The sequence below is a fragment of the Phoenix dactylifera genome, unplaced genomic scaffold (assembly GCF_009389715.1).
Source record: "Phoenix dactylifera cultivar Barhee BC4 unplaced genomic scaffold, palm_55x_up_171113_PBpolish2nd_filt_p 000298F, whole genome shotgun sequence".
In the NCBI taxonomy this organism is placed as follows: Eukaryota; Viridiplantae; Streptophyta; class Magnoliopsida; order Arecales; family Arecaceae; genus Phoenix; species Phoenix dactylifera.
Window position 1 is genome coordinate 166,021 of NW_024067775.1, and position 142,261 is coordinate 308,281.

At 39.3% G+C, this 142,261-nt stretch overlaps 12 protein-coding genes, 1 non-coding gene and 1 pseudogene across 24 annotated transcripts in view; 7 read left to right on the plus strand and 7 right to left on the minus strand.

Annotated features, from left to right (window-relative positions):
- The window catches only part of LOC103720466 (leucine-rich repeat receptor-like kinase protein FLORAL ORGAN NUMBER1), a 3,965-nt gene extending 2,419 nt beyond the window's left edge, over nucleotides 1–1,546 (minus strand). The window contains 1 exon segment of the mRNA XM_008810179.4: nucleotides 1–1,546. This exon segment is cut by the window's left edge and continues 7 nt beyond it. Within this exon segment, the coding sequence (XP_008808401.2) occupies nucleotides 1–1,259 (1,259 nt within the window). The 5' untranslated portion in view covers nucleotides 1,260–1,546.
- Nucleotides 1,547–10,421: 8,875 nt separating this feature from the next.
- LOC103720476 (cytochrome P450 94A1-like) lies at nucleotides 10,422–11,921 on the minus strand. Its single transcript, XM_017846009.3, has one exon. The coding sequence runs from the start codon at nucleotides 11,919–11,921 to the stop codon at nucleotides 10,422–10,424; it is 1,500 nt and encodes a 499-aa protein (XP_017701498.3).
- Nucleotides 11,922–15,407: 3,486 nt separating this feature from the next.
- LOC108511762 (cytochrome P450 94A1-like) lies at nucleotides 15,408–17,339 on the minus strand. The gene has a single exon (XM_017846008.3). The coding sequence runs from the start codon at nucleotides 17,208–17,210 to the stop codon at nucleotides 15,717–15,719; it is 1,494 nt and encodes a 497-aa protein (XP_017701497.1). The 5' UTR covers nucleotides 17,211–17,339; the 3' UTR covers nucleotides 15,408–15,716.
- Nucleotides 17,340–19,225: 1,886 nt separating this feature from the next.
- Nucleotides 19,226–21,084, minus strand: LOC103720465 (cytochrome P450 94A1-like). Its single transcript, XM_008810178.3, has one exon. It carries the CDS (start codon nucleotides 20,930–20,932, stop codon nucleotides 19,448–19,450), a length of 1,485 nt encoding a protein of 494 aa, XP_008808400.2. The 5' UTR covers nucleotides 20,933–21,084; the 3' UTR covers nucleotides 19,226–19,447.
- Nucleotides 21,085–24,045: 2,961 nt separating this feature from the next.
- On the plus strand, nucleotides 24,046–38,436 carry LOC103720475 (putative pentatricopeptide repeat-containing protein At3g01580). The gene is made up of 3 exons (XM_017846010.1): nucleotides 24,046–26,188; nucleotides 26,449–26,567; nucleotides 38,308–38,436. The coding sequence occupies exons 1-3, from the start codon at nucleotides 24,046–24,048 to the stop codon at nucleotides 38,434–38,436; spliced, it is 2,391 nt and encodes a 796-aa protein (XP_017701499.1).
- LOC103720464 lies at nucleotides 32,804–46,905 on the plus strand. 8 transcript variants are annotated; one of them, XM_008810172.4, is made up of 3 exons: nucleotides 32,818–32,961; nucleotides 36,729–36,863; nucleotides 43,378–46,905. In XM_008810172.4, exon 3 carries the CDS (start codon nucleotides 43,506–43,508, stop codon nucleotides 46,572–46,574), a length of 3,069 nt encoding a protein of 1,022 aa, XP_008808394.1. In that variant the 5' UTR covers nucleotides 32,818–32,961; nucleotides 36,729–36,863; nucleotides 43,378–43,505; the 3' UTR covers nucleotides 46,575–46,905. The 8 variants fall into 8 exon arrangements, with proteins under 8 accessions (XP_008808395.1, XP_008808394.1, XP_017701501.1 ...); XM_017846012.3 differs by having other exon boundaries at nucleotides 32,821–32,957; XM_026809757.2 differs by having other exon boundaries at nucleotides 32,826–32,921.
- A 2,192-nt stretch (nucleotides 46,906–49,097) lies between these two features.
- On the plus strand, nucleotides 49,098–59,032 carry LOC103720463 (signal peptidase complex catalytic subunit SEC11A-like). The gene is made up of 8 exons (XM_008810169.4): nucleotides 49,098–49,268; nucleotides 49,582–49,694; nucleotides 51,029–51,100; nucleotides 55,247–55,282; nucleotides 56,388–56,433; nucleotides 56,991–57,078; nucleotides 57,193–57,250; nucleotides 58,535–59,032. Exons 1-8 carry the CDS (start codon nucleotides 49,190–49,192, stop codon nucleotides 58,583–58,585), a joined length of 543 nt encoding a protein of 180 aa, XP_008808391.1. The 5' UTR covers nucleotides 49,098–49,189; the 3' UTR covers nucleotides 58,586–59,032.
- A 302-nt stretch (nucleotides 59,033–59,334) lies between these two features.
- On the minus strand, nucleotides 59,335–71,578 carry LOC103720462 (26S proteasome non-ATPase regulatory subunit 4 homolog). 3 transcript variants are annotated; one of them, XM_039118013.1, is made up of 11 exons: nucleotides 71,466–71,578; nucleotides 71,214–71,327; nucleotides 70,981–71,086; nucleotides 66,765–66,879; nucleotides 66,348–66,557; nucleotides 65,951–66,257; nucleotides 64,686–64,812; nucleotides 63,006–63,109; nucleotides 62,821–62,889; nucleotides 60,030–60,115; nucleotides 59,335–59,590 (listed from the first exon to the last, which is right to left on the minus strand). In XM_039118013.1, the coding sequence occupies exons 1-10, from the start codon at nucleotides 71,475–71,477 to the stop codon at nucleotides 60,071–60,073; spliced, it is 1,209 nt and encodes a 402-aa protein (XP_038973941.1). In that variant the 5' UTR covers nucleotides 71,478–71,578; the 3' UTR covers nucleotides 59,335–59,590; nucleotides 60,030–60,070. The 3 variants fall into 3 exon arrangements, 2 of the variants coding, with proteins under 2 accessions (XP_038973941.1, XP_038973940.1); XM_039118012.1 differs by having other exon boundaries at nucleotides 60,030–60,121; XR_005507889.1 differs by lacking the exons at nucleotides 59,335–59,590; nucleotides 60,030–60,115 and adding an exon at nucleotides 63,812–63,926.
- Nucleotides 71,579–74,238: 2,660 nt separating this feature from the next.
- On the minus strand, nucleotides 74,239–81,691 carry LOC103720461 (bifunctional protein FolD 4, chloroplastic). Of its 2 annotated transcripts, XM_008810167.3 has the most exons (5): nucleotides 81,320–81,691; nucleotides 78,936–79,261; nucleotides 77,805–78,041; nucleotides 77,492–77,659; nucleotides 74,239–74,623 (listed from the first exon to the last, which is right to left on the minus strand). In XM_008810167.3, the coding sequence occupies exons 1-5, from the start codon at nucleotides 81,501–81,503 to the stop codon at nucleotides 74,453–74,455; spliced, it is 1,086 nt and encodes a 361-aa protein (XP_008808389.1). In that variant the 5' UTR covers nucleotides 81,504–81,691; the 3' UTR covers nucleotides 74,239–74,452. The 2 variants fall into 2 exon arrangements, with proteins under 2 accessions (XP_008808389.1, XP_008808390.1); XM_008810168.4 differs by lacking the exon at nucleotides 77,492–77,659 and having other exon boundaries at nucleotides 74,267–74,623.
- Nucleotides 81,692–82,874: 1,183 nt separating this feature from the next.
- LOC103720459 (probable 4-hydroxy-tetrahydrodipicolinate reductase 1, chloroplastic) lies at nucleotides 82,875–97,076 on the plus strand. The gene is made up of 8 exons (XM_008810165.4): nucleotides 82,875–83,164; nucleotides 86,322–86,559; nucleotides 87,013–87,146; nucleotides 87,265–87,339; nucleotides 95,635–95,736; nucleotides 96,317–96,426; nucleotides 96,524–96,611; nucleotides 96,706–97,076. Exons 1-8 carry the CDS (start codon nucleotides 82,988–82,990, stop codon nucleotides 96,772–96,774), a joined length of 993 nt encoding a protein of 330 aa, XP_008808387.2. The 5' UTR covers nucleotides 82,875–82,987; the 3' UTR covers nucleotides 96,775–97,076.
- A 3,396-nt stretch (nucleotides 97,077–100,472) lies between these two features.
- Nucleotides 100,473–100,545, plus strand: TRNAA-AGC. The gene has a single exon. It is a non-coding gene; the product is annotated as a tRNA-Ala (tRNA).
- Nucleotides 100,546–102,700: 2,155 nt separating this feature from the next.
- LOC103720474 (protein NUCLEAR FUSION DEFECTIVE 4-like) lies at nucleotides 102,701–107,938 on the plus strand. The gene is made up of 3 exons (XM_039118014.1): nucleotides 102,701–103,729; nucleotides 103,812–104,635; nucleotides 107,390–107,938. Exons 1-3 carry the CDS (start codon nucleotides 103,400–103,402, stop codon nucleotides 107,871–107,873), a joined length of 1,638 nt encoding a protein of 545 aa, XP_038973942.1. The 5' UTR covers nucleotides 102,701–103,399; the 3' UTR covers nucleotides 107,874–107,938.
- Nucleotides 107,939–111,961: 4,023 nt separating this feature from the next.
- Nucleotides 111,962–120,583, minus strand: LOC103706333 (acyl-CoA-binding domain-containing protein 5-like). Of its 2 annotated transcripts, none has more exons than XM_008790391.4 (5): nucleotides 119,697–120,582; nucleotides 118,350–118,455; nucleotides 118,131–118,243; nucleotides 117,951–118,015; nucleotides 111,962–112,309 (listed from the first exon to the last, which is right to left on the minus strand). In XM_008790391.4, the coding sequence occupies exons 1-5, from the start codon at nucleotides 120,479–120,481 to the stop codon at nucleotides 112,242–112,244; spliced, it is 1,137 nt and encodes a 378-aa protein (XP_008788613.1). In that variant the 5' UTR covers nucleotides 120,482–120,582; the 3' UTR covers nucleotides 111,962–112,241. The 2 variants fall into 2 exon arrangements, with proteins under 2 accessions (XP_008788613.1, XP_026660185.1); XM_026804384.2 differs by lacking the exon at nucleotides 111,962–112,309 and adding an exon at nucleotides 113,541–117,322 and having other exon boundaries at nucleotides 119,697–120,583.
- Nucleotides 120,584–127,522: 6,939 nt separating this feature from the next.
- Nucleotides 127,523–135,715, plus strand: LOC103706334 (annotated as a pseudogene).
- The last annotated feature ends 6,546 nt before the right edge of the window (nucleotides 135,716–142,261 follow it).

Sequence of the window (142,261 nt, forward strand, 5' to 3'; positions counted from 1 at the left end):
CCGTCGAGAAAGTTCTTGGCGAGTCGGACGTGGAGCAGCGACTTGCAATCCCCGAGCTTCTCCGGAATAGGCCCGAAGAAGGCGTTCTCCATCAAAACGAGTAGTTCGAGCCGTCCGCTAGCGCAGAGATCGGAAGGGATCGTCCCGGTAAGGCGATTCGTGGCCACGTCCAGCTTGATGAGCCGGCCGTTCCGGCCCAGCCCCTCCGGGAGCTCGAAAGTGAAGTTGTTCTCCCAGACCTGGAGCACCTCGAGATTCGGGAGATCGGCGATGAAAGGTGGGATGTGGCCCCGGAAATGGTTGCGGAAGAGATTGAGGAGCTTGAGCTGCTTCAACTCGGCAAAGCTCTCTGGCAACTCTCCGGTGAGCTCGTTTATGGAGAGATCGAGAGATTCGAGCAGGTCGAGCCCGCCGAGTTCCGGTGGAATTGAACCAGCGAGGTGATTCCATTGCAAGAAGAGCGAGTCGAGGAGCTTCAACTGGCCGAGGCTAGCCGGAATCCGGCCGGTGAGGTTGCAGTTGGCCATGTCGAGCCGGACAAGCGAGGTCAGCATCCCGAACTCCGGCGGGATGCCGCCTTCGTACATGCTGTAGTACCCGATGTACATCTCCCGGAGATTCGTGAGCCGGCTCAGGCTCACCGGGACCCGGCCAGAGAGACCGTTCCCGTTGAGGCCTAGGTACTCGAGGCTCCCGATCCCGCCATAGGACTCCGGGATCTCGCCGGAGAAGAAATTCCCGCCGAGGTGGATGTAGCGGAGGTGGGGAAGCTTGGCGAGGCCGAGGGGGAGAGGGCCGGAGAAGTTGTTGTTATAGGCGTCGAGGACCTCGAGCGCCAGGAACCCGCCGTCGACGTCAGGGAAGTGGCCGGTGAAGTTGTTGTTGGAGATGTTAAGGAAGCGGAGGGCGGGGAGGGCCGCGATCTCCGGCGGGAGGCGGCCGGCGAGGGAGTCGCAGGCCACGGTGAGGTTGACGAGCCGGTCGAGGCGGCTGATCTCCGGCGGCAGCGGGCGGTGGAATCGGATGTGAGAGACGTTGAGGGCGACGACCCGGGCGTCCGCGTCGCACGTGACGCCGGAGAAGGAGCAATGGGTCGGGGCTGAGGGGTCCCAGTCGTGGAGATCGTTGCCGGCGGAGCCTAACAGGCCCTCTTTGAGCTTCATCAGAGCATCGAAGTCGCCATCGTGGGAAGCGAGGAGGAGAGGGAGAGAAGAGAAGTGAAGGAGTAGGAATAGAGCAAGGTACGGCTTCATCTCCATTCCTTCGTTTATTTTCTTCTTGTTCTGGTACTATCTTTTCTTCTTCGAAGAGCGGGGAGGGGGAGCGCATAAAAGCGAACGGGATGGTGTGGTATTGGAGAATAAGCATCAGCCTAGTGTGTTGGTGGCTGGAGAATCAGAGGAAAAAGCGTAGCAGGGGAGAGAGAGAGAGAGAGAGCAGTGGCCAGTGGGGAAGAGACTGCATGCCTGCATCATATGATGCGTAATGCGACCGTGCCTGACAACACCGTCACGATGCGTTACGGATCAAACGGCCGTTACACATAACGACGGAGGAGGTGCAAAATATAAATAACAGCATCGTTAGAAGTATTTTAACAGCATCGTTATTTTTATTTTTAAAATGAAATTACAAAAGTCGAGAGAGAAAATATGTTTGTACTGTTATTTTTATTGTCTATTTTTGAAACCCGCTTTCATTTTTTTGCAAAAATAAAAATTATATATATATATATATATTGAAATAAAAAAATTATATTTTTTATTATTACCGTCAATATTATTTCTATCATTATCACTGTCATTGTCTTCACTAATACTGTAGTAAGTACCTTAGCAACTACTGCCGCTACCACTATCCACATAACTATTCACTATATCACTGATGCTTGTGCTACTGCTATACCCAATTTTAGCTCCATTATATTGTCTGTAGCTCCATCTGCAAACATCACAAGTATCTCTATTGCCTACTTTGCTACTATCATCTTTTTTAACATCATTACCATATTAATATTTTAGAAAATAATTAATCATAGCAAATATTATATTTTTATTTTTTGTTTTTGAAATATAAAAAGAGAAGTGATGCCCAACAGCATTTAAGTTTAATCAAATTTCAGTAAATGAAGAAAAATAGTATGCTGATGACATTAATCAAGAAGGAGAAAAAGTAACACAAAATGAATAGAGGAAGAAAAGTCCATTATTTAATTAAAAACAAACCACAATCAGAAGTGAATCAGAAGTTCAATGATCGTTAATGGATTTTTTATTCGTTGAATCATTAGTAGACCTTTTTTTTTCTGAAATCGAAAAATATCATACCAAACATTTACGAATACAGCCAAGAAAATAAAAATGCAAAACATCACAGAGAGCACTAGTCTATTCATTAGTAGACCTTCCATAGACAGTAAAGAAGAAGGAATTTTTTTTTGTGAATTGATATCCATTCTATATCAAGAAAGTATATGCTCTCCTCATGGGCTAAACAATCCAGTAAAAAATTACCAACAAGAGTAGAGTAGCCAAATTGAAAATCTTTCATGAGAGGAGCATCTTTCTAGCTATTTAACAGATCATCTAATATATCTAGAAATAAATATTATACCTGTCTAGAATACCTATAATACTTAAAATAAAAGGAATAAGAAAGCAATGCATAATTGATATTTTTTCTTTTTAAGCATAAGGAACAAAGCAATTGGGGGATGGCCTACTCCTCTTTTAAGATTATTAGCCATAAAAAATCCCTTCCTCACGAGAGTATATAATGTTACAATCGTAGAGAATAATGTTATCATGCTATAATTAAAAAAATAATATGTAATATAATGCTATTATTATAATAAAAATAATAGATAATAATAAAATAGTATATTATTGTTCAAATCATTATTTACTTAATTATGTTTTAAATAGTATAAATTTCAAAAAAATTGAAAGCATTGATTTTTTTAGAAGATATTATTTTATTAAAAGTGCAAATATCAAATAATGGCTGTTTAAATTATAACTTGATTATATATATAAGATCAGATTAATGTACTTGTGGGGACCCGAAGTCTGTAACGGCTGTTATAAGATTACGGTGGTTATTATTTTTTTATGTTTTGGGGCCGCGAGAAGGAGAAAAACACGGTGACGGATGCCGTTACTGATAGAGTCGTGAGGGTGTGGTCCCTTGGGTGTCAGAGGGTGAGGACGGTTTTGCGAGCGTACGGGGGCAGGTCTGGCGCGTCCGGGGTTCTTGACGGCGTGAGGTGGGTAGGGGTTTGAGATGACAGGCGGCGTCTCGCGAGGGCGGCTTCCGGTCTCGCCTGGGGGAGGGAGATCCTGCCCGGCCGGGAAGTGTCCTCTCCTCCGCTCCATCTACCCGGGGAGAAGTTTTGCAAATCGAGGTGGATTTCGCCTTTTTATTTTCGGGGTGTTGATTTGGCCTTTTTATTGGAAGGGACGCGTGTTGGAAAAGAAGGGCCCACCGGCCCAGAAGGTGACGGGTTCTCCCTTCCGGGCTCGTTTGGTTCGCGGGAAAAGAAGGGGGGAAAGTATGGTCAACGGAAAAGTAATGAGATGCCTCTTGTTTGGTTGGAGTTTTCAAAGGAGAGAGAAGGAAAAGTTGTATTCCCATGGGAATGTGATTCCCACATTTCATGGGAAAGTCTTTCCCATGAGAAACATGGGAAAGTTACTTTCCCATGAGGTGGGAATCACTCCATTTTTACTTTTTCCCAAAAAGTCCCTTCAGCATTAAAGAAGCATTAAAGAGGCATTAAAAACCTAATTTTTATTAAGGGCATAATAGGAATTATATATAACTTTCCTAGGAAAGTGGATGGCCAACCAAACATAAGCACCTTGGAAATTTGTCACTTTCCCATGGTCAACCAAACATGCCAAAAGTACTTTCCTAGGCATCCTCTTCCTAGGAATTTGTTTCCCAGGAATCATATTCCTAGGAAGGAAAATGCTTCCCGCGAACCAAACGAGCCCTCCATCTTTTCTCTCCACTGTCCTTTCCCAAGGCAAAATCTCTCTCTCTCTCTCTCCCTCTCTCTCTCTCTCTCTCTCTCTCTCTGTTTTTTTTCCACCATCAATGAAGGGAGAAAATGCTACCTTTTTTATTTTACTTGCTGTCTTGTTTTCAAAAAAATTTTTACTTTTAGGATAGATTTATTTAGAAATAAGCTGACATAAAAAATAAATTTTATATCAAGTTATCATATTTGGTAAAAAAATCGATAAAAAAAGATAAAATGAATAATAAATTTCATATTTATTTTTTGAAGTAAATATAAAACAAATACCACTAAAAAGATGATATTTATTTTTCCATATATATACTATATTAATGTTGAATTATTTATAATGTAGATAATATTAATATAATATATTATATTAATATACTATGAATATATTGATATATTATTAATAAAATATTATTTGTTAGTAAATAATTGATGAATATTTATTAATTATCAACAAATCTAACGTAGGATTTGTTAATAACTAATATATTTATTTATATTCCAGAACATACTAAAATTTATTTATAATAAACAAATATTTTTAATATGTGTATTGTTGTGGTTCAAATTTGGTCCGAGGGTGACTATGCCGGAGGAGTCGAGAAAGCTGCCGGAGCGTGAAAGATAAGGACGAGCGTCATCTTCCGCAATCGGCGGTGTACCTGCACAAAGCTTCAACGGTGGTTCCGGTGAAGACTCTCCGATGCTCAAGTTAGAAGGGATCTCAGTTGATTCAACCAAAAAGTCCCTTAGGCGTTACTTGATAGGATTATTTATAGTTCTGCTAGGGGCGCCCAGATGGCGGAGGTATGGCATGTTCCCATCATGAGTGGGGTGGTGCGCAGCCAAAGTTTGCTTGTGGCACGCGATGCAGTCCGTTCTGGGTGACGGTAAGATGTTAACAACCGTAGCAATGCTCATTTACGTTGCTTTCTTAAATAAAATGATGTCATTCAAAAATTAAATTTCAATATTAGTTTTTTCATCTAAAAGTTTGCAACTTGGAAAATAATATTCTTTTGTTCAATCAAACAGTGGGTTAAAAAATAACACATTATTTTCCAGTTACCATCATTGTTTGTATTAATCGCAGATAGATAATGCTTTCACAGGAATCTGTTGGGGTGGAGATTAGAAGCTTGATTGGACGAATTAGATGGGGGAATGGGGTGGGAAGAGTCAGTCGGGGAATAATTCGGAGGCAGAAGCCTCGAATCCCATTGGGTGTTGGGATAAAAAAAAACTATCTAGTGGCACTAACAAGTAGAATTTATCCTTCATTGAGAACGGGAATCCATCTTTTAGGAACGGATGGATGCGGTTCTCGCGCTGATGTTGGGATTTAGGTTGGAACATGTAGTGGCGAGAGAATAAGGGAAAAAAAATAGTAGGCGTTAGTGGAAGGTAGGCAGGTAGGCGAACTTGTCCGTTGAGAGCAGCCTGGAGAACAAGTTCTGCTTTTTATTTAAACATAAGTGCGACAAACACAATAGTCGCATCATTTGAGGTTTGGTTGTTTAAAAAGAAGGCAAAGAATATTTGGCTCGGGTGGGGATTGCCGGGTCTTTAACACATCGGCTTCGAAGGCTGAACTGAGGGCGGCTCATGCTGGCTTGAGTTATGCTCGATGAGCATTATAGGCTAGAGCTGTACTATTTAAGGACAATTCGGTAATAGTCATTAGCTGGATCTACCAGAACGTGGGTGGGATGGAAAACTACTAGGGCTGTCAACAGGTCGAGCTGCTCGAGCTCGGCTCGGATCCGGCTCGATAAAAGCCCGGCTCGAGCTTGGCTCGTTAGTCAAACAAGCCCGAGCCCGAGCAGCTCACGAGCCCAAACAAGCCCAAATGAGGGCTCAGTCCAGTTAACATTTTAATTGGGTCCCAATTAAACTTTGACTCAACCCAATTAAATTTTATTTGGCTTAATCAATTTAAATCCTAATCTGATTGAACCCAGTTAGATTTAGATCAGACCCAATCCGAGCTAACCAAAATCCATTTAATTTCTTTAAATCGAATTGGATTGGTTCGGGTTCGAACCCAACCCGTTAACCCGAATCTGAACCAATAACCCATTCCCTCCACCTCCTCTTTCTTTTTATTTTTTTTTTCTTCTCCATTCTTCTGGGTTTCTCCAGAAGCTTCCCACAATGTGTTCCTCGCCTCCCCTCCCGCCTTCCTCCTCCGCCAACCGCCGCTGATGCCTTGCTGCCTCCTTCCGCCGCCTAGGAAAGAAATCGCACCCGAGACCCCTCCCCCTCTTTCTTCTCCGTTTCTCCCCCTCCCTTTTCCTCTCTTTGCCGACTCCTCCACCAGCGAGATTGCGACAGAGGAGGGGAGGAGAAGCCCTCCTCCGCCGACGAATCAGGGGAGGAGCCGAGGAGTCCCTTGCATGGGAGGGTTGGGCCATGGCCGGCGACACCCGCGGCCGAGCCTGCGGCGTCCTCGGCCGTGCCTGCGGCCGACGCCTGTGCCGGCGATGCTCGCGGCCAATGCCGGCGATGCTCGTGGCTGAAGCCGACGGCTGCCGCACGCGACGAGGTGGGTCCATTCTTCTCTCTTTTTTTTTTCTTTCTTTCTTTCCTTCTTTTCTTCTTCTTCTTTTCTTTCTTTCTTTCCTTCGTTCTTCTCTCCGACGACAAACCGTCAAAACCGAGCTCGGCTGCTTGTTCTTCTCTCCGACGGAGATGGGGATGGCCGAATGGGGATGGGGCGGGCTCGGGCTCGAGCTCAGGCTCAGGCAAGCGAGCTTTACGAGCCCGAGCCCAATACAGGGCTCGGTACCGAGCCCGAAAATTTGTGAAACGAGCCGAGCCGAGCCTGCGGAGGCTCGGGCTCGGCTCGGCTCGTTAACAGCCCTAGAGACTACCACTCATTGTTTAGGAGCATCCGGGCTATGGTCTATGGCGAGATAGCATTGCAGGCGAAGCATGTATATGGAGAGTCAAACTTCTGATGTGCTTCAAGATCTATTATTTTTATTTTTTTTATCGTGTCGATATTCGTATGGTACATCCATTTTAGTTAAAAAAAAAACCAAATCGGCTCCTGATGCAATGAGGTTGGATATCGGTGGTCAACGCGTTAGCAGACCGGGACCGCATTTTGGGCCACACGGAAGAAGTGGGAGTTAACGGGCGTGGCAGGGCGGTGGTACGTGCAAGCCAGTCCCAGGAGCCTGAGACCAGAGAACGGGCCTGAAACAGGTTGGGAGCAAGCTAAAATTTTACAAGCCAGTTTTTGAAAAATATATATATATCTTAATTTGGTGTTAGATGGATGTTCTAAAAATCTTGGTAAAACAATAAATAGATGAACTTTAGTACAGCGACAATGTTAAGTTATATGGATTGCAGGTAACTCATTATCAACTGCAATTATAGGGTAAGCTCACATTGCCAAGGCAGTGGAAAAGCTGAAAAGGCCTATAGTCCAAACTCAACCATCAAGTTTGGCCAAATAATAATAAGTTTATGGGACTTAACCAAAAGCATTAGGCCCCCTAAGTAAGGTTACCGATTAATTTGAGCAGCTAAAGCTTAGTTCAAAGAGGACTCCAAAAAAAAAACTTGGTTATGAGGCAACCGACCTGAACTCGACCCTAGTTCATATTCCCAAAACTAATGCCAAGCTAGGACAAAAATAAACTTGGCAGGATCAAACTTTGCAACATAATGCACGATTAGATTTTATGCAATATTCATGCATATGTTATATTTATATAGTATACAAGCAAGTATATAATCAGTTGCAAAGGAATCAACAAGCTTGGTACTGAACTTGAAGGTTTATTCAAGCTCGGCATAAGCTCGAATTGATTTTAGCTTGATTTAAGATTATTAAAATGATCATGTATTTTTTTTTCTTCAGAATTCTGATTGAATTGAGCTCAATCAAATAACAGCCTGGCTATGCTTGATTTCAAGCTTTAGTATCAAAAATAAATCCAAACTAGGATTGATTGCACCCAAGCTCGACCACACCTCCTGCCCTCGAGTCTTTCACATACATTGTTTAAATTAAATTTTGGAATCAGATCTCTATCTTAGAGTTGAAATGTATTTTCATATATCAATGAACTAGTATTTATGATGTAATATAAAAATCAAAAATATTTAACTAACACTAATGTGGTGCGTACATATTTTTTATTATTCTTATTTGATTATCATGCTTAATTAAGTTGAAAACATGCTAAGTGTTGCCCCATTTTCTCTCATTTTATAATTGCAACCATTATTGTGCCCAACATGGAGTCGAACTCAAGTACACGGCTCGCATGTTTGACAATCATTGCTGTTCTAATGGTGATGATCTGCATATAATTAAGGCTGGAATGAGCCGAGCCAAGCTAAGTATCAAGCTACTCCGCTCAAGCTTGAGACAAGTTCGACATAAAGTGCTCAAGCTCAACTTGGCTAAGTTCACAGCCAAGTTTAGGTTTTTCAGTATTTTTTCAAACATAGGCTGTCTTCAAGCTTAGTTCGGTATGCAGCTGAGCTCTAAAAGTTGATCGAGCTCAGCCTGTTTCTCAGTCGCGCTGGGTTCAAACAAAAAATTGCTAAGCCAGCTCAAGCTACTCACGAGCAGCTCACTTCATTTGCAGCACTATATATATATATATATATATATATATATATATATATATATATATATATATATATATATATATATATATATATATGTATGTATGTATGTATGTTATTATTCATTTGCTTAAAAAAGAAGGTGGTGTTCAAAATAGTTGACGTGGATGTTAAAATGTTTAACAATTTTTATTTAACAATTTGGGTGTGAGAAATAAATACCCCATCCAAATAAGTTCCATCCGGGCTTTTTACTAATCAAACAGTCCTCGTCAAGCCAAATGTTGAGTAGGCCAGGAGCTGCCTATTCATGCTTGCGTCCTTGGCTGAACATACTGTTATAGCATTGACCACATACCAACAATAGTTCATTAGTTGTAAATGACTACAACATAAGGGAGATCTGTTAAATAATTATTATGGCATGCAACGACAATGCTCTATAATAATTAGATGTGACAAATAAGTATTATAGTTGAATAGTGTCCTAACTCAGGATCTTATTCAAAAAAATTAGTCTGATGGTATTATTTGGACTTTTTTTGGCTTTGTATAAGTATCCAAGATTTATCCAGTGTATAACTGATAAGGGATTAAATATACAACCGTATGAATCCTCCCTCACATATTCTCTCGGTTTAAGCCCTTACGTCTTTGTCAGACTACGAGTTCAAACCTATTCAAATCGAATTATAAGCACCATGATCGGCTTGTGGTCAACCCCAATAAATCTGTCTCTAGTCCATATCGGCTATGAGTTGGATTCGCTTTAATACTATTTGTCACAATTTAGGATATTATCTAAAAAAACTAGTTGGAAGGTATTGTTTAAACTTTTTGGTCCTTGTATAAATATCTAAAATCTATCTAGAACTAAATATTCATATGGGCCGCCGCAAATAGTCTAGTACATGTTTTACATTCTGTCTTTTAAAGATCACGTGAACACTTACTATATTAACAGCATTTATTTACTGAGATCTACGCTGTCCAAGAGTGAAACAACACTAAAGAGCATAACTCATATGATTTTCTTGAGGCAACAAAACTATAATAATTTTTTTTCCTTTTCTCTGGAGTTTGGAAGCTAGAAAGTGGAAACTTAATTTCTTATTCATATCCGTTGCCATACGAGATAGATTTTGATATGCATGTTCACCATTCAGAAAACTTGGAAGAAAGGCGCTTGTAATTCTTAGCCTCCATCCATGTCAAGCGGACCTAATCGTAGTGGATCTAAATCACTCGTGCCTATCTTTACCTATTTTAGTAGTTAATTTCCATCTACTACATGCAGTCAGATCAGGATCAAAAAAGAGTATCCCAAATAAACTAACTAAATTCTATATCAGGTAAGGGATGGGCCAGCCGTCTTTGGGTTTGTAACCCATACTGTTCAGAAGAGCTTTGTCAGGCCTGCTTAAAATTGGCTAGTGGACCGGGCCCAAAATGCCGTGATCTAGGATTGAGCTTAGGAAGTTTGGCGGGCCAAGTGTCTGCGAACTTGTTCACAATTTGGGTATGTTGAGGCTCGGCCCACTGCGAAGAGGCGTGAATAAGTACGTGAAAATTATCTAATTCTTAGTCGTAAGATAGTTTATTTATACTGTTATCTATACAACAAATATGATAATTTACCAACCAAACAGTGCTATGATAGATTAACTCGTCAAGCTAAAAATGACATGTTACATTATAACCCAAAATCACCAGAGCAGAGTACTTATTTTTAGGAAAATTACGACAAACTTTGAACTAATATAGCTTCTGCGCTCCCTGTAAGTAGGTTGGTGACCATTTTTTAGGAGATGTTCCTCTCCTTGATCCTCACGGGCAAGCCACCTTCCATCCTCATCGTCATCGAGAGATGGTGCTTCCCCCTGTTCTCCACCACCTCCACCTCAAATCCTTCCAAAATACTCGCAGCCACGGCCTTCATCTGGATATACGCCATGTCCTTCCCCAAGCACATCCTCGGCCCCGCGTGGAACACCGTGTACCGGAACGGGCTCGCCGGCTGGAATACCCCGTCCTCCATCCACCGCTCCGGCCGGAACTCCCCGCAATCCTGCCCCCATATCCCCTCCGCCCTCCCCATCGCGTACGTGCTGTACATCACCGTCCACCCCTTTCGCACCCGCGTCCCGTCCGGCAGCTCGTCCTCCCGGCGGCTCTCGCACGGTCGCAGCGGCACCGGCGGGTAGATCCGCATCGACTCCGACAACGCCGCGTGGAGATATCCCATCTCCCTTAGCTCGTCGAGCGTTAGCACCTCGCTATCGTAATTCCTGCGCTGCGATCGGATTACTCTAATCTCCTCTCTTATCTTCTCTACAACTTCTGGCTTCGAAGAAAGGATCCAGAAGAACCAGGTGAGAGCCGTGGGCGTGGTATCCCGCCCCGCGAGCACGAAGCTTATGAGGATATCCCGGATAAACTCGTCCGAGTGGGCTCCGTCCGCCGCGAATCGGGACAAGAAATCACTGCCGCCGCCTTCTCTGCTTAGCTTCCTCCTCGACCGAACGTACTTTTCTACCAGTCCGTGGACTGTCTCCATGGATTCCCTTAACCTTCTCTCTGATTCGAGATCGAGCCACTTGCTAAGCTTCCAAATCAGCGAGAAGGGCTGCTTCGCCCTCTCAATAGAGAGCTCCGTGGCCTCATGGAACGCGTGGTAGAACCGCTCGCCGTCCTCGCTCTCCAAGGCGAGGCATTTGGGGTCCTCCCCGAACACCAGGCTACAGATATTATCAAACGCGAAGCGCTCGAGCACGTCCTGGAGGTCCAACACCTCGCCGCTCCGGCCGGCTCTCTTCAGCAGAGGGATCAGCCTGTCGACGGTCTCGTGGCGGACTTTGTCGAGGACGAAGGCGCGGAGAGACTTGGTATTGAACTCGAAACTAGCAGCCTTACGCTGGAGGAGCCACTCCTCGCCGTTGGAGTTGAAGATGCCGCGGCCGAGGAAATCGTGGAAGGTGGACAGAATCTCGCCGCCCTTGGGGTAGTTCTGGAAGTTGGTCCGGGCGACATGCTCGACGTTCGTGGGGTTGGCGGTGAAGACGATGGGCGCGACGGTGACGGTGCCGGTGGGGGAGCTGGCGATGAGGTCCGTGGTCCATTCCAGCAAGCGACGCCCGTTCTTGATGAAGTGAGGGAGGTTTCCTATTACCGGGTAACTCTTGAGCACTAAGGACTCTGTTGCTTTTGGCGGCGCACTTCGTTTGAAGAAGAGAATGGCGGAGTAGAGAACAGAGAGGAGGAGGAGGAGGATGGTAGGAAGGAAGACAGAGCAGAGCTCCATTTCTTTTACTCGGCAAGCTCTTCACCGTTTCTCCTCCCTGGAGCAAGGATAGCTCTGATTCGCTTCCTTGGCTCCCTGCACTTGCAGGCTTTCTGGAGCTCGTCCTTGTGATCTACGTCTGGGATTTGGCGTGGTCTGGTAGTGTTGACTCGTGACTCTTCTTTTAAAGTACAGTTGGCTTGTAAACTCAGAGCGACGATCAAAAAAAAAAAAAAACCAACCAACGTGGAGAGAGAGTGTGTGGGAAGGAACGCAGATGGCTGTCGTTTACTCCTACGTGGACGGCATAGCCACGTGATGACAGCTCAGAGACTAGAAGGCGATCGTAGCGGTAGGTAGGGTTGGAATGGGGAGAAACTCGGCCCTCGTGGTCGTCATCCCGTCTGCTTATAAAATTATATAGACTAACTTTAATCTTTAGACACCACATCCCGTCTCTTAATTTTTATATTATCATAAAATTTCATAAGCCAGTTAGAGTTTAAAACCGCATGTTTGGTTTCTCTTTAGTAACTACAATTATTATTTAATAAAAATATATTTATTATGCATAGGAGTAATTATATTGATGGTAGAAGAATTAAATGGATAGTGTCGCTCTAAGATTTTTTTTTCTTTTTTTTTTTTAAGTTACTATCGATAGCAACGCATTCCACACATGATAATTTTGGGATTGTTCCTTGATGTAAATAGTAGACTCTGAATCATGTATGACTAATCTACAAGTAAAGATACTTCTTGCCGTGCCATTGCTTATCAAAAATGAAGTGATTTCAACAACTCGTTAATGATAGTGACTAGCTTTTTGTAAAATAAAAAAAAGGAAAACATTGACTACGTTTTTGTGTCTAACCTTCCTTAGGAGGCATTAGGGTTCTCAACAATGTCACGGAATTAGATATAGGTTGGACACCAATATATTCATATCAATATTTGTTTTATTTGAAGAATGCAGATGCCTTGTGATAAGACCTCCTCTACAATACTGAGAGTTCTCATTCCTGATAGCTCAACCAAACTCAGTCTATTTGAGATGGATTGATACCCGAGGGAGGCGAGAACTCTGGGTCAAGTTGAATTGTGTGGAAAAGGTGAGAGAGAGTAATTAATTTAGAACCGGCCGAACCATCTTTGTCTATAGTATATTAATTCACTATATTATATTAAAATAACACATTAGTGCAAGAAAAATATTAATATATCAGTATATCAATAATTATTATATAGATTATACTAATATATTATAATTATATTAATATCAAAATATACTAGTTTGTATTTGCATCATATCTAGATCAATGATTGTGATCTAAAGATTGATACGCCAAGCGAGGTGTAAGCAAAACACCCAAAATAGATGCCAAGTAATTAATATACAGATGGAAAGGGGTGAGAGTTATTGGCATAAGAAATGAAGCATAGTCCAAAAATAGTGGTTTATCGGTAGTTGCCACTACTTGTGACACAAAAGAGATGAACACACTCTCAAAAAAGTGACAGGAGTTGCAGTGCTGCCTACTATGAATAGTGGACTACATGGCGCAAAATGGCAAGGACATATGTCAAAACCAAATAGTGGCACCTATTTTATCACTACCCAAAATATAGGTGGAGTCGTAGTACTACTTACCATGCATGGAATTAGTAGCCCATATGGTACACTATAGCAAGGACAAGTGTCAAGGTTAAGTGGTGATATCTATCCCAACAATTGATGGAAGCTATTTATAAGTATGAGATTGTAATGCAAAAGGATGCTTTTAACTTTTCGACCTTTCGATCCATCAATAAAATTGACTTATTTTTAAATTATTTTTACTTTATTTTTTAACCTTCCTCTTAGTATCACTAGGATTCAGATATACATGTAAGAGTAGCAGTAAGATTACTTCGACCGTAACTCTGACTACATCTTATCCCAACTTATCCCTCTTCTTCTAAACAAAAAGCGTGATGACAAAAAAAGTTCTTAAAGATCAAGATATCCAGGCCTATGCCACTTTCATCATCTTTCTTTAATTATTCTATTTCCAACTAATCCAACACTAATGGCATATTCTCGCATTTATTCCTAGCCACTAGACTTATCATCTCTCTCCATCAGCCAACAATTTTTTTTTGAACTATAAATTGATTGTATTTTCCCATCTAAGCCTGTTTAAAAAAACTTTAGTTCAAGTTGGAAAGATGCTTTTTCAAGCGAGTTCCATATTAAAACCAAATCAATCCAATCCACTTGCAATGTTTGTGACGAGAGATCTGCTACCAATTACCATACCATTTCTTGCTCAACTTTCTATCATATGTTGTAGTTGTAGATTGGTACAATACAGGAGGGAAGATAAGTATTGGTTGACTTCAAGTCATTTTTAGGGCATTATGGAGCTCTATTGACTGCCACATCTGCTGCAGAAAATATACTGGTGATACAGCTTAGATTATAATGACTGATGCTAGTGTGCAACGTCCAATTTCCAGCATTCATTGTGCCATTTTATAGCCTGATGAAGTCTAGTGTATTGATATGCAATATTCTATGCTTGATTCACCCTTGAAACCTTTTGCATCTCTGGCTTTTTCGGTCCTTTTACATCAAGCATGCCATTAGCCACCTTGCCCTCTGGCTTCTTTATCCTATGACTTCTTCGAAACTACTTCCTCTTCAGCTTCTTTGTGCCACGACTCTTTCCAAGAACTGCTTCCACTACTTGTCACACCCATCTTCCTTCTTGACTTCGATCAGTCCAAGAACTACTCTCATGGAAAATTACTACCTCTAATGGATTTCTTATACAGAAAACTCCATCCTTATTGTGAAGTGTTAATCTCTAGTTTGTTATCTTATACCATTCATGCAATCAACAGTTTAGTTCATTTGAAATTCCTTAATTAGACAGTACTAATACTCTCGATTTATACTTTCTATTCGAGAAAATATCTTAAAATCAGTTATGGCTCCAAGTTTGCATCTTTGCATAGCTATGCCAGTACCCGTTCGATGCTATATGTTCCAAATTAATGAGATATATATATTTACAGTGGTTTGTTTCAAATGAGAACTTCTAGAGACCACCTAAAGTTTTATGTTTGTGCTTACTATTTTCCTTTGTCTTACCTTTCGGAATTTTTGTAGGGATGGAGAGTACACATCTGCGACTCAAAACAAAAAGTCAGCCAAATTCAAGATATGCAACAACTAGCATTTTACGGAGTCGGTAGGCACACGCAGTATTCTTACTTGTCTCTGTTCCATACTTCAATCAAAAAAAATACCCAGAAGATAGCATCTCCACCAATTTCTGACCCCCTCCACCCTTTAAAAAGAACCCATACACACACACACACACACACACACACAAAAAGAAGTAACCGAAGGCATAGCCTAACTTTACCTTGGATCGCCTTGAATTCTAGGATGTAGAAATCAGACAATATGCAGCTCCCTTGAAATAATAAATCATATAAAAGAAAATTGGGTGAGGATGATTCTTGGCATAAGTAAACTATGATAAGAAACTTGCATATCAATAATTAGAACAAGCCACGAGCTTTGCATGCGTTTTTTGGACTGGCACAGAGAATACGAACATGATTCAGAAGGTATCACACAATATTAATAATTTAGAGTTGAACAAACTGGAGCTTCACACGCAGAAGCACTCGGAACTTCAAGTTAATAGTATAATAGATAGTCCTATTACCGAAGCAATGACGCAGCCCCCTCGATATTGAGTAGTTGTAGCAGAGAACAGAGCAGGGTATATGCCGACCAAAGATCGAACACCTTTCCGTTCGTCACGCTTTCCTCTCCCTAACCCTGACAGGCAGACCGCCCTCCATCCTCATCGTCGTCGAAAGCTGGAGCTTCCCCCTCTCCTCCATCACCTCCACATCAAACCCCTCCAAGATACTCGCCGCCACCGCCTTTATCTGAATGTACGCCATATCCTTCCCCAGACACATCCTCGGCCCCGCATGGAACACCGAATACCGGAACGGGCTCGCCGGCTGGAACACCCCATCCTCCATCCACCGCTCCGGCCGGAACTCCCCGCAGTCCTTCCCCCATATCGCCTCCGCCCTCCCCATCGCGTACGCGCTGTACATCACCGTCCACCCCTTCCCCACACGCGTCCCGTCCGGCAGCTCGTCCTCGTCCCGGCACTCCCTCGATATCAGCGGCGCCGGCGGGTGGAGCCTCATCGACTCCGACACCGCCGCGTGGAGATATACCATCTCCCTCAGTCCGTCCAGCGTCAGCACCTCGCTGTCGTAATCCTTATGCCGCGATTTGACTAATTTGATCTCCTCTCTTATCTTCTCCGCCACTTCGGGCTTCGAAGAAAGGACCCAGAAGAACCAGGTGAGCGCCGAGGGCGTGGTGTCCCCTCCGGCGATCACGAAGCTTATCAGGATATCCCGGATGAACTCGTCCGAGTGGGATCCATCCGCCACTAATCGAGACAGGAAGTCGCTTCCCCGGCCGCCTCCACTCTGCCCTCTTCTAGACTTCACACATTTTTCGACGAATTGGAGAACGATTTCCCTTGACTTCCTCAGGCGCCTCTCCCGTCCGAAGTCGAGCCACTTGCCGAGCTTCCACATCAGCGAGAATGGCATCAGCGTCCTCGCGACGCTGAGCACCGAGGTCTCCAGGAACGCGTGGTAGAATTCCTCCCCCTCCTCGCTCTCTCTGGAGAGGCATTTGAGGTCCTCGCCCAACACCAGCTTACAGATGTTAGCGAAGGCGAAGCGCTCGAGCACGTCCTGGAGGTCCAGCACCTCGCCGCTTCGGCTGGCTCTCCTGAGCAAAGGCATCAGCATGTCGGCGGTCTGGCGGCGGACTTTGTCGTGGACGAAGGCACGGAGGGACTTGGTGTTGAAATCGAAGCTGGCTGCCTTGCGCTGGACGAGCCAGTCTTCGCCGTTGGCGTTCAGGATGCCGCGGCCGAGGAAGTCGTGGAAGGTGGCCAAGATGCTGTCGCCCTTGGGATAGTTGTGAAAGTTGGTCCGGGTCACGTGTTCGACGTTGGAGGGGTTGGCGGTGAAGACGAAGGAATCGACGGTGACGGTGCCGGTGGCGGAGGCGGGGATGAGCTCCGCCACCCAGTAGACGATACGCCGGCCGTTCTTGACGAGAAGGGGGAGGTTTCCGATGATGGGGTAGCCCTTGAGGACCGTGGATTTGGTGGGCTTTTGGGGTGGGTCTTGTTTGAAGAAGAGAAGAAGGGCGGAGCAGAGGAAGGAGAAGAGGAGGATGGAGGGCAGGAGAAGAGAGGGGAGCTCCATCTTTTATTCGTCTGTTTCTTTGAGCTCTTCCCTCCCTCTCATGGAGTCATTTGTAGGTCAAACAGAGGAGAGCCCTGCTTGGTGGACCCGGCCACCGGCAAACTTGCCGCTCGTCACCATCGACTGTTGCGGGCGGACCATCTGAACTCCTTATCCCGAGTTCGATTTCTAAACACTAGATATTTTTTTTCTTTTTTTTTACTGCAATGACCCGCCACAAAAGTCTGTCCATGTAATTACGAATCAAAATGACTCAGCAAAACCCAATCAACCTCAGTCACAACCATCATGGTCGAACCTTATCCAAAAAATCATTTAAACTCAGAAACTCAAATCTAATGAAGCCCAATTACAAAGACCATAATTGGTCCTTAATTAAACAGTATGAAGCATCACAATTGATCTATGATCAGATCCAAAAGAAAGCTCTTAGTAAAATATTCCTTTGACAGCCATAAATTGGGACCAAGTCTATTCTTATATCATTTGTAATAATCAAAAGAAATTTAGCCAGAAAGTATTGCCTAAATCTTTTGGCCTTGAATATGTGCCCAAGATTTATCCAACACTAACATGGAACTAAATACTCGCTTGTGCTGAGCTTCACATACAAAATGCGTTGAGCCCGGCAAGAATGCCTAGATTTAGACACGAAGAAATGTCTTATTATATTTGTTGTATGTCCAAAAAATCTTGGATACTTATATAAAACTAAGAAACATAAATAATACCTTATGGTTAATCCTTTTAGGTGAAATTCCGAATCACTATATCTTTTACAAAATTAATGAAGATATAAGCAAGTGATCATATTTCTTAATTATTTTATATTATTATCTATTATACTATTTTCTTGAGTGGAAATGGCAACTATTTAAAAATTACAATTTATTTTACCCTAAAAATAATTATAATTTTATTTTTAGTTTTTTAGATTAGTGTGAGTTCGCCAACAATTGTCATTACTTCTGTCAAACAAAGAAATACGGGTTGATTATCCAAAGATACTGACATTACGCGACTCTATATTCAGTGTATTTGGATGTCAAATAGACATGGACTTGTGATAATAGGTCGAATTGGATTCTCTCATAGGATATTAATGCAATCAAATGAAATGAATGCTAGTTAATTGGATCAAGAAGTCAACTCAAAGGGATTGTTCTCGTTTCATGGAGCATACGCCAAAGACCTGTAAGTCTTCTCTACCAAAAGCAAGCTATCACTAAATTTTATGCAGACCAGCACATCAATGTGTCGAAGCTCCATTGGCTCGCAACTGTGATTTTTCCGGCAGTGGTTGGGAAGGGAGATGCTTCGTAACAAAGGTGCTTCTAGAGAACGTAGAAAGGGCCGAACAATGATGTGACCATAAGAGACTTGACTGAAGGATGGCGAGGAATGGTGAAGGATCAAGAAGAAAATGGAAAGAAAATGAGAATTCTCCATGGCATGACACAGGATTTTTTATATCATCTCACTTGCATAAAATCCTTTAATCGTTTTACACTTGCTCTTTAGTTCAATCATATGTATTTTTATTGCACTTTGTGTAAACACACATTATCAATAAGCAGATCATTATTCAATTAAAATTTCGACTACAGAAGCATGGCCACTGTTTGAAACATAGATAAAGTTTGTGATGACTAGTCTCTTAGTTGTCCATTTATTTCAAAAGGATCCACACATTTCATATTTATTTATTCTTCAGTCACTATATTTTATATGAAAATTTTCGGCCATTCATTTTATTCAAACCCAAGTTTCCTATATCCATATTTTTGAACCATAGTGATCTAACAATGAAAAGTATGGTTCAACAAACCGATAGACCAACCTTATTTGGTTAGTTATCTATTTTCTTAAGAAAAAAAAATCATCACCAGTGTTGTAAATGCTTCTTCTTCTCCTTGCTTTTTTTTTTTGGTAGCAAGAAGCAGGATAGCGTACTCTCATTGTAAGCTCTTAAGTCATCAAGCATAAATTTATAGAAAAGATATATAACCAAACAAACAAGTTATTTCCTAAATTATCTTTATTAATGTATATAATATTCATTATAATTTCACAACAGCTCCTATATCAAAACACATTGAAGAGGAAGCAAGAGAGAGATGAACACATTGACCATGCTATTCACCTCTCATGAAGTTTCTTGTATTACAATGGCACTGCACCATGCCCATACACACGCAGAAAAGTGGGGGAGAGAGAGGGAGGGGACTACTTTGATATCAAATACTCCTCTCCTTGACCCTCACAGGCAGCCCTCCCTCCATCCTCATCGTCATGGAAAGCTGGTATTTCCCTCTCTTCTCCACTACCTCCAGCTCAAAACCTTCCAAAATACTCGCCACCACCGCCTTCATCTGGATATACGCCATATCCTTGCCCAGACACATCCTCGGCCCCGCGTGGAATACCGTGTACCGGAACGGGCTCGTCGGCTGGAATACCCCATCCTCCATCCACCGCTCCGGCCGGAACTCCCCGCAGTCCTTCCCCCATATCCCCTCCGCCCTCCCCATCGCGTACGGGCTGTACATCACCGTCCACCCCTTCCCCACATGCGTTCCGTCCGGCAGCTCGTCCTCGCCCTTGCTCTCCCTCGCCAGCAGCGGAACCGACGGATACAATCTCAGCGACTCCGACACCGCCGCATGGAGATATCCCATCTCCCTCAGCTCGTCCAGCGTCAGCACCTCGCTATCATGATTCTTATGCCGCGATCGGATGGATTTGATCTCCTCACGTATCTTCTCCACGACTTCTGGCTTCGAAGAAAGGACCCAGAAGAACCAGGTGAGGGCCGTGGGCGTGGTATCCCGCCCCGCGAGCACGAAGCTTATGAGGATATCCCGGATAAACTCGTCCGAGTGGGCTCCGTCCGCCGCGAACCGAGACAAGAAGTCGCCGCCGCCTCTACTCTGTTCCCTTCTCGATGTCACGTATCTCTCGACAAACCCGCGAACGATCTCTAGCGATTTCCTCAGCCGCTTCTCCGACCCGACGTCGAGCCACTTGCCGAGCTTCCATATCAGGGAGAAGGGCTGCATCGCCCTCTGGACGCTGAGCTCCGAGGCTTCGTGAAACGCATGGTAGAATTTCTCCCCCTCCTCGCTCTCCCCAGAGAGGCATTTGGGGTCCTCGCCGAACACCAGGCTACAGATGTTATCGAACGCGAAGCGCTCGAGCACGTCCTGGAGGTCCAACACCTCGCCGCTCCGGCCGGCTCTCTTCAGCAGAGGGATCAGCCCGTGGACGGTCTCGTGGCGGACTTTATCGAGGACGAAGGCGCGGAGGGACTTGGTGTTGAACTCGAAGCTGGCGGCCTTGCGCTGGAAGCGCCAGTCTTCGCCGTTGGCGTTCAGGATGCCGCGGCCGAAGAAGTCGTGGAGGGCGGCCAGGAGGTCGTCGGCCTTGGGGTAGTTGTTGAAGTTGGTGCGTGCCAGGTGTTCGACGTTGGAGGGGTTGGCGGTGAAGACGAAGGGGACGACGGTGACGGTGCCGGTGGGGGACGTGGGGATGAGCTCCGCCACCCAGTCGAGAGTACGTCTCCCGTTCTTGATGAAAAGGGGGAGGTTTCCTATGATTGGGTAGCCTTTGAGGACCGTGGATTTGGTGGGCTTTAAGAGGGCGTCTCGTTTGAAGAAGAGAGAGGCGGAGTAAAGGAAGGAGAGGAGAATTATGGAGGGGAGGAGAATAAAGGAGAGCTCCATCCTTGCTAATTTACGCTCCAATGGAGTTGTAGCTGAGGAGTGCTCTTCCTCTTTGCTTCAACTTCGTCAACGGCTTGGGGCAGCTCCTACCAGCTGTTGTTATTGTGCCATTTTCACTGCTTAATTAAATAAAATATATTTCTAAATTATAATTCGTCAACTTTTAGCTGGGAATCCTTCATATGATTGATTGCTACGTTTTCTTTGTCCGTTATATCACTTGATGATGACTGCTAAAACAATTGCACTGGTATTCGCAATTCAATTCAGATCAGGTTAAATTTGAATAACAGCAGCAATTGTCCCTTTGGAAAATCTAAACTAATTTTAGAGGGTTCAATTCAGATAATTAAAACCTTTGCTTTGAAGGTGTCGCTAAATGTTGATCAGGACATGGTATTAAAGTATTCGAGCCATGTAATTATATGTGTTTTGGGCTCCGGATCCTCACATGCGTGTTTTTAGCAAGTTCGTGCGAATGCACGGCCTGCTACGAATACCAATAATCAGAAAAAAAGATAGGGTTAAAGATTTGTTAGCACGAGTCCTCCTTAAATAGCTTTCACTGTGCTAATAATCCATGCTTCAAAGAGGAGGAGATAAGTTGTAGAGGAGGCTAACATTCTATTCTAAGATTTATGGATACACTATGATAATTTAAGCAGGTAAAAGTGAAGGTAAATATGAGGACAGAGATAAAGATAAAGATAACAATGACTATTTGATTGGCTAAAGAAATTTTTCTGAAAGTTACATTCTATTATTTATATACGATATTATAAACGGTTTGGTAACCGTTAATCTTTAGTGCTGATATTTGGTCATGTTCGGTCTTTTACTTCTTTGATAGTTATAGTATCTGGTGCTAATCATATTTTCACTCTTCGTGTACTGATGACCATCAGGTCTTGTTCAGTATCAGAATTTTGTTTGGAAGGCTAACAGAGAAACCCCATAGATTAATGTACCTACTCAGGCTTAAACTTGACATGATTAGTCCTTGCTCGATCTTTTGATAGTTCTTCAGCATAGGTAGAGCAATGGTTTCCTTACTTGGTTTGTAAGGTGCCATATTCACCAGGTTGTTTCTCATTTACTTAATGGGTCCTCAGGTAAGATCTGATGATGTCGAAGCTTCAGTCTTTAGGCACTTTGTTTAGATACTTGGTTCGAGACCCTTTGGAATTGAAATCCTCTTTTTGTTTTATGTCATTCAATGCTACTATGTGTATAATTATTCTCTGATGTTAAGATATGGTGCAAACAAACTCTTATGTAGAAAATTATGTCCTCTATAATCATATTGAATAAATGTTTTTTTGTTTTTTTGCTTAGGCGGGCATTTCAATGTTTCTGTTATACGAGCATGAAGATGATTTTTACGATGTTTGTATAAAATAATCAAAGTGCAATCTGATGATATGTATCTTTAATGCTTGCCGATTAATATAAGAAAGAAATTTTTACGCCAAAAAGATTTTTCTTGCCCTGAAGATCTCGTCGGGCTAATAAGATCTCCTGACATCTAAACCTCTTTTATAATGCCAAATAGTGAGCACATAATAATTATAATTACTATATGCAGCAAGAAAATAAAATTTAATGATTAGTCTCTATACAATTTATTATTATCTCTGTAATTATTAATTTCAGATTTTATGTTTCTATATCGTGACTACAAAATCTTTATGATTGCTATGTAAAACTTAGAAAATAAAATTCAATGAAAAGCCCCTATATAGTTTACTAGTTTCATAAATGTTCAAAATATTTCTTACTACCCTTTAATGATTACTGCTTCATTCTAAGGTCCTATATAAAATATAAAAAATGAAATTCAATGGCAGGTTCCTCTATAGTTTCTTGTATAGAGGTACTGATTTTGTGTTTGAATAAAGCAACCACATCGTCATTTTGTGGTCGTAGTATAAAATAAAGAAAATGAAATTTGGTGGCAGGTCTCTCTTTTGTATTCATTCATCATAGTATGATCAAAATTTTATAAAATTTAACAATAGGTCTGTCTATGGTGTACTCATTATATGAAAACCTAATTTTTTTATTTCTGACCACAAAAAATACTCTACTTACCATAAAAATCAAGGTAAATAAAATCTGTTTGCAGGCTCCATTGCAATTCATTTATTATGATGAACCTAAATTTCATATTCCATATTTTCACTGCAGTCATTATGATCATAGTGAAATAACGAAAAAATAATTTGAAGTATAGCCTTCATTATGCTTCATTCATCATAGTAAAATTCAAGTTTTATGTTTCCATATAATGATAGCAGAATTCTTTTGTGGTCAATATATGAATCATAGAAGATAAATTTTATAACAAGTCAACTTGAGATTATTGATTATATAAAGACTCAAGACTTTTTGCTTCCATATAATGACCATAGACTATTAATCTGATTATTCTATTAAGTAATGGAAGTGAACTTTGATCCACGGTGTTCATTGACTACAATGAAGTCTATGTTTCAAGTTTTCATGCACTGATGAATAAATCATTCTATACCCACCATAAGGAACATATAAAATAAAGAATAACAAAATCTCTTTATATTTTATTAATTATATTAAATTTAAATATCATAATTTTGAAGAACGGCCGCACAATCATTCTCCTCCATAGGTTTAATCGCCTTAAATCCCTTAAACCGACCCATTGGTAATTCTAAGCAAATTGCCCTTTGCATGCATGCATCTTTCTACCCATCTTATGCCTACATCTCTTTTCAGAACGCACCTCACAAATCTAGAGCTGATTATGGGCTGGGCCTATATAAAATTTGATATTTTTCGTGTCCAAGTCCGGCCCAATCAGCTTTACTTGCAGCTCACCCATATGTGCTACTAACATGTGGCTTCGAGGAAGGGAAACCCATGCTTTCTTAGAGAAAATTCACTAAATTTAGACTCAAGCCTGGCACCTCAACAAGATTCATGCATGATACGAGGAGAAACTCGAAAGATGTCATAATAGAGATACAAAAAGGGCCGTAAGCAGGTGGGACAAGGGCATCACGTTGGTAAGGGGCCCAAATCCAAACCAAATCCATGTCATGTGTGGGAATAAGCATGGTATAAGAATAATTTAGATGGAGAATCTAGTCTCGTTAAATGACAAGAAGCTGGAACTTGGTGCGTTGGACCTTCTTGATGGTAAGAAACCTTCTTCAATGCTCCACTGGTTCAAACACAATATTCTATGCAGCTCACGGCCCAAAAGGCCTGTGATAGCCTCCTTCCATCCATACCCGTTTCTCCTCCACCTCACAAACACCTTCTCTTCCTGCCATTCCGGCGACCCCTTCATCCACCTCCGGTCCTTTCAGAGGACCCATGCTCTCCTCCTCGCCTCCGGCCGGAAACCAGACCTGGCCTTCGCCTCCAAACTCATCCACTGGTACTGCAGAGCGGGGAAGACCAATGTTGCAAGAAAACTGTTTGATGAAATGCCTGAGAAGAATGTTGTTTCCTTCTCGACGATGATTTATGGGTATGCAAGCAACGGATTCTTTGCTGAGTCTCTTCAACTATTTTCTCACATGCAGGAGTTGGGCATTTGTGCAAATTCTTTCACAATCGTTGGAGTGCTGGTTAGCTCGGCAGGCTTGGGGGTTTCAAAAATTGGAGAGTTTGTTCATGGAAGGATAGTTAAAAGTGGTTTAGAAGCCAATCCTTTTGTAAGGACAGCTTTGTTAGATTGCTATGCTAAATGTAGAAGTCCAATGAAGTCCTACATTTTGCTTCAGGAAATGGTCGAGCCGAGTATAGTTTCCTGCAATGCGATGATTGCTGGACTTGTGCATAATGATCTGTATGAAGAAGCGCTATTGCTCTTTAAACAACTCTGGCAATTTGGTTTGGTACCCAATTCTCTGACCATGGTGAGTGTTATTCAGAGTTGTATTGGTTACGGCTCGTTTCGACTATGTGAGAGCATGCATGGTTATGTTGTTAAGGTTGGCATGGATTTAGATGTTGCAGTGATGAATTCAGTGTTTGATATGTATTTGAGTTTTGGAAACTTAGAGGTTGCTAAAGCTTTCTTTGGAAAGATGGCTGTCATGGATGTCATTACTTGGACAAACATGATGAACTTTCTGTTGGAGGTTGAATGTGCAACTGAAGCTCTAAATCTGTTTATTCAAATGAGAGTTGAGGGCGTTGATCCTGACATGGTCGCCATGCTTAATGTGATCACAGCATGTGCACGTTTGGGAGATTTAAATAGGGGAAGGTCAGTTCATAACCAAATTGTTATCCGTGGATATGGGCTGGAGCTCCCTGTCAAGAATTCTCTGATCACAATGTATTCCAAGTGTGGGGATATGGAGTCTGCTAGGATGTTATTTGATCGTATAGAGAACAAGAGCTTGGTATCATGGACTGCAATCATCTCGGGTTATGTCCAGAATGGGCAACCAATCGAAGGGCTGCAATTTCTCAGCAAAATGAGAAAAGAGGATAATTTAAAGCTCGATTCAGTAACAATAGTCCATTTGCTGATGGCTTGCAGTGAGCTATCTAGTTTCGAGCTATCTAAGCAGTTCCATTCATACAGTTTAAAATCGGGCTTGTTTCAATGCCAGCCAGTTCAGAATAGTTTGGTGGCAGTATATGGAAAATGTGGTTATGTAGAACTAGGGCGCAGAGTATTTGATGAGATGTTTTCTCGGGATACGGTCTCGTGGAATGCAATGATATCATCCTGTGGGATTAATGGCAATGGAGAAGCAGCACTTGTTCTCTTTCATGACATGGAGAAGAGCAGTGAAGTGCCGGATAGTGTTACGTATCTAAATGTGTTGACTGCCTGTAGCCACTCCGGTTTGGTGGATGATGGCTTGATCATTTTTGCAAGGATGGTCAGGGAGAAGAAAATTGATCCAAGAGGAGAGCATTGTGGTTGTGTGGTGGACATGCTTGCACGTGCCGGTCGCTTGGCAGATGCGAAGAACTTAGTGAGCTTAATGTCAGAGGAAGTTAGTCCAAATGTTTGGAAGGCTTTGCTGGGAGGGTCTCATCTCCATAATGATGTCAAGCTTGTAGAAACTGCTGCAGAGAAGGTGTTTCAGATGGCTTCAAAGGATTCTGGGCATGTAGTGCTTCTTTCTAATGCTTATGCATCAGTTGGGAATTTTGGGGAAGTTGAAACTTTGAGATCAAATCTTGGAAAGATGGGATTAACGAAAAACACTGGGTTCAGCTTGGTTGATTCTATGCCAAGTGATACGGGTTAGAAAACATGAAGTCTCTTGAAACTTATTTTCTTGGTGTTCAGATAATTGGCATTGCTAAAAGCGTAAGAAGGTGTCTTATTGGAAGAGTTTCTGCTATGCAGATTGGAGAATATGGAGGAAAGGAAAAAAAAACTGATGCAGCGACTTTATTGAAGAGTTTCTTCTATTAAAATTGGAGAGCATGGAGGAAAGCGAGAAAGAAGAGGGGAGACCTATTACTCTTTTAAGGGTAAAACATCAAAAACAACTGTCCAGGTTTGCCATCGAACATGGCGGAAGTAGAAGTTGCGAGCCTTGCAAGTGGAGGAAAGCGAGAAAGAAGAGGGGAGACCTATTACTCTTTTAAGGGTGAAACACCAAAAACAACTATCCAGGTTTGCCATCGAACATGGCGGAAGTAGAAGTTGCGAGCCTTTGCATTTGGCAATTGGAGGAAGTTGTGTGATGTTGGATAAGGAAGTTGATGTAGGGATAGAAGATTAAACATGAGCATTACTCTTGATTACAAAAAGTACTGATTGTATTAAAATTCTATGATAAATGGATAGCAAATGCACAATATATGAGCATACAAATTTGAGATAGCAACTGCTCCTATGAGTTATCCTTGTTAAAGTGTCTCTTCAAATCCATCTTGTAACTAGCTGGTGAAGTTTTGTGCTAGAATTCACTTGATTGGCCCTCCAGGCTCTTCAAATGTTTCCATGCATTCTCATCTCTGATTATATACCCCTCTGTTGCTTCATTTGAAAAACAGCACACCAGCCAAAAGTGGGAGAGTACTTATCAAGTCCTCCAAGGTCATGTACTGGACCTTTCTACTCTATCCCGGCTAGGTTGCAGCTAGGGTTAGGTCATTGGTTTTTTAGTTGATAAAAAGGTTGAATAAGCTTGACTAAAATCATGATGATTACATGCACCATGCATGCAACATTCCAATGAAGTAAGCTGCTTCTAAAAAGTCAGATGTGGGCAACATGAGTGATGTCCGCCACCCTTCACAAGAAATCAGCCCAGAGGCCCATATTCTTTCTTGCAAGGCCCAATTCTACACTTGAAGCGTCTTGTTGAGGGTATCTAAGACTACTTTTTTCCCCACATTTTTTTGGGATGTGTTTGAGTTGGTGGGGGTGCATAAAAACCAGCAGGGGTTTTAGGCTCTATCATGAATACAATATGTGCAATATCAATATAATATAACATTATATATAAAATATTATATTAATGCTAAATTGATATACCATTTTTTTTTTGCTAGGCTGTAGGGTATTTTTGTTCACAAATTTCTGCCCAAGCTCACTGCCTTGTGGTGATCTTGAAAACCATCCTCAATGACATGTTTAAAAGCCGTGATTTAAGACTAGGAGTGATTTGGGATCGTTACCACGTAAAATTACTAGGGTACTACCAAATGCGGTGATCTCATCATCTCCACCCATATTATCCTTGATCTTAGGATCATCACCCTATACCAAAAGCCCTCAAAGAAAGATGCAAAGTGCATCATTCTTGATACAAGAACAGTGTAAGTGCATCGATGAGTGTCTACATGAGTAATTGTTTCATGGAAATTGATATTTACTTTCGCCTCACTAATGTATAAGACTTGTTGATAACTATTTAGGATTTGCTTGGTATTGCTTTTGTTTTTTGTTTTCACTTTCAAAAATCTAACAAAGATATTGCCATGTTTACCCTACAATCTCCCCGAAATGATTGTAAATCCAGTTTTTGAGTGTCAAACGTAGCAGGTAAGTGATTTATTAGGTACTAAACACTAACTTTACCCCTGGAAGTTTAAAAAATCATGAGTTGAACAAGTTTTGAGAAGTTTTTATGGGGGAGTGAACAAAACGAATGAGACCAATTAACATATACGATGAGTTTCTTTTGCTTTTTGAAGTTATTTGTAAAATCTTTGGAGTTTTTGAAAGTAATGATTTGTTTTCTTGAAAAAGACTGTAACAAAAGTATGGAATATTATGTGCAAATGCAATCAAGGAATAACAGAAGTTATGTGCAAATGCAATCTTCCAGAACAATAACCATATGGTATTTAACTAATTTGTAGAGCAACAAAAATGCTTGTATATGCCTTAGCTAATAATATTAATTACTTCGTTACTTGATGAAACCCCTATATATGGATCAAATCTTTATGTAATATAGCAAACTAAAACCGTTTAATCTTCAAAGATGAACTAGACTACTTAGATTCCCAGTTAATTGATGACGAAATGAATACTATGAAGTCATTATACTAGTGCCTCTTGCACAAAAGTCCTGGCATTGTCTCTGCTCGTAAAGAGTATGGCACAAGTATGTTTGAGAAGCACGTTAGATGGTGATTACTATGAGGGTTGTCTCGCTTAAAGTTACTGAAATATGATACATTTTGACTATTGGATCATATAAGAAAACCCTAGGGAACATATATTGGTTTAAGCACGAAATGGATCAATCCAAGTTCTATGCCGTTGAAGTCTTACATACATCACGAGACCACAAAAGAAAGGCTACATGCACTACTTTGATCCTAAAATAGATTGATGTAAAGTATATACCATCAAAGTCTTACATACATCATCAAACAACAGAAAAAAGGGTGCATCGTACTACTTTAATCCTAAAATAGATCAAGCTAATGTATATGCCATCAACATCTAACGTACACCAAGAAAAAATGGGTACATGTGAAACTGGCTTGCAACAATAAATAGATGTTATTATAAGCTGTCATGCTCTCATGGTCATGGAGATTATAATATCCCAGATTGGTTGACCACTCCGATATGTTGCATACCAAGTCCAAATCGGTCTTCCATTCTTTTTTGTTAAGTTAACCCTTGTTTAGGCCACCAACCTTCATACTTACCTACTCATAAATAATATATTTCTAGCAGAGCAAGACACCTCTTGAATGCAAAAGGGATGAGATCCTGTCCATGTAAAGGAGACTTATGCCATTGAGGAAGCCTTTTTCCCCAGTTCCACACCCTTTTTCTCCACGCATGTTGTATGCGCCAGTTGCCATCAGACTTTAGACACACCTGCTGTTCAAAATTAGGCTGTCACTCTCTGCAACCAAAAAGCCTTGCCTTGGAGTCACACCATACATTGTATTGAGACAATCCTTCAGACCACCCACAGTCTCTTTAACATGAGCATATCCCTGCTCCTGTTCCGGTTTGGACCAAAGTAAGACTGCGGGTTGGGTGGAATCCATGTTCTGGTAACAGTTATCATCATTTCAGTGGGTGACTGGTATCAAGCTATTTCAAAGGAGCAACTTAATTTTGAGTCCTTTGTTTGGCTTCCATTTATGATGAGTTCTTGGTCAAGTTTTAACTAGGAATAATTTTACTCAAATTAGTGACTTAAAAGAGGGTTGAAATGTTTCGATATCTTAACTGACTTGTAAAACCCAGGCAACTAAAACATCAAGTGGTGCTGAAAAAAAAAGTGATTATGATATATATGGTGACCAATAAAAAACCGAAAGATAGAACACTTGAAATCAGGTCCTTTGTTGATGAGTAGTGGTTACATAGCAACTTTGTATTTAGACCCATACAATTATGCTGGTTTTGGCTCGCTTTACATGCAAAAGTATAAGCAGATCCCAACATAAAATGGAGATCAAAACTAAGGGGTTCAATGTAAAATGACAATTAAACCATGGTGCAGATCTTACTTCTCCACAAGATTGTTGAGATGAGAACAAAATATCCTCGCTTGTTTGTTAGTGTCAATTGGTTGCTATCTCAAAAAATTATCAATTCATGTTGGTTTGACAATAATCATTGAATTTTCTACTACATGATTCATATTAGTGTGGAATTCATGTTAACAATCTCGATCGAGTTGAAAATTGTGACTTAAATACCAATCAACGTGGATGAATTGGTATACTATGAGAATTTCAAGTGCGTTAGGTTAGGTTCGAGTCTAGATTCAACCTGAGTTGGCTACCGGATTTAGATCCCGAACCAAACCCATCATCTTGGGTTTGGTTTCGGTCAAGGAGGCCAGATCTAGGTTCTTTCGACTAATTTCTGCTCGGCTAGACCATTCGGGTTGGCTATAGTTATTTAATACTCATACTAACATAGTCAAATGGTAGATACAATTGGAGAACCCATAACAGACGAGTGGATCTCAAATTGGAGCATGGGGTGTGGTTCAAGCTGGTCAAGTATGTTGTAGGTCCCAATTGAATTGACCTTATGCAACCTTACAAGCTACCCAACCTGACTTCAATCAGAACCCAAACCTAGAAACTTTCAACCACTGTCTAATGGAGCTTTGAAATTTTGACAGTGTGTTCAATTACTAGCTATGTCCAGCCAGGACAATCACTTAGAACAAAGTGGTACTCAGTTGCAAATCCCTTCGCAAATATACTTTGAACTCATGCATTGTGTTATCAAGGAACCAACGTAATATTCTCAAAATGTTAATCTATTTGGATAAACAGGGAAAATATTGAATGATTTCACTTTTAAAGTTGTCTTTTTGATCAATAAAAAAAAAAAAACTTTAAAGTTATTAATGTACATTAAAGTGAAGGCGATCAAAATTTATATAACAGGCCAAGAGAGGCCCGGCCCAGCCCAAGAGCCATGGCATCGTAGCCCGTAGGCATGCAAGTGCAGTCCGTTGGACAACGGCAGTTGGACGCAAGCCCGGCAGTCCACAACGGTATGATAGGCCCGGACACACCTTAATGGGCCCAGTACGGGGAAAGCGACGGGACGGAACCCCCTCCGTTTCTATTGAACTCGGGGGGACACAACGGAGCGGGCCCCACCGACACGAATTGACGGCCGACCGAATGGCGTACCCCACCCTCTCATTCTGAACGCCGGATCCGATGTGACGCTCCCTCGCCAATCGTTTTCCCGCATGCCGACGGCCCCTCCATCCCTTCACGTCCCGGAGGAAATATATTACTATTACTCTCGTCCGCTGGCACATCGAAACAGACTATAAATCCCCAAATGCCACTTGCTGTGGAGCCCAAAAGTCATGGTCGACAGTGACTAAATATTCTACAGTGACTAAAAGTCTAGATTTTTTTCCCAAATGATAAACATTCAGATTTTTTTTCAATCAAAGTATACATTGGTGTTGCTAGAATTTAAGGCCACATAAGCTCGGCTACATTCCGAGGTAAAGATAAGGTCGACTTTATTTTAAGATAAAAAAACTTTAATTTGAAAGATGATGTCCACGTGGTTAGTTGTATTTTCAGCATGTGAATCCAACTTGAAACAAAATGTTTTTACTATAGATTTTTCGACGGAGGACCATTTTAATTAAGTTATAGAAAAATAGTGAGGGTCCTCACGAGTCGGGATTATGAAGGCGGGTATGGCGTACCAGTTGGTTACGAGTAGAGAGAAAGAGTTTTTAGAAAGAGAGTAGGACAGGAAGAATGAGTTATTTAAAGATTTCTTGATTTTCCATACATAAAGAATGAGGTTGGTATCTGTCACCGAAATAGATGTATAATAACTGTATAGTAATGATTCATCATATAATAACGGTAGAGCAATAGCTTCTCGTGTTGTGAAAATGATGATTATCCATATTGTGTAAATGATGATTATGACGTTAATCATGTAATTATGGCTGAGTTGACGTAATTGCGAGACGGCAACCGAGGTGCTTTAATTGTTTTGTGATGATGATATAGACCAAAATCGAGATAAGTCACCGAGGATAGAAACTACAATTGCTTAGGTAAACAAATATTCTCCGCATCATATATATATATATATATATATATATATATATATATATATATATATAATTTTTAATAAATATATATTAAATGATTCAGATTTAGGATACGTAAATATCCAAAAATCTCTAAACTGTATTTAAGAAAAAAATAAATTAAAAATCTTTTACAAGACAATAATTAAATTGACCTTTACCCAAAATTAACTAGGCAACGAGAATGTTCGGTAATTTTTGGAGTTTGTGCTGTGAAATTAAAAAAAATAAAACCCAAGCTGAGTGCAAATGGAGCTTTGGATTGGTAACAGAATTGGGCCGCCAAGTAGCTTTCAGTGCTAAGAAGAAAAGAAAATTAAAAAACTTGAGGGGACCGGAACAAAACCGCCCGCTTTTTGGAGTTCAGTCTGCTGTCTCACCAGGACAGCGGACAGCTATTCTTGCATGAAAGAAGCGTAGTTCCCACGTTTCGTTTTCTTGTTTGTTGGCGTGAAATTTTCCTGTTTAGGATTGACAGCTGTCGGAAGGGCGGTCCTTTTCTCCAAAAGCGCTGGCTGGAGTCAGCTCGCCTGCGTCAGAGCCCCCGGACCGGCTGCAGCCGGTCAGAGACCGGACGGTCCTGTCTTCGGGCTCCGTGCTGCAATACTGTCACGCGACGTCTGGCCGCGCTGCACGTGCTTCTTGGTGGGCCCCGCAGTTGGAATAAAGTTATTTGTTATTAAAATTAAGATGGCGGAATGAGAGGAAGGAATGGTACAGAGAAGAGGAGAGACAAAGGGAGCGAAAGAAATCGCGCTCAGAGCCAGAGCGGGCGTTTAGAAAGCGAGGGTTTCGAGGAGGAGGCGAAGGAGAGGAACGGGCGAAGAAGGCGCGAGGGAGGGAGGGAGGGAGGGAGGGAGGGAGAGAAGAGGGCAGTGGTCAAAGCCGGAGCTCCTCTGGCAGCGACGCTTAGGGTTCCGGCAGTGTGGCGGCCATAACCCTCTTCTGTAACGCCCCCTACATTCCTCCTTATCGAATTACTCGTAGGTCTCTGCTTTTTTTCCTGCGTTTGATCTCCGGATTTGGTTCGCCTGCTTTTCTTGCTTTCGCTTCTTGGAATGGTCGGGCATTTTTTGTGATTTTTGTGGGATCTGATGGTTTCGGTTCGTGCCATTGGCGGTGGGTGGAGGACGTAGGATTGGATTTCGATCTTTCTCCCTCCGATGCGTCTATCTTTGTTTCCTTTTTCGATTTTTTAGGTCGATTTTTTCTTGTTTTTATGGCTTTTCATCCTAGATGGAGGTTTTTGTCAAAAACAACTTGTTTTGCTATGTGCTGTTTGCCTTTGAATGGGGTTTTCTCGTGATCGGATGAAGTGTGGGTCTATGATTCGAATTTCTTCTGCAGTTTTTTGTGGTTTCCAGAGATGCTGTTTATATCTGCTTTGCTCTCGTTTGCTTTGATTCTGCGGTAGATGGTTTTATCTTGAAATGTTGAAGTGATAGATTTTTAAATGTAGGATCAGGTTGAATTTTATTTATTTAGAATTTTTTAAGCTTTTCCACTGTAGCTGAGAGATGTGATCTTGGTCTGATTGGTTTTGATTTTGTGGTAGTTGAATTTATCGTCATATATTTGCACTGTATGTTTGAATGTAGGAGCACATTGAATTTTGACGTCTTTCAAGAGTTTCAGTGATGATGTTTGATGCCTACTTTGGTTACGGTGCATTTGATTTTCTGTTGGATGGTTTTTCTTGAAATGTTGGAGTCCTAGATTTTTTAGATCTAGGATCCGATTGAATTTTAATGTCTCTGGGAATTTTATCTTCCCTTAATTGTTCCATCAACTGTCGATCATCTCCCGAAGATGAGGCAAAGGAACTTACCATGACACATGTCCTGAAATCCAAGTTTTGGTTCCAGACTATTTGTCGTATTGTCTGGGCAATGTTCGATAATCAATCATTGTGAATTTGTCTGAATGCGGATTTGTGAAATTTCTCGTTTTAGCTATGTCAAATGATTTAATTATAAGTCAATAGTGAATGAAGTCTTTAAGAATGATTAGGTTTTTGCTCGGTATTCAGTCATTGATGCCTTTGTAAGTGCAATGTGGCTAAGCTGATCTTGATCATTTGGTGTCATTATAGCTTGGCACACTTATTGATTACTGGTTGCTATTGAAATATCTAGGTTTATTGGCTAGTAGTAAAGAGAGTATAATCCCTTATTGTCCTAGGCACAGCTTATCATTGCTTGGTCGTTAATTTGATAGAGTAGGTTGAGATGCCTAATAATTGTTCAGTTTGGGTTGCACTATGATCATTATGTCATGTACATGTTAGGTCACTTACCTTTTTCTCTTTTTTATTTGTACTGACTTCTGTTTTTCTTTAATTAATTAGAGTATACCGTGTCGAAGTGTATTCTTAAGTGTTTTTGGATATAGTTTTCATTAATGCTGATGCTCATTATTGTCTCAGGCTTTCTTATTTCCTGTTACTAAGTTCATTTTATACAAATTTCAATGCCAATGGTGCTGCTTTTCATTTTCACACCTCGCAATTCTCTTGTAATAATTGATTAAACCTGAGGACTATAGGTGCGTAATTTGACTCTTTATTATTGACATGAAGAATTTCAACGAGATAATTAACCTCAGCTGTCACATCTCATGGTTCACGCCATATTGGAAATCCTGTGCAGAGCATGGGCAGTCCCTTTCTTGGGTTATTTGTCTAGCGTCTTTCACCTTCACACCTCCCACCTGTCTTCTTTCTTGCAGGAACATAACTAGAATATTAGGCTAAAAGAGCTGGCCAATTTTTTGGACTAAAAAGATAAAACTAAAAACTTGTTAGCTAGTTTGATCATTTTGTAACTAATTTTAGCAGATAATATGTTGGTCAGAACTGAAGTTGAACTTCATGGTCTTTGTTAACCATTATGGTTGCATTGAGGTAACACTTAGAATTTCTTTTTCTGTCGTTAGTTTTTTTTCAAGAATACTGAAAATGAAAGGACATGTCCTGAAAAAGTAAATTTACTGTTGCCTATTTAAGAAGACTGGATTATAGTCTGGCACATGATTACATTGAAGCTTGTAGTGACAGTGGATATAGCTCTAGGTCAGAGTGAGTCGAACAGTGATTCCAATAGGTAAAAGATGTCCTCATGTTTTTCTGTATTCCATGTTTGGTTACTTTCAATTGCCAATATATTATTGGGGTCTGGATTTTAATTTAGAAGATGGAATATCAACAAATTGATGCTTCCAGTGGAGAAACAACAGAAATACTGAATCTAAACACAATCTGCAATATAATATTACACCTGAATTTAGAGGCACTGGGGAGGGATCTAGTTATCTAATGCCAATGATGTTATCTTAGACCAATAAACAACGATGAATGCTGAAATGAGAAACTATTTTTACTTTTCTATAATGTAAAAGAAAAGGATGCTTATGTGAAATGGAGATATTTAAATTCATGGCTACAAGTCCGGCAGGTTAGTGACATATGATCACTGAAGACCAGAATGAGTGACAGAGAGCTAAAAGGGCAACAATGGACTGCTAAAGATGTGCCAATAGTATTTACGGCACTATAATTCTATGGAATGTTATTTACTATGTTTGGCAAGCACTTTGTAGTATGGGAAAACTTCAAGTTAGATGGGAGCAATTGCAAGCTGTTATTCTTAGGACTGTACTGTAAGATATGTTTTATGAACATACTAAGTCGATGAAAGACATTGTCCTCCATGAGCAAGTTGGGGGGGGGGAGCTAGGTAGTGTTTTTGTTCAGTTTTTCTTTTTCTGAGAGGCATTCTTCCATTTTTTTGTAAATCTTTACTTTATGTGAAGTTGCATCAGTTATTAAGAATGGCGTGTGTGCATATAATGAAATGTTCTCATCCTTTACATGCTTATATAATTGAAAAGTGGGTTAGTGACAACATAGTTAGCGTCGCATGCGTTGATAGTTAAATATGATGACTTGGTCTGTGCCTTATATTAGTCCTCATGAATGTAGTCCTGGTTGGGGAACAATACATACAATTAGGGAAGTCACGTGTACTTACAAGTAACATATGCTTACCTTGTATATTGGAGTTAATTATCTTCAGCATTCTAAATATTGGATGGAGTTTGCAATAAACTGACTACAAAATCCTGATTTGTTGTGTATGCGGTGGCAAAATTGGCCCATTTCATTGTTTTTGTCTGTTCACTAGCATCTGATTCTGAGGTCAGGTCATAATTGCAACACTATTTTGAGTGAGAATTTGGTTTGTTGCCAAGTATCTTTAGATTTTTTAATTGATCTGAATGTACCACAATTTTACACAATAGTATTTTGACGTATATTGAGGGCCATGTTGTCTTTGTAACTACTTGGCTTGTACATCTGTCGTGGAGGGCTACTACATCTGTATGCCCATGTAAATGGGACCAACCTATGTTCCATATGAAGCACACAATACCCTCATTTAAATTTCTTTGCCACTGGCTCACAATGGGATGGGAGGGAGAGATAAAATGCATAGGTGATTTTTATTAGCATGTGCAGATTTAGCACCACATATCTTGCAGAGAGTTTGTTGTGCATATGCCAATGATAATCTTTTTCTTTGAGAAAGGAAATAAGAATTAAGGAAAGTGCATAATTCTTTTTGTTGTGCTTGGATTACGTTCTTGGTATTACCAAGGTCCTACTTCTGTTGATAGGCATAGTGTACATTAATTATTCATATTTTAAGTAAGCATGTTTGTACACATTTAATCTGATGCTTTAATTTAATATCCAGGGTGATAGTATTTATTCTTTCGGTGACACCTGGGGGTGATCTCTGCTACAAGACTGTTGGCATTTAATGACAGGAGAATGGAGAATAATATAAATTCTGCAGAAATTGCAGAAGAAAAACCATACTAAATATCAGGTTTTTGCTCAGTTATCCTTGCATCATTTTTTTTTAGGGGGGGGATTATATTGGAAATCTCAAAGTACACCGTACTGGACGATACAGGGCATGCTGTACCGTACTAGTTCGGAACCGGTATTTGGTACATCAAAAAAAATTCATACTGTACCGTACCGACACTGTGCTAGTGTGGCAGCGGTATAGGGTCTGGTACCGAGACAGCGAACCTTGAAAAATCTATTAGCTAAATATATGAGAATTTTCTTTGTCCTTTCTTACAGAACTTTATCAAGTTATAGAATGTCTGCAACTTGCATGTTAACCTGACATGTTATCTAGAATCCACAGTATACTGTCAAGATGTGATGTGAGCTATTATTGTTTGCTCGTAATTACAATTTTTTTATAAATTTCTGGTGCATCATTGAGGAATTTATCAGAACATATCGCACATAAATTCTGATTGATCAATGAAATGGGAACTCTGTATCAAAAAAAAAAAAAGAATTGGGAACTTGCCCCATCCATTCTTTCACTTAAAATATTGATCCACATGTTTAGATTTGTGTTAATCAAATAATAAACTAAAGATAGCAGTTCCTTTCCAAAGAAAAGTGGAAAGTGTATTTATTAAATTGCTCACATGTTTGGATTGGTGATAACTAAATCTTCAAAATTAGAAATGAGTTACTCCCTTTATCAAAGAAAAATGCGTAACTAAATTTAAAAGAAGAAAATTAGCTGGTTAGACTCTGTTTGCATAGTTTTAATGGTCTCTTCTAATTCTCCAGTTTCTACGGAAAAGAAGTTGGAGTCATTGTATGAAGTTTCATTTTATGTTTGTCTGACATGTTTGTTCTATCTCCTAGAATCCTGCTTTTGAGATATTATCTCATGATTTTTTTTCAATAATCAATCATTTATATTGTGAATATTAAGATGCTTTATTTGCTTTCATCAAATCATCAAAATTCAAATTCTCAACCATTTATGTCCTGGAAGTTGTCTCATATGTCGGCAGCATGCCTTTTTGACTTTTAGTTAATTTTTTTGGTGTGTTGACACAATTACTAAGTTTTTTCCAATATAAAACTTCATAAAGACACTAATAACTTTATTATTGTCTTATATGTCAAGAAATGCTTTCTCAACTGGGGTGCTTTGTAGGGAAAAGCCGTACAACAAGAGGGGCAAACTCACTAAACTCCAATTTGAAAAATTAGGAGACTTTAGCTTAATTATATCACCATCAAAATCACTTTTGGGGCTTGCACATCTCCCTCCAGAGTCATCACCAATACCATCATCACCACCAAATTGACATCACCAGTAGTATAATCATGACTACTTGCAGTAGCTGTTGCTCTTAACATCACCACTGGTATCATTGTGGTTACCTTTGTTATTGCCATGTTACCATGGCTGTTTCTACCATTACTATTATGACCTTTATGTGTGCTAGGAATCATGCCACACCATTGTTCGTATTGTTGCTGCATCTATCATTGCTATCATTGTTCGAGCCATCACCTTTTATCATTTTAGTATTCTTGTTGATGTTATTGCTGCCACAATTATTGCCTTTTTATAGTGAGCACCATTATTATCAATACTGTCTCCATTCTTTTTTTAGACTGTTATCATGACTGTCACTGACGAAATTAAAAAAAACTCTCTCACCTCATTTTATTTATTTTCTTTTATTTTCTTTCAAAATTTTCCTCCGTTTCTCCCTAACCAAAAATACCTTTGAAATTGAACTTTCTATTAGGCTATCACCCCTTAGCTTTGATATTTTGAAGTAGTGCTCATGTTTTCACTAGTCTCCATTTTTTTCAAACCCAGACTGTTGATCGAACCAGAAAAGTGACCGGGTCACAGGTCGCTGGTTCAACCATTGGATCTATTGGAATAAAACCATGGCATCATAATGATATAATAAATATATTGATCATTAATAATATTTATTTGAAAGATAGATTAAAATAATGAACATATACAGAAAATAGAAAACAAATCACATATACAGAAAATAGAAAACAAATCAAAATTTATCAGTGTTTTTTTTAATTAGCACTTCCTATTATCACTGTGAACTTAATTTTATCCTCATAGTTTATTTATAATGTTAACTATGCTTGAGGTCAATTATTTATAGAAAACCATATTAATGAAGCTTAATCTACATGCAAGATAATTGTGAATCAAATATGAAAGAAATCTAAAAAGATTATGAAATTTCGATGAGCAGAGAACCTTAACTGAATTAATTTAAGTGATATAGATTCTGATTCATTTGCATTAAATTGGGTTTTCTTCTGATCTTCCATAGATTGAAAATTTGGGGACTTGTCCATAGTAAACACACTTGATTAGCGTCACTGATTCATTGATTTAAGTAACTAAATATGAGAAAGGGGAAAGAGAGGAAATGGAAGTTACTGTTTAGAAAATACAGTGTGAGATGGTGAGAGAGAGAGGGACGGAGAGATTGAGGGAGAGAGGCTGTTAATTTTGAACTTCAAAAAGTTTTTATCTTGATATTTCATATCCAATTTCTTAGATAAATTAAAGCTCTTATTAACTTTTTTTTTGGGGGGGCGGGTCATTTTGTGTTCTTTTGGATGAGTACAGTCTGGAATTAAATACTTTTTCACTATTATTTTCTGGTGCATTAACTTGAGTTGAAAAATTTATCTATGGAGTGGATAAGCAAAGCAATTGCTGCAGGATGAACCTCAAAGAATGAGGACTTTCTGTCCAATGATTGGTGGTGCATGTGACTGTGCAACATCCACCACCAGCCTTCCTCTTATGCAATTGTGGCCTCCCATGTGATGCGGACTGAACAGACAACCTTGATTTTATGGGAGAGGCAGATGGTGAATTACGCATGCTAGCATGCACTGCCACTTGTTAAACAGCATTGGTTGAAAGAATGAGGATTGACTGTGGTTTAGGATAAGGCTGAATTTGTAGGTTGAAAAAACTGATTCAGGCTTGGGTTTCGATTATAATTGTGTTGAGGTTAGAGTTTAATGAGGAATTGATAATGGAAAAAGTTGAACCTAGGCATTTTGTGGTTTGAGGATTACTATCATATTGTCTTGTAGTGTAAAAGTTGGAATTTTCTTCAAAGTGAAATAGCAGTGTTGATTTTGAAGGGAAAGAAGTAAAAGTTGACTGGGATAGGGTTTTAAAGATTCAATATAAGGGCATAAAAAGGAAAGTTTGATGCAGAAATCAACTTGGGCAATGGACTAAAGTATAAAAAAGGGTAATGAATAGACAGTTCTTAGTGGTCTCACATCAACAGGAATCCTAGGCCTCATTCCTAGGGTTTGAAGTACATCACTGTTGGCATAACACCATTGGACAGAAGAAGACATTTCTTCAATCCTTCATTTTCTAGTAACCACCAACTACTAAAAGATTGAATGCGAAGAGCTATTTATAATCTTATAAGGCCATTATTTACATAAAGAAAATAACAAGAAAAAATACCAAATAAAAGCTATTTCGGGCTCCTCATCACTTAAGGTGATTGGTCACTATAATTTATTATATTAGGCTGTCGGCTGCTTCTGGACCCAGTAGTGGCTGATCCTTTTTATTTTTCCAAGGCATAACAAGCCTTCTGTAGGCCCCACATCCAACAAGAGTCTTGCTTTCCTTCTATGCTGGCTGACACCCCTTTTTCCTCTTTATCTTTGACCTGTTTCAAGATTACAGTTCTCTTGTTGATTTGTTTCCGTCACTGGACTTGTGCATGACTGCTGACCATCCAGATCTCTCTTGATTCTTTTGCCAAAACTCCTACTGTCTTTTCTTATCAAAACAAAGGAAAATACTTTGAGACACTTATTAATGCACATGAAAAATCCTCAACCCTACTATGCAGGCTTGGAAACTCATTATACAATCAACCAGTTTATCACACCATTTTTCATAAGTTACATTAATCCCCTCATGCCACAGCGGCAGAAGGAACTTTTGATGTGTGCAAAATGGGTACCCCTACATTACTTCATAGCAAATTCTTCTTTGACCATATGAGTGCAAAAAACCTTGCCACCTAGTGGCACGTGGGACCCAAATAAAGATGGGTCCACTTCCGGAAGCCTTTCTTCTATCAGGTATATGAGTTTTATTGTGTTATTGATCTTTTGCTCCTTTTCAAAATGCCTCCTAGGCATACTAGGAAACTCTCAATTAGCCATTCATGGCAATCAAGGAAATTGATCTTATGTCCTTCTATTCCCATGTTAGTAGCTGTCTCAAAGGACCTAATATACTATAAGGACCGAACTATGTCTTGTCATATATTTTAAATTAACTGTGATGAATCCGACATAGCCGCAAAAATGCATGAATATTTTTAGGGCAATCATGCTTATATCTGCTTAACCAAAATCTTCGTCTGAATCCTTAAAAGTTGTACTCTCACAGTTGTTTAATAAGACATGCAAATGTGGCTCAAGAGTTTCATGGTTAGTGATAATGAAATATGCTTCCTTATCAGTATCTTAAAAAGGTGGCTGCAATATGGCAGCGGTCAAGAGACCACATAGCGCGATAGGTATGCATGCCACATATATGGGCTCATATATTGGTTGGTATTTTTAAATATGTAAAACAAATAAAATTCCTTAAACATATAAAAAACAATAACAATAAGTAATGTTTTCTTGGATAAATAATAGCAATATTAATAACAATAACAACTCAAAGTTAATGCTTACTACTAAGTACTTAATGCCTCATAGTTGTAATGTAATTAACATATTAAAAATATTAGTAGCCATATCAGGCTCGCTGGAACCCAAATCCAGCCTAAGCATCGATTTGACCCAGCCCCATCTGTGCAGACCCATCTAAGGGTAGGATGCATGTAGAATGCTAATCTGGCTGTGTATCTAGTCGCATAATGTAAGCTGTCCACATACGCTGGCACATAGTGCTAAGTAGGCCACCTTTGGAACCTCAGATGTGGTTTGATCACTTATAGTGACGGCATACAGGCAATGTGGTGCAGTTAGGGACCACATCCACATGTGCAGCCATAATGCAGCCTCATGCTCCAAATTTTAATCACCTTATATCCACTTTTGCCCATTCGTCACAAATATTACCAGTTCAGTCCATTATATTCATCTAGGTAAAGCTTATTAGCTGATGCATAGGCAATGCTTATCTAATAAAACACTTATGTAAACCCTAGGACTTGGATTTAAGTAATAGATAACAAGGAAATTGGGTGCTGGAGTCTCTATGGTCAGGATGAAAGATGATGTAGCTGTTTTTGGGAGCTTTTACCATCCAATGTTTTCGTACATACACATTCCTACACCCACTGAATACTTGTAATTCAGGCACCTTTCTAACTACTGGATGTGGATTCACTTAGTACTTTAATAGTATAAGCTATGATTGTTTGGTTTTTCTCCCTTTTTCTCGTTTTCAGTATCATTTGATTATTTTCCTAACATGTCAGCTGGTCGACTTAAGTTTCTGTCCTTCCTGACGACCCATTTGTGGTTGTTTGCTTTCAGTCACTCATGGCTGAGTCCTGCTTCCACCACATTTAACTACCCTCACCCATTTTGTTTCCATTAGCTATAAGTGTGGTGTAGTTGCAGAGAGTGAAAGTGGGTGGTGTGGGATAGTTGTTGCAAACTAGGAGTGGAGGCCGCAGTGCCATGGATATTTTGATGTGATAAGTGGAGGATGGTAATGTTGATAATCATGTACTAGAGCCAGGTGGAGTGGGGTTAAAGGTGACATTTTTCATGATGTGGCACTCCTTCTGTAGGCTGGTGACAAGAGGTTGGAAAAAATGTTGCAAACTCCAGAAAGCCTAGGACAAGTCCCATCAAGGGCCGATTCCAGTCCAAAAATCCAGGCCCAAAGTGGCCTTTGTTCGATCATATTTTCTGCTACAGGTTACCCATATAAGATTCCCATTTAGCTCTGTTTCCATTTTGATTAGCCTGAAGTTTGGGTGGTGCTTATCTCGTGGATTGTTTTTTATTTTGTAGGTTAGATCTTTAGAAATCTTATTATTAATGATCTTGCTTTGCTGGCATGTAATTTGAGTCCCTTAAGGAGACTACTTTAAGTAAAATAGACTGGCCAATTAATAAATCTAGCATGATCCTGAGTTGTGTGTATGCTACTTTGAAGTTTTTGTGAGAAGAGAGAAGGGGCATAACTTTTTTCTGAAAATGCTCTGGGGCACCGGGTGGTCACATGGAAAGTTCTTTCTGCCCACTTCGTGCTTCGTAGCAACTCATGATTCAAGCAGACCCCCAATCCCTTACTGTAAATTGATGTGCATCACACCAATCCCTTTCTGCCATGTAGCAGGAGGATCTTCTTGAGTGATATGATTCTTTTTTCCTACACTTATTGCATCCTGTGACCTTGCTGTTGATATACTTTGTTGATTTCTTTGAAAATTAAAATGGCTTATGGCTTATTATCTTTTTTTTTTATGACTATTCAACTGACCAAGCTATGTTATACGTTGCAGAGAAGGAACTACGTGAGCTTGACCACGTATTCTTATGCTCCTTTTACAACTAGACTATGGGAATATCAGCATGTTGCAAGGACTGCATGATTGAATCTTCCAGCTATTTATCTGTTTCTTGAACCAAAATGACACTTGAAGATTTTTTCACTCTTACTGAGATGAAGGATGGGCTTTCAAATCTTGCGAGAGTTGAAGAGCTAATTTCTATGCTTCAAAAGCTAAAAGATTGCATTGCAAACAATGCTGGTGATGCAGCAAGACAATGGTCAACTGCTGTAAGCACCTTAGCAGCCACAGGAAGCAAGGGATGTCTTGATCATTTTGTTCAGTTAAATGGGCTGAGTTTTCTAAATCAGTGGCTTCAGGAAGCTCAGAAGTGCAGTATCGATGCCAATGACGGTGTTCTGAAAGAATTGATAATTAAACTGTTAGCATTGCTTGAAAAGCTTCCAATCAACAATGAAAAGTCAAATGCTTCTGGGGTTGGAATTACTGTTGAACAGCTCCTTGGTCACAATGACCTTAAAATCAAGGAAAGAGCAAAAATTCTGTATAATAAGTGGAAGCATGCAGAAAATACTGAGGGGAGTTGCAGTGATTCTGAGAAAGGCGAAAGAAGTCATATTGAACAACCTAAACCTTCAGATAGTGCACAGATTATTGAAGAGGGCACGCCCTCTATATATCCTGTTCTTGATATTTCTGCATCCGAAGGAGGAACTGATGAAGGGAGTTGTAAAGTAGAATCAGCAGGGACTGAATCCCACCAATCAGATGTTACCAGATGCTCAGCCAGTTTACAGAAACCTGATTCTGCTATCAGTGAGAGAACTTATGTTCAAAATCAAACTGTGCCTGCAACCTCTTCAACCTCTGCTGATGCAAATGTGACTTTAGGAGATGCCAATTCATCGGGGTCATCACTTGTTTCAAACTCTTGTCAGGAGACATTATCTGCTACGGAAGAGTCTTCTGTTTGTCCTGCTGCAGGATTGCCCTCCTCTGGCACATGCAGTTCACAATTTGCTAGGGGAGGAGGAGATCAACCCAATGTATCAGTGTCAAAGGATGCTTCTGCTGCAGCTGGTGTTAAAGAGATGGAGGTGAATACAGTGGAAGAGAACCTATCTGAATCTGGTCAGATGGAAATATGCAATGTTCCACCATCTTCCAGTTTATCTGCTTCTGCATCTGAAGTGATTGCTGCAGCAGAACCCACTGTATTTTGCAATTTAGATTCTAGTAGGAATGAAGCTCATCCATCAGAGACGGTGGGACCTGAGCCAAAGACTGGGGGTGGTGCCTGCAGGATGCCAAATTGTTTGGGCAAACAGGTTGCACATGTCACAAAGGGTTTTCAAGATCTATATGGTAAATCATGCATAATTGGAAAGCTAGATGGTTCTGTTAATTCTCAACAGAGGGAGGAAGATGTCGAAAGTGATGGTGGCATTAAAAATCTTGGCAGCGAGGTTGATTTGAAGGTAAGCAAAGGTGTGGTGTTCCCCTGTCATTCTTCCAAAGCAAAGGAGACCAAAGCAACTGGGATTCCCAACCAAAAGTCAGATTTGGGCCTTGAATATGAGATCGATGCATTAGAAGTTGCAAGGCAAGTTGCTATAGAAGTGGAACGGGAAGTTGTTGACTATAGAGAACCTTTTAGCAGCTCTCCTGAGGTCAACTCTGGAGAGATGATGGGTGCCCATAGCCCTGATATTGAAGAAGGAAAGCAGGATCAATCAGTGATCAGTAAAGCAAATGGAAATAAATCACCATCTCGTGAAAAAGATCATTCTGGTGATGCCTCTTCTCCTAAGGAAGATGGTTCAGGAATCACGGAGAATATTATTAGCACTGATCCTGAAAAACCTGAGCAAGATTTAGAAACAAGTAAGTTGAATTTCCCTGTCCAAGAACCAGTGGGCAAGTTGGGTGGGAATAGATGCATCTTTGATCTGAATGCAAATATTTGTGCTGGGGAATCTGATTGCTTAATGAAGCCCATCCATGGGGTGCCAGTCAATGTGTCTGCACCTATAGCTGTTGTTGCTGCTCCAAAAGGGGCTCCAGGATTGCCAGTTACTCCTCTCCACTTTGGAGGTGAGCTGGGATGGAAGGGCTCTGCTGCCACAAGTGCTTTTCGGCCAGCATCCCCTCGAAGAACTCCAGATAGTGAAAAGACACATTCAAGCCCGAAACAGAAACCAAACTTCCTTGGGATTGATCTGAACGTGGCTGAAAGTGAGGATGATGCGGTTATTGAACCATTATCTGTGAAACAATTACCTGCTTCCTCTGGCTTGCCTTCTGGGGATTCTTCTATGGAAGTCAGTTCGGGACGAGCAGAAAGGCTGATGTTGGATCTTAACCGCCTTGGGGATGAGGATGCACCAGCCAATTTATCCTCCAATTTGAAGATCCATCCCCAGAGTGGGGATCGGAGCTTCTCTTCTCCATCATCATCATCTTCAAGACAGACTTCCATGAGAGACATTGACTTGAATGATCACCCATCTTTTGTTGATGTTGGTGGTTCACGCAACTTTGATAATCCATCTTGCAAGGCCTGTGGCACATCTGGAGGATCAAAACTAAATGAACCTGTTATTACAATCATGGGTGCAAGAGTCCCTGTTGAAAGGAAGGATTATGTCAACCAAGTTCAGCATGCCTTTCTGGGGGCCGGACTGAATATGAAGTCTGCAATGGCTGCTAGACCGGTGCTGCCTTACTCTCACATGCCACCGCCTGCTTATGGGTATAATGGACTTGGGACAGGGCCAACCATGTCTTTTCCTCCAGCATACTATGGACCTGGGAACATTCCTTACATGGTGGATTCTAAAGGAGTTCCTGTAACACATGTTATGGAACCAGGACTGAATGGTGCACCATCAGCAAGGCCGCCTTTTCTTATGAGTGTACCTAATGCACCTGCAAGTTCAAATTCGTATGGGATTTTCCAACCTGGTCTGGATTTGAATTCTGGGATGCTGTCAGTAGAGGGTGGGGGCAGGGGAGGTGGAAGTTTTAAGCAATTCATTTGGCAAGGGCAGAATGGTTTGATCGAAGAACAAATGAGGACTTCATCACAGCCTTCTAGTTCAGGAATGACACCGAAACGGAAGCAGCCAGACTCTGGGTGGGAGCCACCTCATGCTTATGGTTACAAACAGGTGACATCATGGCAATAGCTTTTTTCCCCTCTTAAATTTTCATCTCTAGGCAGCTTGGTCATAGGACTTGCCTTCATTGGTCCTTGAAGGTGGTGGGCCAATTCAACCATGTGAGAAAGATAAAAAAAAATTTAATAATGCTGGTTATAGATGTTTGATGGAATTGAAAAATGTAGGTTCAGTTGTTTACATGCCTGTTCTTTGTTGTTGATTGATTATAGAGGCAATTTCAGCTGGTGGAAGCTGAATTCATGTATATCTTATAAATATTCTAACATAGTGAAGGGAGTCGTTGACTTTTTTGGAATTTGGTTATTATTGGTGTATATGATATTAAATTTTTTTGCCATCTTGAGTCATGCTTAGTATTTCACTTTCATCAAGCGACTGAATCAATTATTGAAAGTATTCTTGCAAGAGAGAGCCGTCGGAGGTGGCCGAAGATTTGAATTGAAAGACTACTGTTTCATCCATTCCTGATGTCTGATGTACTTGCCTTTTTTTTTTTGTGGTGACTAGGCCTGGTCAAGCTTTGGAGTCATTGAGCTACATGTAAATGCCAATTATTTACCTGCCAAATTTACTTTTAGATTGTGAGAACTCTTTGCGGTGGAATTGTCGATTAATCTGGTTGCTCGTGTACTTCAAGCAGTAATGCGAGGACACTTCATTCCTTTCATGGGGTGAAGTTATCCCTCTGATACGGTATTATGGACTTGACATTCTCTTCACCATCTAAACTGTGCACATAGCCTTGGAGGGACATTTATATATTTGATTATTTATTTTATTTATGCTGAGAGCTTAAGTACGGTTGTAAAACACCTCAGTACGAGGGGAAAGCAGAATACTGCTAAAGATTCAAAACTGAGAACATGCGCATATGCGAATAAGGGACGCCAAGAGGGTTCTCTGTGCGCCAAGGGAGGATTTTCTGTGGTGGATGAGCTATGAGTCGACCATGTAGAACTAGTGGCCATGGTTTCCGGCCCCTCTTTTATGTTGTCATGTAAGCTTCTATTTTATTTCATCATGGTTTTAAAAACAGCCGTTGCAGTATTTTAGTGGCTGTTTGTTATGATGCCTTCCGCCCCTCTTTTACATTGTTGTATATGACGACAGGGAAAAATAATAGTCGTTATAATATGTCATCTACATGATCCATTATAATGCAAATAATGCCTTTTTTCCCATTATAGCACCATTGTAATCGCGACTATAATATTGATTTTAGGAATATTTTAACAGCCATAAGCCATTATTACCATTACAATGGTTAGTATGAGTTTTGGTGGGGGGTCAGTTACAATGGAATAACCGTTATTGAAACCTGGCTGTTACTTACCGGGAAAAAAATAAAGACCTGGCTGTTGTTGGAAAACCCTACCCTCTTGGAACTATCGAAATCAATTCCATAGATCCATGAAGAAACCTGTGCATATAATGTATTACGTAGGTTGAGATTCCATTGGTGCAATACTTGCTGCAAAAGAACAGTTCTCTACACTGCCGGTTTTTTCACTGAGCTACATGCATCCTGAGTGGACCTGATTTATATCACTCAAGCTCTTAGAGCGACAGAGATATGGTAAGAAGGCGATTCAAATACCTGAATTGGCACGTGCCCCTCCACAGTGAATGACCTCCATTCCTTACTGCTTGATATCTATGTGAACCTCCAATTGATCATTTTTATGCTAACTACTCTTGCAAAAGGAGAGTTCAATCACCAAATGAGTGTTTAATTTTGTAATTCTAGCTAAACATGGAGTTAATGTTCCATAGATTTCTACTTACCTACCCTTGTTGCGGGATTTCGCCATGGCAAACTCCTTTGGATGTATTTGCTTAAACGTTATGTAAATTTCTGGTTAACAGAAAAAAAAAAAAGGCATTTATCTCTATCTCTACTATTTTCTAATGAAATATTTGTTTTTTTTAACCTAGGTACTTTTATGTAGCTGGATTTTTCTAATTACAAGAGTATTATTAATAAAGCCATCAATGAAACCACAACGCAATTAAAAAAATAAATAAATAAATCTTAACAATTAAATCTTCATCACTTGAGATTGGCAAATCAAATAAGGGAAAATCCAAGAGTTATCAATCCATTTCTATTTCTCTGTTCCACTTCAATGAGTATTTCTCCAATTAAATGGAAAAAAAATCACAACCTATCATATACATATTCTGTGAGGTGCATTCCGCATGCACGATACTGCCAAATTTTTAATGACACCGTTCTTAATTGCGTATCCTTGGTTGCCCGAATATCTTTATCCAATGATGAATAAAAAGCCTCCCTTAAACTCACCGATTCCTGCGTTTCTCGGACCCGGCTTTTACTCCCGCACCGATATCCTCTCCGGGGTATCCTTTCGTAATGCATCAGGATTCGTGCATAGGATGACTCATCGTTCCCCGGACTGTTTACCCATTCGACTTTAATCCGACGGCTAAAATCCTCGACGCACATGTACCCGCAATAGGTCGAGCATGCACTTCCCGCACCATCGAAACAACATAAAAGGGGGCCGAAGGCGAAGGCGAGGCGAAGGCGAGGCGATTGGAACGAAGGGGGAGGGCAAAGATAGCTTAGGGAGAGAGGGACACAGGGAGAGGAAGAGAGAATGGGGTGGATCGGGGAGAGCGTGGAGTCCATCCGATCTCTCCAGATCAGGCACCTCCTGACGCAAATCGTAAGCCTCGGTTCGTCCAAGAATCCCACGATCTCTTCTTCATCTTCGTCCTTTTTTTTGTTTAATTGATACTTTTTTTATACGCTCTCCGTACAATAGTTTGGTCGACTGTTTTTTTTTCTCTCCTCCTTTCGTTCATCAATCGTGATTCCGGTTTTTCCGATGATCCCAAAAACCCTTTTTAAAACCCCTTTTAAATCCTTGAAACAATTTTCCCTCGAAAAAGAAAGGCAATTAGTTGTCTCTAACAGTTCAATGGGAATCTGAGTGCGAAAAATTACTTGATTTGGTAAGTAATGGCTCCTTTTGATAATTTCGGGCAGGGATGATTGTGACTTCGGCGCTGATCATATGGAAGGGCTTGATGTGCATTACCGGGAGTGAATCGCCTGTCGTGGTTGTTCTATCTGGAAGCATGGAGCCTGGGTTCAAGAGGGTGAGTAATATTAAATTAGAAGATATGTACCAAAAATTATGAAATTAGAAGATGGTTGGAAACGTGTGTTTGATGAATTAGCTGTCCTATAATCGTCTGCCAGAACTCGATTTGGTGTATTGCTTTCAACTACAAAGTAGCGATGTTTGATGGAAAATGGTGTAGCTAAAATGTGTTAAACTTAGTCAGGTATAGATATGTGATGAGTTTTGTAACATTCTGGATATTTCTGTTTGCTTCTTTATTCACCTTGGTGTGAGTTATTCTTAAAAGATTTCTTGTTCATTACTTGTTGGGATGGGAGCAGCTCTTTGCAACCCAATATGGCTACAAACTTAAAGGCAGATTTGTTTCTTTTTGGACCTCATGGGGCTTTCTAGAAAAATTGTTTCTTTCTGACTTTATGATTTGTTAATACAAGGTTTGAGATTCATATAGCAATTATTTTTTGTTTCTTTCTGTACTAGCCTTGGCACACCTTTACCTGAGCATTCCATATTTGACTTTCTTGCATCTTATGCACCTTTATGGTGTTTGAAAAATCTTATCATCAAAATGCTGGCCTTATTGGTGGTTCCAAGGCTTTGCCAGCGCATACGATAACCAGAATACTTTTTGAACATGTCTCCATATTATCCACCTTGATATAATCTATCATAGATGTTTTCCTTACTGTATCTTTCCATTTGTATAATAGGGTCTAGGGGACAAGAAACTTCAATAATGCAAATGTTAAAGTTTAGTTTTACATATCAGGTATCTTAAGAAATCAAAATAAAGTCCTATGTCATGGTGAAATTTATGGGCTTTTCACACAGTAGTTTGCCTCTGTATTCTTCGCTGGCAACACAAAATTAAAAGAAGATACATTATGTCGTATAATTGAGGCTAAAATTGGATACATTTCTCGAACTTTCTTGGGAAAAATGCCACTAAATCCTGCGTTAGCATTCTGCATTGACTGTTGTGGCTCCAGTTTGGTAAATTTTGATTTAGAACCGATAGATATTATCATTAATGCACCAGTCTGGTATGTGGAATGGTGTTCATGTAACTCTTGTTTTGTAAGCTTATCAGCTCCAGGCCTGAACAGGCTGTTTCTTAGCAGTGCAAATGAAACACTGTTGCCAAAGTTTTTCTATTAGAAGTGCCAAAACTTCCACATTCTAGAGTAAGCATATTTTATTAATTAAAAAAACTGAAAGTTTGGCAACATTAATGCTGTGGACTACAGTGTGTTTAGTATATATGTATGCTTAAATATGCCACATATCTGTTACATCTTTATTATTAAGAGAATGAGAATAACTTTTTTCTATTTGCTATTGTTGCAGGGTGATATTCTATTCTTGCACATGAGTAAGGATCCTATTCGTGCTGGAGAGATAGTTGTGTTTCATGTTGATGTAAGTACTATTACTATTATTATTATTATTATTATTATTATTATTATTATTATTATTATTATTACTACGACCACTGTGCCTATGACGACCACTACTACTACGATGACAATGACTAATATTGCCACTACTACTACTACGACGATGACTACTACCACAGCCACCACTATTACTACTACGACTATGATACGACTGCTACTATTATTATTGAAAGATCATGCATATTTTATTTAGTCATTTATTAGCCTTTATTCTATACATACCTACCTTGCCGGTATATCAGAAGATGTTATATTTGAAACTAACTAAATGATGCTACCTATGTTCTTCCTGCATTTGATGAGTTTTGTTTTTTATCAATCTATTGCTCCATGTTGATTACAGCTTGAGATATCAGATCTGTTTCTCTTACATGTTTCTGCTGTGTCTTGGCTAATTATTTCATAATGGAGCTGAAAATTTCTTGGCTAATCATTACTGTAACAATGTAAGCAAGCTAATTGTCATTGATCTCCTCCCTCTATCCTAGTTGACAACCATTCATATCGAAGGGTCAATCTTGCACCATAGTGAATTTCCTGAAATCCAAAATATAGGTTGACATCACAGGAATTGAATTGTGGACTATTGTTTTGTGTCCTTACTGAGAATGTTCATGAAATGATGAGTTTTTTTAAAAAACTCATTTTCCTTTATATACATTTTTTGTGTAATTCAATCCCTTGCCACAACCTTCATTTCTCTCTTGTTTTAACCCCTTCTCGTAAATTTGAAGTGCTACTGCCTTTTTCTGTCAAATATATTGGATACGACTACACCACCTCTGCTGGTACTCTTCCACTAATTTCTAGAACATATCTGGGAATTTGCATTGTCAATTATTGGGATTTCGTTTTTGGTAGTATTTGTATCAATAATGGGGGAGGTATTTGTTTCTGTGATTAAGCAAGCAATGAAGGAATTCAGCCATTTTGTAGCATATATGTATGCATGTGTGTGTGTATGCATTTGAACCAGTTCGGCGGGTTTGATGCTAGGTTAATGGTTGGTCATGTAAACATCATCATTGTTCAGTGGATGGCAAATTGTTTTGTATATCCAACTTCTGTGGAGGATAAATCTTATTGATGAAGGTTACTTAATAGTCAATCCATTGATTTTTTTACAATATTGGATTACCTCTTTTGAATATTTGCAAATTACATTGGAGCTATGTGAATTATGTAATATGACTTCTGCCTCATGATTGAGAATGTTAGGGGAAGAAATTGATATAGTCGGATGTTGATTTTTTTCAGAAAAGTTTGATGGTCTTGTTTCATTGCTGTCAATTGACCTTTGTTTTGTATATCCAAGTCACATGGGAAGCACAGCGGTGGTGGAATTATAATTGGAGGCAGAAAATATTGACCCTAGAAATTGATAGGAAACTTCTACATTGCTTCAGAAGGTCTACTTGCAAACTCGGACACTTAATAAATGCCTTGAGTTTAATGACAAATGACATATGAAGAAAAATGTAAAGTTCATGGAGGCTGATGTGGAATATGTGTCTTTCACTATACTTGAGTCTTTTCTAGGAGGCATGCCCATCAGGCTCTATTTGTTCCCAAAAGCATTTGAACCACAACAAAATAGTGTCGATTTTATTTTTCCATGTTTATAGATCAATTGTTATTACATACAGACATATGTACATACATACAATACATAGAATTTAAAACCGAACAAGATAGTCTTTATTTTATTTTTCCATGTTGTTCATAGATCAAGTGTCACATACATTCATAAATGGTGGTTAAAAAAAAAACTGCAAGGTTTGTACATATATGGAATAGAATTTGAACCAGAACAAAAAAGTCTTAACATTATTTTCCCATATTGTTTACAGATCAATTGTCATGCATGCACACACACACATAGATACATACATACATAAATGGTTGTACATTGAAAACTCCAAATTTTATGCATACATGGAATATGCAACACGAGATCCTCATCTACCAGAATTTAGTATGATACACAACAGAAATGGAACATCAATATCTGTGTTCTCATATGATCTTCTCTAACATTTTCAAACATTCTTTTAACATTCGGAATTCATCAGAAAACTTAATCCGTATGCCTTGCCTCATTAATAATGAATGTTTTGCCTTAAATCTCCACCATTTGAAGTGTTGAGCTCGGACCCCCTAACAATTGATCATATCCTCCCCAAGCCAGTAGACTCCTATGAAAAGGCATATCTGTAATTTTAATAAGCAAGGGTTTCATTTGAGATGGCAGTCCAAGGATTCCAGACCTTTTTGTAGGCATCGTAGTTTCATCCGTTGGTAGTCTACAAAGTGATAAACTAAGAATTGCTTTTATACCTTTACATCATCTTACTCATGTTCCAGCTCTGCTCTATAAAGAGTTCAAGAAAATCAAAATTGCAACATACAAGTTCCTCCCGAAATGGGTCCTGCCATCCTCCACACATTTCGTCTGTTCAAGAATCACCTTCTTAATGTGTTAAATTTTGAAGCAAGACAAAATAGGCTTTACTTTTTCCTCGTAACTCATGGAGTTGAGTATATGCAAGACCTAGTTAGGTCCAAAGGTAATGCTTAGGTCTTAAGCATGGAGCTCTGAGATCTTTTATTTAAGCAGCAATTGACCGTTTGCTAAGATATAGTATGTGTTGGCTAGGGCAGAATGTGTTCTATAATGTAAAAGAAGTCATGCACTCAAATGGACAAAGTATAACAAAGCTAAACCACAGGTTGACAAAACCAGCAGGTCCAGCATGTGCGCACACAGACCACCGCTGCTGCCATACAATTCCACAATTCGACACCCAAAAGGAATAATACAACTTCCTCAATCTCTTCATTCACCCTTGTCCTTTGAAAGGCATGGTACTGCATTGTGTAATCTTCATTCCCTCTCAATAAAATGACTTTAGCTTTAAGATTAACCAAACAATTGCAAGAAATGCATGGACAACTCACAATCTCAATTTCTTTTTTAAGGCCTTCACCTTTAGCCAATATCAATTTTCTAGATATTCTCCTGCTATTTCCGTCACCCAGAATGACAATCTTGTAATTGACAAACAACCAACATATTCTTTATTGGACACACATTTCATCCTACCTCCCACTGTATGTTTTCGTCATTATTTTTCCCCATCATAACTTCCTAAATCTCTGCAACTACTTTGAGTGAGGACCAGGCATATAAAGGGATATGGAAGTCAAAGATGCAACAAAATCTTTGAAGTATATCTGATAAATGTAAAATGATCAATGGATATAATAGGACATATTTTATTAACAGAAAGCCGGTAGGTTTGAGTGAACTTTAATGAGTTAACTTGATGATATCTTTGCATTGTCCGGAGTTCTTATACATAAATCATGGGGTGATGCATTTGATTTTGTTAATGAATAACCATTACATTGACTATTAAGAGAATTGTCTGTTCTGGAATATTTTTTGTTAAAATTCTAGGATGATGTGCTCAATAATGTATGAGGGGCATTCTGGAAGCTTTAATATGGATGAATGGATGCACAACTCGGTTTAAGGCCCTATTGATATGGGTGTTGGGCAGTATGCTTCCCCCCTACTCACTGTTTGCTCTTTAAGTTACAGATTATTTGATAAAAAAGCCAGCACATTTGTTTCATGATTGGTTGTGAAGTTTTTTATATGTGCTAAAATGATATTAACGTTGGTAAATGCTAATTCATTTCATATGGTAAGTCACAGGGCATGATTAACTTGGTTGTGTCTTGCCGTCTTAAGACACTCATCTCATTCTGAGTCAATAATCTTTACCATTCATCATATTTGGCATATCATAAAACAAAATATGATTCAAGTGGTTTGAATAGTTCCCAGCAATAGGTTTTTTTTTCTTTAAAAAAAATCTTTTATGTTGTTGTTGAGACTATTCATTGAACAATCACTTGACAAGGGTATCGAGTTCCTGAATCATTATAATTGTTTACAAGCACTTTGGGTAGTGTAGGAGAACAATTTATATGTCATATCCTGTATGTTGGCAACTTAGGTCTCCAATTCTTGTGGATTCTTGATTACTCTTTGTAAATTCATTCATGTTGATCTAATAAATTCTAATATTTACTATATCAGGGACGTGAGATTCCAATTGTTCATCGTGTAATCAAGGTGAGTTATTTTTCTTAATTCATTCTTTCACTTTTTAAATTTGTGACAAATCATTGTTTTTTTCTTTTGGTACTATATTGGCCTTTATGGGACCTTGACCCATAACCTTCCCTACTACATCATGGTGCTTTTTATTAAGTGATCTACAAGGCTTCATTGTGGTAGTCAAGGTCCGCCGTACCGGTACCGGTCGGCGTACCGGTGGCCGGCCGGACCGGTACGGTATCGGTCCGGTCCGGTACGTACCGGCTGGTACCGGTCCCGTACCGGCCGGTACGCGGTGGTTTCAAAAACCACAGCGCGCGGCGCTGTGGTTCTAAAAAAAAAAAAAATCGTACCGGTGCGAACCGGCCACCGGTACGAGGCCGATACCGGCCGGTACGGGCTCCGAACCGGCCGGTACGGGCCCGAACCGGCCGGTACGCACTTGTACCGGCCGGTTCGGATAAAAAATCGGGAAATACCGGTTTTTTATCCGTTCCGGTACCGGTCCACGGCCGGACCGGTACATACCGGCCCGTACCGGCTGGTACGGGCCGGTACGGCATTCCATGGTGGTAGTGTATATCAATGGAGTGCCAATTTGTTCTTAACCAACTGTTTGCAATGGTGACATGCAATGGCAATATGTTGTTAAGGATACATATTTTCTTGGGGGTACCCTTTCCACTTGTACGGTACAGTTTCAATATTAAATGAAATAATAATGGGATGCAAAATCAATAAGCACGGATTTAAAGGCACCCGCTCATCTAGTGAAATTGTTTTATGTTTTTGACCCTCATTGTTGGCCAGTCATAAATCAGTAAAAAATTTTCTACACATACATAATTATCATCTAGTCTATTATAGGCCTTCTTCATATCCAGCTTGAAATTGACTAGGACCATTGCTTTGGACTCATGCACATTTTACATTGATGATAGTCTGAGAAATTTACATTGATGTTAGTCTGAGAAATTTGTTGATAGGGTTATACAATTACTAATATGGGAGATCTAAAGTAGAATAGGGTCTTTACAAATGGTCTAGTTTTAAAATAGGAACTGATACTATTTCACTGTGATTTTCAACATCTGATCTTTTTCTTTGATTGTGTATATAGGTCCACGAGCGACAGGACACAGGAGAGGTTGATATTCTAACAAAAGGTAGAAAATTCCATATTTTTCTGTTGGTATCTTGAAAATGTGATTCTGTTGAGTTTGGTTATAATTACCTGCAGAGTATCTATATATTAGATGATGTGCAAGCGTGGTTTGACGTATTGGTACCGAACTAGTATACAGTACGAGAGGTATATTGACTATTGAGTGTCTTTATGTCAAACCAGCCTCCGTAACGGGTGTACCAACATAGTAATAGGATGGTACCGGTATAGGATCCGGTACTGGGATGGTAAACCTTGTGTGCAAGTATACTAAAAGTCTGAAAGATGCAGTAATTTTACCTCTGTCAGCATAATTGTCTGCTCTCTAACAAAATAGTAATAAATGAAAAATAATATTTACCTTTACCACAGGGAATTTTAAATGTAAAAAATGAAATATGTTTAATTATTGATGTTATATGTGATGTTTCTCATTCATACCCTTTCCTACTGTTGCAATTTTCTTTTTTTTGGTGAAAAAAAAGGTGCATGGCTGTTGCTAATGGCTCCTGTTTAAAGTTTAGTGTGAGATACTTATAATTACTGATATAACTTCAGGTGACAATAATTTTGGAGATGACAGACTTCTTTATGCTCACGGTCAGCTTTGGCTTCAGCAGCATCACATCATGGGCCGAGCTGTAGGGTAAGTACCAAGTGTATTCAACTTTTTCGAAGTTGCATTTTTTTTTCAGGTTGGCTACCTATGCTTTTAACCTGCAACCTCTCTTATATAACCTCAATTTGGTGACCTCGACAGGTTTTTACCATATGTTGGCTGGGTGACCATTATCATGACTGAAAAACCAATCATCAAGGTATGTTATCTTGAGAACATTAACACACTAATACAAGAATAAATAAATAAATAGTGATGCCCAGCATGAATGCCTTGCACTTGTAGATCATTATGCAATGCTTCTTTTTTTTCTTTTTTTTTTCTTTTTTTTTTGTGTGTGTGGGGGGGGGGGGGGGGGTGCGGGGGTGGGGGGTTGTTGATGATGCTTCTGTTTTTAATTAGGAAGAGTAATATTCAAAAGAGTTTTCTGTTGCAAAAGTTCTGTATAAACATTAGCAGACAAACAATTAAATCACTTCCTTGAAATATTGTGGCCGAAACCTTTTAGGTAAATGTTGTGTATTTTCACTGCTCTTTACACTCTCAATTCCCACCCACCATTTTATTCTTATGTCATCTCTACTAGTAAGCTGCATTTATATTTATCTCGCCCATCCTGTACTGCACAGTTGACATCCTCATCACTGCCACATATCTTATTGCGAAAGTTTTGAATGCAATGTTATTTGCACTCAACATGGAAGCAGAGCTTTGAACTAAGAACTTGTTTTTTAAAATAGAAACCCGGCTAGGTGCACTTTTTTCCCCACTTAGTTTGTTCCTGTAACAATCAGATGCCTTTGACTGTAGTTTAATGTAGTCTCTTTCACTAGTACATTTCTAGGATATAATGTATCTGAATGAATACGCATATCCATCCCAAATATAGATACAGATTCTGATATCCATATATCTTGTTGCATGTGATATGGACCTTAGTTGCAGGTAACTTCCATTTAGGGTGCATATCTGCTTTGGAGTCTCCTTAGAAACTCATCCCTGCACCTGCTTTGCGAACATTTCTTCTTCTTATTATTATTTAATATGAAAGCCTCTTCCCTTTCGTATGCTATGCATTACTTATTTATATAAGTTTGTCTGAAACAATTATATATATATATATATATATATATATATATATATATATATATATATATATATATATATATATATATATATATATATATATATATATATATATATATTCTCTATTTTCTGGAAGAAATAATGGATCCTCCAAACATACATTCTGTATCCGAATATTGTATTAAAAAATTGAATATTACTGATACCCAGTCTATGTCTATTAAAATTTGGAACTTATCTATGTCCATTTAGTACTGGTATCTGCATACATGGTTCATTTTCAACCTACCTCAATATTTTGTTTTTAATAAAATAAGAATGTGTAGGTAAGGAAAACTTTGAAGATTAAAGCATAGCATTCAAATGTTTGATCTCCTCATGATTGTGTTTCTTGCAGTATTTGCTCATTGGTGCTCTGGGATTGCTGGTTATTACATCCAAGGAGTAGACATGCTGCAGACAAGTCATTGTAGTAAATTACTCTGAACCTTTTTATTAATTTTAACCCGGGGATACTGTTAAGAGTGGCCTTGCCGGTTCATCGACGAAAAAGAAGCGTCAGTTCAAATATGAGACATCTTAATTTTACATCGCGGTATCTGCCCTTGTCGCCCCATCACCATCAGTTTGTCCTGATGGTCCGTTTCAACAAAACTTTGGCTGCCATTTTTTTTTTGTCTATTTTTTTTTTTGCTTCAGTCGAGCCACTGCTCGTAGACTATGGCTTCGTAAGATCAGTCAGTGAGGGCTAGCACCCTTTGTAATGAACCCTCCTTGCCCTATGTGGAAGGTTCGGTGGTTTTAAGCAGCCATCTTAATGTTTTAGCCGCGGGGTGCACACCCTGTTCTGCATGTATTAGCTGTCACGAAGCCGCACGTCAGGACTGCTGCTTGATGATTATGATGGGAAACATTTGTGAAGTGCTTTGTTGTTTTTCCCTTAAACCTCTACGATATGACCTGCACCCAAAGTTCACCCAAAGTCCGGTTCTCTCTGAAACCCGTCGGTATTTATCACTCTAGCGACCATGAAAGTAGAGGAATAAATCAGTATAATCAATAGTCACGCCGAGAGTTCTCTGAAGCCCGTCGGTATTTTCACTCTAGCGACCGTGAAAGAGGAGAAATAAAATGGTATGATCAACAATCGCGCGGAAAGTGGGATAACATCGCCCGAAGAAATCTGGAACCAGAACAAAAAAAGCTAACAGTGATGTCTGGTTCTCTTATATGATGCTCGATCGTGCAGACGAATTTTCTTTATATAAGGTTCAAATTTAATAAGAGCCTGTCACTATAAGACATTGGATAGATGTTTAAAACAAAGGCATCAAATGATGCTGCTTGCTGCAGATGATAAACTACGAGGCCAATTACGAAATTTTATGATTTCCCCCTTGTTGGTCCCGGAAACACCCTCTGTTCCAATCCTTGCTTATTAATCAGCAGTGACCTGCAAGAAAAAAAATACAATAAAATTGCTTTGGTATGCGTAACGATTTAAATTGGAAAATGATAACAGGCTAAAACGCCACAAGGATACGAGCAGCTGAAAAAGACTCGGTAAAAATGGTGGCTGAGCAATGGAATGACTTTAAGCCACCATGGGCACATGATCATCGCCAACATTTTCCTTTGAAAGAATAAAAAATATGTTGGCAATAACTAAAAGACCATTAAACGGACGTGTGAACCTCTTAAACGAGACAATTTGATAACTTGGAAAGCAAGAAACGCGATGTAAGAGCATCCCACCCTTACACCCCAAAATAAAAAACCCCCACAGACTGAGAGAGAGAGAGAGAGAGAGAGAGGACGAAGAAAAAAGGTGTTCAACCCTGCATCACAGAGCAGCGAAAAGTGCGGAAGAATCAAGTTTTATTAATTCTTACCCTGGAGAAAAAGCAGGCGCCAGCAGCCTTCAGCAAATGACCTAATTGTCACCACTATCGTCTGGTTTATCTTCTTTATTCTTTTGCTGAGGCTAGAAAAAACCAGTAGGATTCAGAAGACATGGTATTATTATCAGCACCAAACTTATTATTAAAGGAAGACGCAATGTAATTCCAGCAAAAGTTGTTAAGAGGCTCAAGATGCACTAAATCGTCAACTTGGAGTCTACGTGCACCAAAGTAAATATTGAATTGAGAAACAATGTAATTCCAACAAAAGTTGTTAGTAGCCCAAGATAAACTAAAGCACCAAGGTAACCTCGAGTCCACGCACAAGGAGCATAGCAAGGCACGCACCTCAGAAAAATAAAGGCACTATACACATACGTAAAAACGTGTATCATATGTGCATGCATAGATATATATTATATGTCGATGTAGATATGTACAGGCATGCACCTCGGCAGATAAAGGTGCAATACACATGTAAATACATGCATTGTAAGTGCATGCAGAGATATATATTATACGTCTATGTAGAAATAAATAGAGCATAGAAAACCGCAGCAACACGTCTAAAAAAAGTTTCAGCCACACCCGCAGACAATCCCATGAACACATTGCATCAAACAAAAAACACACAACTCACTTCAAAACATAGTCATCACAGCACACAACATATACAACAAATAACTTGCAGTCAACCACAGCCGCAGATGCAGAACACAAGCAATCATGAAGGCGCTCCATTTTTTAATGCCTTTGTGCCTCTGTGAGGCTGCATTTCAGTAGGTAATGCACTAATGCCTTTGTGCCTCAGTGAGGCTCATGTAAGGTGTGCATTTCAGTAGGTGATGCACTAAAGTGGCGCCAGGGAGTGTCTTGTGCATTGGGAACGCCTTAAGTGCCCTTTTAACAACATGATTCCAGCAACAGAGAGAAAAGAAGAAAATCAGAAAACCATGTAAAATTACTCCATTTCTTGATCAACCACACATGGATGCCAGGTGCCTCATGGTAATGCCATTTCAGGCTCTTAAATAATGCTCAACCCCCACGATAATCATAACGTTCAAAAGAAAATTTAGAAAACTCCTCCTTCATCCCCCACCTCAGTTTTGATACATTAACCACATTCAAAATGTAATCATGAAGGTGCTAAGCAAACAGTTAAAAATAACCAGTACTACCTACCATATAGTGTAGTGATGTGTGCCAATCTGATGTAACCAGATTCGGCTGCAAATCTAGGGTTTTCTTAACACTAAATGTCAGATCCAACACATCTAATCTAAAATGCTATATTATTTTGGGGTCTTTTTTTTTTTTTGGGGGGGGGGGGGGGGGGGGGGTGCTTTGGAGACAGAGCTAGAAACTGAAGAATTTTTCTATTCTAAAACCATAGAAAAAGTAGTATTGGTTACGGAGACGAAGACAGGCTCTAAAGGTTAAGAAGTATTGAATTTAATTAAAAATAGTGTTTGGGCCTCTTACTAATAGGGTTTATTAAGGATTTAAAAGACAGGTCAAATTTGAATCATTTTAGTTTTCAAGAAATGAAACATTAAGAAAATGAGTGGGAAAACGACATAGAATCCGCATCAAGACAAACTAGAAGCTCATTTAATTATCAAATATGTTGTTGCAATTCATTAGAAGTTTAAATAGAGTTAAACTAAACCCTAAAAGTTCCTTTGAAATCTCACCCACCCATCTACATTTGTTTTTACGCAGCTAGAGCTAACTTACTAAACAGATTTGGTTATCTCTTCCATTGGAACACATTCACATAACCATCAGGACCTCAGAAATAGAAAAATAAAAGAAGCAATTTAAACAAGAATCAAAGCAATCCACAAAACCATGAATTCAAGGAAGGACAGATTAACTAGACCAACAATATATAATAAGATGTGATTTCTTTAACACACCCAAACCTTTCTTTTAACTAAAAAAGACATTTTCAGATATAACAAAAAGACAATAAGGTAGTGGGTCAAGCAAAAAGCTTCTTCCCAAGATGCTTGGGGACCTAAATTCATGATCAAAAAGTTGAATTTATGATAATATGAACTTTTTTTAAAATTCAAACATCATGGAATTCTACAAGGTGTTTCTCCCTACATATGAAACTGTGAAGAAAATAAATGCAGCAAAATATCTATTCATGGTTCATGGTATGCCATGTATAATATTTTAAAGAGTAAAAACTAAAATTTTGGGCTCAAGCAAAAGACACGAAAAATGTATACAGAAAAGAATAAGATGGATAAGCATGTATCTCACTTTAAAACATAACACCAGCAGCTCTTAGCTAGACTAAACTACATAAGCAATTTTACAACCCTGTCAGTAAAAAATAAGTCAAACCTTGATATCCAACTAAAGAGAACAATTGCTGTCTCAGACAACCCAATAGAGGCTCATTGAGAACATAAGTCAATTTCATCCCCACAACAGATCTGGAACATCTTTTAGAAATGGTGTCATCATTGATGTTCTAGCAAGCACAGTGTGTTGCAGCAATATCAACAGACGATCACAGTTCATAGAAAATTCTAATAGATGTGCAGCATCAAAATTCAGGTGACAGGTAATGTGCTAAGAATCATAGAGAAGAACATAAATTTTTTAACATTTGCGTTGCAACCAAAAAAACACTAGAATACAAATGAAGTGTGACAACAATTCAATCCAAGCAGGACAAACAATAAACATAAGCCTCATCTGTCCAACATATAACCAAACATATCAAGAGGGCTTCAAAATATTAAATATTTTACTATGATACCTCTGAATCTCTTTCCAAAGATGCCAGCAACTCTTTTACAGAAGGGTCATTAGGATCCACTCCAGGGAGCTGTAAGTACAATAATCATTAATGCAGGAGGGCAACATTACATACTCCAGTTCGAAAGAATAAGCAATACAAAACTCATACTACACAGTACATAGAAGGTCACGTGCATAATATACCGAATTAAGGATGGATGAAACATATGATTGGTCACCCAGCACCCTATTCATCTCAGACTGGTTCGACGAATCCTTTGCATTTTCCTGCACTGGCATTTGCAGGGCTGCATATAGGAGGTGCAGAATAACAAAACCATCAAGACATGCAAATGACAGATAATTACAAAGAGATACGTTGACTGCAAATATAGCAACCAGAGCTAAAGCATGTAGAAGCAGAAGCAAATATAACTAATTTCTAAAAGAGAAGTAAAAATTTCATTGAGAACAAAATCCTTATGGGCACGTATACATGTCAGACAATTCAGTTACAAATCAAATTCCTGAATTGTGGATATTTAATATCAACACCAGTCCAACATGGGGATCACACAAACCTATGATAATTAGGTCTGGTGGTTCTTGGAGATAAAAAAAAAGTAGTTCATTTTGCTCAAATACAAAAAGAAAATGGTCGTGAGGCTAAGCACTAACTATATGTGTTTCATAGATATGTTATTTATTATTTTATTATATTCATACCCCATGTAGTTTCACAAGGAAAAAAATTAGTAGATTTCCTAGATACAAACTTTTAAAATATCATAAGCAATGAACTGACAACACTAGGAAAATAAAATGCATCATAAGGTCATCAGTTTCACTTAAGTAGCTAGCCCTCTCACACATCAACATGAATGAATATATTGTTCCGAGAACAGGTCTCCACTAGTTTATTTATGAGAGCTTAGCATAGTATTAACATATCAGGTTTGTTTTTATATTTAATACTACTTTTATGTATACAATCTAAACATATTTCTCACCATCTTTTGTCAGCCTTGCATACGATACAATATGCAGATCTTCATGAACCACATACATGTCATGACATACTAAGAAAGACAGCTTGTATCTCCTTGCATGCTTGTGTGAACCAGACTGTGTTTACCAAGCAAAAGAGGTGCATAAAGGATCAATGCTGTTAAGATCAAACATATTATAAAGAATTCCGTATCAAACCAGATCATGTATCACAAGCTTCAAATACTTAATATTGCTATATATAACAGGTTTTTCATGTAAACTGCTGTAACAAGCTTGAAATTAACATACCCCTCACATTTCTATTTTGCGTTAAAGAATTCTTGTGCTAAAAATATCGCACTTTTGTTAATAACCAGGAAATTGCTAGTTTGTGCTTATCATCAGCTTACACTTCAACGAGTTCATTTAGTATCTTAAGTTATTTCAGTGGTTTTATAACAAAGAACTCGAAAATAATCCGAAAAAGAAAACCAATATGATGATTACACTAGTCCATCATATTAAATACAGAATTTGTTCATATGCAACCCATAGAACTATTGAAAAGCATCAGACACCATATTCTCATAGTGAAGTTCCTGCAGTTAATGTAGCCAATGGATGCTTGATTCATTGTAGGAATAACCTTTTTATAAAATTCCAAAAGTTATAATCACAAGCTTTTAATAATTTTAATATAATTGATCACAATCACTTGGTGGTTCTCTGACTGCAAAAGCATTCGTACAAGGAAGAATAGATCTAGCTATACCAAAATTAATTTAGCACATTTTTCACTTTATTTTTTTTTTAATCCCTAGATAATTTTTGACAGACAAAGAAATCATTTATATGATACATAGATTATTCATAATCAAAACTCAAAGAACTAACCAAAAGCCAACTCTTGGCCATCTGATGTAGTGTCTGACATATTAGCATCTCCCATAGCTAGACCACTGGACCTAGTATCATCCATAGACATTGCAAGAGCTTGCTGTAACAAGGCAGTCTCGTCATCCTGTTACCATATTAGTACAGAACAACCAAGATTTTTTCAGGTGTCTACTGTGCAAGATATGCAGTCACAGGAAAAGGTTGAAAAAAACAATTTATTGCAATAGAATACAGAAACATCCTGCTTGCTTATAGATCGGCAATGAAGAGGGTAAAAAAGATGCATGCTTGCAAAAATTTAGATCCATTTATGATTAGAAAGAGATTTTCTTACAATAAAAACTTTAGCAGAACCACAAACCATAAATGCCAAGTCCTTTCCCAGCTATTCAGGTGAAAAAAAAGCAACTCATAAGACAGTTGAAGATTTCCTACTTACTTGTTAAGGCATGTCTTGTTCTATGCACTTAAACCATTGTTAGAATGACCATAAACCAGAATTATCAAGTCATTTTTCAACAATTGAGGGGGAAAAGAAACATAAATAACAATTGCAGATCTGATATTTAAGAAGGTATATCTTGTTTCATGGACTAAACCATAGTCACAGGCCATTTCCTAGGCTGTAGATGGGGCCTTGAAACACCAAGGCAGCCATCCTTTTAGACATATATGCAGGCATGCATGAAGTATTTTCTTGTAACAATATTTTGTATGTGACATCTGAAAGATAACATTGAAATTTAATCTGTTCAGTGATTTATGTATCTGTGTGTATATGTGTAATACAAAGCATGAGGTATCTTTAATGTGCATTATAATGAATACTCTTGCAAAATATATACCATACATGCTTGGTGGCATGTTAAATTATGAAAAATAATGCAAAATCTGAAAGTATAAATGGAGTAATTAAATCAGAAATTGATTCTGGTGACTTCATCCCAAGTTGCATTGAGCATGGCTTAGCATTGCCAAGGTGATTTAACTATGATGAGCTAAACCTTGAATTCTTCATCAAAATGTCTGGTACAACTAGAAACGTTTTGGCGAACACTATATAAATAAATGTTTCTACAAGGTAGGGATAATTTAAACTAACTGAATATAAGACCTGAAAAATTGTGTCAGACAGAAACAGGGCTGTGGGTTCTACCTAAAACATGCATGCTGCCTCAAAGATTAAGATCAACATTTGATAATAAGTTGATATACTTGAAAAGAAAACATCAGCAACCTGAAAAGTAGAGAAGGAAACAGACCATTAACTCATTTTTCTTCTCACTAACTTGATGAGCGGAACCACTAGCAGGGTCAGCCATAGTGACATCACGGGAACTAGAAGCTTGCTCCCCTTCTTTTTCTTGTTTAGCAGCATCCTCAGCATCCTTTTTTGCAGCAGCTTCTTGCCTTGCTCTCTCCTCTTCCATTGATATTCTAAGTGCAAGAGCCAGCTCAGGATCTACATTCGGATCAACACCAAAATCAAAACCAGACATGCCACTTGCAGCAGCAGCAGCAGCAGCGAAACCACTTCCTCCATCTCCATCCCCCGTGAATATGGGAGTGCTGCAAGTGACACATTAATGACATTCCTGAAAGTCAAGCCTGGATCAGATTAACAAAGAAAAAAATAATATTAAGGAAACTACCAGATACCTTATAAGTACATCTGAAAGAGCATTTGGACCAGGAGGAACATGAACAATGTGACTGCTATCATTGTTATTTACAGCAGCACGAAAAGCTTCCAGTTTTTCAGGCTTTGCATTATCAGCTTCTCCAAAATTAACAATATCGAGTGCTACGCTATTCTTTTTCAACTTTCTCCCAATTGCCACCAGCACTTTCTTGTCATATTTTACCGGACTATGATATGAAAATAAAAACAACAACAAAATCACAAGGATGACGACGATGATGAATTGTAAGACCATTTGATAACAGTGCAAACAAATATCAGAAGATAACAATGCCTATGAGCAAAAAAATATCAATGTCGACAACAATTATAATCCTGATAGTGAAATAAGTCCATTTGACAACAAGGCAAATAAATATCAGATAAAAGAGTACCCTCCAGTAAAAACTATAATCCTTTGTTGTTGTTTTTTATTTTGGCGGTGTTTAAGAGCCAACTGAGCAACTTGGATGCCCGAGGTCATGTTCATCTCACCACCTAACTCCAGCCCTACAAATTTTAAACAATTGACATCTCAGGCTGTAAGTAACAGATCAGAAGCTCTCACAAGGTTAAAGAAAACAGTTAATCTTAGTTTAATATATAAGCAAAGGAGAAAGCTGATCACACAAAGTATAAATAACAAGAAAATTACTGATGCCAACCTCATGTCAAACAGTCACATGTCACCTGAAGTAAACTGCCAAGACCATAAAAGATGTTATTACATCAATGGTTGTACCCCATGAACCAACATCAGTTCAATGATGATGAGAAAACAATCTAGAAAAGATAGAGATTTTAAATTTTTGATCATCATACATGCTCAACAATAACCATCAAGCCTTCTTCCAAGTATCTAGGGTTGGCTTTATAAATCCTCGCTCTCCACATACTCCCATTTAGGGATGCCTCTAAAATTATCTCAAGCTTCTTGATATCCTTCCTCACAATTTTTATCCACGTTATGTGGTTTCCTCTCCTATTCTTATACCCTTGTGTAGAGATTAATGTACCCCTGCTTATAGGAGAGTCAAATCTCTGTTGTACATGCCCATAAAATCTAAGTTGATTCTCCATACTTCATGGTCAACTTGGGCAACTCCTACAACTTCTCTAAAATACTCATTTCTCACTCTCTCTCCTTCCTATTGTTACCAAACATGCATGTCAACATTCTCATTTCTGATACATTAAACTTGTTTTTTTAAACCCCATTTATTGCCCAGTAATACAACATTACAGGCTTAATTCTCATTCAATAAGTTCTTCCTTTAAATCACCAGCACACAATTAAAGTTCACATAAGGATGACAGCCACCCGTAACATGCCAAAATATGTGATGGGTCCAAATTTCATATATGCTCAACAACTAATATTCTCGTCTGATAGCTGAACCTCAACCAGCAAGCCTTGTCATAACAACATGGGTTCTGCTCCAGGGCCTAAGCTATAATCCACCACACTTTGAGAAAGTGCTAATGTTACTAGCTCTCAAGCTAGCATCAAACATTAATGTTAAACTCATACCCAAGGCATCATAGGCAGGGAAATGTGTGCATTATAAAGCCTAAATACTCACTTGGCAGGTAGAAAGGCCTAACTTCCTCTTTGCACAATTCATGCTCATTTGGCCACATAACAATCTCCAAGGTTCCCTTATGCTTGACAATGTTCTACTTCAACACTATTACCTAATAATCCTGGATACTGGCCATAATTCCAGAGACAAAGCAGCAATATGAAAATCTCAAACAGGAAAGATTATATTCATTGGTTTGGCTAGCAAATCCCACATAAGCATCCAAGTGCCAAGAAAAACAGTTCAGCAGAAACTTCTCGATGATGTTAACTAAGTGACAGATGACATGTCTCTCAGTTTATGAAACTTGATGGAGAATGGGATTCATTTGCTGTGATTCTTATATCTATTTTCGTTATCCTAGAAAGGATGCACAAGAAGGTAGCATTGACAAAATTGTGTTAACACCAGCAACATATATCCACAACGTTTAAAAATATTTGTATAAAAGTTCAAAGAAGTTATTATTAGTAGAGAAAATGGCTGTTTCACATATCATGGAGACATCAGTATAAACCTACCTACAAATATTTAAAACCTTCACGCCCTCTCATCTTTTATGTGAACTTGACTACGGTTGTGCTTTTTTCTTTTACATTTCTCTTTGCTCCAACACGGTACACTAGCAAGTTCCAATACAATCATGGCTTCTTAAGAGCATCACATCAAATGGAAGATGACCATGGAGAGTCTAAACTGAGTCATAAGAAACCAAAGATTAGTCTAATCCGTGCTTCATATTTTTTGATCTCAAACTGCATGTTCGGCACATAGAAGAATCCCAAGTAGCTAAACATTCATATTTCCCATCATTTCTATCTGATTATTCTGTTTTGTATTACCCAAAAGTGCAAACAAATAACATTAGCTCAAATGAGACCAATTTGACCTTGAAGGGAATCCTTTATTATGCTAATAGGTCACTTACGAGGCCAAAAATCCAACCCATGCCAGCAAACAATATAGGAATTTTATCTAGCAAAGGTGAAGTTAAAAAATTAGTAACATGCATAAAAAAAACCTTGAGACATTAAATATTTGGTGAAAAAAAAAGGATTTTTATCTAGCAAAAGTGGAGTTAATCAAATAGTAACTTACATACAAAAAACCACCTAAAGACATTTAAACCTTTGGTGAAAATATTGGATCCCAATCCACAAGCTTCAAGTCAAAAGGTCAAAAATTCAAATGGAACTCAACCGCATTTTGCAAGATCTAAGCTTCACTTGCCCATCCAAGCATCTATAGCCTCAGCAATAGTGCATATATTTACATTAACATTTTAAAGCCCAGTGAATTTATTTATGAAAATCAGCAAAAAAAAGGTGGGCGAAAAAAATAGCAAAGTATGAGACATAAAAACTGCCTGTAATGCTGCTGACATGAAAATAATAAATTATTTTTTATACTAATACCAAATTGTTCATTTGACTTTGCACACTACCAACCCATTCCTCAATCATTTCCTTGTAGCCTGACCCAGACGTGTATTTTGCAACCTATACATGGTATTCCTGTACTACTTGCACAGGTGGATATATATCAAATTCCTGAAGCGTTTCTCCTGAAATTGTCAAATGGCTACTTATGATCCAACCTTCATTGTTGCTCAAACATCAACATTATAACTTCGATAAATACAGTAAGGAAAGTCAATTTGCATCATTAAAGTTGCTTAGAGAAAGACCAATTTGGTTGTTAGTGTCGAATGTCAATGGCTAAAAGTGAGAGAAAATGGATGCCCTTGAAGCCAAATATGAGCTAAAATGTAAGATGACTGATAGTTTTAAGCTTCGTTGACTAAGTACAGGTGCTATTAAAAATGAGCATGTAAGGGCTTAAGCGGCCACTTCCAAGGCCATATTATGCTTAAGTAGTCATTTAATTTAATTATTTTAAAAGTAAGCATGTGCAGTGTACAGTATATTCAGTTAGCAATTCATAATTAAAATGAATCATGTTACATACACTCCAACATGATGTCTGAACTATAACATTATTTTCTTTTATGTAATGTTGCTTCCCATGAGGGTCGTTCACAAGCTAAAATGTTTTCATATAAATGCATAAGTATATTACAAACAACCAAACTAGCATTATTCTTTCACAATATGCAAAGATTTTTTTGGAAACTATAGTGATGAAATTTTTCTCCTTCTCTTTATTTCTCCCTTTTCCATCTCAATCTCTTCACTACATTCTTATATATATATATATATATATATATATATATATATATATATATATATATATATATATATTCTTAAAATACCACCACCATCACTATTATTGTATCCTTGTACCCACTGATATGCATCTTCCCCGCTTCATTTTACAAATATATAGACTATGAAATAAGCAACGTACGTTGTACCCGTATCGGTATGCGTACCGGTCGCCTACCGGACCGGCATGGTTCTAGTTTAGACCGATTTAAACCGGTACCGAACCGGCCAGAGCTCGGACCGATATGGTACATGCTGAATGGAAATAAGTTCCAACAAGGCAAACTAGCATGTTCCATAGAATATTAGTTTTAACAATTACATTTATGTAGATGGCTTGAATTTGGTATTTTTGCATATTTTTTTAACTTCTTGATCATTTAGCAGTTCATTCAAACACATGAAAATGCCCGAGTTCTTAAGGGTTTGGAAATCATTCTGTGACTGATTTAACAGTTCTTCATAACATTGCTAGTGATTAACGCAATACCAACTACTGGTCAGACCAAATGACACCATTCTTCAAAGATATTCTCTTGCACACATTTTCACTACTCTCAAACCATGGTAAAGGCTCCAGCTTGAGCTTTAAAACATATCAAAGCCTACAGTTTATAATAGGCAATTTCTGATCACTTCACGCACTCAAGTTTTAAGAAACTTGGTTTCTCAAGCATGATCCTACTCGTACTTAACGTTATCAAGCCTAATAGTATGGGAGCTGTGGAGCAAGGGCCCACAACAAAGCATCACTAGCACAAAGAATGGAAGATTTGAACGAAAGATCGAGAGAAAAATCCTACCATGCATACAAGCAAGGATCTTGCCCAGATCACTGGTAGGCGCGACCAAAACGCGGACCCCTTTGCCCGCCATGGTCAGAATACCCACCGTATTCTCCGGATTCGACTGCAAAACAACCACAAAGCACAACGTTGCATCAGAACCAAACCCTGGACCTAGAATACAGGGAAAAGTAAAGCAATTAAAACCGAAGCCCTAGTTTCCAATCGATTCGGAACAAGAAACCGTATGCCTGTGTTTTAGCTCCGCAAATAAGATTGACGGCGTCGACTTGGGCTTGGAGTCGGGTGGGGGAGTAGTCCCCGTTCCTCATCCACTCCGAATTATCGATACAGATCATGGTGGCCTGCAAGGAAGAGAGTGAATTCAATGCCATGAAACCGGAGAAACCCTAGGGACCGATCGAAGGTTAAAAAAAAAGAAGAGAGAGAGCAGGGATGGAGAAGAGGATGGGGAGAGGAGTATGAAGCAGGAGGATTCGGACCTCGAGAACCATGGCGACGAAGCTGGGCCGAGATCAGGGGGAAGAGTCGGCGTTAGAATGATGGGGGTCTTCGGCGTTCTTGGAATATAAAGGAGTATTTAGTTATTTTTAAAATTGCAAGAAAAGCTGCCACGTGCACCGCACACGAGAACCATTACGGACGGCTGTGTTCTTGCATTGATCCATCATCTGACGTGAATGATATGGGCACTTGCAAAAATAGAATTTATTAAAAGCGTATATGCAAAAAAGGATGCATGAATAATATTTGATAGAATTTAATAAATATTAACTAGGTTTGGGTTGGAAGGCTTTCCATAGCTTGTGGGGAATGCTTTTTATACAAATAAATAAATAAAATAAAATAATTATATTTTTGGCATTATTGCTTTTCTTACATGTTTTAAAATAATAAAATCTTCCTTTAGATGTTGATGTGGAAGACAATGCTGCACCAAACTTCTACAGTTCTTTATTTCTATTGTAACTCATTTATGAAAGAAAAAAATTATTACTTCTAGTGCTTATCAAAATTTTGAAAAGATAAATTTAAAAATTAAAAAAAAAATCATCGCACAAGAGCTTGGTCCAATATATTTTTTTATGTACTTTTGAAGAAAAAAAAAATAATACCAAGCAAGTCTTGGAGGGGCAAAACTCCTAACACTAACAGTAAGAGATTTGAAAAAGATTAGATGGATGCAACTTTATCTCTAGGCATACCCATATTACAATAGAGCAACCCCATCGTTGTGTCAAGGCCCATCCTCACGATATCAAACAAGTCATAAAATTGATAATCTAGTCTGAATCCTAGCAAAATATCAACACAAGGTCATATTAGGCTTACATCCAACTTAAATATTATTTATCATGTTCAGGTTGAATTCAGATGCATGATTAAATAATCAATAGCCATAGTTTATTCTAGCATCGCTGTTTTTAATGAGAAAGAGTTATTAAGTAAATAAATAAGGTTTTTTAATTTGAAACATTGTTACAAGTAATCTTCACTTAGCATGGTCGGACTTCTTGTGCAAACTCCAAGTCCTAGTTCTTTTAATCCAACAATTTGCATACAACAAAAAGACAAAAATCATAACAAATAAACATAATATGATCTGAAGTGGAAATGCGGAGACATGTGAAATGCCTGTTAAAAACTAATACCCATATACATATATCTCTGTGTAAATACTGTTGTCACAATCAATTTTGAATACAGTCCATATTCCAATTGTACGCAATATCAGCTACAACCATAGCAAATTATATGAGTTTTCCATGTTTAAATTTTCGATTACTTATATGGATTGATAATTTGCTTCGATTTACTGGTTAATCTCTTCCCCGAGAGAAAGAAATGAACAAGTGTACCTATTAAGATGGAAATTTTGATGGTGCCTAATCTAGTGTTTAACAGTGATCTTCCAATCCTTGCCATTTATCTAGATATGGGTTATCTACCAAAGGAAAAAGGTTATTATTAGGTGTCCTAACCCAAATCCTAATTCCTCATTCCTTCCCCTCTCCTCTATAGAAATGCTTTAGGTGGACATTGCCAAACAGCACAAATTTTTGTTGATGCAGTTCATTGAACCAGCGCAATACACAGAGAGCGTTGGATATAAAACCATGCCCCCTTACCCACTATCCAAGCTATGGCAATCTAAACATAGTCCTCCCCTCCATAACCAGTAATGCAACCCAACAAGATCATTCTCAGCAAGCTAAAACATTCCTTCAGAGAACTAATTGTGCAAGAAGCTCAATTTCCTTCCAAGCATATGACGTTTGTCCAGATCGGGTGGCAGCGATCTACTAATTTAGTTGGAGGAGGTGCTATATTTGGTGAAGAACAGATCTTTTCAACCTTGTTACAGGTACAAGAAAAAATCTTAAAAAACCTTTATCCAGGGGCCAGTAGAACCGATTTCTACGTTGATACGGAGTGTTACAAAGGCAAAGTTTAACTCATTGTCCGTGCATGAGCGTCACACTTCGACAACAACGTATAAGATCTGAGAAAATAAGAATCAACCTAAAATCAAATCTAGATCCAACAGAACCAGTGCAAAAAAGCGGGTTTGGTTCTTGGAAAGTTGCATGCCACCCTTACTCAACTTTATAATTTATTTTCATGCACCAACCTGACATGCAACGCCGTCCACACCGTGCAGGGACTTACACCATGATAGTCGTTTCTTTTTGGGATTGGCAAATCATATCATCATGGAGAAAACATACTGCTTTGAATTTCAGATCATGGACCTGATTGCAAGCAATATAGAAAGAAGAGTTTCCCAGTACATTCAGAGTTGACACAGAGATAAAGAGGTGCCCAAGTTTAATAAAAGTCTTTTGATGGTTACACTGAAAACCTGGAATCTGATTCAGCCTTCTTGAAGGAGGTATACCTACATTATGTAACCCATTGCCTTAAGACCTCTAACTCTAGGTTAGAAGTTGGAAGTGGTGTAAAGGTTGATAAGCTTTTTCCTCTCCATGAGCAATTGATAAAAAAGACTAGTATTGTATTTTTCAGCACTGGCAATAGAACTTCAAAGGTTTGTCGCTGGCCCACTGCATGCAATTGTCAACTATCAGAGCAATGTCTGATGAGGGTGAAAGAATGTATATACACCCTGCATATGCTTTTTCAATTTTCACTTACCTAATGATTTGATAGCACGAGCATTTGTATAATACGTGCATACATATATGTACAAGAACCTGCTAGAGAAATTTTGAAGGAAAAATAACAGGCAAGGAGTTCCTAAATCATGCCAGGAGTGCCGATCTCTTTTAACTTGTGTAAATATTCATTTATTCCTTTGATTCCATGGGATAATTAACCCGATTCAGGCAGACTTAAAACATCCAGATCAGAAACACAGATTCAACTCGAAAAGCACCCAAAACTGTAGGTACAAACTCAGCAGCTGTATGAATTTATAATATGTCAACTTATACTGAGATTTCAAGTGTCACTTGAAATTGTGTATCCTTTTTGCTGAGCTGAGTGTGTTGGATAGTAGCATCGCTATGGTCATTGGACCAACACCTCCAGGAACTGGTGTAATGGCAGAAGCTACCGTACATACCTCTTCGTAACAGACATCACCAACCAGCCGATAACCACGAGGACTTTCAGCATCCTGAAACAAATAAATATTTAATTGTAAGTAGTACAATGTCTTCTTTATGCAATTGAGAAATGGAAAGATGGACCAGGAGCAATGAATTTTAACATTTTTCTTGTATAATTGACGTAAATATAAACAACCATATTGGAAATCATGGAAAGGTGAAGAGAAACAAAGATTCAAGTAATTTTAATGTAAATTTTACCAAACTTCTGAAAAGGCAAAAACTTAAGGAGAGACATTCAGATTGCAATTAAAGTTAGGAACAAGGTACAAGCTTCAAGCAATTTCTTTTTATGAAAGCATGAGAAATAAGTGTTTCATGTAAACTCTTTCATATTGGTAGCATTTATTGCATTATTCAATTGTGCAGAGATGTTGAATCAAATATAGCAACAGTAGTGTTACAAAAACATTTGAGTCTCTACCAACCATATCTAGTTCAAGGACACCTAAACAATACAAAAATAAACAAATATATTCTTCTATTCTCTATTCTTTGGTTGCAGACATAACAGAAATCAGATGCACACACATATAATTCATACAAGATGGTGCATTGCGTGCACCAGAAGCCACATTTTGCTACGAGCATGCTCCATCTATAACCTCATCCACAAGTCTTAAGGTGCTTTTTGAGATTCATACTTCAAGGCATTAGGCAGGCTTAGGCACATATTTGTGCACAAATGTGCAAAACATTTGAGATAACGTCGAACAACTGTTGATAATTCAGATGATTCATTGCATATTTTTATATGCCAAACCATGTGAGCCATGAGAGACTATAGGGTCATCCTATTTTGGCCATGAAAAGAAGGAAGACTAAGAGTTCAAAGTCTCAGAAATTACTTTAGAGAGTATTTCTTGAAAATGACAATATAGAAGTCACGAGCTTTTATTAAATCGGCAGAATGCGACAAGAAATCTTGAAGGCCAGTTTGGACACATGAAAAGTGATGCTGCAAATGAATTCCGTGGGTAAATTTTTCTCTGGAATTCAGCAGTATTTGCTGTTTGGTTGGTTGGTATAATTCTTTTTTTGGAAAAAAAAAATCTACTGGAGTCATATCTACTTACTTGAGACTAGCTTTTTTGAACTAACTATTTGAAGAGGCTGCTATAAACTAAGTGTTAACAATTAATCATAATAATTAAGCCACTATAAACTAATGGAAATTTAAAATTTTTGGTGTGCACAACCTCCCTTGCCTAAGCACATTATTTCCAGTAGTTTATCATAAATTTTTCACCTTTGCTCAATCGAAATTTCTGTTGAACTCATTGCCTAGAAACACTTAAGGTCTTTGAGAATTAGCTATGCCAATTTTTATAAATAATTAAGCTTACATAGTACTTGCATATCAATTAGAAACTTCAATGAATCTTCATTAATTGAATGATACAAATACAACAAAACTTTTTTAAAAAATATAGTTGATACTCGATAACTTGGCTTTCAGTCAAGGTCTCAATATGCTTAATTCTTCTAATATGAGCCCCTTCAAAGAGGGTGAATCTTAGCACAATAGTAAGGTTGCTCCATTGTGACTTGAGATGTTATAGGTTGAAACACAGAAACAGCCTCTTCGCATGCAAGAGTGAGGCTGCGTACATATAACCCTCCCCTACATCCTGCAATGACAGGACCCTTGTGCACTAGGCTACCCAATGAGCTGCTTCCAAACTGTTATTTACTATTGTAGAAATTGCAAATGTTATTTAAATACATACTATGTATATGCACAATATAACAAGGGGCTTCAGGGACAGGCATAGCACCCATTAAATGACCCTTAATGGATTTAAAAAATAATAATAAATTGCCGAACCTGTATGGTGAGGAAGGCATCTATGCAGTACATTCTTCTATTCCATACCCAAATAAGGGATACATTCTTCTAGTGATGTCAAGAGTGTTCATGTGCTTCTTTCTAGAGCTTGCCCTCCTTGCGAGGAAACACGATCTTGCCAAAAAAAAAAAAATCTTTCCAAAAACTGATGGTTGCTCTTCATTTCCGGCATAAAATCTATGATGAAAGATCATATGCCATAAGAATGATGTCACAGAGAAGACAAGCAGAACGACAAATATCCTTAAAAAGCACTGATCTCTAGTGAGCAAATCTTATGCAGAATGAATCAAAAGGCTTCAACTTGAGAACAGCATCAAGAGATATAATGAGAAACATGGAGAAAGGATTAGGGAGATGGACAGAGGATATTGAAGTAGAGGAAGGCAAAAGAAATTAACCCTGAGCAGCAATAGCAGGACCAGCAGAGACCAGCGCAGAAGGCATATCTGTGGCATGGAGGAGGAGGGGAAGGAATGGTCAAGTCTCTTAGAAAGAGGGCCACTGCTCATGGGGTAGGGCTTCTCAGTTCAGACATGAAAAACATGGTGAAAAAGAAAAAAGGCTCTGACTAGGAAAGCTCTTTTTATAATGATAATAATTGATCTGGGAAATAGTTCACAGGCGGCCTTAATTAAATTTCAGTCTATGGTTTTTGATTCCATTGGAGAAGTCTGACTAAGCTATCATGGATTTTTACCCTACCCAAACAAGCAACCAAGTGTTAAAAAATAGACAGCTAACCATAACAATATAGCTAAAGCTGCTATACCTACCTTTTTGTCATTCCCCTGGAAGAATAACTTTGAATTTGTAGACTAGAAAGAATTACAGAGTTGTGATTAAGGTTACAAATGTGAATATACAATGTTAGCAATACAACCAAATTGATTCGCAATTAGTCAAAATTTAATACTTCAGCTTGCAAGAATAATAGCAATCAAAACAATTATAATAAATTGGTCCTGAAGATTGATTTTAGACAGGAATCATTAGTGGTAAGATCTAATGTAGAGAGAGCCTTTACATCGATTGGATTGATCCCAACATCTATCACAACTGCACCAGGCTTTATCCAGCTACCCCTCACCAAGTTAGCTACTCCAGCAGCTGAAATGATGATATCTGCCTGTCTTGTGATTTCCTCAGGGTTCTTAGTGTAAGAGTGAACCATGCTAATAGTTGCATTTGCTTTCTGTGAAAGTTTTAATGCCCAGAATTAACCCAAAAAAGAAACAATAGAACTGAAGAGGCCACCTCAATAAACAGTAAAAATATAATAATGTAAAAGTAAATTAGAAAAATGTTATATCAATACAAGAATAAGTAAAGAGTAATACTTGCAACAGTAATGCAGCAGGCATTCCAACAATATTGCTCCGCCCAATTACAACAGCTCGTTTCCCCTTGATCTCAACACCATACCTGTGCAACAACTCCATGCATCCTTTGGGAGTACAGGGAACAAACAAGGGATCTCTACCTTGCATAGCAAGACGACCGATATTCAGTGGATGGAAACCATCCACATCTTTCTCAATACTAACAGCATTCAAAATTTTCTCCTCATTCATATGCTGACATATAATAGATAAACATTCCCATAAGCCAAAAAGAAGAAAAAGATAAAGCAGAACTATAAGGACAACTCATAGAACTAAGAATCATACAAACACAAGTAATCATGGTAGGAATATGCTGCACATTATCTCATGATCAGTAATTTTTCTGCATGAACAAAGGAACAAACTTTTTAGATCCCACACTAGTTCTGTCTTAAATGGGCCCAGGTTCATGTGTCAGGTGCCCATGTGTGGCTAAGCATTATATAAGCATTTTTTCTTATGGAGTGGTGTTCAAGTGTCATAAAAATATCCATGTTTAAGTGTCAATGGGGGTTTTGGGGCTAAATCAAAGGGATCATGTAACATAGTAAAAACTAGTTCTTCCACATGAAGACTATCCCAAACAATATGATGGTGACAGGTTACACAAGACACCCAACATGTCACCATGTCATAATTTTAATAAATATGTTTAATAATTGTAAAAAAAATCAATGATGGAGATGAGTCATAAAATCTTTCTATATATAGCCTTGAGTGCAGCATACTGCTGGACTTTGAGTTTGTCATGCCTAAAATTTATTTGATAATTATCCGAAAGCATTCTTGTCAAGAAAATTATCCAAAAGCATCCATGGCTCCCACATGACTGAACACTTAACAATAAATTTGCAGGCCCCACTTCAAGCTCGGCTGCCCTCTCATAAAAATCCACCATCATATTTTCTTTCACATGCATCACACATGCCAAACGTAACATGATATCAATTTCATTTGTTAATAAACAAAGCAGATTTTGTTCAGAAGTCATGCAAGAATTCCTCATCAAATAAATAAATACAAAAATGGATATACTGAAGGAATAAGTTTGTTTGCTAGTTCAAGCATGACACAAAAGAAACATACACGAGGCAGGGGCAACTGAACTAGGATCCCATGAACTGATGGATCATCATTAAAGCGTGCAATGTGCTTAAGCACATCTTCTTCTGTGCTGTCTTCAGGCAAATTAGCTTCGTACGACTTGATACCTACAGCTTCACAAGCCTTCTTCTTATTGCGGACGTATGTTTGAGAGTCCTTCCTAGAACCTACCAGAATGACAGCCAATCCTGGAACAATGCCGGTCCCATCCTTCATCCTCAAAATTTCTCCAGCAATTTCATCTTTTATTTGCTTTGCAACTGACTTGCCATCAATAACCTTAGCAGAGGTTTCAGTGGTCATAGCCACTGTACACATAAATCAACAATCAAAAAAAGTCAATAAAAAATATTCCAACAACAGAGCATCTGAGGTAAAAGAGCAGACATAACTAAAATCAGCTAATAAAGGACACAACTTTTGGAAAGTGGTCACCGAACACTCATATGTATTTTCTTTTCATATAATAACACAAATAGTAAATGATAGCCTCTCCATTTGCTCTCTTTTACAAGAAAAACTATATTGGACCATAAGCTTTATGATCTTAAAAATGATCTTTTACTCTATTAGCTGATGTTCGCATACATGATAGAAGAAAAAGCATGTCTACTGCTATACATCACTGCTCCATTCCCTGCTTAGGTCAGTGGTCCTATATGGCATAAGGGTATTGGTGCAATACAAGGGGAGTATCCAAGTGTTAGTTGAGATAGGCCATTTCTGAGATTTCATGTCAGCATCTATTGCCGCCACTTAGGGTGGTACACTCACTTTAAAATCTCATTCTACACCTCCTTTCTAATGGAGCGTTTGGTAAAGGGTGATCATTCTAGGATCAAGAATGATGTTGGTGGAGGTGACGAGATCACCGTATTTAGTCGCACTACAGTGATTTTATACGGCAGTGATCCCAAATCACCTCCATTCCTCAAATCACCATCTAACTCAGCGATGGAATATCCATCCTTGAGTTTGAGTATCCAAGATCACCCCACGGCAATGATCTTGGACTAAAATTTGGAGACAAAAATACCCCTTAATCTAGCGAAAAAAATTAGTATATCAATATAGTGTTAATATATTTTATCAATATTATATAAATTATATTATATTTACATTATATATATTATATTTGTAATATATATTATAACATATTAATAATCATATTATTATTCAATAATAATTTAAAATTATAATAGAAATATATTATTGTACTTTATATTTATATAATGAAATTATTTAATATTTCACTTATATTTACCTTATTTTTAATAAAAATAAATATTAGTATTAAAATAATATATTATATATAAATAAAAATATTAGTTCTATAATAACAATTAATATATCTCCATAGAATTAATATTTATAGGATTAATAAATATATTTTTATAAATATATTAATAAATATATTAATATTTTATTATAATATATTCTATATGATTAATAAATATTTTTTATGGAATATATTAAGGATAGTTTTGGCATTACATGGTCAACGATCTCGAATTTCTACGAGTGGATACCCAAAAAATTTTAATCGCTAGAACATGCCTACCAAACGTAATGATTTTAGATCATCAGAGATCAGATTATCTCGAGATAAAAATTACGGATAATCTAAGATCACCTTAGTGATCCCATCTGGGTCACCAAATGCATGCCTGAATCTGCTCCCACACCAGGTTGCAGTAACTAAGACGGGAATGGAGCGTAGGTGTTTAGCATTTTTCAGATAGCATCCAAACATGATATCAAATTTAGCACAAGTTGTCAAAAAAGACATCCAAATTTACAGAAAGATGCAATGCTATGCTGACCAATCAAACTACAGTGTATGCTCGTCATCATAATACAGCCAATGATCAGAATTTTCCTCAGCTGAGGATTAGAATCTGTGAGGTAGGGATGGGCACCGCACACAACTTAGACAGAAAAGATATTAAGACTCGTTTCTGTTTGCATGCATCAGATGCCCTGTTGAAATTGCATTAGCCCAACTGCTTCTCGCTTTCATCTCTCAAACTGTCTTAGTACTTGCTCTGATAACTAAAACAACACCGCCCACTAATAATCCAAAAGTCTTTTTTTTAATGGTGCTCTACAATTCAACCAATCAATCAAAAGTAGGCTAGCTATCTCCTGAAAAGGGCTTATTATCAACAAAATATAACATAATGCATTTCTCAAATCTCTAGCAATCAGCAACTTGCAAAAAAGGAAAAAGAAAAAAAGGAAAAAAAAGTTCCGTGCGGGCGGATGAGAAGGTTTCCGCTTTTATCACCGTTACAGCAGCTGGATTACAGTCTAACAATCTCTAAACTGAATTGAAGTAGAATCGTAAAAAGCATCAACCGAAATACCAGGAGCGACGGCCGATGAGCTCCAATGCGGAGAGGCAGCGGATCGAATCGCATTCATCCCCAAGGGATTCCATGCGATCGAGACCGAGCGCTGGAATTGGGACACCCGACTTTGTACGCTCCTCTGGAAGGGAAGAAGCCGTGCCGTCGCCCGCGAAGAGCAGTCCGATAGCGCCGATGCCATACTCCGGCGCCCGAAGACAGAAGAGGCGAAAAGAAAGGAGGATTATAGGGCCAGGGTCTCGATCGAGACGGCAAGGGAGAATAAATGGGAGGCTCTGCTAGGGTTTCCTAGAGGGGAGCGGGCGGCCGAGACGCTCGCCTTTCCCGTTTCGGAGGCCCCCGCCCAAGGCGCGCCTTTGAAGTCCACATGCACTGAATTCCCATCAAAAGGAAGTCCACCCGAGTTTGGACTGAGGTAACTTAATCATAGCCGTTTGATTAGATCTGGGCGACGTTAGAAAGAAATGCACATGTACTTCTAACGTACGTGTAGTCCTATATCTTCAATAATTTTTGAATATAATATTGAAAAAAATTAAATAATACTTTCTTCTCTCTTTTTTTGAGTAAAATTCTAAATTATTATAATCTATCAAGCATATACTAATATTTATTATTTTATTATTTGGTTCTTTAGGTATATAATAAGCTCATTTTTTGGCTATTATTTGTGAACAAATATTGGACATTCCAACATTAGATTAAAGTCATTAGTCTAACCTCCTTCCTCTAGATATAAACTGAGATGAACAACTTTAGCAAAAGCCGGAAAGCTAATTTGCACATGTCAATAAAGACCGACGGTTAAAGCAACACTGTTGTTAACACACGATCAATGATCATCACCGTTTGCTGCTCATGCAAAACGTTCCCCACATTGTAAACATGCAACTCATCGTTACTTGGTAATTAAAGGCATGCCGTGCCAAATCAGATAACATATCGATTTACTACCCTGTATAAAGAGATAGTCTGGAGTCCTCATATAAGGTCATTCAGAAATTCTACTTTGTAAGAATTTTTCTTTCCATACTATTTGACTTAATATTATAACTCAGAAATCAGAGAGTTTCCATCAAAAATCTTCCGACAAACGAACTTCTTATACGTTATCCACAAAGAAGATCAGTTCTTTCACACCTCGATCGATCTGTTCAATTCGGTTCTCAACGATCTCAAAGCCATACGAGCCATATTCCTACCTCAACCCAGAATTTTGCGATAACACTTTACATTTACATGCAATCTAATAGAATATGAACCGTGATGGATGTACACAGCTTGGCAATTTTCAACTCATCCCTCCTTGCATCAACCCCATCCCAAAACGTAGTTGTATCAGCCCCCACACATGGGATGGCCAGTCGCAGTTTGGAGGGCTGCATCATGGAGTCGTGCAATGTCCTATTGATCGCAGCAGTAAATCCACGTGGTCTGGATTTGCAAATTTAGATCCAAACCCTAATGAGTCCGAATCCGGGTCGTTAGGTATCCACACCCGACCAGACCCGAAAGCACAGCTGTCTACTGGCTTCCAAGCTCCACCCTAGGTTCCTTTCCGTACTTGATCCGCTTCTCTCCTCGCTCTTCTCTCTTTCTTTCCCACGAAAGCCTCCGTTTTTCTCCATCATTTGGTCGAACCGACTCTGTTCCACCACGAGGCCGATGTCTTCCTTGCTGCCAGAAACCGGCATTATTCCTCGAGTAAATCCGGGGCAAGGCCGCCGGTTCTTCTTTCGAAGAATCCCGCGGAGACCGAGCTCCGTAATGTGCGTCTCTTCATCCAAGAAGCTCGAGAAATCCCCAGCCATCGCATCCCAAATCCATTCGTTCCCTATTTTGGTACGATTATTCGATTCTCTTACTTCCATTTGATCCAGACGATGATGCTGGAAAAGAGAAAAAGTGATTTTGATGCAACATAATCGAGTTAAAAGTAACTTGTTTGCAAACTTTCTAGCGATTTTTTGATTTGAATTGCGCTACTAGTGAAGCCAAGGCCTTTTGGAGATTAGGGTTTAAGGGGTTCATGAATTTAAAAGTCTTATGTATTTTTTTTATACTTATTACTGGTGCTTAAAGAGTAGCAAAGGTTGCAGCGATTCGAGCATTTGTTTCTAGTATGAAATATACGCTGTAAATTCATCGTGAAAATTTGGGCTTATTTGGATGAAATATATTAGTTGGTTCCTATTGGATGTACAAAATGGTATCTAGGGTGCTTATAGGTGTAGGAATTGCGGACTTGGGAAAAACAGTACTGGTATTTGGTGCGAGCTTGGATTCAGAAAATTTCATGGTTATCATAGATGGTGAATTTGACTTGACGAATTCCTCAATTGTTGGTTAGACTGAGCTAGGGTCAGTTTATATCATGTCAAATTCATCATTGGTAATGCAGAGGCTAGTATTTCTTTTTGCTGTATTTCTTCAAAGAGTAATGAAGGCTTGTGTGATTAGGATTACTGACACTCAATATACAGAACAGGAAAACATCGGGCAGGAAGAGGAAGCCCTTGTCGCAATAGTCTGGTGATCCTTATAATCGATCATGTATGCAGAAGTATACTCATGGCAAAAGAGGCTTTCTGTGTAACAGGGAATGGCAACATGATTTGCTACTTGGGAGTAACTTTACACATTCATTGAGTAAATACAACCAGTCGCATCAGCCATCAAAATGCCCTGAAGATAACTAGGTATTACAGAGGAGGGATCCCAAATCTTGGATCCAGGATGATCAACAACAAAGGAAGCCACCCAGTTAGCCGCCCTGTTTGCCTCTTTGAAAATATGCTTGGACCACCCGCTTTTGTGCTTGTATACCTGCAAGAAATCGGAAAATGAAGGAGCATATGGTCATGGATGCATAGGTTAATTAGAATGGATCTTGAATGACGATTAGTTCGAAAGGTAGGTTAGTTAGAATGGAGCTAGAATGAAGATTACTTCAGAAAGGTGGTGTTTGGACATAGGAGATGAAGGGTTCTCTGTACATTTTTTTTGGTTGAAATTTCACATCATGTGATATCTTGTTGGACTTGTTATGAATATCTCTGAAACAAATTCCCCTGCTTTAAGTGTTTCAAGTGGTTAGTTCTGTAGCAAACTGTCATTTTAAAGGATCGACAAGGTAGTAAATTACAATATATATGAACAGCTGAAGGGGGGATGAAATCATCATGCACCTTCTTATTTTGCTTCTCTGTCCTGAACATCTGGAGGTGATGTTAAAAAATGCATGCCCCAGATTTATTGTTAAATTGTCTCTTCGTAGATCATAAGATAGATGGCATGCTTTAAGCCATGAGGAGAAGCATCATAGTCTTTCATTTTGTTGGTGCTTTCAGGACTTAAAAAAAAATCATTCTTTAAGCTAAAACGTGCACCCTTGGCATCTTATCTTGCAAAGCAGTTCACCGAGCATCGATGGAAGCTATCCAAAGAATTCTGGTGATTGCCATTGTTGGTTTTGCTGGTGTGCTAATGTATTTTTGATCTTCTTTTTCTGGAGGCCAAGGCAAGATTTTCCTTCCACTTTGTTGTGCAAAGGGTTGTTGATCTATAGGTGTTATTGTTATGAGCTTTGGGGTATTTAGACTTATCATTTCCACTCACTGCTGTACCAGATTTACTTTTAATAGAATTGCATATGGTGAGATCCCACATTTCCCAAAAAATGTTTAGCTGTTAAGAACACTAAGTTTAATTTTTAAATGCTTCCGCTGTATTTTTTGAAAATAAATGCATGCAGCCCGCAAGGGTTCCTTTCATATTGACAAACAAGGATGAAGGCATTTGTCACTCACGTATTTGTTTCCAACCAGGCTTTGTTGATCAGTTATTTAGCTGATGTAATTTAAATAGCTACATTCGCAACACACTGATTTTCCTAATTGTATCTGTTTCAAGTTATTATGTCCAAATGTATTCTTTAGGTTAAATTGCGATATGCATATGGGCTTTTCATCTTCCAGCCTCTAGGCAATTTTTCTGACCTTGAGCTGAAATGTTTTGTAATTAGCTTGGGATTAACTTGGCTGGAAGTAATGAAGAAAAATATAAGATTTCCTGTGATATCATTTGTAGCTTTTGATAAGAGTGATTGCTGAAGAAGTATTTGTAAAACCAACTCCAAATAATTTTGACAAGGCTCCATATTTAAAACTATTTTCTTAAATAATGAGGGGAATCTTGCATTATTAAAGGCTAATGTATCAACTCATGATTATAAGTTATATACGTTGAGTGGGTAAGACTTGTTAATCATGATTGTGTAACAATTACGAAAATGGAGATGATACAATTGTTTGTCCTGTTACCAAATTGAAACCTAAAATATATAATTGCTATCTACATTTTTTGTAGTGCTTATGGGCATGTGTTTGACTTTACACCTTGTTTTGTAATTTATTTATGTTAAATTGTGAAACTTATTTCATTAGACAACAATAACCAACAAACATACTGCCAATTAGTGAAGGTTTGCATATTAATTTCTTTTTTAGGATTCGTTCTTCTTAATATGTGGCATGATTTTTCTCTGTGATTAGGTCTCTACATCTTCCGACCCTTAAAAACAAAATTGGTGGGTCCTCTTCTCAAGGCTTCCTTAGATCTTTGTTTCACGCATTTTGTGCAACTTCTGTCCTATTCTCACTAATTGCAAATATATAACACTGAAATTTAATAACATCTCCACATTTTTGCTAACTCTCCTAAAGTTGGTTGCAACAGTTGCTGGTTGAAAAAGGCACTGGTATCCTTTTAAAGATTGGGAAAGTTGCTGGTGAATGGAGATTCTTTTTCTTGTATTCTAATAGTTTTTGGTGTGAACAATGTACAATTATATATTAAATTAAGACTGTCATGAAGCAAACAAATGAATATTTTTTATGCATCATTGTTTTTTTTAAGCATTAAATTAAAGTGACCCTAAGGGAAATTTGTTGATGATTTTTTCGCTAACATATTAGATGATTACTCTTGATCATTTTAGGTGAATGGATGCACTGGAAAGATGGGGAAGGCTGTTGCAGAAGCAGCAGTTTCTGCAGGCCTTGAATTAGTGCCCGTATCATTCAGCAGTCGAGAGAAGTCTGGTAGAACTGTACAAGTAGGCAGTACAGAGATTCAAATACATGGCCCATCTGAAAGAGAAAATATTCTGTCCTCAATGTTCGAAAAATTTCCCAATCTTGTGGTGGTGGATTATACTGTTCCTGATGCAGTGAATGGTAAATTTATTCTAAATTTTTATGGTGTTTCCACCAAGTTGTTTCTATCCATTCATATTTTTATGTTCAACACCATTAGAAAACAGATGGATAGCACTCTAAAGAATAAAATATTTTAGGGACTATTATATTTGGGCCAATGCTGCATACTTAGTTGAAGTGCTATGCTGCTAGCATCTGGAAGCCAGTTGTGCTGAAATTTTAAGAAACAGAATTAAGTTTTGATGTCAACTAGATGATAATATAAGCTAATAGAATTGCATCAGATTAACATTACGACTTACTATTGTGCGACAGAAGGTAAAGCACCAGTCCTGTGTTTGTTTTCCCTAAAACATCTGCTTGTCCTCCTCCGCCTCCTTCAACTTCGACGACTCCTCTTCCCCCTCCTCGTCCCCTTCCCTTCAAGTGACTTTGATATCTAAACATGAGGTCATGTTTTGGTTTCTGTAGGAAATGCTGAACTTTACTGCAAAGTAGGTGTGCCATTTGTAATGGGCACAACTGGAGGGGAGAGGGAGGTACTGTATAAGACAGTGCAAGATGCAAATGTGTATGCAGTAATCTCACCACAGATGGGGAAACAGGTGCACTGGAGAGTACCTCTGATTAACTGAGGAAGCTTTGGCTGATGTTGTCTCCTACAGTTAAATATCCAAGATAATTTATTTCCAACACCATCTTGTTATTTCTTTGTTTTGGCAGGTTGTTGCATTTCTTGCAGCGATGGAAATTATGGCCGAAGAATTTCCTGGGGCCTTTTCAGGCTATACTTTACAAGTACGATTTTCCACCTCAGGAATTTTCAACTAATGAAGTCATTCCACTTTTTCTAACTGCTACTTGGAGGTTTTGTTTTATACTGTTAGTGAATGTCTTTGGGCAAGTCATTGGGAAAGAAGAGCTATGCTCAGGGTTACTTCTTTTATAAAATTTTGTAAATTAATGAACTCTAGCAATCACATTGCTTCTTTGTTACAAAAATCAATCTTGCCTCTGTTTAACAGTTTGTATAATTGTTTACATGTATCTACAACTAATGATAATAACTCTTGGCTTGCATAAGGAAGCAAACTGGCAGACCTTCATCCTTCTGACACTGGTCATCCAGATGAAACTTTAATCTCTTATCATGTACTTGATCCAGGATGCAGAGCAGGGTTCAGTGTGGTTACATGATCCATGTTGTGATCTTTTTGAGGGGTGGATTGAGATTATGGGCCCAGAGAGAGAGAGAGAGAGAGAGAGAGAGAGAGAGAGAGAGAGAGCACTGGTGGTGTTCTGATCTGTTGCAACAGCATATACCTTTTAAGCATTTTGTTACCTTGAACATGATTTATGATGGTTGAAGGGATTAAGGGCAGCGTTGTCTAGCTTCAGAGAGAGAGAGAGTGAGGAGAGAGAGTGAGTGACTTGGGATGCGCACCCAGGTGCGATTTTTTTCGTGCTGCGTGTGGGGAATTTCTCCGAACACTTGGGGGGCTTAGGGTGGTGTGGAGTGGGGTCGCTCGGTATTCCCTGTGCAACCAGATCGGGAGCTGGGCTCCGCGGATGGCGTCATTGGGATCGGTTGCACCGGGGGTGGGGGAGACGGAGGCTGCAAGTCAGGGAGACTTACCGGCGCAGCCTCAACAACCGAAGGTGGCTGGCAATGACCGGACGTGGGCGGCGGTGGCGAAAGGAACGGCGAGACCGCCGATGTCGTCGTTGTGGACCCAAGATCGGATCTCAGAGGGGGAACTGGAGACACTGAAGAAACGCTTCACAGACGTCGTGGAGATCCCGTCGGAGGAGGGGGAGCTGGCTAGATCGGCGTGGAGGGACACTGCGGTGCTCGTGCGCAGTGCGGGCCGCCGGGTGCCTATGGATTGGATTCGCCGGGAGCTGCGGAGGGTTGGGAGGCTTGATTACGACGTCGAGGCTTTCCCAATGTCGCACGAAACCTTTGCCTTCCGCTTCCGGAAGGAGAGTGAAAGGGAAGCCGTCATGGAGGCCGGACCGTGGTTGGTGGCCGGCCAGTTACTGGTTTTGGAACGGTGGCGACCGAACTTTGTTCCGGGTGAACAGCAACTCAGGCGGCTTGTGGTCTGGCTCATGCTTCCCAATCTGCCAATGGAGTACTGGACCCGAAGCATGATCATGAGCATAGCAGCAAAGGCCGGCCACCCCCTGACCTTGGATAAGTTCACTGATCTCGGCCGGAGGCTAGGGTATGCACGAGTCAAGGTGGAGCTGGATGCGAGGGAGCCGATTCGGCCGGGGACTTTCGTCCGGTTAGGCACTGATGTGCACTGGCAGACGTTCAGCTACGAAAATTTACCGGCCTTCTGCTACCAATGCGCTCGCCTTGGTCATGGAGTGGAAGTCTGCCCCTATCAACCAGATCTGGTGGAACCAGGAGCTCCGGGCGACCGCAGTGCTCACCACGCATCACCACCGGAGTCGATGGAGGGGGTTACGACGGTGAGCCGGCCCCCTTTTGGGCCGTGGTTGTCGACTACCAGAATCCGACAGCCAAGGTCGGTTAAGTCGGCGAAGAAGACGACCGAGTCAGAGGGCGAGGCATCACGAACTCACCCGGGTTCCGAGTCTGGGCCGAGTTCTCCCCGTGCGGTGCCGACTTCCCCTGAGTCGCCGATGGACACGGAAGGATGGCAGAAGCCGACTAAGTTGGCCAGGCGGCGGTCGCCGGGGAAGGGGGCGGCCGGTAACTCGGTGGCCGAGAGTGGTGAACCCATCCAACCCGGTGTGGTCGCCGAGTCAACTGTGGCTGAGGGCCAGAATCCAGGATTGGAAGGGCCGGCCCACCAAGCGGCCCTTGCGCCGGTTCGGGGCCTGGGCCACAGCCCGATGAAGCGGGCCAGGAGCCCAGCCAAATCGAGCCTGCTGCTGGGGGCGGGGAAAGTCGGGCGTGGGCCGGTCCAGAACCTGGCCAGAGCATCTTCATCTTCCTCCTTCGAAGGCTTCGAGAGATGCTGACGGGAGGAAGGGAGGAGGCACTTCCGGAGCGCCTCCCTACCGCCGGTGAGGCCCCCTTCTCGACAGAGACCAGCCGGTGAAGCTGGTGGCGGTGGCTTGGAGTCTCTACCGGCGGTCGGTGGTGCCCTGGCGAGCGGAATGCATCCGTCGACGGCGACGGCAGCGGCTGATGCTGGAGTTGGTGCCCTGGTGTCGCCTGCCACCCCTTTCCCGGATGGTGGTGGTGCTTCGGCGAGCCGGGAGATGCGGCCTTGTGGGACGATGACGGCCCGTGTGCCTGGGTTCACATAAGAAGGGCAAAACCCAGCCGTGGGTAGGCGACTGGATGAAGCGGAGTCGATGGGCAACCCGAGGCACTCTGATGGGGCGTTGACGGGCAGGCCACCGGCTCTGACTGCCCCTGTAGCTCAACCAACAGGGAGGTGTGGTGCGGTGGAGGAACTGGGCAAGCCTTCTTCAGCGCCTCTCCCCCCCCCTGACAGTCGGCGAAGTGGTGAGGAGGGGTGTGGCAGGGGGCTCTAAACAGGGATCTCCTATTCTAGAACATGGAAGGGTGGTCGATTTGTTGAGAGCCTCAATTCAAGGAAGTGTCATTGCGCCAGTAGGGGAAATCAATCTGGCAATAGGAGCAAATAGCCCGGGGACAGTGGGCACAACCTCTTCTGATATTTTTAAATGAAGGTGCTAGCTTGGAATTGCAGGGGGGCGGCCAAACCGTCCTTTTCCTCCTCGTTCAAGAGGTTAGTTCAGCTTCATAATCCTGAAATTTGCTTTCTTTGTGAAACACGGGTGTCCGGAGATGGATTACGTCGTGTGCAGCGACGGTTGGGAGGTGATTGGGAATCTTTTGCAGTGGAGTATCGGGGTTTATCAGGAGGTATCCTGTTGTTGTGGAAGCGGGGTATGGCTACTGTGGATGTTTTTTGCAATTGCTCCCAGCAGGTGGTGATGGTCATCACGGAACCAAATGAACCCCCGTGGGTGTTATGTGGGGTTTATGCTAGTACCGCCTACCGGGCAAGAAGGATACTTTGGGGGGAGCTGACTTGTTTGCTGACCCAGGGAGTACCGACTTTGGTGGTAGGTGATTTTAACTGCATTTTAAGTCCTGATGAGAAAAGAGGAGGCAGAGCCTATTCTGATTCGGTGGACAGGAGAGAGTTTCGGGAGTTCGTGGGGAGAAATGGGCTGGTGGACCTTGGTTTTTCGGGGCCCCGATTCACTTGGTGCAACAATCAACTTGGGCAAGCCAGAGTGTGGGAGCGGATTGATAGGGCCTTTGCTTCAGCAGATTGGATCCAGCGATTCCCGGCCTACCAGGTCAGTCATCTAGCTCGGATTGCTTCTGATCATTGCCCTCTTTTGATATCTACAGTTTCGGGATCTGCCCATCATAGCCCCTTTCGTTTTGAGAAGCTGTGGTTGTCCTATCCCCAGTCTTGGGATGTAGTCAGGGAGGCGTGGAGTGTGTCAGTTCGGGGAGATGCTATGCAGAGGGTGTCACGGAAGTTGGAGCTCACCAAACGGCGTCTGCGTCGATGGAATCGAGAGGTCGTCGGCAATGTTTTCCGAAGGTTAGAGGAGGTGGAGGCAGTGATACTGGACGTCCAGGGGCGGGAGGATAGAGGAGAGGAGCTCACGGAGGCCGATATGGTAGTACTGCGGCGATCACTAGCCTCCCATCATTCATTGTTGCGCCAGCAGGAGATTTTTTGGAGACAAAAGTCCAGGATTCAGTGGGTCAAGGATGGCGACCGGAATACTACCTTTTTCCACAGATCGACAGTTATTAGAAGGCAGAGGAATATGATCCGATCCTTGAGGGTCGGGGAGGGCCACCGAGTGGAGGAGGAGTCGGCAGTTAGACATGCCCTGTTTGAGTTCTTCAGATCCAGGTGGACGGATGTTGGTGATGTATATGAGATGGGCTTGCTCCCCCGGCCGGAGACCACAGTAGGAGAGGTGGAGAATACAGCTTTGGTGCGGCCAGTGTCAGATTTGGAGGTGCAGGAGGCGGTTTGGAGTCTTGCAGAGGATAAGGCCCCCGGGCCTGATGGATTTCCACCCTTCTTCTATCGCAGATATTGGTGTGTTGTTGGGAGGACAGTGGTGGAGGCAGTACAGTTGTTTTTCAGCCGAGCGAGGATGACGGATGATTGGAAGTCAACTTTCATTACATTGATACCGAAGCGCCTGGACGCCTCGGAGCCGAGTCACTACAGACCTATTAGTTTGTGCACTACCCTGTACAAGGTGGTGGCGAGAATCATGGTGGGGAGAATGAAGCACCTGATGCCTAGGATCATCAGTCAGGAGCAGGGTGCCTTTATGGGAGGGAGGAGTATCTCGGACAACATTTTGCTTGCTCAGGAGATGATGGGTGATCTGCAGCGGGCCTCCAGGAGCCGAAGTTTGATGGCAGTTAAAATAGACATGGAGCGAGCCTATGATCGGATCCGGTGGGACTTTCTACGTCAGGCATTACAGAGCTTTGGGTTCCACCAGACTTGGATTGACTGGATCCTAGGGTCTGTACAGGGGCCGAGTTTCTCCATTTTGATCAATGGCACGCCATCGCCCTTCTTCAGAGCTACTATGGGACTTCGCCAGGGATGTCCTCTGTCCCCGTTCTTATTTATCATCTGTTCTGACGTGCTTTCCCGCTTATTGCATACAGCTTGTCGGAACCGGGAGCTGGTGCCTTATTATCCAGCCCCGGGTGCCCGACCTATTTTTCATTTGTTATTTGCAGATGACTGTCTCTTAGTTGCTAGAGCGGGGGCGAGGGATGCCAGAGCCCTTCAGGATGTGCTGACAGAGTATTGTGCTATGTCCGGGCAGAAGGTCAATCTACAAAAGTCCGCTATCCTTTTCAGTCCCCGTACTGAGGGGAGGATGCGACGGGAGATCAGGATGATGTTAGGGATGCAGGAGCAGTTGGGGACTCTGATTTATCTAGGGGTCCCCATCACTGGGAGGAGACTACGGGTGGCAGAGTGCACTCCCCTATTGGAGAGGGTGCGGAGCAGACTAGAGGGGTGGAGAGCATCGTCACTGTCTATGATGGGGAGATTGATATTGATCAGGTCAGTTCTGTGCTCCATGCCTATTTATCTGATGGCTCACACAGCGGTGCCGAAGTCCGTGTTGGAGAGGATTGAGCGGCTTATGCGGAGCTTTCTTTGGGGCTCCTATGGGGGGGGCATGGGATACACCTGATAGCCTGGGAGAGAGTGTGCCAGCCATTGAGGGAGGGTGGGCTGGGGGTGCAGTCACTGTCAGTGCGGCGCGAGGCTCTTTTGGCACGGAGGGCGGTGCAGTTTATTTTAGAGCCGCATGGTCACTGGAGCCAGGTCATGACTGCCAGGTATGGCCGAGCGGGACCCGAGGGGCTGGTGATAGCTCCTCGGAGGAGATCTTTTATGTGGCGAGAGATCGGGAGGTATGTGCCTATGGCTCTAGCGCACTCGAGGTGGCTGATCGGTGACGGACGGAGCATCGATGTATTGGAGGACCCTTGGGTGGATGCACTTCCACTGAGACTATGGCCGACAGCGATCAGTGTGGAGGCAGGGGCAGGACTACGGGTCTCGGACTTGCTCAGGCCAGGGGAGGCAGAGTGGGATGGTGACAGGCTGGGACAGCTATTTGGGGAGCATCTTGCGGAGCGGGTACGGGCGATCCCCCTTCCGGGTTCTGCAGGTCCAGATGTCAGAGTTTGGAGCACTACTTGTCGAGCCAGTGCGGGGATCTGCGAGGTCTCCCGGGTTCTTCAGCTTGGGTTACAGTCGGGCCTAGACTGTGGTTGGGTGTGGAGGTTCGGACTACACCAGAGAGTGGCCCTCTTCCTCTGGAAGGTGGCTTGGGAGCGGTTGCCGACATGCTCAGTTTTGAGTAGACGAGGTATGACCCTGTCCCCTTTATGTCCGGAGTGCGGGATGGCTGAGTCAGTGGATCACGTACTCTTCCACTGCGAGAGGGCGAGAGGTGTCTGGAGTTTGACTGAGATCCAGGGGGACGTCTGGAGTGGGAGGGTTACTTTCCTGGATGCAGTTCGGCATTGGGCTGGTATTCCCCAGATGAGGAGATCAGCCATTAGGGCGTCTTGTACAGCATATCAGATATGGCTGGCCAGGAACGCCCGGGTGTTTGGGGAGCGGCGGCTCTCCCAGCGTTTTGTGATGGAGCGGGCCTGTGCCCAAGCTGATGAGATGATCCATGTAGAGTCTGCTTACAGACCTTTGATAGCTCGGGACACCTGGGGCTCCCACTTTGCTTCGGCAGCTCCTTATAGGGTATTTTTTACCTGGGAGCCCCCACCCCCGAGTTTCCTCAAGGTCAATTTTGATGGCTCTGTTTTGGATGGCGGTAGGAGGGGAGGGGCCGGATTTACTGTCAGGGGGCCGGGCGCTGATGTGATGGCAGCAGGGGGCTGTCAGATTTTTGATACTTCAGTTCCAGGGGCAGAGCTGTGCGCGGCCTGGATGGGTCTATCCTACGCGCGGCGGGTGCTCCACGCGAGCTCGATCCTGCTCGAGGGTGACTCTGCTACGGTGGTCAGCTGGATCCGTAGGGGCCCGAGTAGTCATGGGGGTGACCATCCCTTACTTCGTGACATCTGGATGTTGGCGAGGGAGGGAGTGATATTACAGGCTAGGCATGTGTATCGGGAGGCTAATGGGGCGGCCGACTGGATCGCATCGTATGTAGCATGCCACTCGGGTGGTACCCTATGGGTTGGGGAGAGAGATATGCCCAGAGCTTTTCGGGACATTTTGTATTCTGACTCTATAGGGTGTATTCGTACCCGCTATGTATGAATCGCCCGCTTTAGCAAAAAAAAAAAAAAAAAAAAAAAAAAGAAAAAAAAGAAACATGATTTATGATCTGAGCTCTCTGGGCAAATTTACCATGTGGCTTTATTAATTAATTTCACACTTATGCTGCTCATTTGTTGTTTGTTATCTGCATGTGTAATTGTCATGCGTCTCTTATTGCTATGTATGACAATTTTGCTAGGTTATCCAATTGTAATTGCTGACATCTTTGGTACTTTTGGGTTTATTACTTTATTTAGTAGCATCACTTGCATTCAGATTTCCCCATTTTTTTTCATTTTCTTCTTCTCTTTACTTTTTGTATTTTTAACATTGAGAGTGAAAAATTATACCTATTTTTGTTAATACTTAATGAACAAACAAAGTCATAAAGAAAAATAAAGGAGCAAACCAACCAAGCTAGTCAGCCAATGCAGCTAGTTCTTAGCCCAGTTGGAGACTTAATTTAGAAAATATGAACATGCTAAGAACAAGCAGCACTGGTGAAAAACTTTTTTAGTATATGAATACTCAGCCATAGGACAGAAACAGACAAAAAATTGGCCTAGTTACCTAGGAGCTGCAGCACCATATTGTTCAGCATGAAGGGAAGAATGGTTTTCCTGGTTGAATTCCCTTGTACTTTTCTTTCCACCATTATAGTGCCATTCACTAATTTAGGTTACTACTAGAGCATCACATATCTCAGAAATCACTCATCTATCAGTAATTGTTTTTTCTTTTCTATTAGTTGTATTGGCTAGATCTTCAAAGAAATTACTGTGCAGGTCATTATGTTATGTACAGCAACTTGACTACACTAATTAGCTAGCTTTCATTCGCGTTTGTTCATTCGTTTGTTTATTTGTTTATTATCCAAAGTTGGTTCAAATCTTCAGTGAAATACATTTATTTCATATTAATAAACTATAAGTAATGGGACAATAAACTTTATTTGCTTCCTATATCTGTTTGTCTTCAAAACTTATTATTAGGAATGCTTTAGGCAATTTGGCAATTGCGTATCAAATGAAACTATTGATTAAAAAAGAGAGAATATAGTTACTGTTTTTCTATTCTTCTGATTCTCATGTCCTTTATAGATCTCTATGATCTTCGTTACATTGTTTTAGATGTCTATATTTCTTTTTCAAATGGAAGTTGTCATTTTGCTTGAAATTGTCTTGTTAGTTTAAAGAGCTACATATGGCTGAACATTGAACAGGTGTAATATAGCTGGTCTTGATAATTAATTAGATAATTGTGTGCACATAAGCAGGTGATGGAGTCGCATCAAGCAAGCAAACTGGACACATCTGGTACTGCAAAAGCTGTCATTTCATGCTTTCAGAAACTTGGTGTCTCCTTCTGTTTGGATCAGGTGATTCAACCAGTCTCGTCACCCAATTTTCTCATTGACTACTTTACGAACTTTGGACAGGTTTATTAATTCCTTTTCTTTTTTGAGTTCAAAGGTTGATTAATTGTTTGAGATTGCGACTAGTTTTAAACTACAAACTCTTCTGATCTTTTAGCTTCATGCTGGTTTATTTCTCACTTTTAGCTCTGCATGAGATATTCCTTCCTCAAATTGAAAATGCTTGCTTATCCCTTTTTTTATCTTACTATGATTTGTAGGAAAAGACAGTTGCAAATAAGGAGGTTGATATAATTCATTTTCCCTTATATAGTAAAGATTGCTACTGGTCTTTAGGACAATTTCATTGATTCACTGTTGCTTTTTTTTATTTATACTCAGAAGGTCTGCTGGATGGTCAGCTTTAACTGATTCTCTGTTATAATCCCATCAATTGAAATCAAAATAGTGATGGGAAGTGTTTCTGCATATTATAAAAATCAAGGAGCAGTTTTAAGAATTCTCAAGAATATCTACGTGAACTTTTTATGCTTGCCTGAAACTTGTTTTTCATCAGTTTTCCAATTTTCTCTCCCTTTAACAGATCCAACAGATAAGAGACCCTAAACGGCAACTTGAAATGGTGGGCGTCCCTGAAGAGCATTTATCTGGTCATGCATTTCATATGTACCATCTAACGTCACCTGATGAGACGTAATTAACCATCCTGAGGCACAATTTAGATTAAACTAAAGAAATTTTCATCTCCTCCAGCTTACTGTGTTATAAATTTATTATTTTTTTCCCTCAGAGTTTCTTTTGAGTTCCAGCACAATGTTTGCGGCCGATCAATATATGCAGAGGGAACCATTGATGCTGCCATATTTCTGTCCAAGAAGGTTCTGTTCTTTTATCTATATCTTCTTTTCTACTACATATCTGTTCATTTTTTTTATCTGAAAAAAAGAAAGCTTAATGTTGTACAACATGCAGGTCCAGTCCAAGGCTCAGAAAAGAATATACAACATGATTGATGTCCTGAGAGAGGGTAATATGCGATGACGATTTTTCTTTTTATTACTTCCATCGGTCTGGTTCGACAATGTTGATTCATGTTGTAAAATTTTGTAACTTGTGGCAGTTTAGGTAGGAAACTTGGGAGTATGCATTTTCCTTTATAAATTTTAATTTCAATTTTTCTGGTCCAAGTGTAGATCTTTATATGATCGATACTTTATGTAATTGTCTTCAGTTCTGGATTTTTAGTTGATATCCGGAGGCAATATCAATGTTAGACATGGGCCTTGTTGTACCCTAAAGAGTCAAATAGCTTAAGCTCTGCCAGGCCTATTTCTTGTGTTTTAGTTTGCATGTGAAATCTGGTTTCCAGTGCTTTGTATCTTCTTTACATGTTGCCACCAATTAATAAGGTTACCCTCGTGGATTTGTCGCATGCGCATCTATAATGATCTTGCACAATCAGAGTTCGTGAAGTTGAAGAGTGGATGGTGACCTGTTTAAGTTTGTCTGTTTTTGGGCTCTATAGGTATTTGCCTATTCAGTTGATTGAGATATGCTGATTCACATTCACTTCTTCTTCTTCATGATCATCTTCTTCATTTTCAGATTTCTTTAGTGAATTTCTCAAATGGCGTTAGTAATTAGTGTTATAAAGGAACAAGAAGTGATTCTTCCGATCAATATTTTGTGTATGCCAAAATCAGTCCTGGGGAATACCTATGGTTTATCAAGTAATAGAGGGATTTGGTTCAGTTCTTACCTCCTCCCTAATTCTCCTAGTATCTCTTATTCGCTTATTTTAAGGTTTCAAGATTATGGTCATTATTGGCAGTATTCTCTCCCTCCCTTCCCCCGTGTGTGTGTGTGTGTGTGTGTGTATTATTTTGTTCCAAGTTGGTAGGAAGGTAAATGCAGTTGAAGTCATATATAATGGTGATGCTGTTGATTGGGAAGCGCCATGTGTTATCCTATTAGACACTTCAGCTTGCTCCAACAACCTAAGAAAGACTTATGACCAGTGAAGAAGATGGTTTATATAATGCTTGGGGTCTGAAAGCAACCAACTTCCATTGTTTATAATAGTAATATTGAATTCTGTTTTGCTTCTTGATTTGTCTGCTCTTAGCGACATCCCATGGACCATTGCTTTCGAGATTGGTTCTTGGACAGAAGCTTCTCAGACTCAGCTTCATGGGGATGGGAAGGTTTTTAACTAAACCGGTAAATTCCAAAAGAGCAAAGGGCGACAGAGACTCATCGCTTTTGGTACTCCCGAAAAACAAATCTTGATCGAACTCATATTTGCCCAATGGATACAATCCGCTCATAGTTCTCCATTCAAGAACTAAACCATGGACAAATTCGGCGAGAAGTATCAAATCACACAGAACTTGGAAAATCTTGGATCTAATTCCGTACATCCCTCCGAAATCTTGTTTGATGGTTTATGAGTTGTGATCATTAGTTATTACCGAAAATTGTTGTATTAGAATGGTAGAACTTTAAGAGGCCTGAATCCTGTGTCTCCTGATTTGAAAGAAATTCAAATTCTTGTGCATATAACTATTTGCATATTATCACTTGACTTGATGATGGGCAGCCAACAAGCTGCTGGATGGATAAATTAACCGGGAGACATGCAGTTGAAATGTGCTCTCCAGAACAGTTATCTGAAGCAGGCAGCTTTGGCTGCTGATCCATTGGTGTTTGTGCCACAGGATCTGGATTCCTATGCTTGGAAGAAACTAGACGATCCATCATGTGTCAAGTTACAGCATGACTACAAAGTTGCAGGCAAGTCAATTTTGGCATTGGAAAAGAACAAAGACAGGGTTCTGGATATAGTGTTCAGGTGTTTTTATCAGTTATTGTTGTCGGAGTTATTTAGGAGTAAAGGGTTTATCAATAAGTGGATGTACAGGAAATTTGCTTAAGCGTCTGGGAAGTCTTTGGATATCGTTACTTTTTCCAAAGGAAACAGCAGTTAGGCCTCCGTCCATAGAAGACTCGCTCTTCAATCAAAGAAGACTGGGAAAAAAAAGAAGCCTCCTCGTAGAAGAAGAAGAAGAAACGGAAGCAGCCTTTGGCCATGGAAAGACACATTTGCTTGCCCAGTTTATGTAGCTCCAGACTTTTTACAAAGAAATGTCTCGGATGTCTCACTGCTGATTTGAAGCTTTCACCTGTTTCTGTCTATACTGTTACCATACAGACTGCTACAGATGTAGCAATAAGAAAGATCCAGTTAGGTCTTCTTTTTCATCTTAAAAATAGTAATACATCGATCTAAATGTCTATGAGAGGTCAATGATTAATTATTACTTTTTATTAACTTGGAAATACTCTAGATCCTGTTTGCTATCATTTCAGAGACATCTTTTAGGTCCCTAGGCCGGTTGATAGAATCAAAACCTCCATGACCTGATGAAAATTTAGAGTAAAAGCTACAAAGCTACACAAGATGGAAAAGTCTGAAAGGAGGTGAACATCTTGTCCAGTGCAGCATGGTGGGATCTGCAACTTTAATTGATTTCTATATTTCACATGATTCAATTTCCATCTCCCACTATTCGCTAATTGACACCACTTCTTGACACTGGGCATCAACTAGATCATCATTCCCTGTACTTTTGAATCAGCCATGTCAAGGGCCATGTAGAAATTTAGATGCATGTAAAAGTAACTGGGATGGAAGCCTGCAACAGTGACTTAATGGTGCAAAGGCTATTATCATGAAGGTATTTACAGTTTGATGCACTCACCAAACAAGCTATCTAGCATCAAGTGCATTAAGGAAAGTATCACATGAGTCGGTACATGGGACTCGTCTTTCATGCATGTGATCTTTATGTACTGCATCAGTTCCTGGTTGTCATGGTGACTTGGTGCTGTGAGCAAAGAATTGAAGTGGTGCTAGATATAATACAATCAGAGTGTCATTTAAGTTATGAAATAATTGTGATGTAAATTTCAAAGTTCAATTTTTGGTAGCTATGGAAGGCACTGGAACTTGAGGCTAAAAGCTAAAGGTGGATTGGATCAACAAGTAGAAGTACATACATAAATATACATACATACATATATACATATATTATGGAGAAAGTGGAGATAGAATTGCACAAATATTTCAGAGGAGGAAAGATCAGATGGTCTTTTGGATTTACAAGCATTGATTGAACATTTTCCTGGATATATGACTCGGGTTTGATTGGAATTTCCTGTGAATAACAAGATTATCAAAAGGAGAAGGATGATATCTCGACGGTGCATCAATTCTCTTATACACGAACTTTTGTGCACTGCGCATCTTATTCCCAAATTTCACTTATTGATGGTAATGACAAAGGAATGATGAGTGTCATCACTCATCAAAAGCAAGTTGATATATAATCTGGGCTGTGGATGATCTACTGCTCTAATATTGCGCTAGTGAAGCTGGGAATGAACGCTAAAGGCCAGGTATTTGCTGATAGTATACATACAAGGTATTCAAAGCACTACACTTGAAACCTACCTTATAGCAAGATTAAGATTGATCCATCTGGCTACTAGGTGAGCATGAAAGCAAAGGTAGAGTTGAAAGATGAGAATGAACGCTTCTCATTTGATAACGTGCTGAACGACAGAGCCACCAGTTTAGAAGATACGTGAAAATAAATATAGAGGAATTTAAAAGATCTAAAGCTTAGAATGCCTGAAGTTTTACTGTAGATAAAAGTAATTGTCTTATTAGAATTAACGGGGATGTAGCTCAGATGGTAGAGCGCTCGCTTAGCATGCGAGAGGTACGGGGTTCGATACCCCGCATCTCCACCTGTTAGCCGGTTTTTCCAAAACCCTAATTTCATCTTTTTGTTTCGTCAAAAAGAAAAAAACATTTTTATCAGGCTTAAACTGGAGTATTCTCTCTCATATTGCCATAACCAATGAAAGCTTTCGACAGGTGAATTCGTGGGATTCTCCATTTCTCCTCCACTTCAGCCTGACCTCATCCCATACTTCTCATTTGGCCTTTATTTTATTTTATTTTCTTTTTTTTTTGTTTTAACCAATGTTGGTGATGAGGTTTGGTGCAAGATTCTGTATCATGTGTTTTTTTTTTTTTTTTTTTTGATGAGTCGATCTTTGCACTGATGTTGCTCCTCAGATTGCCATCATCATAGCATTAAATTAACTGCTGCCAAGGAGGGCAAATATGCAGGGTAGAGTAGTGTCTCTTTACCTCCATTTGTATTTAATTGATGGTTTGCCATTTGGTATACTTAGCTGCATAGTGATGTCCTGTGGTTTGTTCAAATTTACAATGAGCCTGGTACATGCATTTAATCTTTTTGCCATTGAAAGCCAACGCCACAGCATTGCTGCCAAGGAGGTCAGATACGTGGAGAAGTGCCTCTTTATCTAGATCTATTAGAGACTCAGGCCTTCTGCATCATGAATCCAATTGACCAGATAAATACATTAACATATATAATATGCTCACAATAAAAGAGCAAGAAGAATTGTGAAGAACAGAACTCATTGGATGGTGTGCATAAGGCACATTTGGATCCTTGTTATGTCAGCATAACATCTCAAGATATCGAGCAGAGAATGGATGGACCGAGGATTCATGGAATAATATCTTAAATAGGGATGAACACTAAATTTTTGAAATCAAGTTCTAGGATGGAGCAAATCAAAGACCAAGAACAACATGTAAAGAAACTTTTCAAGATTCTAAAGAAATTACATGTTTACAGGGAGGCAAACGGGGCTGCTGATTGCTGGAGGAGTGCGACTCCCACCATGCCTCACACGTCTACCTGAAGACAAATGGGGCTGCTAACTAGATGGCTTCCTATGCGACCCACCACTTCGGTGGTTTCGTCTGAGTAGACAGTGGGTCTGTGCCAGGGCCTTTATGTAGCCTTCTGCTTTCTAATTTTGTTGGCCGCATTCACATTCGTAGTGTGTGAGCTGACGTTGTACAAAAAAAAGAGAGTAATCTTATCACTTTGATTGTGAAGAGGAGGAGGAGGAAACTGATATTACAGCTATAGATTCTGTATGAACTCAAGTGCCATCTCTAATGATTCAATCACAAGCACCCCCTCCAAGATAAACAAGATTTGCCCCAATGGTCTATTGTGGCCTAATAGATGAGTCTAAGGTCAAAGGACATTCATGCACGTACTACTCAATCTAAGGTGCAAGCTGACTCCCACAAGCATACCAAAGAATTTCAAACTTGGGGTTACGTAATGATCCTTATTTAAGGAATTGCAGTCTCTTAGTGTTGAACCATTCAGGATGTTGCACAATGATGGCACTGACGCTTATGCCATTGAATTTCCATTTAATTTTGGTAGTAGCTTTATTTTTAATATTGAAGATTTGGTTACAATCCCTGGTGACTCTTTTGCTGAACCCTCTCCTGAGCCCGATGCTTATTCTATTACTGATTCCATGCCATCTTCATTTTCTTTTCTCCTCTATCGAGCACAAAAAGAGTATATTGATTCTATTTTAGCCGAGAAAATAGTTTTTACCAGTAATGAAGGCATCCAACGTTCTCTGGTTTGTTGGCGAGGACGACCAAAGTCCGGCTACACTTGGATCCCATGCGAGGAGCTACAGCAGATTGATCCGGATTTGTTGGAGTACTATCGGAGCTACACCGAGCCGCTTTCGTCGAGATCGACTTCTTTCCACTCGGAGAGAATTGGTACGGACACCAGTGCCAGGTCAGCCATCACTCAAGTCTACGGTCGACATACGGCCTAGCCAGTTCAGCAGATCCAGCCAGTTCAGTCAGCTTGATTTTATTTTGTATTAATTTTATGTTATTTTATTTTATTTTATGGGCTTGTTTGCATATTGTTATTTTAGGACTTATATGGGATTATTTTTTTTGTAGGGGTCTTTTTGTTATTTCTTGATCCTATATATATGGGTCCATGCGCTTGTTTAAGATTAATAGCCTCCTTATTTAGGTGAGAAGTCTGATTCTTCTTCTTATTCTCTTCTTCTATTCTTCTTTCTTCTTTCCTAATTGTCCTTCATCAGCTATTTTGAATGAGATCTTGGATTATGACAAATAATAGAAGATACTATTTTTTGAGGCTGACTATGGATCGATTATAGTACTTATGACTATTTGTCTTATTGAATGAGATTCTAAATTGTTATACAGGCACTGATACTTCTCGTCCTTCCTAAGTTCCTTTCCCACCCTCTAACCTCGTATCATACACGGTTAGCCCTCTAGCCATAAACCCACGCTTGTTAGGAAGCAACAATGCCGTCAAAGCGTAGGAAGAAACAATTCCGTCAGAGCAAAGACAAGGAAATCCTAGACGCCTCCCACTTGTTCTTCTAAAATAGTAATATAAGTCGAACTATTGACAAGTCCAAACATTGTTTTCCCTGCCATTCTTCCATAATTTAAAAATTTGCAAGCCGTTTGTGTCGCCATGGTCCCCCGGCTTTGTTTCTTCCTCCCACCTCCTTCCTTGAATCCATGACTATTATTTTGACATATAATATGCATCGTATGTCACGATCCTAGAAGCAGTATAGCCTCTAAGTATCCCCCAACCACCCCCTAGTACCTCTCTCACCTCTCAGCTCTTAAACCCTGCCTTCAAGACTCGTAGTCTTAGAGGAAGAAGCGAGGAAGAGGGATATGGAGGTCCGGGGGAAGAGGGGGACGGAAGTGGGGAGATGGGTGGGATTTGTGACGGCGGTTTGGGTGCAGTGCATCTCCGGGAACAATTACACTTTCTCCAATTACTCCGGAGCGCTGAAGTCGCTGATGGGGCTCACCCAGCTGGAGCTCAACAATCTCTCGCTGGCGAAGGACGTCGGCAAGGCCTTCGGCCTCCTTGCCGGTCTCGCCTCCGACCGCCTCTCCACCCCCCTCATCCTCCTCATCGGCTCCCTCGAAGGCCTCATCGGCTACGGCGCCCAGTGGCTCGTCGTCCGCCGGTCTATCCCCCCTCTCCCCTACTGGCAGGTAGCTAATTACCGCTCTTCCTGTCGTTATTTCTTTCAGAAATTTTACCGAGCGGTTGGCGTGGGTAATTTTTTGGGGGCAGATGGGTCTGCTACTGTGCCTGGGCGGTAACAGTACGACGTGGATGAACACGGCGGTTCTGGTCATCTGCATGAGAAATTTCCGGCGGAGTCAAGGGCCGGTGTCGGGGATCTTGAAGGGCTACGTGGGTCTGAGCACCGCCATCTTCACCGAGCTCTTCTCCGCCCTCTTCGGCAACGACCCGGCTGCCTTCCTCCTCATGCTCGCCGTCGTCCCCGCCACCGTCTGCATCGCCGCCATGTTCTTCCTCCGCGAGTCCCCCGCCGGCGCCGCAGCGGCGGAGGACGAGACCGCGACCAAGTACTTCGGGGCGATCAACGCGATGGCGGTGGTCATCGCGGTCTGCCTCCTCGCCTACGACCTCACCGGCGACCACGGCGCCGCAGTGTCCCGCGCCTTCGTGGCCGTCCTACTCGTCCTTCTCGCTGCCCCGGCGGCAGTCCCGATGCACGCAGCCTTCAAGGCCAGATCCAAGAGTCCGGACGTGGAGAGTGAAATCAAACAACCTCTCCTGGTCGAGGAGGTGAAGGTAGAACCGGCGGCGGTGGCGCCGCCAGACGTGGCGGAGGAGAAGGGGGAGGGGAAGAGGGGGCCGGCGATCGGGGAGGATCACACGATATGGGAGGCGGCGAAGACGGTGGATTTTTGGATTCTTTTCCTTTCGTTTTTGTGCGGGGTGGGGACGGGACTAACGGTGATGAATAATATGGGGCAGATGGGTTTGGCGATGGGGTACAGGGATGTCTCAATATTCGTGTCGATGATCAGCATCTGGGGCTTCTTCGGCCGGATCGGATCCGGGTCCATCTCCGAGTACTTCCTCAAGTGCGTATTCTTTCATAAATCCCCATTTATTATCAGTTGTTAATTCCTTACCCCCCCCCCCCCCCCCCCCCCAAAAAAAAAAAAAACACTTATTCCTACTTATTTTAATCTTTCTTTCTTATATAATTACCAAACTAGATAAAATATAATAAATAATAACTAAGAGAGAGAAAGAGTCGAGAGATAGTGATTTTAATTAGTACTTCACATTAACCTTTGGTTCTTAAAGCTCTTATAATTTGGTGCATGGAAAGATTGATGGAGTAAAAAGAATTAAAAAGAGATCCATTGGAGAGCACGGTACTATTATGAATAATTTGGTGAGTTAAATCTCTAATGCATCATGTAATGTATTGAAAGATGTGTAGAAATTTTTTGAGATAGATGGGAGCTGTCTATCTCTAAAGTAAATAATGTGGTGGCTAAAATTTTACTATACAAAAGTTGCACTTCTGAACTCAAAGAAATTAATTTTGGTCGAATGATAGGCTAATAACAAGGGGTGAAATTGGCCCCTTGAGGGAAGACAACGGAAAGGAATTACTCGGGGAAGGGCGCTCCCGGTGCAGGGATCTATTTATTTTATGTATTTAATTAAAAATATTAAACCGTGTGAGGATTTCGTGATCCAACCATCCACTGTTTTGTGACGGATGGAAAAATATAGTAGACAAGTAGATCGTGTCGCCATCCTACGTCGTATTATAATTTGTTTTTTTAATATTTATATTAATCAATTAGTAGGAGAAATGCTTTCTACTTTACTTCTAATAAAATATATGATAATAAAAGCTAACATCCCTATCAGCTAAAATTAGATGGAAATGTTAGATGGAAACAAAACTTAGCCCCGAAGCTCCGGATGGATTGGATCGTTTCTTCTTCTGCCAATGAAATGAAGGTGTTGCTTGTTTTGAATGCTTCTCCGATCCTGAAGTTCTCGAGAATAAGATGCTGCTCTTTGTCTCTCGATCTTTTTTCATTTTGCTAATTTTCTCCTCTAAGGCGGCGAGCACAGGAGAAAGAAACCTAAGAGAAGATGCTCTTTTTTTAGGTCCTTGTTTCAGTGCAACACATGGAAGCACTCTCTTTTTGTCATCATGCAGCTTTCCATAGGCTTTATTTTTTTTTTGTATTAAACGCATAGCGTAGTTCGGACCCCAATTATGTTTGATCCTATGTTCAAACCAAAAGGGTTGATGTGCTCGTGGGAGGAAGGTTGCAGCGGAGAAATAGTCTTACCGAAAATGACCTAGAATGGTAGATTGTTCTCAGAAGACAGCTGTTTGTTCCAAGTCAGAGAAAGGTTTAGAAAGAAACAATGTTATAGGGTAGTGAAAACAAGAACAAAAAAAAAAAGATCTCTATCAGATTTACAAGTTAATTGGTATGTTCACGCTATCCTACTTGATGACTTCCTTGATTCGTATTTGATGTTACGTTGGGAAGCCCATGTATTCTACGCTACTAACATCATTTTATATAAGTTTATGTTGTTCTATATTAATAGTCGGGAAAATGAGTACAAAAGGATTTAATAACATAACAATCTCGTGAAAAGAAAAAGAAAAAGAAAAAGTAACATCAAAGTTTCAATATTTTTTTTTCTGTATCACGATAATATTGTATATATAGAAAGAAAAATAACTATAGCGCATCAAAACAATAATATATGATGTACACACACACATATACATATACAAACATATATATACACACACATACAAGGATTGTTTTTTTTTTTTCTGAAAAAAATAGATAGGCACAATTTTTAACAGAAAAAAAAGGAGAAACTGAAAAGGCCTTTTAAAAGGCTTTTGCAGGGAAGAAAGCACTGGGTCGCTGACAAGGAATTTAATTATGATCACATGGTTCCAGCTTGTTATCCATTTTTTTTGGAACAATAATGAGGAATGCTTTTTTTTTTTGGTGAAAAATCATAAGGAATGGTTACAGTCCAAGAGCTTCATTGTTATTAATGACTGTTAAAAAGTGAGAGGGTTGGCAGAGACTTGCATTATAATGTGGTTAGTGGGTAGGCTTGGATTCTCTCCAAGGTGATTTTATTCTCCCACCTTTAGTAAAGTCAGCTTAAACAAAGCAGGGCTGTCTTTTTTTTGAATAAAAAAAGAATAGGGCATATTTGTACGTGGATTTCGCTTTCTATAACTTCTTTGTTTTATTATTTATCATTCATCAATACACAGATGGTGATGGATAATTTGGCTTGACTTTTTTTGGGTAAATCGAATTATTGAAAACAATCTAGAGTAAAAAAATGTTGATAGTCTGCAGCACTATCAGCTTTTCTAAGACCATAGAATTGTTTTCATTTTTCAACAATTCTATCTTAAAGAATGAATACTAATCTCGAAAAATGTTGAGTCAGAAAGCCATCTAATAATTATCAAAAAGAATTTCTCCAGGATAATATAAGAAGCTATCAACATACAATTTTGCCATAAAAACTGTAGTATTAAACAATCTAACATCTGCTATCACTACAGCTTTCAACTCTCGGTGGTTCACCAGAAAGCGGCCAAACTCCCCAAAGAAAGTCTTATATTCCCTTTTAACTCTCGGTGGTTCATCCACCATCACCTCCATAAATTTCAGTAGGTTTTGAAATTTGAATCTCAGTCCAGAAAATCAGTACCATGGCTTCATTTAATAGTCTCCATGAAATCAGTAACGTTTATCCTGGCCCATGTCAGGCTTTGTTCTTCGAGCCTCACCAGTTTTAATACTTTGCAGGAAAACTGCAACGCCAAGACCTCTATGGAACGCAGCCTCGCAGGTTCTAATGGCAGCTGGTTACGTGGTCATGGCCTTGGCCTTGCCGGGATTCCTCTACATTGGCTCCATTGTGGTCGGGATATGCTACGGCGTCCGCATCGCCATCACAGTCCCTACTGCCTCTGAGCTCTTTGGCCTCAAGTATTATGGCCTCATCTACAACATGCTCATCTTAAACCTTCCCCTCGGCTCCTTCCTCTTCTCTGGCCTCCTCGCTGGGCTTCTCTACGACTCCCAGGCAACCAACACGGCTGGAGGTGGCAACATGTGTGTCGGTGCCCATTGTTACAGGCTTGTGTTTCTGATCATGGCCTTTGCATGCCTCATTGGGTTTGGATTGGATGTGTTATTGGCATTCCGAACAAGGAAGGTATACTTGGAGATTCACGACGGCAAGAAATCGAGGAAGACAGGCAGCTGGGCGACGACCAGTAAGAGCTGACTTAGGTCCTGTTTGGAGGAGCTGTTAGCAGTAGAGCTTTTGGAAGTAGAGCTATTAGAAAGTAGAGCTTTCTGAAGTAGAGCTTTTATAAAAAGTTGTTTGCTGTTTGGTAACTAAATTTTTAAAGTGTTGTGATACTTTAACATGTGTTTGATAAATAAACTGAGAAAATATTTTTGTATAACAAAATTATCATAAAGGATATTGCATAATATTATACAACAAAGCATAATAAAATATAATATGTATTAATACATAAATATATAATACAGTATAACATTACTGTAATATAATATAATATTATTATAATATAGTAATATAATATTATATACTATAACATAATAATTTAATATGATATTAAATTATTTAACCTAATATATTAATATATTATGTTATAATATAATATAATATTATATTTATAGTATAATACAATAATAAAAATATAAAATATTATAATTATTAGCGTAAATTAATTTTTCTTTCTTCTGATGACCATTTATTTCTTTAACAAATTTTCTAGCTCGATAATAAAATTGGTTAAATAATTACTAATATTTATTTATTTATTTATTTATTTATTTTTCTTTTATTTTTTTACTCCTTTTCCTTTTTTTTTCCTACCCTTCTTTCTTCCTCTTCCTTCCTGAAGCTTCTTTCCAAACCCGACACCAGCCATCTCGCCGAATTCCGCCACCTCCCCGTCGGACTCCCCTAGCCCGCCTCCATTCTCCTCGATCCCTTCGCCACCAACGCCGCCTCCCTCTTCCTGCTCTCCCCTCGATCCTCCAACCCTAACCTCTCCCTGCTCTCATTCCCCCTCCGCGGTTGTCGATGGCAAGGCCTTGTAGGCAAAAGGGCGTCCAGAGGAGGCCACGACGATGAGTCCGGTGAGGCCGAACCCGCCAGCGGAGAAGAGGGGATCGTCGGCCGCGGCGGAGGAGGAGTGGAGGCATAGGAGGCCGAAGGAATGGAGGCGGTAGAAGAAGAAGAAGCAGAGGTAGGAGACCCACCCGGCGGCCGCCACGATGAGGAGGATTGGGATGGAGTTGCTTGAGGCGTCGTGGAGTCGGTTCGAGAGCCCCATTTCTTTCCCCCCTCCTCCCTTCCTTCTTTTAATTTAATTTCTTTTCTTAATTTTATAGAGTGAAGAATTGAGAGAAAGAAAGAGGGAGAAGAGGCAGAGGGTGTCGGAGCGGCGGCGGGAGAGAGGGAGAGGGCTTTGAGGGTGGCATTGAAGAGGGGGAGGGAGGGGGATGGGTGGGAGAGTAAGAGGCAGTGGGATGGAGGATTTGGAAGAGAAAAGGGTTTTTTAAATGCGTGTATGTTGGTCAAAAAGAAAAATAGCTTTCCAACAAAGCTCAAAATATTTTTTTTAGAAAGCTCTAAAATAGAGTTCTCCCAAAATTAAAACAGCTTTCTAAAATTTTCACCAAATATATTTTTTTTAATCTAAATGTACTTTTTGACCCTCTAAAAACTCTTTCAAATAGGCCTTAGGCTTTGCAAGTACGTAATTCTTCAATCGCTGTTCCTTTTTTGGTTGGATATGTTGATTCCTAGACACGCGATGGAGGATAGCAGCAGCCATTGTATTTTCGGAGAAGTGTGAACAACGTTCACTCCTTGAAGGAAAGATGCAGTTTCGCCGAGCAAAGGAAAGTGGCAAGTGATTTTGGTGATTTAGGCTTCCACTCTGAATCTGGAGTACAAATGGTAAAGGTAACCTGTACTGATTAACTGATGGATTCTAATATGAAGATCACTCATTTGTTTGAATGTCATGGGTATAACTTATTTTCTTTGTGATGATGGCTCTGCCTGCCTTGAATGCAATATCCACCTAATACACTGGATCTAAAACAACAATAAACGAAATTTTTGGATGTTAAACTTGCCGATTGCCTTGATTCTCTACTATTTAGTATACTAGGATCAAGTCGAGCAATCTAAGAGTGAGGATGCAATTTTTTAGGCTTGGTTGCAGCCTTTCTAGTCCAAGGACGCAGATTTTTGTCTGAGATGCAATCCCACTGTAACTTTTCCATGCTGTCTTGTGCTTTCTTGTGCGAGCAACCGGAAGATGTTGTCGCTGAAGATCTCCATCCGACCTTCTCGCATAATTGCAATGAAGCTAGAAGCTATGAGCCACAGCTTGCAGCTACCCTTGCTTATGTCATTATTTTCTTCCATAGTTTCCATATATTTACTTTTGCTATAATTTATTCTCTTATCCACTCCATGCACTTCATACACTATCAGAAAAGGTGGACTTCGAACCCCCTTTTGCATCACCTGAGTGTAGTTTATCTGAAGAAAATGCTGACAAAAATACGCAAGTTCAGGCATACTCTCCAACTCGAGTGCTTATCATTGTGGAATATACAATTCTAATTCGCACCTCTGCCTCCTGGTGCTTCCTGACTGCATTGGACCGGTTCCTTGTATAAAATTGGCCTATTTGGTTGCCTGCATTTCTTTTTTTTTTTTGCTAAAGGTTGCCTGCATTTCTTAATCCACGATGATTCTCTGCTGGCCTGAGATATGTGGAAAAGTTCGAGGCATCAAAAGAAGCTGTTGATTTCACCTAGTCCAAGTTGTCGGCTTTAGGAATGAAATAATTAGTTTTTTATTAGCTTTTGTTACGCTAGTTTGGCGATTGGAGTTATCAGCAGCCTCTTGTGATCTGTTAGGACATCTTTTTCACATGATATTTGCGAATTTTAGGACTCTTTTAAGTTATCAGCAGCCTCTCGTTTTCACAAGAAATTTCTCCATAGCAAGTACTAATATGTAAACAGAGAAGTCGATGGATACTTATTTGGACATCAAACCTTAGTTCCCAGAATCGGGTGTGCATGTAGAAAATTGCATCTCCAAAAATAATAATAAGAAGCAGCAAGCAGGTATGAGGACAAGTTCTTAGGGAAATTCTAAAGCAGATGCAGCACCTGCTACTAAAATCCCAACAATTTATCCTCAACAGCCCCTGCATATGCTAGGAGAAATCGCATCGAAGCCTAACAGAGCATCTAAACAGACCCAACATGCACCTTTGAACCAAAAACATCTAGGCAAAAATTTAGTAAAATCACCAAAAGTCAATGTACTTGAACTTAAAGTTTGATGAGTAGCTATGACGTTATTTTGTTGTCCATTGTCCATCATAGGCTAAGCCTAAACACCCAGCGTTGGCAGAGGCATTCAAATATGGCAGAGGCAAAAATTGAAGCTTGAAAAAGATTTTTAACACTGAGCAACAGTTTGTCAGCATTCTAAAGAGAGTCAATATTTGCCAAAGACACTCTTTAAAACAGAATTCAGAACATTGAACAATAATTTGTTAGCATTCTACAGAAGTTAAATCCATGTTTAAAGGTTGCTACTTGCGGCATCATATTTGTCGAATAATGATAAAAATAAGAGGGCTAAATGGTCTTATCCAAAAACTAAATTGTTTTTATAATGATTTTAAGTGTGTGGGTATGTCCCTAACAAATTTGCTTTATAAATAAACTCTAAAATGTCTGCTGAAGAATGGTTTATTCATTAAATATTTTCTTTAGATATGTTATTATGTAATAAAAATCATTCTCTAAAAAACAACAGCCTGCAAATAATAGCATGATGATCATCATGAGACTTGTACGTAACCAGAATGTGTAACACTCTTAGTATTTCATAAATTCATATGTTTAATATACTAAATATTTTGCGGCATAACGATGCAAGCTACAATTAAGCTGTAATATACCATTAAAACTGCTAATATTGCAACAAGAGAACAACTCAAAAACAACTCAAAAAAAAAAAGAAACAACTCAAAGAAGGGATATCTACTTACCCCAAAAAAAGGGAGCTTTGAATTTATTTATTTTTATTTTACATTTAAAAGCAGTCCAATATCTTATCTCGTTTCACACAAAAAGCTTCTGCTTTCCCTTTTGGTCATTACCACAAGATTTTAGCAGCTTTGGACCTAAAACATACAGAAGCATGCGATCTTGCTTTTGTTACCAAAGTACAGGACATGTCTGCACATCAAGCAGGCATACAAAAAAAGATCACATTTGAACAGGGCGGCACTTCACTTTATCAAAACAACTTTTAGTACCATGCAGGAATCACCAGGAATATATTACTGATTAAAAAACAGCACCAAGCATACATATAACTTGTAATATCCATACCTTATGAACATGAACTATGTACATATATACAGTCTTACACACCACACAAGCTTTTAAGGGGAGACTAACCGTCAAATTGAGGACATAAAAGAACACATGATCAGCCTTCAGCCACGTCTTCAGAGAAAATAGTCACAATTAGAGCCATTTGGGTCCTCAGATATATCATTAGCCTGGCTCATCAATAGAAACTCACGAATGTCACTCTGGTTGGAGAGAGCAGGTTGAAAAGGAATGTCTTCGTCAGACCTATAAGAAAGGTAGACCAGGTCAAGGAAGATGCTACAATAGAAAAAACAGAAGCAAGACTTATAGAAGAAAATTGAACTTGGAGGGGGGAAGAAGAAGCATGAAGCACATGATTTTCTCCAGTAAAAGCACAATTCAGTATTGGCCATTAAACATGGACTTGACACCTGAATGCAGAGCTCATAAAACACCACAAACAAGAATTTAGATCAAGTATTATGACAGATTAAAAAAAAACTTGAATGGGTACCAAAAATGAAAATTGGAGCTGGTCTCACCACATAGGATGAAGCATTCACACACGTTGCGTGTGAGCTGTTGTACCAAAAAAAAAAAAAAAAAGGACACCTAGTCTCACCACATAGGATGAAGCATAGGCATGTAAAATTGATTGGTTCAAAAGGAAGCCAAAAAGAGAGTTTAAAATGCAGATACAAATTCAATAAAATTTGAAATTAGTTGTAAAATGTCTCGACTAACAAAAGAAAAACAACAACAATACCAAATAGGCCCTAAGCTTATCAAAAAGTTAAAATTACAACCAGTTGCATGTATGACAAACTATTCACCTCAGGTGAATGGAATGATTATGATGCATATGAGTACATGCACATAGAGAGAGAGAGAGAGAGGATGCACAAATATAGTCTACACATGGATACATTTATATTGTTCTTGGGAGCAGCCTGATTAGAGAGTCATCATCACAAGGCATGATCTACAAATCCTTTACTTGGCAGTCAGGTCTATCATTACTATGTAGAAAGTCCTTTGTCAATTACCAAAGTATGCGCCAATCACCCAAGCTCAATTCTGATCAGCAAGTTGGCAATAGTCACAAGTATGACCTACACAACCCACTGAACGATAATATTTAAGTACATAGTCAGTTCTCCCATTAATCTGTAGAAAAATCTTTTGAGGACAAGATATGAATGATCGTGCCAGATGTTTACATAAACAGGATGGTTGCAGTGGGAAACCATTTGTCTTTACCTTCATCTCGTCATAATTCCACATATAGGGAAACTTCCAACAAGACAGTGAAATAATGGATATACACTATTATAGACATCTACGTGATGGGACTAAGGGCCTTAATTTTTAGCGTTACTGTAGGAATCAGTAGATGTATGACACTGACTATGCAATTGCACAAACTGCAGCTCCAATGCATTGTTTTTCAATGAAATTAGTTCAAACCAAACTGTAATTTCAGTAACTATGGTGGTTTGTTTGAAGTTGCGCATCAAATTTACACTGGGTTAGGTCTAGGATTGGTTAACTCAATTCTGGTTGAACTTTGGTTTGAAAGGTTGGATCGGACAAGGTTCAGCAAATTAAGTTGGATCAAGTCAGGTTGGGCTGGGTTCAGTCAAGTGGATGAAAGATTCAGTTGAGCTGAGCAAATCTCAAGAGACTGAATCAAGATTGGTAAGCCTTACCTGGATTCAACCGTTAATCCAAATGAAGTGCAATTTCAACTCCTTGAGCCTTACCTAGAATAGGATTGGCTAACTTTTTTGGGGTATAATTTGGGTCTGAAAAGTTGGATTGTGTCAAGTTCGGTAGACTAAGTGAGATCAAGTCAGGTTGGGTTTGGTGAAGTCCCAGGTAAGGTTGAGTTTGAGATAAATCTCATCAGACTGAATCTAGATAGGTGGGCCTTACCTAGATTCTGCCATTAATCCAATGATGTTCGATTTCAACCCCTTTAGGATTGAAGCCAAAAAATGAGATTTTTGGGCAGTTGAGGAACTCATTCCAAAGCAAGTCACCTATGCATCTACCCTTCTAGTGCCGGAAACTTGTATGTCAGGTTTCATATGGTTAATGATTGTCGATATCAGCAGTCCAATACAGCAGTTGTCAAAAGCTTCTAGAAGCAATCTCCCTGCAGCACTTAAACATTGAACACAACAAAGCACTGTGATCATCACATACTGTATTGACAAAACCGATAGCATTATTATACAAGCTACAAAATGCTGCATGGCTCTCAGGCCTGTTGGTATTGCTTCTGCTTAATAAAATGAGGAGACGCGTTCTAGCTTCTCCTAAAGGCATTTTTTGACTCTTTCTTCTTGTAGAAACTTTTATACAATGTTACAAATACTTATCTTTTGGAAGTGCTTTTCTGCTTTACAGTCACAAAAAGTACTTTTTAAGCAATATAGCATTCCCTAAATGTTAAGAAAAAACCTTCAAATAAGCATGTGACTGTCATAATTACTAACAAAAGAGTAGGTTGGAAATGACTGGCATTGCTACTTTCTCCTTTATATGACCAAATGATGGGATAACTTACTATGATGTTAAGAGAACTTCAAATACGCATGTGACTGTCCTAGAGATGTAAATACTAGCAAAAGCATTTGTTGGAAATGATTGGCATTGCTACTTTCTCTTTTATGGGACCAAATGATGGGATAATTAACTATGATGGTATTGTCGCATCCGAAACTACCAATCGAGGCCTCATGAGGAGTGAACTCAGGTTTATCCGGACAAGGAGATGCCAAAGAAAGCTTCGAGTCATGAGAAGGTTTGAAAAGACATGCATTAACAGAGCTGCAAACTGCCCATGGGACGTAGGGTGAGGTTCTGTTTCCAAACATGGAAAGGTGGCATCTCCTGTAATTACTAAAGGGGAAAGAAGGAAAAGAAAAAAGCTGCAAACTTCATAAATTGGGTTGTGGAACTTTCATGAGGTCAACCCCAACTAATGAGATCAGAAAGGTTATAAATTTTTCTTAAGGACTTATTTCCGTGGATGCATCAAGTACCTAAGAAAATATCAATAAATTTATTGAAAAGAACAATTTGCTTGCTTTATAATAATTAATTATAAAAATGGAAAAGTTTTCGAAATGGCTTACACCAAAGGAATTGTATCGTCAACAGGAATGGACAAGATAATAAAAAATATTTCACATTTTGTAACCAACCTCTTTTTGACAGCAGCATTCCAAAAGGACTTCCCCGAGATGTAGATCAATATAAGTTTTAAAGTTTGTGCCTATGTGGAGCTAGTACAATGTATGACATTTTAACTGAGAAATTAGAGCATGTTATTGCTCAAGAAGAAAGTAAATGAAAATTGATCAACTATACCTACACCATGATGTCTTTATATACCTGAAAACAAGCCTAACATTTTTTACCACATCTGTAAGGGAATTTTCGCAACTTCTAAAACAAGAACTGATTTTTTTTCAGTCAGTTTTAGCTTGTTTTCTAATAAACAAATTAATATTAAAAAACTATAACGTAAAACTTTCAACATTGATATATGGACCTAGGCAAACCTGACCTGATCATAAATGGGTCCATTGCAGGCAAAATTCTGCACCTAAAAGCTAACTAAAATTGTTCTTCAACTTGTAGCAAAAGGTATAGCGACTGGTCAGTGTAAGCCAAAAGGTTTACTTATATGTGGAGGTTGTGGGTCGTTGCAGTGAAAGAGGAAAACGTATATGGCTTACATTGTTAAAAATATGACTTGCAAGGTTGAGGGAGCATTTCTATAGGCTTAGGAAGAATGAAATAGGAATCAATGTAGCTTATGGGAAGATCCTGTAGGCTAGTGTTATCTAGGTGTCTCTTTTTGATCAATTTAAAGACATTAAAATCTGCAGTCTGATCTTGGCTTCAAAGAAAATCGTATGAAGACAGAATGCAAGGGTCTGAGAAACCATCATCCAAGGGCAACTCCGAAATTTTTCGGGGTGCTCCATATGACCTACATATGCAGCAGCTGCCCCAACAATATTTTCTTGGAGAAGTTAAATGATGGGAAGACAACTAGTTGTAAACTAGCATCAACTTACTCTAAACCAGAAAAACACTAATCTCCACATAATAGATGGGAGCCACCAGAAAATAAGTTAAATGGTGCCTAGTGTAGGTGACAGAGTTGTTGCACCAACATCAAATAAATAAAATTCTGTCCTTCGAATGGCAGAAGCCACTAGAAGCAAATCCGCAATAAGAATCTAGAGAGATGATCTACACTATAAGCCAACCAATAGACTAAAAAATCTTCATATGGTGGCTAGTTACCTCCCGCTCAGATCTTGTAACATATATAATCTGTCTAGCAAAAAGAAAAGAGTATAGCAAAAAACATATATAATCAGCAGAATATGTTATCCTTTATGTTTGCTAGTATTGCAAATAACAGATATACATTTCATCTCTCACAAGCCTACTCTTGTTTCAAATGAAGGTCAACATAAAGATACTAGTCATGCATCAGGGAGGACCCTCAATGCTAAGCCAGGTCATTAGGTTCACTTTGTTTGATGATAGCTTATCAAAATGGCAGGAATCAAAACTCTGAATCAATTAGTATTAATTATTTTCGAACAGAAGACTTGGTCTTCCCCAACATCATTTCTGCAGCGAAAATTCTCATGAAAAATGAGGCCAATTACTCAACAAACGATTGCCTTATAAACTTTTTGTTCAAGCTTTAAAGCCCTGTGTAGACATCACAATATCCCAAAAACATCTCTCAACCTCAATGAAATACCTTGATTCAATTATATGTCTGAATAAATCAACTTTTGTAATCATAAGTCCAAGATGACAAAAATGATCATATTGTGGCAATGACATATGCCGTGGTACCTTCTACCGTGAAATAGCTAAAAATTTCTAAATGTGATTGAGGACTTTATCCATAAATCTCAGTCAAAAGAAATGTGGATAAGCCAATCATATAATTCCACCTATTAACGCCGATGTTATGGAGTGAAATATCATAATATATCTACTAATAAAATATAAAATAGACAGAGCACCAAAATATACTAGACTACAAGAAGCTGCATTGAAAATTTCTCACTAAAATGTCACCCTAAATTCAAGTTAGCCATTAACAACCAATAAAAAGAACCTACCAAATAATAATAATAATAATATTAATAAAAAGGCCTTCAAGTCCACTATCCACCTCAAGCGTTCCCTTGTTTGCATGTCAAGTCCCCCAAGTCTCCACTGACTAAGTGCCTTTCACACAACAACCCCAAAATCATATAATAGTGTTAGAAGAAATGTGTAAAGTATGAAAGTTACTATTTATTTATCCATTATGCTCCAAGGAAATCAAAGAGAAAGTCCAAGTAAAGGATGTTTTCTTGAGATGTCATGCAGATAGCCTTCAATTACATATCCCTAGATTCTTTAGTAAACAATAGAACTCAATAACCAGCAAGTAATCAATAATTAAAATATGAACTCTGTTTCTTTCTCCTATCTAGAGTAATTTGTTAAATAATGTACCCAGCTTTGTATCCATGCAGTTTACAAATTTCATATGACTAACCAATAACTTAGCTTACTAATTAGTTAGCTTATGACTGCACAACTATGCACTACATGCCATCTAGAACAAGATAATGGCAGGATGGATATAGAGTGCAGCATACTTATCCTGGTGCTCTACAATAAATAATGACCTGGCAATTTACCAATGTTAACACATTCCAGTTTTGACTTGTGCTGGATAATCTTTATCAAAAATATGGTGAAATATCACGTTTGCTTAGAGAAACATCACTTAGTCTTTTTTCCCAAGAGACCATCACATGATTAGAAGACTAGTTGATACTAAAGAGCAGTTATGTCACGGGCATACCTTGCTTCAAAGGTTTCGGACCACCCACATCGTCACCTTGAGTGCAAGAAGAATCTTCTGATAATCTGTAGGCAATTGCAGTAACCAAGTAACAATGAGTGAAGCCAAGTAAAAGCTGGGGATCCAGAATCCCTCAATATTTACTGCCCAAAATTATAGATATTAAATTGTAATGATTACCTTTCAGTTAGAGAACTTGGTTGGTAAAACAAAGACGAGTTTGAATCAGGTGTTCCTTTTCCAGATCCCAACGCCATGGGAGAATCAGTGCCATCATTATGTTTGGCTTCATCCTAGCAAGTATTGTGGAAAAAGCATATGTTATTCAATGTCTGCTCTTCCATATAAAGAATTACAAAATAAAGCAAATGTTTCCTTACTTCCAAACATGAGACTTACTTGGGTTTTTTCTCCCCTCCAGCCAGGAATCTTTTCAGACAGAAGGTTTACATATTGTTCCATAGCCACCTCCGGAATCATAGTCCCCAGTCCTTGCCAAGCAGACCTGGCAAAACATAGATGACATCCTCTGTTACTCATACATAGCAGCTCTGAACCCCATTATCAAAACTATCAAATGAACCACATACCAAATTCTACATAATCAAGAGTCTTTTTTTCTTTTTTTTTTCTTTTTCTTTTTTGGTCAATAAAAACCTCCAAAGGATGCTCGTCCTATAGTCTCTAAATTTTCTAGCTGAAGGAAGTTTAATGTTGTTGTTAACCTCAAATTAGAGAGGCTATGAGTTGGGAAAATAAGATTGAAATCATAGCACTTGCACAATGCAGAATACCTTTATTCAGGCTGGAAGATTTAAGAGTGCCAGATTATTTTATAAAAAGAAGTAATCAAACTAATCAGAACTTCAAAGAGGGGAGCATTTTATAGTAGAATAACAAATGCAAGTTAGCAGAGTAAGATAAATAAAGGCCATAAGGATCATCTTGTACAGCAAACTGGAATAGCTTATCACCTACCCAGTTCATAGTGAAGGAAGCATCTAGCAGAATTTTAACAGTCACTCTCTTTTGTCTTCAGAGACTAACTTTACAAACTTTGCATCATGTCTTTTAATGTCACATCTCTTCTACAATGTTCCCCTTTTGGGGGGGTAACCAAGAGAGGGATTACACTTCTATCCTCTTATAAATACAAACATGCCCATCAGCAAAAGCAAGATGGAGCGAGTCAGCAAATTACTAGTCCAAAATCACTGCACATAGAGAGTGGCTCTTGGATTAGGAAGCCAGTCTGCCAGAGCACTGCCCTCTAAATACAAATGGAGACTCTAAATGAATACAAGTTGGAAGAGATGTTCCAGAGGTCCAAAAGGTGAGGTCCCTAAATCCTAGTTTTCCATGGTGTCAGTACTTCCAACCTTACTGGTTCTTCTATTGTTATGCTTTTCACATCCTGATGCTCTCGTTAATCACTTCCCTTAGCTTTAGCAAGTAATCAATTCTTTGACGAGTTCTCAAGAAGCACATTCCACTCTGAATCTAGTAATAACAGGCCGATGTCCAGCTTTGCAAATGAAATTTCTACCTTCTCTATTCTGAATGTTTAAACTGACATCTTCCTACCACCACCAAACGTTATTAAAACAGATAGCTTACAAGCATCAAATATGGCCACAACTAGTAATATCAGCGCAGTTTCCTATGCAAATAACTATGCGAAGCAGAACATTTGAAAAAAACAACAACAAGCAACTTATCGGCCGAGACAAAAGAGATCAGCAGTACCATTTGGAGCGAGCAGTAACCTTCAAAGCCATCGGCTGCGGCTCATAGCAGGGCCCCTCAGTTGCAACCTTCTGAAGCCCATACAACTGCATTTGTACATCACTACTCAGCCTCGACACCGCTTCCTTACCATCCTTACTATCGGCATATGCTGCCGCCACACCATAAAGCTTCTCCAGTTCGCTCTTCTCGATCCCCTCCCAATCATCCTCCCCATAGAGTAACGATCCCCACTTCTCCTCAATCCCCCTCTTCTCTTCTCCCGTCCCCTCATGTCCTTCATCCAATTGCATAACTTTCTCCACACCAACTTTATCCTTGGGAAATCCGTCTCCTTCTTTCACTAAGTCATCAACAGTCTTCACGATTTCCTCTTTAGCAAAAGTTTCTTCTACTATATTCTCCTCCTCTTGATCGAACTCACGGGTTCTTACCTCCTGGGCCTTCTCCAATATATATTCCAACAATCGCTCTCTTTCCAATCGCTCCCCTTCTTCTTCTACCTCGCTAGCCTCCATTCCCTCCGATCCAAGAACCGCTTCACTTCCGCAACCATCATCGACCTTTTCTACACCCAAGCCACCACTCTCCCCCACACTCTCCCGCCTCTCCTCGATGAAGACCTCTCCTCCGCGACCGATCGCCGCCGGGAGCGCCGCCGCATCCGCCGGAACGTCGCGGCCGAGATCGCCCTCGGTGCCTCCGAGGGCGGCGAGCTTCCCGATCAGGAAGGCGAGGAGGATGGAAACCACCGCCGTCAAGAGTAGCTCCTCGTAGAACTCCATTCCCTCTCCTTCCCCTTTATCTCCCTCCCCGCCTTGGCTTAGACTCCAAGAAAAAAGAAAGAGAAATGAGAGAACTCACCCGGGTGGAGTTGGGGAAAATGGAAAAGAATGGGTCGGTGGTCCTTTTATTCAATGATGATGGTCAGATTGGAAGAGCGCCAGTGGGCATATTTGGTTGGGCCGGCCGGCCCGACAAGCGACGTTACCTCTTGTGTTCTGGATTCTCCGTACACGTGTCCACCAAGACTCTCCTCGGTGCGGCTTCGACGTTGAGAGACGTACACGTGGCTTAACGACGTCGCCTGTTCCTTTCCGCCAAGATTTTGGCCCCTTACGTCCATGTGCTACACGTAGCGGGCTAACCTCCCCCGCGGGTAAGCTGACGCCTGACCACGGTCGTCCTTTTGTCGGCGCTGGCAGAAGTAATCCAGTGTCTCGCGGAGCAGTTTTGTGGTGTAATATCTGCCAAGGGAAAATGATCAGAACTGTTAAACTACCCGATGATCAGAGAGATTGTCTCGCAAGTTACGAGATTAGGCAATTAGCTGCAAGGCTGCGAGACATCTTAACGGGACCTCGTCCGGAGGGAAAGTCCGTGCGCCGTTACACCGGATCAGTTGGTCTATACCGGTGAGCCTCCGATCCGACGGTTACGTATTCGGATACGGCCAGTCAACGGTAGGGTGGACTTTGGAAATTTAAATTCAGCTAGAAAATGCAAAACTGATACCAAGAGGAGCCCATTGCCACGTTTCTCCTATTGGACGGATCGTAGCGTATGGCACAGAACAATTTGCGTGTCACATTTGGGCTCCGTAGCATTTCTCTCGCACTAAATAGAGCTCTGACCGGAGGTTGCGGCTAAAACGGACATGATGAGTTCGAGGTGTGCACGGTTGGACTGGATCGTTTTGAAACTAAATCTGAGATCGAACATATTTAAATTAATTTTTAAAAATCAAAATTAATTTGATTATTTAAAAATGGCTTAAAATCGATCCAAAAAATTAGATTTAATATATTCTATTGGATTGATATTTAATGAATCAGCTAACTAAATTGGAATAAGTCTAAAGATCAAATATTTTAGCTTATATAGAATTGATATTCAATGAACAAACTAAATACACCGGACCAACTCTAAATATAAAAAATCTATTTTATATAGAGTAGAAAGTATAAAAAAAATTTATATATATATATATATTTATATTTATATATGTATATATACACTTGAGTAGAGTTGAATTGGTTCGATTGGTTTGAATTGAATTTTTAAACACTCAAATGAAATTTCTTAAGTTCAAAATTTTTTCAAACCAAAATTAAATTAAATTAAAAAAAATCGATATCTACCAAACCAAAGGGATCAGTTCGAATTGGATCTGTGGTTTTTTTTTTTTTAAATTGTACCCAGCAGTTAGGATGTGATCTTTACGATGTACGGCATGGTAGCTAGGTGGGCCATACTTCATCACTGGGGATTTTTTTCCGAGGATAAGATTCAGTTCTGGTGGAACGAGGAGAGGAAGGAATTTTTGAGATATGGTGCAAGGTATCAAAATCTAAATCGTGAGGGAGAGTGGTGAGGGCCCAATATACAAAAGTTGCCATTACACAAGAGTTTACGTTTCTTGTAGGTTCTTTCATCTCTATCTTAAAGATGGAGACATCATAAATTCATAGGAATTCCATGGATGGGTCCAGGACCAGCTTGTTATGTGCATGCTGCCTGTCCACACGAGCAACCTTGTTTTGGTTTGACTCATGGTAGTGGGGTTATTGATTGATTAGAGTGTGGGCTGGTCTCTAAGGAACATAAATTCGAGGATTGAAGTTTTCTTGAAGTCACTACCATGATTGTTTAATAGGGCGCTTACCTCACTTGATTAAGAAAAGATAATATTTATGACATCACTTTTTATTTCTTGTTGATAATAACCCACTAATGTTGTTATTTATAGTGGTAACAAGTTTTAGTAGTTACACTGGTACTGTCATGGAATCAACTTAATGCGATGAATTGTTGCAGGGCAATCGAGGACATTATGGTTGTACGTAAACATCAGTATTTCTTGGAAGAACCACTCTTCATAATTAGGAACCTTGGAATCGCTTAATGTGATGAATTGTTGCAGGGCAATTGAGGACATGGTTGTATGTAAACATCGGTATTTCTTGAAAGAACCACTCATTGCATTCATAATTAGAGCTTAACCTCCGAAGCTGGCTTGTGAGTACATCTTAATAAACTAATTCTACTTTTAAAATTCTATTCCACCAATTGATGGCATTATGATTGTACGTAAAAATCGGTATATTTTTTTACCTCGGCAGCTCGCACTAATTTCACATGAACACTACCATATAAATTAAAGAACAAAATACTACACAAAGATAGAAAGCAAATACAGGACTATAGGATATGAGCAACAAGAAGGCGGCCCAATCAGTAGCTTTATTTGCTTTCTGTGCACAATATGAAAGGCATCACACTTTTTTATTAGCCGCCAAATATTCTTTAAAAGCAAGTGGTCGAGCACCCCGACTCCTTATGTAGAATCCACTCAATCACATCCGGCCCCTCAGTATTTCTTGAAAGAACCACTCATTACATTCATAATTAGAACTTAACCTCGAAGGCTTTATGTGGTTTGTGAGTACATCTCAATAATTCCACTTTTAAACTTCAATTCCACCAATTGAGGACATTATGGTTGTACGTAGAACATCACTATTTCTTGAAAGAACTACTCATTGCGTTCATAATTAGAACTCAACCTCCTCCAAGGCTTTATGTGGTTTGTGAGTACATCTCAATTTCAGGCGGTAGGGGACGCCCAACTACTCCAACGCAGAGCCAGTTTCGGAGCCTATTTTCTACGGGAGCTTTCAAGAAAAAAAATGATCAAGAATCATTGTTTATCCTTATCCTTTAGTAGCGAACCATAGTGATAGCATAAGAGTGACTCAGCGACATGAGAAATCAAAACGTTTGGCGGTAGCTGAGCTCTCGTATCCAAGGAAAGAATAGTGTTGTGGATTGTCTGACGCCTTATTTTCATCAACTCTTTGCCTGCCTTATCCAGTCTTTAATCTTTTGCCTCATTAAGTCTTATTTTTTAGTGGGCAATAGTTATTCTTATCCTATAATAGTCATCAAGTTTTATCTTTTAGTAGATATTGGTTTTTGAATTTGAGTAGGAATCAAACACCCCACCCATATAAACAAGGATCTTTGGTGTCTCTTTTATTATGGCGTGAGAAAAGAGAGAAAAGGAGAGAGTGAGAGTTGTCTTTCTTAGTGAGAAGTAAGAGAGATCTTTTTTTCGTGTGGCTTATATTTTTTTAATAATGTATTTTTTTCTCTCTTAATTAGTTTCTTCTAGCATCTCTTTTTAATTTTGTGTTTGGTATTTGTTCTATATCTTGGATTATTGGTTATGGGTGTTCTAATCATTTGACTGGTCATAGAGAGATATTTGATTCTCTACGTGATTCTGGTTCTGATGCTATTGCTATTGTCAATAGTTCACTTTATTGTATCAAAAATATTGGTAATTTATCTCTCATATTATCTACTGATTTTTCTATTTTCGTAAATAATGTTTATTATGTGTCGGCATGAAGAAAAAATTGATTTTTGTTTCGTAAATCACGGACAAAGAATATTCCATTTTATTTGGACCCAACATCGTGGAGATTTATGTTAATGTTAAAGCTTCTGAAAAGCTTATTACTCAAGGCAGAAAAGTGAAGAAGCTTTATGTCATGTCTGCCAGTAATTCTTATATTGATCAAACTCTTAAGCATAATATTGCTGATTTATAACATGCGAGATTGACTCATATGAATTATGCAAGATTCAAGATATGCAGAGCAGGAGACTAGCTAATAGGCTTTCCAAGATGAAGAAGGGAGTAAGAGTTCTTGGTGAGACGTGAGAGAGAGCCTTTTTTATGTGGTTTATTCGTTTTAACAAAGTATTTTTTTTCTCTTTTCTAATTAGTTTTCTTCCGGTATCTATTTTCTATTTTCTGTTTAGTATTTGTTCTAGATCTTGGGCCGGCACGGTCGATCTATTTTGCGTAGCGTTCTACAGTTCGTGCCCGAATTACTTCACACTAGAGGCTTTGCATACACCATTTGCCATCTCCATAGTGAAAATATTGAGGTAATGGACAACCTGCTGTTTGATTGTTCCGGGCCATGGAGGAGAATTCGGGACATTGTGGATGTTCCTACTCTTCGATCTATTAACTGTTGGGCTACAACTAAAGACTTCTCCATTTAAGTTTACTCTACTATTTTGTATAAGTTTTAGCAGAACTGGAGGTAAAGCAATAGTCCAGGGTCGAAGATATTGTTGAAAATCATCAAATTGCCCTGCAATCCAACATACCCTAATCAAACAACCTGTAAAAGAAATATATGATCTTAATTTTTTGGGATTACCGGATCCAGTCCTTTCTTGATTGTGTGAAATTCTTTTCCTCATGCGATGTCCATTCCATTTACCTCATGCAATATAAAGTTTTTATTCCAGGGCCATGAAACAAGCCCTTTAAGAATAATTCAACTTTAACAAGAACAAGAAAATATTTACCGAAAAAAGAGAGAGCAGTGAAGATTCTTCTAACTCAATGTTCCTACATTGTGATACCATCTTATTTATAATTCTGATTTCATATATACTATATTAAAAAGAGTATTGGGGTTTCTTTTAGGTCTATTAAATTTGCCCACAAATCGAATATAATTTGCTTCATGCTACTTGTGCATCCATCCATTCTTCTTTATCCCAAGTGTTAAATTATCGTTGCTTGGCTGGCTATTTTCTCTTTCCTAAGGTTCCTTTTTTTGCGGTGACCATCCCACATGATCAATTGGATCCAATATAAATTTTGTAACTTCAAGCGCTGCTGTTGAATGGACAACACCTATTTGAGATTGTTTAAGCTTAGGGTTGGCCAGTTGTTTAAGGTCTCTCACATTAACCATGAAGGTAACTAGGTGGCTGACTTACTCATAAATTTGGCCTTAGAGTTTTCTTTCAATATTATTTGGGCTTTTGATTTTGCTCTTTGTTGTCTATTATCAAGCACAGTGGATGTTGCTTTTATTTTATTTCCTTCATTTGTGATAGGGTTTGTTCCCCGTTTTTTCTTAAAAACTTATATTGCGCATACCTGCATGCTAGTCCCACGAAAGTTACAAACTTAGTAGTTTGAACAAACATAAATTGACAAAATAAAATTTATCATAATACATCAAGTTATAAATGAGTGCACAATACATCAATAAAATAGCCTAATAGATCTGGTCACAAGTCGGACTGGGCTCCATCCAAATATTAACACAACTTATTTAGGCTTGGGCCTGGCTTGGCTTGGTTTTCAAGCCTACTTTCTAGCCTAGGCCTGGCCCTCACTAGGGCTTTTGACTTTGAGTCGAGCCCTAGGCTTACTGCATATTTTTTTAATTTATTAAAATTTAAAAAATACTTAAAAATACTAAATATAGAAAGTTAAATATTTTTAATAGCAATTTCAAAACTCAATAATAAATATTCTTATGGTTCGTTTGGTTGGGGGTAATCTGACATAGGAAAATAAATTCCATACATTTGGTATGAAAAGTAAATGTGAGAGATAGTAAAATAAATAGTAGGTCCTATATCTATTTTTTTAAGAGAGAAGATAAAACAAATTCTACTAAAGGGATGGTATTCGTTCCATGCTGGATTACCGAGTGGAGATAATATAAAAATATCATTTCTTAACGAAAATGCCCTCATTTAAATTATATTTAATATTATATAATTAATTATATTAATATTATATTAATCTTATAATTATATTAATAAATTTATTAATATTTTATAAATAATAATATACATAATATATTTATTAATAAAATAATAATTATTAATAAAACTTAATAAAAAAATATTAATTATCAATAAGTCTAACATAAGTTTTATTAATAATCAATATATTTATTTATATACCAAAACATACCAAAGTTTATTTATCATAAGAAATATATTCTTTGATATATGTATAATTAATTTAAGAATATTTAAATTAAAGAGAAATTATGTAACTATATATATATAACTCATGTAAACATATTTCAATATTTGAAATAGCCATAATTGATGGTATTTACGTAAGTGGGCCATAAATGGCCAACAAGTGGACTGAGACAAAATATTATATTTGAATTGTTTATTTTAAAATATTGTTGAAAATTTGACAATATTTTTATATAAGATTATTTCAATCAAATATAGTAATATTTTTTAATTTTTCATCAACCAAATATGGTAAAATTTATTTTCTTCCACATTTATTTTTTTAAATAAATGATTCTCACGAATCCTTAGTTTATCCTGTAATCCGACATACGCCAACTAAACGAATCCTACAATTTTAGATCTTCTCCTTAGATTGCCCATTGGACTTCATTAGCTGTCCAAAACCGGGTTCGCCATTCAATCCAGAGCGATTCCCAACCGTTTCCAGCGGGCCGGGCATAAGAGGTCCACGGGCGAGTCCCAACGTTCAGCCCACATCCAACGTGGCCCCACCATGACTCCGACCTTTACTTGAACTCGTGAGCTGGAGCGGGACCAAGTACTACGTCAGCGGTCCTAGGTCTAGAATTTAAGCGGATTGGCTCCAACCACGTCAAGGGCCAAGAAGACCTCCAACCATTTTCCGCCACGTTTCGGTGATGAAAAACACATGGGCCAGAGCTTCATCACTTGATGCTCGTGAAACCATCACAACCGTCCATTCTAATGAAGTCCATCTAATGTGCGGTGCAGATCCGATGGTCCACTTAGGCCCACTGAGTATGGAGAAAAGGGCCACCATGAACCAATACCACTTCTCCCCACGTCACAAACCGCATACTGAGCCACTAGAATTACAGCACGTGGCAACTAGCTCATCGTTGGACCGTCTGATCGTCCACGTTGGCATGATCGACTTAACCCTCACGGCGTAAGTCAAGCTGGGAAGATCAACGCCGGTCGCCGGCCCTCTCAAGACTTCGAGCATTTATACGCGCTCGTCAGTCCCAAGCTCAAACCACAGAGAGATCTCCACTGAAGCGGTCTTTCGGTTGGTTCGTCCATGACGGAAAGCCATGAGGAAGTGGGCGCTCCCTTCCGCTCTCCTCCTCCTCCTCCTCCTCCTCTCCTCCCTCCCGGATCAAGGTAATTTTCGGATCCAGGGTTTTTGGTTAGGGTTTGTGGATCATCTCTGCTGTTATTGCTACTCTCTAGTTCTTGGATTCTTAGATTGTGGAGATTTTCTTGATCTCTGTGGGGTATTGCGTCGATTTCTCGAATTTTGGAACTGGTTTGATTTGATATGTTGCGGATCTTGTAGGTCGTAAGCTACACGCGAATGCTGAGGACAGTGGCGACTCAGACGAGCTCGTGGATCCACCGAAGGTGGAGGAGAAGCTCGGAGCCGTTCCTGGGAGGGCTGTCCACCGATTTTGATGTCGCCAAGAGGTATTCGATCTGATTCGTTTTCTTTTCTCTTTGTGTTGCCGTGTTTGATTTGTTTTGGACGCTTAAAAATGCTATCTTTTCTCGATTGTTTGTTAACTTTCAGAGAGGCGGAGTCGATTCGAGGAAGAGTATGCGGAGTGATGGCGAGAAATTCGAGTTCCAAGCAGAAGTTTCTCGGCTGCTGGATATAATTATCAACTCCCTCTACAGCAACAAGGACATCTTCTTGAGAGAGCTCATCTCCAATGCTTCTTGATGTGAGTGGATCCCTCGGAACTTTCTCCCTTCTATGGTTAAACTTGCATTTCGTTTTGATATTATTTGTTTCTTTATTATATATATATATATATATATATATATATATATATATATATATATATATTATATATATTGTTTTTGTAGGCATTGGATAAGATCAGGTTCCTTTCTCTCACCAACAAGGAGATCTTAGGGAAGGCGACAACACGAAGCTTGAGATCCTGGTGAGCAGTGTCATAAAAAAGAGGAACTTTTAGCATGGTTTTCTAGGACTTCGGTTACTTAAACATATGTTAATGATGGATGCAGATTAAGTTAGACAAGGAAAAGAAAATCCTCTCCATCCGTGACCGAGGTATTGGTATGACAAAAGAAGATCTGATCAGAACTTAGGGACCATCGCGAAGTCTGGAACTTCAGGTATTATCACTGTTGTTATTCATTTTTTAAGTATGTCCTCGTGATAGCTGTAATATTATTAGTAAGTCCATACTGTTCTAAATGGTTATATTATTCTATTGTCCAGCTTTTATGGAGAAAATGCAGACAGGGGGCGATCTAAATCTTATTGGGCAGTTTGGTGTGGGTTCTACTCAGTATATTTGGTTTGCTGACTATGTTTGAAGTCATTGCAAGCATAATGATGACAAACAGTAAGGATATATAGCCGTTTATTTTATATGTAATCTGCCGTGCAGGTTCTCTCTCGGTGCTCTAAATTGTTCTGGGCAAATGATTAATGATATTTTGTTTTTGCTTCGTGGTCTTTCAGATATGTATGGAGTCCAAGGCTGATGGGTCATTTGCTATTTCTGAGGATGCATGGAATGAACCCCTTGGGACTGGAACAGAAATAAGGCTCCATCTCAGAGATGAAGCAAAGGAGTACGTGGAAGAAGAGAAGCTGAAGGTGGGTATATTCTGGTGCTTATTTTTTTCTGCAATTGATTAAAAGTTTATATTGGAAGTTTTGAACTTTATCTTTCTGGAACAGTATTTCCTTCTTTTTTTTTGATGTTGTTCCTGGTTATTCATTGTAGTCTATCTACATTTCACATTTCCACCAGATCTTGCCTGCTGTTTCCAAACATAACAATTTTATCTGCTAGTGCTAGATCTTTCCATTTATTGTTGTTTAGAAATAATTTCTAATTTTACGGTCTGTGTATAAGTTATATTAATTACACTAGAAAACAATAAATAAATAAACAAAAATGTAAATGAAGAAGAGGGTACAGAAACAGCAGCGGCATGTTCATGCATGTCCTTTGAGTAGTTTGATCCTCTATGGGGCACAGGGTCCCTGCGCTCATCTACTCATGAACATCGCTGATCTTGCATGCCACAGTCCTAGATGAAAAAACTTTGAGCTGGCAGCATCTTGTCATATTTGAGTCCGTTCTTTATCTATTTGACGTTGATTTGGTTGATCCTGGAGATCTCACAAAGAGAAAAAAGATAATTATGTTAAACCCATTTGTTAATATATATCCATGTGCAAAACATGACAATAAGTGATTTTGAAATTGCCATATATTATACCATTCAACATATTTTATTTATTGTTAGTATGTAATAATTAATTTACTCTTTTGAACACCTTTTTGAGGTGAGCATTTTTCACCTTTCATATAAAACATTTAGTTTGATGTTTGGTACCCAAGCTACAGATATCTCATAATATAAAAGTTCCTATTAAATTTTTTAAATATTAATAAAGTTTTACTTATTCAAATATATCCACATGCATGGATGCTATGGAGACCCATTTCATCATTATTGTTATGACATGATTATCCATATATACCACAAGAAATTAACATCAATAGTTTGTTTTTATTGAGAACTCTACTGTTATGAATTTGATGCTTCACTTCATTTTGTATAGGACTTGATAAATTGTAGATTGTATAAAAATATAAATTGTCGACTGTTTCCTCATATTTATTGAAATACCTCATCTTGCTTCTCTGTTCAATTATTATTCTACAAGTAATGTGATTTCCTGCTAAAATATATCTGCACTTTTGATTTTGTTTCTGAGTAATTATGGATCCTAATATGTGATTGTGATCAAAGAAGCTAATTGTGCTTTACACAGTAGTTTGAGTATTGCCTCTTCCATATCTGATGAAGGAGTTTACCATGCCATACAAAGGGTTTGCACACTAAACTATAGTCTTTCATACCTTAGAACACAAACATGCTCATTGTGCTGTCTCTTGATTTACATTTTCTTTTTCTTCTTTACTGGATGTATATTTTCTTCCCGCTCTTTTGCAAAAAATTTACGACCATATTTGGCATGAGAAACATATTGCTCAGCTCATAAGCAGTGAGTCATTTGCCAAATATGAAGTTTTTCTGAGTTTGTGTCAACTAACTTGTGAAGTTTTGAGATTGTCTGAAATTTATTCTTTTATCAGAATCATTTCAATGTTTGTAATGATTGAAAAATAGGAGCAACATGGTGCTATATAGGGCTGCATAGTGTGAGATAGGATAGTGTTCATGCACGATCAAGCCTGACCTACATTTGGATCAGGTTGAAAAATTTGAATCCAAGCCAATTCATTTCCATTTGGGTTGGGGAAGCTTTGGTTTAGGATTATCACCTCGGATACCTTAAAATACCCAACATAGACCATAAGAAACATGCTCAGGTTCAGTTATGTAACTTATCCTAGGCATAATACAGAAGTGAGAAAGAAGTATAACAACATATAGGCATATGAAAGCACAGTCCGCACAAGATCAATTAACAACTGTAAATGATGTTGCAATTAACAACATATATTGATGATTAACAATGCGGGGATGGGTGTGGAAAAAGCACATTGTATTAGTTTCAGATCAATTTGGATCTTGATCCGCTTCATACGATTCATATCCAAACTGTATCTGAAACTGTCATAATTGTTGATCCGAGTCTGCTTGTAGTGACTTCATTTGGTACTTTTTTTCACCTGATTTGCATGAAACTGGGTGCGATCAGGAACCCTCCAATTCGAATGTTTTATGCATCTAATGATTACTTGAATTACAACTTTCTCGATGTTTACTAGTAAGGTATTAAACACAAAAGTGGCCTAGATGTGCTCAGAACGCAAATCTCAAACTGTTTGCTACTGATTGTAATTCTGTGAGGACTCGTGCGGGCGTGTGTTTAGTCCCACATCGGTTATTTGCTAGGTAGATCTGAGTATGTATAGGATCAAGAAATCCAAATAATACCTTCCGGCTATCCATTTTGGCGAGGTCTTGAGTTCTTACAAATGGTATCAGAGCAGATCCGGTCCATAACCTATGTGGACTAGGGCACACGCAGCATGGACCATAGGCTGACCATGGCCGATCGTGGTGTTTTAATTAGATTTGAGTGGATTTAATCCTTATCCTAACGAGGACATCGAACTTAAACAGGGTGAGTATGTAGACTCGTACAGGCGTGTGTTTAGTCCTATATCGTTATTCATTGGGTTGGGTACTATACAAGATTAAGAAACCCAAATAATACCTTTTGGTTAACCCATTTGGGTGAGGTCCGAGTTATTACAATATCTAACATGGTTGATTTCTTAATGAATTATCAAATATTTACTCAAAAAACTTGCTATGATTTATAGCAAACAACTTATATTTTGAATAACTTGCGTGATTTCAGAACATCCATTGAGTAGCTGTGGGCTGAGCCACCATCGTTTTCGATCTACTGTGCTTAGGACTTATTTTGAAGTTATTTATTCATACAAACTGATCTGTACGTTCAAACTTAAAGATTTGTATTTGAGAATATGGTCTTATTGATTTTTTCAATCTTAAGTTAATGCTTGGATTATGCAAACCAAAAAGTTAACTTCAGCATATATTTTTACTGTTGTCTAGATTTGAAACTAACTGATTGCTTTATGCTGTGGGATACATAAATGTAGCAGAATTAGCAAGCTTAAGATTATTTCCTGGGAGAAGAACTCATGTCCGTCTAATGTTCATTGCCCAACATGTAAAGCTTGAATTATATACAGTTTTTGCTCCAGAATGAAATCAACTCTTCATGGGTAAGTAACTGCACTGGGATTGTCTGGCAACTTGCGTGAGATGACTAACTAGCATAAATAAGCTTGAATTTTGGTGCAAATTACTTTGTTTATATGCAAAAGAGCAGGAAAGAGTTACCGAAATCTTTCTTTTTACTACTAATTTTTAAGTTAGTTCTAGTAGAATTCTACAGACTACAGTGGAGCAACAATTTTTACAGACTACAGTTGAGCTCCCTTATGCAGGAGTTGGTGAAGAAGTATTCTGAATCATAAACTCCCATACCTCTGCAAGCAAAAGGTGGATGGAAGTTCCATCGATGAGAGGAATAGTGATGAGGAAACATGTATGGCCTTGCGATATTTCCTCTTGAAGATTCTTTAGATGAATAAATCATGGATGCCATTTGGTTACAAAAATGTCCGAATGTTGAGTTTCTATATTTATGACAGCGGAAACCAGTTCTGAAGAAAAGAAACAGAAGAGGAAGAAAAAAGAGGAAGGTGCGAAAAAAGCCCAAGAAAAAGACAGGAAGGAAACAACTTACAATTGGGAAGTGTTGAATGATATGAAGGCTATTTTGCTCGCAACCCCAAGGAAGCTGATGAGAGTACAAAAATCTACCATCTTAGTTAAGGAAAACATTAACACAACTAGCTGAGAATTATGGTTCAGCAGCTTTGTTCAATTAACTTTGTTGAGCTCGTTTCTTCAGTGGATTTGCATGTAGATTATTTCTTTCTTGGTTGCTACTGTTGCTAATAAACTTACACTTCCTGTTATTCAGGATTATCATGATGAGAACCTTTAAGGTGGAGTCACTTACTGCTGAAGGTGATTTAGAGTTCAAAGCACTACTGTTTGTGCCTCCCAAGGCTCCTCAGGATCTCTAGAAGTTACTACAAACACCCGTAAGTCCAACTTGAAGTTGTAGTGAAGGGTTTCATCTCAGATGAATTTGATGAGCTTCTTCCCAAGTACCTTAGCTTTTTGAGGGTAAGCAGAGTGCACTTATAAATATTTTTCATATGGTCTGTATGTCAGTTCATAGCCTAATTTTCTTACAGGGTCTGTTGACTCAGACCAACGCTTAACGTTCCGAGAAATGCTTCAACAGCACAGCAGTCTCAAGACAATTAAGAAATTAATTCGCAAAGCTCTTGATGATTCGACGGATTGCAGAGGAGGATCTGATGAGTTCAGCAACAAGATAAGACAGGTATGTTCATGAATGTACTGCGCAATTTTATAGTTCTACCTTGTTTTGTATGGCCTTTTATTATTTTGGTAGTCATTTTAATTGTTGAATTATCTTAATTTATCAAAATCAGACACAGAAAAAGCAAGGAGAATATGAAAAAGGAATATGCAACTGAATGATTTGGCAAATCCATTAAGCTGGATCATTGAGGATGCTCGAACAGAAATCGCCTTGCTAAGCTCCTCAGATTTGAAAGGTTGTCCTTTATTGATGCTAACTTCTTGCCCATATGTACTGCATACACTTATATAATGGGTATGCTGTAGTGCAAAATTTGTGATTTTGTGGAAAACAGAAACCCTATGCTTCTGTATGTCATTTCAGTACCAACTGAGGGCAAACTTGCATCACTGGATCAGTACATTTCCAGGATGAAGCCTGGACAGAAGGACATATTCTACATTACAGGAACTAGCAAGGAACAATTGGAGAAATCTCCATTCCTTGAGAGGCTTACCAAAAGGATTACGAGGTAAGATATGATCTCATCTATCTTTTTTGAGAAGACATGATGTCATCTTACCTCAATGTATATTGTTCTGTAGATGATCAATGAATGTTCTATAGCCGAATATACTTAATTTTTTATATTTTGTTTGATTTTAAAATTAAAGCATGTTGCTGGTTTTGAATTATATTTTGTGGTTAGAGCATTATTTGTTTTTTAGGTTTTTGGTTACTATAATAATTGAAGATCAAAGTTGCTTCTATTAGTTTTCTGTCTCAGAAAGCTTGTAGTTGCTTTTACCACATATGAATCCACCGAGATTTTCATGAACCATGAACTCGTTAAAGCACATACTTAAGCATATTCTGTTCAGATGCCTTGATATGCATGTATGTGTCCTCATGTTGGTAATTTATTTGTTTAACTATTTTTTTCTCAACTATGATAAATATGTGATGGCAGGTTATATTCTTCACCGATCCTGTTGATGATACTTGATGCAATACCTGATGGACTATGAAGACAAAAAATTCCAGAACGTGTCCAAGGAGGGTCTCAAGTTCGGGAAGGACTCAAAGCTTAAGGAGCTCAAGGAGTCCTTCAAGGAGCTGACTGACTGGTGGAAGAATTCTCTTTCCAGTGAGAATGTTGACTCAGTAAAGATAGCAACCGTTTGGACAACACCCTTGTGTGGTGGTGACATCAAAATATGGGTGGAGTGCAAACATGGAGAAGATCATGCAGTCCCAGACTCTTTCTGATGCCAGCAAGCAAGCATACATGCATGGCAAGAGTTCTTGAGATTAACCCAAGGCATCCTATTATCAAAGAACTTCGTGAGAGAGTTGCTCAGGATCCTAAGGTATTAACTTGGATGCAATTGGTTTTGGCCTCCACTTACTAGTTCTCTTTCCACAACCTATTTTATTTTACTTTTATCAGAAAAAGAAATGTTCCAGTGCTTTTTGACATTCAATGTTCTTGTATAAGTTCTCTGAAGCTCTTGAACTATACCCATTTCTGTAGACTCATTTCATTACTCTTCCACCTGAATTCCTCCATTTCCTGTGGATTTGCTTTGAACTCAACTAAGGAAGCTTTTTGCACAATCTACAGGATGAAAGCGTGAAGCAGACAGCACGACTCATATCCAAACAGCCCTAATGGAGAGTGGTTTTATCCTCAATGATCCAAAGGAATTTGCATCGAGCATTTACAATTCAGTGCAGAAGAGCCTGGACATCAGTCCTGACGCCACTGTTGAAGAGGAGGATGACACTGAGGAACCAGAGGCTGAAGAGAAGGAATCAACTACCAGGGAGCTGAAGCCGATGCTGCTAAGGAGGAGGAAGAGCAATCTTCAATCAAAGATGAATTGTAGACTTGTAGTTCATGTTAAAGACTAGAACCCTGCTTTGTTTAGAGATTTTGATGACCCATTGATAGGAGAGCATCCAGAACAGGACAGGGCTTCTGAGGCCTGATTTCTGTGGGGTAAAGGATAATCAATGAGATTTTGAGGTTAATGTAGTTAATTCGATCCACCACTGGTACTGTTGATAAACTTTATGCCTCTCCATAGCTTTCAGCAAGTGTTCTTGCTTTGTTCTATACTGCTCTGTTGCTTGTATCTCGTCCGTGTATGTCTTGTTTGCATTACTCTCAGTTTTTAACCTTTGCAATGATACCTTGTTTCTGATACATGCAAATGATTCTGCGTTGTTTTATTTCTTGAAATTATTAGTAGGTCACCAACTAAACAGGAATATGTTGTGGATTAAATGTTTCTTCCTCCTAAATTTGTGATATGCATCTATATGGCTATACTTCTTGTAGTTCCAGGATCGATACTGCCCATAGAATTCAAGATGCAATGGTATTCTCTGGATAACCACTGTACTAGTTGAGCTTTTGTCGCATCCTGTGCTATGTTCCGTGATCCATTACATAATGGATGTTGAATTCCACCAAATACTGCTGTTCGTATTTGGAGAGAACGATGTTGCAACCTTTTATTTGCAGATTTTTCTTACCCTATGCATATAAACTACATAGAATAAATAAGATATATCATCATGAGAAAATTTCACCTAACCACCTACAAATCCTAGCTATTAAACGAATTAAGAAAAAAAAAGGAATCTACAAACTCTTTTTAAGGTGACGATGCAAGAACAGCATACAATAGAGATTGCATTATTCCCTTCACCTTTTTTTATTGCAAATATTAGATACTGTTCTCTCTGTAATTTAGATGTATATAATTTAAAATTTATATTTATTTCTTATCTTGGACGTGTGTTGCAAGCTCCCTATTGCTAGTGGAGGATGGATGACAAAAATGATTCAACCTAGAAATTGGAGTCAAAATGCCGATGAACTTCCACCAATTTTGCATGAAAGAAAGATTGAAGTGAATTGAGAGTGAATTTTTTGTTGCATATGGAAGTTCATGGAGAGATTGCTCGACACAACAAGATGATCTCAGGCTTTAGAATTGACAAAAAACTAGGCAGAAGGGGAAATGTACCCACACAAAAAAAAAAAAAAAAAAAAAAGGATCAAACAACTCAAAAGGAAAACAGTTCATTTTAATGTTGAGTCTGTTTCCTGCCTGCTAACCGACATTCACTAATAAGCTGCCGACGCTAGCTGGTGCAATTGTAGTCGTTGAGGGGTGGGAACCAATGATCTGGGTCCAAGTCCGCCCTCATTCTATTTTTACTTGGCTTTCTTCTGGGTCCAAGTCCGCCTCATTCTAATTTTACTTGGCTTTCTTCTGTCCTAGCTCTCATGAGAAGATAACTGTAACTGCACGACAAAAAAAAATTGAGAAGTTGAAGGTTGATACTGTCCTTTGTTACACGGGCTCAGTCTCGAGCCTAAATTCTAGTCATTTTAATCGAGTTTCAGGCCGGCCCTTTTTAAAATTTAACCTTTTCTGTACCCCAACCCAGCCCATGATCAGCTCTAAATTTGATGCCCACCATTGGACGCAAGTCATCTCATAAAATGATGCAAACGCGGCCTGAAAGCAAAGTAGAACTGGCTTTTTTTTATTCCGAATTTTGCTAATAATCTTCCTCATGAATCACTCGGAATATGGTTGATTGTGAGCTAGTTGATAATATTAGGTTTGTTTTGTGACTCTGAGAAAAATTTGATAGTAGTGAGAAAGTCCAACAGCTAACAAACTGCAAAATAACTCAACTTGCAAAGTTAAGAACTATTATGGAAGATAACAAGCAACAGTTACCAGACATCAGAGGATCCCCAGTTTGTTCATATAATATATAACCTTATCTGAGTGGCAATTTACTAGGGAAATGCTAGTTCGGTCCGAGGTTGAGGCCCATACATGAATTTAATATGATCTTCTTTCATATATGCATGGAAACAGCATTCCTGCTGTGCTACTCCTACGATGTCAGTTGCCAAGTTTTGCATTAGAGGTTTCCTGTAATAAAGATGTGGGGGTTCAGTTAGCGTAGCAATCCTCAAAAGATATAAAGATCAAATTCAGAAGAGAAATGTTTTAAGTTATATTTATCATATCAGAAATATAACTTATTTTAAGATAATAAGTTATATTCAAGATCAAACAAAAGAAACAAGAAGTGATGACTTCGCCCTGCCCCCACCAAAGAAAGTTGAACAGAATGTTGTACTGAAAGTGGAATTATAGATTCCATGGAATATATCGATTAAGCTCTTGGAAATGTGACTGGTTCCTTTTTGTTTTCCAATAACATGCTCGAAGCATCCCACCTGTGAAGTAAGCTGGATGGAAATGTATCCTAGTGAAATCAGTTGGGCCTTGCTCAATCAAAAGTTGGACATGCCCCCCACCCCCAACAGGAAAAAGAAAGGAAAAGAGAAAAAAATGAATGGCAATGTGATTGATTCTTTTGTACTTTTCTAATCATATTTTTGGAGGCAAAGAGGAATCAAGCTCATTTGGTTTATTGGTGATTATATGAATTGCCTAGCTCTTGTTTTTTCAATAAAACTTCATCGGTTCGGTTTCTGCTTATACCACTTGAATTAATATGTAGCTTATGCGTGTATTCATTTTACTTGAAGCCAACTGAGGATGCTAATAGGAAAGTTATCCTTAACCAGTAAAAGATAAAAATAATTTTGCTTCTTTGATATTAGAGCTTATTGCCTAGCCAAGACCCGATTCAGTCTAAATTTAAAATGAAATTTTGAACAAATCACACCGATGATCAGAAGAAAACGAGTTTAGCACCTAAATAGTCATGGCTAGGGGTGAAAGTGCTAGGTAAGTTGCTCCCTTATAGAGATTTCAAGCGGGCTAAATCCTGTTTCTTCACAGTGCCAGGATTATTCGTTGGTTTATTCATTGCAAAACTAAAATTGCCTTTCTTTATTTCTTTCTTTCTTGGTCATGGGCAATCAGTAGTCTTTAGGGCTCTGGACAAGACTTCTATCAACTTGTAAAGTTCTATGCAATTCTATTAGTCCTACAACAAGATTTTTTTTTTTCTTTCAAAAGTTCCTTTCAGAATCCTCCCATCATAACTAGCACCCAAGAAATCCTATTGTTTAATGGAAACTGACACATGAATGCATGCTTTTTATGTTAGCGAATGCTACTTTAAGATGAACCATTATCTGGAGTGGTTGATACGTCCTTTGAAGAACCCATAACCTGGAGTTCAGTCTGTCCCCGTCTTGTATATAGCCTCCATGGTCGAGTTTTCCTCGACTACCCCACCGTCATCTGATCTGAAAAAGTAGGTCTGATTCTATCTATAACTCTTGAGCATTTACAGTCATCCACCATATACAGTTAGAACAGTGATACCATCAGCAATAAAACCACTAGATACAGAATAAGACCTGCAAAAGCCTTTAGGCATGAATCTTTTCCTTGTCCACAGGTAGTTGGTTCTTCAGCCAAAGCTTGAAAGTTCCAACAGATATGATGAGTCTACTTTCAATTGCTCATGGATAGAATACCCCTATATAATCTAAGAAATGCTGGGACTAATTAGTATATGGTATAGTCATACTCGAGGCATATACAGGCTGTGTATGGGATGGAAAGGGAAGGTTCAGGAGAGAGAGAGAGAGAGAGACTAGAAAGGGATTCAAGTGGTTTCCATTGCATTGGATTGGTGTTCCAGAGAAGATGACACTTCAAGTCAGCCAACGTCGATCATTGAAATTGTTAACCTACAATCCATGCACTGCTTAATAGATGTTAAATTTTGATTTTTAGTCATCATGAACTTAGTAATAGAACAGTAACCAAGGGAGGGAGATGTAGCATTCATCACAAAAAGGACTATTGTTTTCAAACATATCACATTGTTTGCTATACATTTGATACATCATGCCCAGTGTATGAGGCTCCTTTTTGCAGGATTTGGGGAGGGCCAGATGTACGCAATCTTATCTCTTGATAGAGCAACCAAACTGTTGCGCCAAGGCACACTCTCTCCTAAAGAAGAACTTTAACTAACATATGATAATCTTGAACCTACCTATGTAAACATGGCTCAAGATACTGATTCCTAACTTTAATTTATATTATTTCAAGGAAACCACCAAAACCTAATCAATTTAGTAACCTTAATCAAATAATTGGAGTGGAATCTATTACTTTGTAAAGTAAAGCCAAACCAAACATTTGGTATTGCATAACGATCTTTCTGTTCTTGAAGGGTTTCCTCTTTTTCCCTCCATTTAGTGCGAAGCAATGAGGATGAGTTTCTTGCAAACCTTGACAATACAGGTCAGATGCCGTCTAAGAATATTAGGTAGCCACTAAGCAACAGCCAGGCTAATGGTAAATTCTTTTGCCCTGAAGAAACTATGTCCAAATAAAATGATCTCAATCAAACCATTTTCATCTATCATATCTAAATATCTATATCTATGCCCAAGCAAACTGGTATCAAGCTAAATTGTTCTCTTTGATGGGGATGTGTGATTAAAAATCTTAAAGCTTGGGTTTGATAATTTTAATTATGTTTAATTGATAAGAGCAACTTCTTGACTACTTTGACCTTACATATCAGAGCATAAGTGGATATTATAAAGCCAAACAATTTTGGTTTATCTTGACAATAAGATACAATGCGGTATAGAATCTACTTGTCATGGCATTAAGTTGTATAACATTGGTTGATCGGACACTAGATATGCAGTAGGATGGATTGCTTTGAGCCGATCTCAATTAATATTCAGTCATTCTCGCAACATATACAAATATATTCTTATGTTGGAGATTGTGTTGCAGAATGCCAGTTTGCATCTTTCATCAACTTTATTCAGAGGAAATTTATGAACTTGGAAAGTTAATGGAGAAAGTGTTGATTATTAACTTCGTCATATTCCAGATAGGATAATTTTCTGTCGCAAATAGCTAAACCAACTACATTAATTGTTGATGCCCCCCCCCCCTCTTTACGAGAAAAAACAAAAGAAACAAATATAGATAACCTGGGGTTGCGCAAGGTGAGGAAAAAAAAATATATTTGAGGATCGTATGGGCAGATACTTATTCCCAAATCAGCTATGCACTGGGTAGATTTGGGTAAGATCTTGGATACTTTATACATGATCAAAAATCTAAATAATATCTTTCAGCTAGTTTTTTGGATTAGATCCTGAGTTGTTATAAATGATATCAGAGTAGACCTAGCCCATAGCTTATGTGGACTAAAGACCATTGCACTACGAGCCCATTAGAGCTGACCACTGGTTGATCGTGGTGCTTATGATCAGATTTGAATGGATTTTGGACTCTGGCTAGGACAGCTAGGGCTTAAACGAAGGGAGTATGTGAGGATCCGTGTGGACGTGTCTTTAGTCCACTCGGGTACTTCTACAAGACCAAGAAATCTAAAAAACATCCTTCGGCTAGCTTTTTTTGGATGAGGTTCTGGATTGTTAATATAGTGATATTGAATTCTTCCAACCATTAGCATCCAATGAGCAACCCATATGAGGAATATACCCTTCTATTCTGTCTTGGAGCTGTGGAAATAAAAACTCATGCCACTTGTGCTTGGCTGTTACTTTAAGGCTCTATGGGCTCCATTTGAAAAGCATGTCCACAAGGGTCCGAAATGGCCAAAATGATAAGGGAGCAAGAAGTAGAAGGGATTTGAGAGGCTCTCATCTTGAAATCGGTCCTGATATTGACCAGATGAGACAAAGCTAGTTGTCTAATTGACACTATATCTTACAAATAGTGCTCTGGTGCTCTTGCTTCTAGAATGAGTCCCACATTTTGTCCCGACTTAGAAATAGTGCTCCAAATGTCATGAGTTCAATGTGATTTGATCCAAATATGCTTGTATTATTAGGTTGGCGCAAGTTTGGTATGTAATGTGTCATTGTTTGATGTTCTTGAGTGTGATTTAGCATAGTTTTGCCCACGGCTACAGAATTTAACGAATACAATGAAATATATTATATAATATAAACTAAATTAGATGATCATTATCCCAATAAAAACCAACATCAATATTTAAAATCAAATCTTACACCCCATAAACCACACTGTAGCCTTAAATTACCATTTCGAGTATAATGACCCACTTAATCAAAATGAACCTTTCTCCATACCCCAAAGAAAGTGTACTCTTCCACATCAGACGAAGAGGAATAGGAGACAAACTAATGGTTCCAGTAATTAACGAGGCTTGTAGTGCTACGGACACCCTCCTCCGTGCGTTGGCGTCTCCGGTGGCCAGGGCTGCGAGCCAAGTGTCGTCTTGCAACACTGCCCTGTTGTTTTTGGTGGAGTTCTTTTTTGCCGACTTCTGACTGTTAAAATTAACCCGTAGTTAATAAATGCAGTTTAATTGATATAACCAATTACTCATTAATTTATTTTTTTTCATGGATATCCTTCTAAATATCAAATTTTGTATGAATACCCTTCCAAAATTGATATTTGCATATATACCCTCGTAAACTCTGTTATTGTACAAATGTCTGTAATATAACGGTTGTTTTAACGATATTAAAAAAATTATATTTATATTAATTAAAAAATAAAATAAAATTTTAAAATTACGCTATTATCCCTATCTTCTTTTTCTGCTATCAGGATCACGATCTATTTGTATGTCTATTCATTAAGGATATTTTAGTCATTTTAATTAGAAATTATTCATTTTTTAACAGTCGTTAGATAGCATGGATACATATGCAAAAATAAAAATAAAAAGGTTAGAATGGTAAAACAAGTGTTTTACGAGGGTA

Coding starts and splice junctions, on each gene's coding strand:
- LOC103720463 (XM_008810169.4), top strand. CDS start 49,190: ATGGGGTGGATCGGGGAGAGCGTGGAGTCCATCCGATCTCTCCAGATC. Junction 49,695..51,028: donor TGGAGCCTGGGTTCAAGAGG/GTGAGTAATATT, acceptor CTATTGTTGCAG/GGTGATATTCTATTCTTGCA. Junction 55,283..56,387: donor TTGTTCATCGTGTAATCAAG/GTGAGTTATTTT, acceptor TTGTGTATATAG/GTCCACGAGCGACAGGACAC.
- LOC108511762 (XM_017846008.3), bottom strand. CDS start 17,210: ATGGAGCTCCCCTCTCTTCTCCTGCCCTCCATCCTCCTCTTCTCCTTC.
- LOC103706333 (XM_008790391.4), bottom strand. CDS start 120,481: ATGGAGTTCTACGAGGAGCTACTCTTGACGGCGGTGGTTTCCATCCTC. Junction 118,244..118,349: donor GGAGGGGAGAAAAAACCCAA/GTAAGTCTCATG, acceptor AATACTTGCTAG/GATGAAGCCAAACATAATGA. Junction 112,310..117,950: donor TCCGAAACCTTTGAAGCAAG/GTATGCCCGTGA, acceptor CCTTTCTTATAG/GTCTGACGAAGACATTCCTT.
- LOC103720476 (XM_017846009.3), bottom strand. CDS start 11,921: ATGGAGCTCTGCTCTGTCTTCCTTCCTACCATCCTCCTCCTCCTCCTC.
- LOC103720464 (XM_008810173.3), top strand. CDS start 43,506: ATGACACTTGAAGATTTTTTCACTCTTACTGAGATGAAGGATGGGCTT.
- LOC103720461 (XM_008810167.3), bottom strand. CDS start 81,503: ATGGCATCGGCGCTATCGGACTGCTCTTCGCGGGCGACGGCACGGCTT. Junction 77,660..77,804: donor CTGCTGCATTACTGTTGCAA/GTATTACTCTTT, acceptor AAACTTTCACAG/AAAGCAAATGCAACTATTAG. Junction 74,624..77,491: donor TTGGGATCAATCCAATCGAT/GTAAAGGCTCTC, acceptor TATTTGTTTCAG/GATGCTGAAAGTCCTCGTGG.
- LOC103720462 (XM_039118012.1), bottom strand. Junction 64,813..65,950: donor AGAAGAAAAATGAGTTAATG/GTCTGTTTCCTT, acceptor ATATGGTAACAG/GATGACGAGACTGCCTTGTT. Junction 63,110..64,685: donor TGGCCAAGAGTTGGCTTTTG/GTTAGTTCTTTG, acceptor TCCTATATGCAG/CCCTGCAAATGCCAGTGCAG.
- LOC103720474 (XM_039118014.1), top strand. CDS start 103,400: ATGGAGGTCCGGGGGAAGAGGGGGACGGAAGTGGGGAGATGGGTGGGA. Junction 103,730..103,811: donor CCCCTCTCCCCTACTGGCAG/GTAGCTAATTAC, acceptor TTTTGGGGGCAG/ATGGGTCTGCTACTGTGCCT. Junction 104,636..107,389: donor ATCTCCGAGTACTTCCTCAA/GTGCGTATTCTT, acceptor AATACTTTGCAG/GAAAACTGCAACGCCAAGAC.
- LOC103720475 (XM_017846010.1), top strand. CDS start 24,046: ATGGAGAATCTAGTCTCGTTAAATGACAAGAAGCTGGAACTTGGTGCG. Junction 26,189..26,448: donor TTCTATGCCAAGTGATACGG/GTTAGAAAACAT, acceptor ACAACTGTCCAG/GTTTGCCATCGAACATGGCG. Junction 26,568..38,307: donor CACCAAAAACAACTATCCAG/GTTTGCCATCGA, acceptor TATGTGTGCTAG/GAATCATGCCACACCATTGT.
- LOC103720459 (XM_008810165.4), top strand. CDS start 82,988: ATGTCTTCCTTGCTGCCAGAAACCGGCATTATTCCTCGAGTAAATCCG. Junction 83,165..86,321: donor TCCATTCGTTCCCTATTTTG/GTACGATTATTC, acceptor TGATCATTTTAG/GTGAATGGATGCACTGGAAA. Junction 86,560..87,012: donor TGTTCCTGATGCAGTGAATG/GTAAATTTATTC, acceptor TGGTTTCTGTAG/GAAATGCTGAACTTTACTGC.
- LOC103720465 (XM_008810178.3), bottom strand. CDS start 20,932: ATGGAGCTCTCCTTTATTCTCCTCCCCTCCATAATTCTCCTCTCCTTC.